The sequence below is a fragment of the Fundulus heteroclitus genome, chromosome 1 (assembly GCF_011125445.2).
Source record: "Fundulus heteroclitus isolate FHET01 chromosome 1, MU-UCD_Fhet_4.1, whole genome shotgun sequence".
Classification (NCBI taxonomy): Eukaryota; Metazoa; Chordata; class Actinopteri; order Cyprinodontiformes; family Fundulidae; genus Fundulus; species Fundulus heteroclitus.
In genome coordinates, this window is record NC_046361.1 from 13547280 (window position 1) to 13652711 (window position 105432).

Genomic DNA, 105432 nt, shown 5'->3' on the forward strand with positions numbered 1-105432 from the left:
ATAATTATCTCCCAATTAATACCATAAACATTATATTCAGCATTAATATAGTCATCTACATGTACATGATTCATTTTAATAGTTTGTTCAATAAAAATATACAAAACAATTGTCCATATAGTACTCTATAAACCAATTCATTACCATATTAAATGGTTCAGTATTGCACAAAAGTACAAAATAGAAATGCCTTTCATCAAAAACATTCTTAATCCCTATGAATGTAAAGGCTGTTCGCAGGGCTCTCAACTCACACAATAACCGTGTCACAAACGCTTTCCCCTGACTTCACAGGTACAGACGCCACACATGGCATTTCTCACACAAAAATAATCCAACAACCTCTCTGCAGCTTCTGCACTGTTACCCACCCATTATCGTATTGAGATGGTGTCTTTCCCACGGCCAAAACTTAACAGATCAAAAACGGATCTAAAAGGAGCAAATCATAAAAATGTAATATTCTAGGTTCTGTTTTGGTTTGTTTACTCTCCTGCCTTAGGTTCTCTGGCTGCTTTGAGTTTTGTCTTGTCTAGGTTCCTGTTTGCTTGTTTACAGTTAGTTTATCCTGTTTTGGTCCTCCGTGTCCGAAAGCCCTGCTCCGACGCCGGCCGCCGAAAGCCCTGCTCCGACGCCGGCCGCTGAAAGCCCTGCTCCGACGCCGGCCGCTGAAAGCCCTGCTCCGACGCCGGCCGCCGAAAGCCCTGCTCTGCTTTCTGATGCAGGGTTTTCCTGTAGAGACTCTGCCACGCCGGGGTCGGCCTCCGCGACGGCCGCACAGAGTTTGGCTGGTTCGCCCTTTTAGGGTTGTTTTCTGTTTGGAGTTGTGTTTTTTGACCTCATTAACAGCTTTCTGTTTCAGACGTTGGCCCTCCATCCTGGAACCCCCTCCACCCGCCCAGTCTGTCTTGTTTTCTTTGGACTCCTGTAGATGTTGGAGGGCGTCTGGAATCCGCCCTTGAGGGAGGGGCTCTGTAATATTCTAGGTTCTGTTTTGGTTTGTTTACTCTCCTGCCTTAGGTTCTCTGGCTGCTTTGAGTTTTGTCTTGTCTAGGTTCCTGTTTGCTTGTTTACAGTTAGTTTATCCTGTTTTGGTCATCCGTGTCAGTCTTGGCTTTATCTTCTGTTTTAGTTTTATACTTCGGGATTGTTTTGTTTCTTATAAGGTCTGGTGTAGTTTGTTTCTGTCCACTTGTCCTCTCAGCTTTTTAGGTTTGGTTTCTGATCTGTTCTTGTTTTGAGCCTCAGCACTGATGTCTGGTCTAATTACTTACTCTGCACACCTGCCTAACTCCAGCCCTGCTGCAATCACCTCTCACCAGTTTCAGCTGCCTCCACCTCCATATATACTGTTGAGACCAGACATCAGTGCCAGGTCGTCTTGTTGGTCTTGTCATGTTTTTGGGTGAGTCAATCCTGATATGATGTTTGTTTTTTGGAATTTTGACCAAGTTTTTCCATTCCAGAGAACCTGAGTTATTTTGTCATGTTACCAGTCAGTTTCTGTTCCTATGAAGTTCTGGATGTTTTTTATTAGTCTTTTTGATTATTCAGTCCTTTTTGCATTGCTCTGCTTTTTGTTAAATAAATCCCTTTTTTAAGAACCTCTGCTGGTCTGGCTGAATTCTGGGTCCGCTGCCGTGATTCATTACAAAAAATTCTAATAAAAATCAATACAACTCACCTTGAACCAAAAAATAAAACAATTAAATGTGGTCTGTTAAATATAAGGTCTCTCCCTCCGAAGACTTTGTCAGTTAATTAATTGATTTCTGATAATCAGATTGATTTTTTTTGTCTCACAGCAACCTGGCTACAAGAGTACTACGTTAGTATAAATGAGTCAACTCCCCCCAATTATTTAAATTTCCACATTCAGATCTACGGGAGGAGGAGTAGCAACAATCTTTTAGTCTGATGTATTAATTAGTTCCAGGCCAATTAATAACTACAATTCTTTTGAACATTTAACCCTAAGTTTCCCTCATCCAAACTGCAAAGCAATAAAACCTCTTCTGTTTGTTTTGTATCATCCACCAGGCCCTTACTCTCAGTTGTCAGACTTCTTATCTGATTTGGTGTTAAACACTGACAAGTTCATTGTAGTGGCAAGGCAAATTTATTTATATAGCACAATTCAGTACAGGGACAATGCAAAGTGCTTTACATGATTAAAATATAGCAAATTAAAACAGAATAAAAGCAAGTAGGAATAAAATGTAGATAGAAATTAGAACAAAAAAGTGGTGATTCAGTTAACTAGAACAGTTGAAGGCAATCCTAAACAAATGTGTTTTTAATCTGGATTTAAAGGAACTCAGGCTTTCTGCACCTTTACAATTTTCTGGAAGTTTGTTCCAGATAAGTGGAGCATAGGAACTAAATGCTGCTTCTCCTTGTTTAGTTCTGGTTCTAGGTATGCAGAGTAGGCTGGAGCCAGAAGACCTGAGTGGTCTGGATGGTTGATACACTGATAACAAGTCTGTGATGTATTTAGGAGCTAAGCCATTTAGGGATTTATAGACTAACAGAAGTATTTTAAAGTCTATTCTCTGAGAGAATAGACTGGGGGATTTTAACATTCACGTTGACACTGAATGCTACACCTGCTGCTGTTCAATTAATATCTAGTTGTTTCATCTGGGACTCCATCTATTTATACCTCCCTCTCACAGCCAGTCTCTGTCAGATCATCTCCCAGCCTTACGTGCGTTCTTCCCCAGAGCTAGTGTGCACTGCCTGCCCATCCTGTGGCCGCCCAGCATCACAGGTTCGTCATCCAAGTGTGTATGTGCACTACCTGTCTCTTGCGTCCCTGTTTGATCCTGTGCTTGTCCTGTCCTTGCTGAGTTTTAATCAACTCAGGACTCTGGTCACAACCTGGACTGCTTCTTTCAATAAACCTATTACGTGCAACACTACTGCTGGCTGAATTATCGGGTTCTCTTTTTGTTTCATAACAGTATGATCTGGCTATAATGAACCTGTCGCCGACATGAGTGTTGTGGTCCGGTATTGCTTTCAGAATCAGAATCAGACATACTTTAATAATCCCATTGGGAAATTGTTGTTTCAGTACAATCGCCATAACATGAACAAACAAACATCACCAACATTTCAGGGGGAGACGATTTAATGAGGCCATGCTGCCAAGGTCAACCGCTTTACGCGGTGCCCACAGGGCGCTGCCAGTTTGAGATATCAAAAAACATCCTGCACAGAAAGCACAAATAAGACGAGACACATATGGCAGAAGGATAACATTGTAGATTTGTCGTGTATAAGTTCATCAATATTCGTGAGCATCAGTTATGTGTGTCTGTATGGGTGAAGTGTTTATATTTCCGTGAACACTCTCCTGGGGCCATTGTCCTTGATGTTATCAGCCGGCCAACAGTTCAGAAAAGCATCCACAGGTGTCAGCGGGTGAGGGGGTAGCAGGGTACAGTTCTGAGCAGTCTTAGTCATAACAATCCAGGGGTTATTGATAAGGGAAGGCAAAATCCAAATACTTTATTTGGATTCTGTTTATGAGGCAAGCTGCTCTGACTTTCCTGTCAGCTTTAAGTTTATGCTGGCTCCAAATAGCGAATCCAATATGTAAAATTGTTGGGCTTTTCCACGTTACACTTCCATAATTTTATCCCATCTGCCCTTGAGTTCAACCACCGAAGCCAGTCACCAGTTCCAGCACAGCCAGTTTTCGGCTCTGCTCCTTCACCTTCCAGGTCTGTCTATTCACCGCCATAGTGAGCGCTTCATTTGCAGCCGGTAGACTGATCAAGGCCAAATGGGTACCGACATCTGCTGTATTTGCTGATACATCAAAAATCCACCAGATCCAATACGTAGAAATCCAAGTATCCTTAATCCAAACATGCAAACGTTTCAAACATCCAGGAATGACAAAGTCGAAAGACACACCGTTTTCTATCCGAGAATATAGGGTGTATCCTCCAAAAAAAATAGATCGGGACAGGACGGGTCCACCCTTTCGTTGCCTACCCATCGAAAAAAAAAATTATCAATAGCATTGAGAGACCAGCTTACCAGATCCATGATTTTTCAGAGTTCGGGTATTATGAAGAAAGTGCTCAAAAAGACAAGACAAAGCAAATAACAGGAGAGAGGGGGGCAGGGTAGGAGAGCAGATAAGGAGCTCAGGAGAGCTGAAAGACACGGCCGACCTCGAAGAGAGACAGAACAGTATCTAATGATAGATACTCGGCCCTTGCCTGATCCTCCCACTGCTTCTGTCTGCCCCCCTGCCTTCAGCTTAGCATCCACCTGCACTGGCTAAATCTTGTCCCTCTCTCACTCAGGTGGTGGGTGAGTCTGAGAACAACCTTCAACACAATGATCTTCCCTGGCAAGGTCATGATTTTGTATTGGATGAACCCGGACAGAGCACGCACACACAGAGCTGGTTTAAGAGAGTTTATTGCAAGCAGTGGATGATGACGATGAGATGAACAAGAGTCAGTAACCGGACGGAGACGTAGGATGCAGGAGCTGGCTGGCAGGAGCAGAGTGGAGAGACTGACCAGGAAACGGGAAAGCTGCGCTGCTACAGAACCGGGAGTAAAGCCAGAGTCCATGAAAACGGGAACAGAGGTACAGAGTCCAGCAGCGCAGCAAACAGGAACACAACGGGACCAATGGAAACCAAGGCGGGAGGACAGGAGCAGACAGGCACAGTGTTGGAGTAGCTGACCCTTGTAGCAGGTCCCAGAGCTCGGCAGTAGAATCCACAGGATGGCAAAGAGGGAACCTTGCTGGTCAGAGTCACAACAGGATCATAGCTTGGCTGGATGAGTACTTACTGGTCAGAGTCACAACAGGATTAAAGCTTGGCTGGATGAATACTTGTAGGCCAGGATGACAGCAGGATAGCAGCTAGGCAGGGTGAATACTTTTAGGCCAGAGTCCCAACAGTATAGCAGCCAGGCAAGATGAATACTAGTAGACCAGAACCACAGCAGGATTAGCAGCAAGGCAGGGTGAATACTTGCAGGTTAGAGTCACAACAGAATTAGAAGCTCCTCCTGAGGGTTTAGAGGGGAAACAGCATAGATCCAGCAGCAGGCAGAGACTAGTAAAACTGAGGCAGGAAACAAACAGCTAGCAGGAGCAAACCAGGCTGGCAGGCGAGGAGTGATAGTTGTCTGATGACGGACCGGCAAAGGAGTGTTCTTCTTCTTCTCCTTTTATTGGCGGATTGCAAACAACTTATAGGTGCATACCGCCACCTACTGTACATGAGTGTGTAGCTCTATGGTTCCACCTACTATATTCTATTTTTTTATTTTGTGTTATGTAAAAATAAAAACAATGCTTTATTAATTACCATATTTTCTTCCCTATCTCCATCTGTCCCTAAAATTCCTTTAATACTCCAATCTCTCCCTTTTTCCATAATTACTTTCCTCATCCTCTCTCTTTCCGTTGCATATTTAATACAATTCATCAAAACATGATACACATTTTCTTTTTCTGCACAACCCTCACATATATCATTATTTCTCTTCCCTATTATAAACAAAAACTCATTCAAGTATGTGTGTCCAGTTCTTAGTCTAGTAAAAATTATCTCTTCCCTTTCTGCTTCTTTTTCCATAATTTTTCCATATTACAGATTTTTTAACCCTATATAATCTTCTTCCTTTCTCATCTTCATCCCATATTTTTTGCCATATTTCTGTTTCTTTCTTTTTAATTATTGATTTACCTTCCCCTTTCCCAAATGAAATCTGATCTTTATTCTGCTTTCCTAAAGCCTTTTTAGCTAGCTTGTCTGCTGTTTCATTTCCTTTCACCCCTTCATGTGCAGGTACCCAACAGAACTGAACCTCTATTCCATACCTATATAACCTATATAAACTCAAATTGATAAATTTCTATTACCAGGTCTTTCCTATTATTTTCTCCTGAATGAATGCTTTCTATTGCAGCTTTTGAATCTGTACAAATTACCACCCTATCCGGTCTAACCTCCTCCACCCACTGTAAACTAAAAATAATTGCAACCATTTCTGCTGTGTATATAGATAAAAGGTCTGTTAATCTTTCACATATACATATATTAAACTCTGGAATAAATATCCCTATTCCCACATTTCCCTTTGAATTTTTTGACCCGTCTGTGTATATTTTTAAATAACTATAAAACGATTCGGCAAAGGAGTGAAATCAGAGAGAGGCTTAAGTAGGTAGGCTGGCAGGTGAAGTGAGTCTGACTGATTAATGACCAACAGGTGTGACTGTTGCAGAGGGAGTGAAGGAGAGCTGAGTGAGGGGGAGGAAGAAACTGAAAACTAACAATTAATGAGGCCAGGACATAACCAAACCTTGACAAGGAGGAAGAACTGAGATAGTAGTTAACAAAAACTAGATCAAAACTGAACCCTGACAGGCAGTAGGTACAAAAAAAAGCGCTCTTTGGTGTACTTTCTAGTAATTCTTGAAACTACTAACGAATTAGTTTTTTTCTTTTTCGAGCCTGGTTCTCAAATTTCTTTCCCGACATGTTGACAACCGTCACTCATTCACCACAGAAGTAAACAGTCTAAAACTATCTCTTCACATTCTGGTTGGTCAACCCATGGATCATAATTAGTGAGCCCACTTGGCCCATTTTTAATTTGGGGAAATCTGCAACCATAGGAGAGATCCTGACAAATGACATAACAGTTGAATTTTTCACCTCATCATGTGACCTAATGATAGGCCGCTGGGCTTTAGCCCAGGTAAGCCCGAGCATTAAAGCGGACCAGTATATACCCATAATGTATGTGTGTGTGTGTGTGTGTGTGTTCATGTATAACTACATATCCATGATTCTAAATAGAGTCCATAAATTAGCTCAACTCCAGGGGCCCACATCGTTCTGTTCTTTTTAGACAATGATAATCTTTCCCTCACCTGAGACATACCTGGAATTTTTTTTATCTAATAAATTTTCATAATGATATGTTCTTGAATTGGTTCTCAGGTTACGGGATAAGGTTACTTAGCTCTATAATGGTCTGAGGGTAAAGGTAAAGGTGACTGAATGCATTAACCTGGAACTTCTATCTTCAGTTTCTCTCAGCTGTACTGGTCAATTCTCACCCACTGGCCAAAAGATTAATTTCCGCCTATCAACTTTGCCCAGTATGAACTAGCTAACATGGAATATCATAGCCTTTTGCTTTGTTTTAGTTCACAGATTCACCCTTAGATATATTGCTATTTATAGAAACATGCTTGGTGTGGGAGAAATTATGTTTTTCAGAATTGGTGGCAAAATCAGGTTTTTACAATTAATCCCTATTATTAGTGATCTGTGTACACAGGTAATGAGGAATGGTATTTCCATACAGACATAAAAAGTTATTAAAAAAAGGGTTTCAGAAAGTTCTGCATATTATTTTCTATTATTGTTTTATTTAATACACAACATTTTTAATCAAACAAATAAGAATAGCTTTTAAATGGGTAACATTAAAAAGCTATTTTGTAAGAAATTACCACAAACCAAAGTTTTACTTACTAGCCAGTTGATGTGGTCATAACCTCTTTCTCAGACATGTTGCTTTTAGTTGCCGTTGGGGATTTCTTCAGTATCTCTGTAACGCTCCATATAAAGATTTTAACTTCACTGGTTTACAGACACAATATTTTCCATGGATGATCCTCCTTTAACCAGCTATTGACGTCACCCTTGAGTGTTTCGCTGTATCTACACAAGAAAAACAGCCTTAAAAAGATGTTCCCTCCTCTAAATTATTTCCCATCAAATCACATAGATCTGAATAATTTCTCTAAGTTGAAAAACTGATCTGAACTGTCTCAAGTTGTTTTGGTTCAAGAACTTAAGGAAGTTTTATGTTCTTTGAGAAATGGCACAATAGTAAATATTTAACACCAAAGTGTGGACTTCAGCCTTTGCTTGTAAGTGGTAAGATTGCCATAAAAGGTGGGATGAAGGTGGGTTCATGCAGCGGAAAAGTAGGTTTGATAGAGTAACAGCTGCAGGTCTATGTAAATACTGCATGGAAAATACAGTTTTTATTGAGGCACAAAGGCTTTTCTATCCTTTAGTTTTTCTAAAATAATTCAAATTAAAGGCAACTTTGATGTTTTTTTGATTATTTGAAAGTAAATGACTTTGTTTTAGAAAACCTAGGGAAAAGTTTTCCTTTAACCAAAGTCTGGTGAAATATTAACATTTATAAGCTGATGTAAAATTTTGAGCTAATCCTAAAGTTAAGTGTGGACTTTATGATGCTAGTTTCTGATAAACCAGAGGTAAGATTACTAAAGTGTGTTAACATTACTTACCACTTGTTTTTCTGTGTAACCTGACTTCTCCTGGTTGTGACCACTCACTAAGGCCTTGACCTGCCAATCAATCAGTCTTTCGAATCAATCAACACACCAATAGGGCCCCGTCTAACATCGTTTCTTGTTAGGCTTTGTGCAGAATGTTCATATTCACAGCACTGAAAATGATTTGAGTTCACACAAAAACGGGGAGAATCAAAACATTAGAGATTTGCCAATGAAATGATCTGACATGAGCAAACAAGTTTGTTTTGCAAATAACTTTTTCACTTTGTTAGAAAAAATAAGTTATTTAAAATAAAAAATAAACAGGTTTTGCAATTAAAATTTTACTGTCGAAAATAACTTATTTCATTGCAGTTTAAAAGTTTTGATTGCAAATATTTTTTTGTGGCTTACAAATAACGGAAACCCAAAATTCAGTGTCTCAGAAAATTTGAGTATTATATAACATTAATTTAAAAAAAGAAATGGGTAAATGTTATGCAATGGGCCCATCATGGCCAACATAATCATAGGAAAGACTGCTGACTGGAAAGATATTCAGAAGTCCACAAGGTTATGCCAAAACATCATTGCTATAAACCAAAAGCACAGAAAGCTGTATCCAAGCATATTCACAGAAAGTTCAGTGAATAAGTGTGGTGTGAAAAGGAGCACCAGCAAGGGACAAGGACAGCTTTATTTTGAAAGGACACACGTACACATATTGTAATTCACTTTTTTTTATTGTTCTCAATATCACCTCCAACGTTTCTGGTAGGCATGGCCCAGCATGTCTTAGTTTTACTTTTCCATTGGAGTCCTTGACGAGTTTGTCAGCTTCAATATATTTACACAGTACTGTCAGTGCAGTTACTATTTACCCCATATTCATTTACACAGATTAAATGCTTTACTCCAGTAAACACATTCATTTTCCTAAACACAAAAACATAACACTGCATCTTTCTTGATCTTTATTTAGTTTGTCTTTCATATATACCTGGATTCTACAGGACTTAACTGTGTTTAAACTGAACCCAGAATTAAGATTAAATGTTTTTCACAGCATTACAAATTTTCTCTCTTTCTGCTATTATAATGTTTCAACAAGATCTCTTTATTAATGTATTTAAATAGCAAAAGGATAAAAACTAAATTGAGACATAATATGGAAAATATGAGCACTTAATGTAAAATACAATAAATAATTTGTGTGCTTCAAAAAAACTAAAATTAAATCATGCCGCTGTCAATATAATACCAGTAGTTTTCACTGCAATTATTTTGTAAAAAATTATTTTACATGTGACACAAAGTTATAGAGCCTTTTGTGCCAAACCAGAAGCCTGGAAAGAGCTCCTCTTTGAATTTTGCATAGAAGGTGTGAATCAGACTTAACTCTCCAGATGACACATTATAATAACTCAAGGTACCACCCTTCCAGTCAAGCAATACTGCTATTTTTTGGCATGGCCTCATCTTGATTTCAAGTGAATCCTTCTTATGCAGGGCTGTGCATTCAGTCTTGGAACATCGCAAACTCCAGGAATTTTCATTGCAACCCAGACCACCACTGCTGTCATGTTCCTTACTCACAGTTTTATATGCTACTGCAATTCCAACCGTGCCTTTCCATTCCACTTCCCAGTAAGAGATGCCTTTTAGGCTCTCCGAACAAAATACCTGGGTCCTCTTAAATTTGGATTTAAATTGTTGTTGTGAAACCCTACTGTCCACCTTGATGACAGTTCCTGCTTGTCTGTTGTTTTCAGACAAAAGAAGCCGTCTGCCTGCAGTTTTGTCATCGAGTTTCAAATCTGTAGCATCTGAAACAAATTAATGTAATTAGGTGTCACTGAAGAGCAAAGGGGATTAACCATCAAATCAGTTCAAGTCAGAGTGATCTTTGTAAACAGCATGGTCTGTAAAAACAAACTGCAACACAGCTCTGGTAGTATCTGTGTATTAAAATATTATGACATTGTAGGTTTGTAGAATATCAATAAATATGTTTTAGAACAGTATAACTGAATTGCTATTTTCACTCATGTAAGTTAATTCTAGACGTATTAGTGTGCTCAGACTTGTCATTTTACTCTCATTATGATATACCACACTACTTGTAATCATTACAACCAAAAGAAACTCATTTTAATCACAATCTTGTGTAAACCTTAGCTAAAACAGTTTTTGGAAAATGTCATAATAATAAGAAATTCAATCTTTGAATAAGCTTCTTTAATTATGATAATTATTAGATATGTTTATTTAGATTACATAAGTAAAATAACTACTATATGTCAGGATAACCAAGGGTTTGATGGTCTCTTGTAGCTCTCTCAGGATCCAGCAGTCTGTTTGTGTTTTCACCTTTTAGCTTTGTTTAGCCTGTGATCCTTGTTTTTGTTATTGGTTTAACTCCAGTTTGGTATTTATGTTTATAGTTTTATGTGGTATCTGTTTGGTTCAGTTTCTGTCTAGTTAGCTTATGTCCGTTATTATTATTATTATTAGTTCTGTTAGATCCTTCGTTTATGCTTGCCATTAGTTCCTGTGTTTGAAATGTCCTTCTTATAGTGTTATTATATACAGGTCCTGTTTTAGTTAGCTTATGTTATTAGTCTGTAATCTTGTAGATCTGTTCCTTATTAGTATGGTCATTTTCTAGCTCCCTGTTAGATTCTGTTACTTCCCCTGCACCTGCCAGTTCATTTCCTTTCTTTCCTGGAGTCTATTGTATCACTCAGTTCACGTGTGCCTAATTATTCATCTATTGTTCCCTCTGTCTCTTCCCTTTAAGTTCAGCTCACTTTGTCACATACATTGTTTCCCTGTCAGCCTGTATGCCTTGTTTAATAATTTATTAAATGATCTTCTACTTATCATGCGACTCTGGAGCTGTTGTCTATGCTCCAGCCTTGCAACAAACCTGACACCATATACATTTTAAAAAGGTTTTATAGCCTGTCTACTGTTAGATGAGATAGAATTCAATAGAGATACTTTCTATGAGATTACCTAAGCGCAATTGTAACATGTCAAAATATTTGTAGTGGATTCTTAAAGAAATCTAGTTAATATTCAATTCAATTTATTTATAATAGACCAGTGTCAAGACAACATGACACCTGTACTACCTGCCAGTTGTTTGAAAAGGACTTTTCAGTACTATACTGTGTAAAAACTGCCTGTTCCTACACAGTATTGAAGACACTTAGCAAGTGAAATCCATGTACGCTTTGACAGAATGCATATTGCTCCCACCATCAGGTGTTTGACTGTTTCAGGCGTATGTTGACACAGCCGCCATCTTAGGTCTCTTGATCTAAATGCCTGTTCTTATACTGCCATGATAAGTGGCACTGTGATGTGTTTTTAAAGAAATAGACATTGGTAGGACTATCAATGATAGTCCTTACTGTTTCAATTAGTCTTCAGCCTTTCTCCTTTTGCTTTACACACAGTTTCAGGTAGCTAGACTTAAGGTCTAACTCTACATGAAATTAATGCTTCTATCTAATCCGTTGGGCATTCTGTCATACCAGCAATGTATCTGAGTACTGGCACCACTTATGTTTGGCTTGGACTTTTCTTTTACCGTTAATCAGGCTGTACAGGGCCTGTCTTACTAACTATAAGTGTTTGGTTGTTGCTGACTCCATCAAGGTTATTGTTTGCGTATGGATTTCAGAGGTTTTTGTATCAGGCTTGAACATCTACAATCTTATTATCTTGTAATGCAAAATGTTATGATCATCCTGCTTCTCTTTGATACCACTCAACTAGACCTGTCCAATCCAAATGAGGTGATGGTATCTACAGTTTGATCTTCTTCCTGGTTCCCCCTTACCCCCTGAGAGCTGGACATTTTGTATGTCTGTCACTCAGATTGTCCAAAACCTAATGAAGGTTGCTCTAAGAGGGGATTTGAACCCATGAGTTGTAATTAAACAATATCTTTATTAAGTTAAGTCATTTAAACAGGGTTATAAAAATTTTATAGAAGAGACTTACATTTCTTCATCCCAGGCCGTAACCGATGTGGTCCGTTAGAGTCAAAACTGTTAAAACAACAATACACGTTAAATAAATTCACACTTTTTATGTTTTATATTTATGTTTTTGAGTTGTAAGGTAAATGCTCTCTTAAAGTTACTTGTAGTTTTGCGTAATTATCTTTTCATTTGTATATACATTCACATGTCACATTAGATACACTTTGCAACTTTACCTATAATGACATTGTTTCAGCAGGAGTTCAAAACAAGAGTTTTTTTGTCCATTTTGACATGAGTGCAGATGTGTGTGTTGCACATCCACCATATGCATAATATGACTCTCCTGTTCCACCATGCCGTAATTCTGCTCTTTTATTTATATACTTATCCACACACACACACACACACTAGTTACCTTAATTGAAATGTGTAGGAGATTAAATCTGAACATCAATCTAATTATTTGGGTGGTGGGGGATTAATTCATCTTTTATTTTATTAAGGGTGAACACAATACTGCATGCAAAACAAATCCATGATTTCCAATTAATTATACTAGACTCTCACCATAGCATGTGAATGTTGCAGTGAAAATACAGACTTATCAAACCAAACAACTTTCTATCAAATCAATTTAAAATCAGTTATCAGATCTAGATTCTAATAAGTGGTTATTTGAGCTAGTGTTTCTATCCTTTAAAACCAGACTGCGAAATATCTAGTGCTAATTGCCATGATTTAGGTTTTTGTTTGTTTTGTTTTTGACTTTTCCAGACTTTTCTAGAATCAGCCACTCAGTTACCGGTCAATTAGCCCAGATCAGCTCCACCTGCTGCCAGTAATTACTCTCAACTCTGGTCACCTGTTTCCCTGTCCATATATACCTGCCTCAGTCAACTTATCCCTGCCAGAACAGCTCTTCTCTTCTTGTTCCATCTGGTCTGATCTTCTCATCTAGTGTGATGTGCCCTGCTTCTACAAGTTCCTATCAGTGTTGTTTTCGTCAATGATGACGACAAAATTATTTCGTTGACACCCTTTTTTTTTTCATCACGATAACAAAAACTGATGAGCTAAACATAGATCTTTGATGACGAAAACATGACGAGTCGTGGATGTGAGTTTTGGTGGATGTGAGTTTTCAGAGTTGTCGTTGACGGGACTGGATGAAAACATTAGTGGATGGTTTGTCGAACATTTAAAATGCATCACATTTCTGCCTATTGTGCTGTAATCTGTTCGTTACAAGCTAAGAAGTATCAGCCCTGCTGCTGCGTCCTGTTTGGTCACGCCCACCACCTGGCGTGCAGCAGTGCACATTCTGCATGACATTAATTTATACTTAATGATAATGGATTGCGGCGGTGAGGTGGGCGGATTTTCACCCGATTGGTGCGCTGCGTTGTGGGAAAAATGAATAAATAAAGACTATAAAGGGCTCCTTTAGAGTGAACAGGAGGAATTATGGGTCTGACCTGAAGCCCCCGATGTTAAAAGTTCCTTAAAATGACCCTTAAAAGTGCGCACCTAAATTACATGTAACGTAATTTTGCAAACCTGAATTCAAGCGCAAGGCAGCATGCCTGTTTATAAGCACAAAACGTATAAATAGAATAAGAGGCTTTTTGGGCTGGTTCTGGTTAGCAGAACTGTTTTCTGATCCAGCGTGCAGCCTTGACTGGTTCTAAATGAAGGATTTATCTGGCAGCCGTTCTCCCCACTTCCCTCCTGTGCAGTTCCGTCCCGAGCCTTTTGGGGGCCCTGAGCAGAATTAGATTTGGGGGCCCCCCTGTCCACCACGCAGAATAACCTATGCTAGAAAATTATTGACACAAATGCCAAGCTATCATGTTATAGCGAATATTATAAACGACTAAAATACTTCTCTTTTAATAAAATTTCAGAATACAAGCTGTCACAAAACATTACATAAATTATTTCATCATTTCCATCAAAATTTATTAATTTATATCCCTTGTTTAAGTTATTTAATAATAACTTCAATAAGCTGTCAGTCTGGTAAGGAATCTGGTTATTATTCAAAATTGTTGAGGTTAATTGTTGCTTTATGAATTGCAACACAAGACTGACTAAAACTAGCCTAAAACCTTTTTCAATTTTAGTCGACTAAACTGAACTAAAACTATTTTGTTTAGTAATGACTAAAATGTGACTAAAACTAACAATTTTCATCCTGAAGACTAAAACTAAGATGGCTGCCAAAAACAACACTAGTTCCTATGTATTCAGCCAGCTGGACTCTTCTGTTAAGTTGCCTGTGTTTGCGTGCTGCAGTTCTGCCTGTTTCCCCTTGCATTCCAGATGCTTGCTCTGCACATTCTGGTCGTTCCCCGGTCCACATCGCCTGTTCTGGTCTTTCTCTACCCGCATCCTCTGGTCTCCTGCTCATCCCTGCCTGCCTGCACCATCTGCCATAACTCATCTGTCAAATCTGGTTCTGATCGTCTGCCTCACCCGCCACTATTCATACCTCACAATAAACCTGTTAAAAATGTAACTCTGTATCTGGCTGAATATCGGGTTCACCAGCGTCACCCATTGGACTAATAACAAAGGATATAACAGCAGTTTGCTGGATACTTTCCGTGTTTCAGACTATACCGCACAAACCTGTAAGGTGGCTTTGTTTGAAGATTTCAGATATCTCAACATTAGTGTCAGCAGTTTCTGAAATACTCTGACCTGATCATCTAGCACCAACAACCAGGCAACATTCAAGATAACTTAAATCCATTTCCTTTTTAATTTTGATGATCAGCTTGAACTTAACCAACTTGATTTTACAACATTTGGATACATAATAACAGTATGAGCTTGTCATATCCAACAGAACAAAAAAAGAAATAAAATACACCATTAGCACTTTAACATACCACACCGTCTCCAGCTTCTGATTTGTGTCATCAAGGCAAGCGTTGAGCACACTCATTCCAATGTCTCCACAGTGATTGTAACTTAAATCAAGCTGTTTTAGCTTGGAGACTTTATTGGATTTAAGTGTGGATGCAAGGAAATCACAGCCTTTCTCAGTCACCTGACATCCCGATAGCCTGAGCATAACACAAAGGTAGATATTACAGCTTAATGCATGCTAAACCAGAGGACATCTTCGAAACACCAGCTTTGAAAAGCAAAAATCTGCATATGTATTTTTTTTTTTTTTACCATACTCATTAACTCTGCAACTGTGTGACAATGCTCTAAATTGTTGCTCTGACACCCATGTTTTGATGTCACACATATTTTTGATATTAGTACTGTGTATCTCAACATATTTTCCTCTCTATTTTGGATTATATTCAAAGACCTAATTGAAACATGTTGAGGATTAAATATAAATTCCAAGGAAACTGAGTGTTATTTCTAAACATACGGTCAAACATCACAACAAGCTTTATTACATGTTTTATCAAATAACATATATGCATTAATAATGTATAAGCCTTATTGTGGGTGGACCTTCCAACGCCACATACATTCAAGGCTTTCCCTTAAGTGCAGTAGAGGCTATGAAACCTCATTGAAACTTGGATGAATTTATACCTGCAATAGGACTATCAAAGGATAATTATATCACTTAAGATTACAGATAGTGGAGACAGGACTTTTAGAAGAACCACCTCCTCATCCTCGCAGAGCAACTCAGAAGGTGATGATGGATTTTTACTGGCAAAGACCCACCATACCGGTGAAATCCATTGTCTGACAGACTTTTATAAGTACCTTGATATTCATCAGAAAAATAAACTGGACTGGAGTCACAACACTGATGCTCTTTAAAGGAAGCGTCAGAGCAGACGATTCTAGGGTGCCCCATCAACCCAGTGCAGGTTGTAGGAATCAGAAGACTCTGGCACAAATAATAGCACTGTTTGAAAACGTCTTCTAACCCATGCACGAAGCTTATGCAAAGCTGGAGAGCTCCATAGAGACAGACTGCTGCACCCTAAAGGCACAAAAGGGTTTTATCACTGAACCTTCCTCCCAGGTGCTGCTAGATCACTGCTCTCAAAAATCTCAATAGATGTTTGCATCCCTGCTGTTTTTGCAGTTACTTCAGTCCTGTAAATAGTTTTGTTTTTTTTATGCATATATATATACATATATGTTTTTTTGTTTTTTTTTTTAAATCACTCTTCTTAGTTGCACACTTGTTGCATTTCTTGTGCATGGCATTTTGAATCTCTGTTTAGTAGTTTTTTGTCATGTTGTGAAGTTGCTCTTTGCTGCTGGTACACCTATATTTTCTAACAATAAAGAATCTTCTATTCTAAGGTTTGCACTATTACCATCCAAACACTTATTCCTGTCAAAACTTTCAATGAATTTTTGAGTGATCATTAACTGTCAGTAAAGGGAACAAATGCAACTATGCCATATATATATATATATATATATATATATATATATATATATATATATATATATATATATATATATATATCAAAGTATACTTACTTCAGAACTTCCACTTTACAGTGTAGACTCTTTAATCCTTCAGCAAGTTGCTGTACTCCTGAATCCAGCAGATCATTATGACTCAAGTCCAGTTCAGTGAGGTATGAGGAAGCAGAATTGAGGGCTAGGGTTCTCAAACCTCTGCAAGATTCTTCAGAGAGCTCACACCAGCTCAGCCTGTACAAATATATGTAATTAGGCACACAGACAGAATGTTGCTACAACCTTTTTGATAGATTTAAAATGTGCTTTTTCAGCAACTTGGTAAGGGAAATTTAACCAACTGTTACTCTGATGTATCTATGCAGTGCAATGAGAAATTATTTTGTGGCTTATAAATTTCTTCTTTTTATGCTTTTTTGTCACATTAAACAGTTTCAAATCCATGCATCCATCCATTTTCTGACCCGCTTAATCCCTCATGGGGTTGCGGAGGTTGCTGGTGCCTATCTCCAGCGTTAACTGGGCGAGAGGCGGGGTACACCCTGGACAGGTCGCCAGTCTCTCGCAGGGCCAGTTTCAAATCATCAAACAAATTTAAAAACATAACAACACCAGACCATCATACTACCACCACCATGCTTGACTGTCAGTAGGTTGTTCTTTATTTTAGGAATGCTGCCTTAGTTTTATACCACCTGAAATGGAACACACCCCTTCCAAAATGTTCCACATTACAGCATGTTGTAGTATATTTTTCCAAAAGTCTTGAGAATCATCAATATGTTTTTGTGAAATATTCTTTTTGGTGAGCGTCTCGTTTGCTTCCTAAAATCTCCCATGAAAATGCTCTGATGCAGAGGGTTACATCTGTAAGGACATCCATCATGAAACCTTTGGCAAGTTTACCATGCATGCTCTTCATAAAGGATCGGTCGAGGTCCAGGTTCTGGAGACTTTGACCACTGGCAGCATTCGCAGAATAACGACTGCCACTGGTGCTGGTGACCGACAAGGTACTGGTGGAAATTGGTCTACTCTTGAAGAAGTGGGACACTATGTGAACTAAAGAGAGTCACCAAGAGTACAGTGAGATACGGTATAAGGGAAAGTGGGTGCTGATCTGGAAAGATGTACATCATATGTCCTGTCCTATATTCACTTCTGCACAGATGTTGTTCTACCCACAAATACAATCAGAGTGTTTCCTAACCAGAAACCATGGGTAGATGCATAGTGTGGTCCCTGCCGAAAGCCCGGGATGCAGCACTCTGATAAGAAGACAGGTTGGCCTACTCTCTGTTCCTCTGATCTCTGGCATCATGAAGTGCTTCAGGATCCTCCTGAAGTACATGAAGGATGCCATCCTTGCTGGCCTTGACAGCCTGCAGTTTGCCTACAGGGAGAACTGTTCTGAAGAGTATGCTGTCTCACTGGCACTTCACATGGCTCTGACTCATCGGTAGCATCCTATGTTAGGATGCTATTTGTGGACTTCAGCTCAGCCCTCAACACCGTGCTCCCAGACATGCTGGTTCTGAAACTCTACAGCCTGGGTTTATCTCCACCGCTGTGCTCCTGGATCAGTGACTTCCTCACCAACAGGCCCCAGGTGGTGAGGATAGGGAAACTCACATCTGCCCCACTGATCCTCAAGGCTGGAACGCTGCAGGGTTGTGTCCTCAGCCCTGCTCTCTTCACCCAAGACTGCCCTGCTATCCACCCCACAAACATGGATATGTTTGTGGACAACAGTGGAGTGGGTATCCAACAATAATGAGATGCACTACAGAGAGGAGGTCCAAAATCTTACACAGTGGTGCTCCGGGAAAACCTCATCCTGAACACCAGCAAAACCAAGGATGTCATACTGAATTACAGGAAGTCCAGGAAGACTGAACACACTCCTCTCTGCATACAGGGAGAGGTGGTGGAGCGTCTGGACAGTACAAAGTTCCTGGTATTCACATCTCCGCAAACCTCTCCAGGACTCTGGAGACTTCACACCTGATGAAGAAATCCTAACAACAGCTCTTCTTCCTCAGGAAACTGAAATGGACTGGACTTTCTACTAAGCTGTTCATAATCTTTTTTAGAGCTACAATAGAAAGTATCTTGTGTCTCATCATAATAGTGTGGTATGGGAGCTGCACGGCACAGGTGGTGAGGATAGTACAGGGGATTGTGGGATGCTGTCTACAATATTTGAACGTAGTTTATGGCTTATTGTGTAGGCATGTTATATGTAATCTGTGTGTATCCTGAGTTGGTTTCTGTCTCATAAAACTTTCACTATGGTAACACACAGTGACAATTAAGATTCACGATTCTTAAAATCATCAAGACTGAATTTTGTATTTATTCAGATTATCTTTGTCTGATATTAAAGCTTGTTTGATGATCTGAAACATTTCAGTGACCAAGGAAAGCAGACAAGAGGGGCAACAAGGTTTTATAACAGCACCATATATAATAGCATTTATAATTTAGACCCTGTGTGGAGAAATTCCACAGTAAATTTGTTTTGTTCATCAAGTTCTTGTTTTTGAGAACTTTCAACATTGTTCCTTGTTTATTCTTAGCACACAAAAAATATTCAACTGAATCAAATAAACTAATAAAATCTTGCCATAATTGGCAATGCCAATTATGAATGAAAAAACACTTTAAAAACTTTTCCAGATAGTCTAATTTAGATCTAATTTATTGATTAAACCAAGAACGAGATGTTTTTGTAGTAATGTTAGTTAGTTGTATATTTAATGTGACAATGGCATGTACTATTCTGCAATATTTTGAAACAATAAACCAATCTTTAATTGAACTGTCCAACGACAAATTGACCAGAATCTTGGCTACAACATACAACCTATTGCAAATACCAAGACATGAGTATCTAAGATAAGCTAAAATAGCTAAAACATTGGAAAACAGCTTGTAAAATACTTACAAAGCAGTTCTGGAGACTTTCACCACTGGCAGCATTCCCAGAAGAACTTTCTCTGATTTCAGGTACTTCTTGAGATCAAACACATCAAGCTTCTCATCCGATGTTAAGAGCACATAAGTTAAAGCTGACCACTGAGAAGAAGTGAAATTTTCAAAGGATTTTGTTTCTGATTGAAGGAAATGTTTGATTTCTTGAACGAGAGAGTGGTCATTCAGCTCATTAAGACAGTGAAAAAGATTAAGGTTTTTTTCTGGGTCCTTGATGTCCTCCCTAATCTTTTTTTTGATGTACTCCGCTGTTTCCTTGTTGATATTTTCACAATCTTCAGTCTTTTCCAGCAGTTCTTGGAGTAGAAGTTGATTATTTTCCATAGAGAGTCCAAGCAGAAAGCGGAGAAACAGATCCCAATCCCCATTTTTGCTCTCTAAAGCCTTGTCCACCGCTTTCTTATAGAACGCTGAGGCAGACATGGATGGGGACCTTGAAGTGGGTTGAATGAACAAATTTTTACCTTTGGTATTGAATGTGTGAAATACATAGAGAGCTGCCAGGTACTCCTGAATGCTCAGATGGACAAAGCAAAACAGTTTTTTTCTGGTACAGGCCATGGTCTTCTCGTTTGATCTGAGTAAACAGTCCAGAGAAGACAGCAGCTTTTGTGATGTCAATACCACAGTCTGTCAGGCTTTCTTCACAAAAGAGAAGGTCTCCTGTCTCTAAAGCCTCAAAGGCTAGTTTCCCTAAAGACAGGACTGTTTGTTTATTTCTGGAATTCCAACAGGAATGCGCCTCAAAATGTTCACACCTTTCATGTTCACTGTACTTCACATTAGCTTGTCTGCATTGGAGCAACAGAAAATATGTGTAGATGTCAGTCAGTGTTTTGGGCAGCCCATCATCTTGATTTTGGTGAACAATGTCCTCCAGTACCTTTGAGGTGATAAAGCAGAAAACAGGAATGTGACACATGATGTAGAGACTTCTTGACTGCTTCACATGTCTCAGGATTTTTTCAGACAGTTCCTTGTCACTAAATCTCTTCCAGAAATATTCCTCTTTTTGTTCATCATTAAATCCTCTAACTTCTGTCATTCTGTCCACTTTTTCAATAGGAATGTTGTTGGATGCTGCAGGTCGAGAAGTAATCCAAATCTGGGCCTTTGGAAGGAGATTTCCTAGGATGAGATTTGTCAACAAAACTTTTAAAGAAGCTTTCTTTCTAACATCTGTACAATGATGGCTTTCGTTGAATTCAAGATCAAGGCGACATTCATCAAGACCATCCAAAACGATCAGAATTTCATACTTGTCATAGTTAGTTATTTCAGAGGTCTTCATAGCTGGGAAAAACTGATGAATCAGATCTTCTAAACTGTGTTCTTCCTCTTTTCTAAGGTTCAACTCTCTGAAAGGAAGTGGAAATGTATAAAAAATGTTTTCATTGGCTGTGCCCTCCACCCAGTCCAGTATGTACTTCATTGATGCGAATGTTTTGCCTATCCCAGCCATTCCAAGGGTAAGCACCGTTTTGATGTCTGAATCAACAAGTGATGGTTTAAAAATGTCACAGTATCTGATAGGCGTTTCTTCTTGCTCTTGTTTAAACTTGGCATCTTGAACCTGTCTACACTCATGCTGAGAATTGACCTCTCCTCTGTCTCCCTCTACAATGTAAAGATCTGTGTAGATATCTTTAAGGAGAGTTGATGTTCTCTGCTGATCTATCCCTTCTGAGACGTAGGTAAGATGTTCCTTCAGCTGGGCTCTGAGTTTACGTTGACTTGCAAAATCAGGCTTCTCTGAAAAAAAGAGCAGAAAAATAAGTATTTATAAGTATTTATGAATGAATAAAAATCTATGTCCAAACTAAAACTAAATATTTATTTACTTTGGACACAGACGACCGTTTTATTGTAAAAATTATAAAAACACACTAAAGTGTCAGATGTGTGCCACGGAATAATTGACTAGATAAAAAAAAATTATAAAATATTTTAAATTGGCATTTACCCAGTCCCTTTTCTATGAATTGTCTAAAATGTTTTGCTGCAACCAATTACCTTAAAATGTCAGGTAATTAGTGAATTGAAGTCAACTTCAATCTGCAGTCTAAGTGTCACATGATCTGTCTGCATAAACACACCTTTTATGAAAAGCCCCAAAGGCTACAACACCATTAAGCAGAAGGCATCACACAATAAAGATCAAGGAGCTCTCTAAATGAATCACGGTCAAAAATGGCAAGTACAGGTGAAGTTTGGGTTATCCTTTTTATTTAGTTTAGTTTCCTGGGAGCGCCATCAAATCCATCATCTTCAAATAGAAAGCAGTTGGTGCCACGACACACCTGCCAAGAGGAGGCCACCCACCAAAACTGAGACCGGACAAAGACTGCATTGATCAGAGAGACAGCACAGAGACCGAATGGCTAATATATGTGCATTATAACATAATAAGGAGGGGACCTGATTAACTGCACCACCTTACCAAGTCAATCATTGCCAAACATGTTTAATTATAGGTTAAGTTTTGCTGCTGGTTTGCTCACTCTGCCAGAGCAAGTGACTATAAACACCGGTAGAAGAGTCTCTTGTGTGACAAAAACGGTGTTTCCCTATCCTTTGTCGACTCAATGTCTGTATTCTCTGCTGAAGCGGTCACAACAACCTTATTGCCTGATCTGAGGTGGTTTGGGTGGGTAGCAGATTGTACCTTTTTATTCTGTACCACTTGTGCTTTCTCCAAAATGTAAGACCTAGCCGGAGTTGTCCACTGTTTGTCCGTTCAGTTTTATGAGCACATAGTCCCCTGCACACAACAGTGGCAAGCTTCATAAGCGATTGCACATGTTGTATTAGTATGGCTGCTTTTGTTTGACTATGTCAGCAGTTTTTCAAATTTTATCCATGCCAGGCCAGCGTGGTTTCAGGCTGTCCTGCAAAATGGGCAAGGCCGTACTGATTTTTCTGCTCATTACCAGCTGGACTGGCTCCTGTAGAAAAGTTTTTTGGGCTCTGTATGTCATCTGAGCATGAAGTCGTCATCCTGGCATAAGATGCTCTCTTTGTGACCTGTGCAGCACTCTCTGCATGACCATTGCTTTGAGGAAAATGGGTACATGAAGTAACATGAATAAAGTCGTAGTCCTTGTCTTTTGGCAGAGAATAATTGTGAAACATTATCAATCACTAACACCTCTGGGATCCCATAAATCGCAAACATTGCCTGAAAGGGACAGTGTGTAACTTATTTGCCATTTAATTAGCAAAAATCAAGTATTGCTTTTATAAATACATATCCAAAGTCTAATAACATCACATCAAAAATAAAAGTGTTCTCATAACTTAGAATTAGTTTTTTATAAATCTACATCAGGGATGGGCAACTTCCATGATAAAGAGGGCCACATTTTTTTCAGCACGACCATTGGAGGGCCACATGACCACACACTTCAAATGATTGGATATGAAAGACGCTACAAATGATTCTCAATAAGAACAAATTTTATATTAATTTATATTTGTATGTTTACTGTACCAACATACAACTATTTTCTGCATATAAATGCATTTTAATATGTCCTTAAGCAAAAAACAAACCGTTTGCTTTAAAAAAAAATGCAAAAAGGAATTTGAACTCCTCCATATCAAAGAGCAAAAAGTTTGCTTAAAAAACTGATTGCAAATAGTTTCTGTGTATAAAATAAATGCATTTTAACATGTCCTTCATAAGCAACAAAGACAAAACATTTGCTTAAAAAAGTGCAAAAGGAATTTGAACTCATTCATAACAAAGAACAGAAAGTTTTAAAAAACTTGATTGCAAATAGCTCACATTCATGATTTAAGGTCTGCTACTACAGCGGCTCTGGCAGCTCCCGTGTACTTTTCATATTTAACCTTATGCAAGGTGTTGTAATGTCGACTTAAGTTGTAATCTTTCAGGGCTGATAATGTCTCCAAGCAAACTAGGCACATTGATTTTCCTTTGAATTCGGTGAAGAGGTACTCTTCATCCCATTTTGTCTGAAAAATGCGGTCAAGTTTTCTCTTTATGCCACTGCTAGTGACCATGGCTCTTGACTTTCTTCCTCGCTGTTGCAAAGTGGCCCGTGCCACTATTGTTTGGGTATGGTTAGATTTGAATAATTACAAGTTTTTTTTTATTTTTTATTATTCAACTATTATTGATCTATTCGCGGGCCGCACTGAGTGATGACGAGGGCCGTATGCGGTCCCCGGGCCGCCAGTTGCCCATCCCTGATCTACATAGATGTCGGTGCACCCACTGGGAGGTGCCATGTTGCATTGCCATTTCTAATTTCAATAGCTGAAACGGGACAAGATTTTCAGCCATACACGTTTCCTATCTGTCTTCTATATGAGGACGTGCTGTCAGCGGAGGAGTATAAAACAAGGAAAGATGACCATAGATCTGGAGTGGGGAACCTACAGCCTCCGGGCCATATACTACCCTCGTTACTCTTTCGTCTGGTTTGCCACACAATTTCAAGTGAATAAATAAAACAATTAAAGCATGGTAAGAAACTTGAAATGAAATGTTATGATATATAAGCGTCCGAGCGAAGATTGGGGTCAGTGAACACAACATCATAGAGATGAGCAGATGAACAGTTGTCGATTATGGCACAGGCGAAAAAAAAGAAAAGTGGATGCCGGATGTTGCTTTTTTTCAAGACAAATGGACAAACAAATATTTTTTCACTGAAGTGACAAGCAAACCTTTGTGTGGGGAGTTTTTCTTTCCGCTGTCGCTTCATGCTTGCTCAGTATGAGGGATTGCTGCAAAGCCATGGACAATACAGACGACTCTCCCTGTGGTTCTACGCTTCTCCAGGAGTGAATGCTGCTTGTCAAGACTTTGATGCAATCTGCTGGGTTTCCTTATATAGGAAATGTTTGACCAATCTGTATAATATGATTAAATTTGACTTTGTAAAGTGCCTTGAGGTGACATGTTTAATTTATTGGTGCTATACAAATAACATTGAATTGAATTGAAGTTGGGGAGGAGCTGGCAGTGATGAAAAAGTCCAATCTGGAGCGACATTACAGGAATAAGCATGTTAAAACGGAGGAGTTGAGAGGGCAGCTGCAAACTGATAAAGTTACAGCGCTTTGTTGTGCACCAAAACTCTGACAATCAGCGTTTACAAGACCACAGGGCAAAAGAGACAATATTATAAAGGCAAGTCTTGTGGTGAGATAATTAATAGCTAAGAATCTGAAAACTCATGCAAAAGAATTTGTGAAGGAATGCATCGTTGCTGCTCCATAGCTGCGAGTTCCAGACAAAGTAAAAATATTTGAAAGCATCAGTTGCAGACAGAATCACTGATGCCAAAGCATTCAAATCAGTTATACCAACCCACATTCTAGAGCAGGGGTGTCCAACTCCAGTCCTCGCGAGCTGGTGTCCTGAAAATTTTAGAGGTTTCCCTGGCCCCACACACCTGAATCAAATAGCACAATTAGCTCCTCAGTATGCAGTCAGGTTCTTCAGAGTCCTGCTAATTAACTGATTATTTGACTCATGCGTGTCAGACCAGGGACACATCTAAAGGTTGCAGGACACCGGCTCTCGAGGACTGGAGCTGGACACCCCTGTTCTAGAGATTGGGCAGGAGAAGTCTGAATCTAAAAAGACAATCATGAATAGTTGGTGTGTTTATAGTAGCTAAACAGAAATTAACAAAGGGTTAGAGACATAGAGGACAGTATGTTCACCCGTTGCACACAGAAAAACGTGGCAATGAGGAAAACAGCCTGTCTGTAAAGCCCATAGGGATCTTTCTTAAAATAAAAGATTTTTTATTAAACTTTGCTTTACTAAATAAAAGCGGATTGCTTTACATTCTGTGAGTAGTTCTTTTTGACTTTATCCTGCAGGTGATGGATATAGAACTCAAAATTCTCTCTCTCTCTCTCGATGTATGTATGTATGTATGTATGTATGTATATATATATATATATATATATATATATATATATATTAGTCTCACCTCGAATTTCTGTCTTGCGGTGGACGAAGTCATCAGGGAGCTGCTCGGCTGCTGAGGGTCGGGAAGTAATCCACACTTGGACCGTGGGAAGCAGGTTTCCTTTGATGAGGTTTGTTATTAGCACATCCAATGAGGCCTGTTCTCTGACATCAATCACCGTCTCATTGTTGTCAAAGTGCAGAAGATGTTCACATGCATTCAGTCCATCCAAGACAAATAAAAGTTTGAACCGTGCGTAGTTGGAGATTACAAATGTTTTGATTTCAATGAAGAAATGGTTGAGAAGTTCAACAAAACTGATGGTCTTCTCTTTAATTAAGTTGAGCTTTAATAAGTCAAGTGGAAATATAACTTCTTCAGCTTGTCCCAGAATGGGCTTGATGTGGTCGTCATTCCAGGTGAAGAAGGAGTGCTGAGTTTCATTTTTGGCCCAAGCTTTTACAAACTTTTGCACATGGAAGGATTTCCCAATGTCAGGTTCTCCAACAGTCAACACTGTTCGGACTTTCTTTTCTCCTCTATTTTTGAGGATGTCACATAGAGTATTTACTTTTATCAGTGGTTTTAACACAGTATTTTCACCTGTCGCATCATCAGTCATCTCATCAACAGGGACGTTTCTCATGATGTGTTCTGTTATTTTCTGGTTTGGATGACTAACTTCATCTTCACCTCCATCAGGATATTCTTGGATAAATCTTCTCTTCAGGCTTGAAACAAGTTTTTTCCGACGCATCAAGGTTTCTAAATAGGAAAAACAAAAATTAGCTTGCAAATAGTAATTTAAAATTTAGTGATCATTTGTAATTTTACTAAATAGTTTTAAAATTATTTAATTGTTTGTTTTCTTTTTCTTGTCATTGATATTAATGAGCAGTTAGATGTTTCTTGTGTAGATTTATTCACAATGTAAAGCATATAACTTTCAAAAAAAAAGTATTTTGGTATTGATTTAATATATTTTAAGTTTTTGGATGTCTGTTTCCTTGTAATTTACACTTATCTTTTTTATCTGCTGACAATTCTAAACTGTGGCACCTTTTTAGGCAGGGAGTGTTTGTACTCATACAAATTGTTGAGTTTCAAGGAACATGCTGCTTTCTAGTGGCGGGGCAGAGAAACTACACAATTTTTAACGTTTCAACTAGTGTGATGTGTACTGTACAGAGATCGTAATTAAAACATTATAATATAGATGTGTTGACAGAAGCTGAACCAACCTGCATGGAGATGGAGAGCAAACTTCACACAGAAAGATGTTCTTGGTGTGAGGGTGCTCCACTATCTTGCTCTATTGTGTCTCCTACTTTGTGTAATAAATAATTGCAAGCTGGAGTCTGTTGGGATTTAGATATTTAGATGAGACTGAACTATTTCTAGAACATAGTAAAGGCCAGAAAAATTCCACCATTACAGCCTGGCATGGGTAAGGGTATGATTTATTTTGACCATAAGTAGATGTTGTGGTACATTTTATTATGTATTGCAGTATCACTGTGCTGCAACATGGTCAATGATACTGAATAATAATAACACCATAAGGGCGCATGCGCAGCCAGCAAGCGGAAACTAACAAGGCACGTTGGTGTTATGTGAGTACATCAGAATGATTGGCATGTGGGACAATAAATAGATCAGCTGCTGGTACCCCCAAAACTTGATGCCAAAAAAGATTGTCCACGATACTTTTAAGAAATACTAAGGGTTACTAGTAATCCATTTTGAAATACATTTTGATATTACCTCAGTATGATTAATGCCTAAATAGCTGCCTGAAGTGTAATTCACCCCATGTAAAAGCATAATCCCGACCCAGACAAAAATTTGGAGGAGGTCGCTGTTTTCAGGAAAGCCACAGCTTTCTATATTGCTATTTTGAATCATGGACAGTGAGCAGCGTTATGCATGTAGTTACACCATGGTTTGGTCTTTTGAGATGGAGGATTTTTCACCCCTCTTGTCACCGGAGCTTGAGGGAGTCTTTGTGGAGCCCAGTGGGCTAGAGCTTTATCAGTTTGAGCCGCTGCCTCAAGGCTCTTACTCAGCAATGCCCGAAGCCGGGGCTGCCGAGGCAGTGGAGGACAAGATCAGTCCTATCATATTTATTTCCCACTTCCAGGGTGGGATGATCAACATTTTTGCCCATGTAAGATTCGTTTGCAATCTGGAAACTGAGTGTGCTTGATCTTCGCTGTGCTCTCTTTGCTATGAATGCAGGGGGGTTTCAGGATGAGGCAGTAGCTTTCTGCTTGTGGGACAGTGTTAAGGGAAGTAGGAAGGCGCTCGACAACAGCACTCGCTGCTGCCTCAAGACAGTAACTGTAGAATAATTGGTGCTTTTATGTAAATTGTCCATTACGCATAAAAAGTTGCTAGATTTGTTGCTAGTCGCTTTTTTTGAAGAAAAGGCACAACAAGAGGCACAAGACAGACTTGCTTTTATACCCCACAGCAGCAGAGCTACTGATGTCAGTTTCTTCAAATATTCTTCTTCTTCACTAATTTGTTAAAATAATGCACAGGATATGTAGACGATACTATTAGATAACCATGTTGACAGTTTATTAGCAAAAAAAATAGTTGATTTGGTGGTGAGTTACCCTTTAGTTAAGCAATCAATCAAATAGTTGTTGGTGTTGCTATTAAGTGATTCTGATTTGATTCTCAAGATACTTAGAAAAAGGGGTAGATATACTCTGAAAGACAATGTTTCACTATTACACGGTGCTTCAGAAATAGTTTTTGACAAAAAGTAGATGCCTTTGTTTTAACACTATTCTCTTACCTCGACATTCTGTGACTTGCTCAATATATTCACCAGGAATCTTGTGAACTCCTGAGGGCTGAGAGATGATCCACAGACAAGCTTTGGGGAGTAGGTTTCCCTTAATGAGGTTTGTTAGGATTACATCCATTGATGCTGGCTTCTTCATATCTCTGAGTTCAATGTTGTTGTCAAAGTCTAACGGAGGCTCGTAGTTTTCCAAACCATCAAGTACAAGAGCCACTTTTTTCTTTTCATAGGTGCCAACTCCTGGTTCTGCCACGTCACGGAAAAAACTTTCAAGTAAACTGTCCATGCTCAGAGCTTCTTTTCGCTTACTCAGCTCACTAAACTGAAGTGGGATTATGATGTCAACATCCTTATTTGACTTTCCTTTTGCCCAATCAAACATGAACAATTTTGTTTGAAATGTTTTGCCAATGCCAGCAACACCCTTTGTCAGAACTGTTCGGACAGTCTTTTTCTTCAGGTCTGTAAATAAATCGTCGTAGGTTTCCACCAGTTTTTCTTCAAATTCGTTGTTTGTGTCTATCATGTAGAGTTCTGAATCTGTCTCCATTTCAATCAGTTCAGTCTCATATGCGGCCAAGATTCCGTTTCTTCCAATATCTGTAAGTCTGTGTTGGGCATCAATCTCTAAATGGGGAGGGAAAATTTGAAATTATTTGTAAAAATAGATCATGACATTTTACATAAATCTCCACAGTTAATTGTCTGATTGCAGTATACATTTCATTAATCTTCTTTTTACAAAATACTGCACTTTAACATTGCTAGTTATGTTTATATGCATGCATGAGTGAGTGAGTTTCATACCTTTACAAAGTAGAACTTTGTCTATATATTTTTCAGGAATCTTTTTGACTCCTGAGGGCTGGGAGATAATCCATAGCACCGCTTGAGGAAACACATTGCCCTTGATAAGATTTGTCAGTAACACGTCCATCGATGCTTGCTCTGTTATTTTAGTCAGCTTTCTATTCTTTTGAAAATCAAGAGGAAGTCGACAGTTTTCCAAACCATCAAGTATGAAAGCCACTTTACATTCCTCATAGGTGGAAACGTCCGGCCGTTCAGCATCACTGATAAAACCATTCAGCAGATCTTCAATGCTTTGAACTTCATCCATTGTGGCATTCAGCTCACCCAAATGAAGTGGAACAATTAAGTCAATATGGGTGTTGGATTTTTGCTTGGCCCATTTGACCATGAACCTCCTTGTATGAAATGTTTTTCCAATTCCAGCAACTCCCTTTGTTAGCACTGTTCTCCCATTCCTCTTTGACATAAATAAATCACTGTAGCTCTCTACCATTTTATCCAGGTGTTTCCGATGTTTGGCTATCTCAAAGAGTTCTGAATCAAATTCCACCTTTGTGAGCTCACTTTCATTGGCTGTCAAGATCCACTTCCTCCAGGTCTCAGAGAGTTGTTGTTTAGCACTATTATCTAAATTGCAAGGAGACAACACAAATAATTAAGATAACTCAAATACAGTGCAGTTAATTTTCTCGGAAATAGTAGTCTGATTTGACTACCAATACTATTATTAAGTTCTTAAGGGGTTTTTATAATGAAACAGAGTGATTTGTGATAAAGAATCAATAGTGAAACATTTTCAGTCTATGTCAGTAATTGTCCTACAAGTACCAGCCTGGATGAGGTGTGGTATGATACAGCAATAAATGAAGGCATGAATCCAAGCACTTATTTAAAGAGAAAAAGGAGAAACAAATTGACAAAATAAGGACAAAATCCAAATGCAAGGGCCCAGCAGTGTGGGTATTAAAACTACCAAAACTCACACACAATAATGTAAAACAAGAGTGTGCTAATGCAGTAGATGCTCCTATTCATAAAACCTCAAGCAGTTTGAGCAACAGTAAAAACAAAAACAATTAAAACCGCAAGCGGTGATGAGCGGCCCTCGCAGCAAAGCGCCGCTCCGGCCTTGGCCACCGCTGGGATTTGCGCACCGCCGGCCGCCCGCCACCGCAGATGCTGTCACGCATTTTGCCCGCCCGTCCACTGGGCGATTTACACGAACGTGTTCGGCAGCGCTCCCCCACGACTCACAAAAAATCTGGTGCAGATTCACCACAACGGACCGGTATAGCGCCCGCTTCACAGCAGACGCCGCACCAATCCGCCTGTCGATCTCCCGCTCCATCTTCCCCTCATTCGTGAACAAGACCCCAAGATACTTGAACTTCTCCACTAGAAGCTGGCCCTTGGGACTTTCCTTTTTTAAAAAGCTTATAGTTAGAGTGGCCCGCGGGCCGTAGCTTTGACACCCCTGGTTTAAACATTAGTATACCAATTTAATCAAAGGTATCTTACTAGCTGTTAATCCAGCTTAGTGTGAAAAGTTAACAAAACCATTTTAGTTTTTTAAAGTTACTTGGTATTTCATGTGTCTAAAGGTTTTGTTTCTTGCATTAAGACAGCTTTTATGAAAGTTTAACATCTAAATTGGTGGATACACACCCAAAAGTAATGTAAAAGTAAAACTTTAGCAATTGGACTATTGCCAAAGGAACATTTTAGCAATATCGCGGGGGTAGCAGCTTTATAAAGGAGGCCCAGACATTCCTCTCCCCAGCCACTTGGGCCAGCTTCTCTGGGGGAATCCCAAGGCGTTCGCAGGCCAGCCGAGAGACATAGTCCCTCCAGCGTGTCCTGGGTCTTCCCCAGGCAGACACCCTGTCTACTTTTAAGACTAATCTTAAAACTATCTACGAACGTAGATCGACCGGTAAACTGAGAGCTTCGCCTTTTGGCTCAGCTCTCTCTTCACCACAACGGATCGGTACAGCACCCGCTTCACAGCAGACGCTGCACCAATCCGCCTGTCCATCTCCCGCTCCATCTTCCCCTCATTCGTGAACAAGACCCCAAGATACTTGAACTTCTCCACTAAAAGCTGGCTCGTTGGACTTTCCTTTTTTAAAAAGCTTATAGTTAGAGTGGCTCATGTTACCCTGAGCTACCTCTATAGTTATGCTGCTATACGTTTAGGCTACTGCAGGACATCAGGATCTATTGTTCTTCAATTTTGAATGACTGTTGTCATTTCAGCTTTTAACTTTTTGATTTTTTTTTTTCTTCATAGTAGGTACACCTGGTCTGGCGTTCTGTTAACTGTGGCATCATCCAGGGAAGACCCGCTACTACCATCTAATGTAGAACTTCTGTGCTTTTTTGTCTCTCTTGTTGTGTCTCTGCTCTGTCTTCTGTAACCCACAGTCTGTCGAGGCAGATGACCGTTCATACTGAGCCCGGTTCTGCTGGAGGTTTTTCCTTCCCGTTAATGGGGAGTTTTTTCCCCGCTGTTGCTTCATGCTTGCTCAGTAGGTAGGATTGCTGCAAAGCCATGGACAATGCAGACGACTCTCCCTGTGGCTCTACGCTTCTTCAAGAGAGAATGCTACTTGTCAAGACTTTGATGCAATGAACTGGTTCCCTTATATAGGAATTTTTTTGACCAATGTGTATAATCTGACCCAATCTGTATAATCTGATTGATTTTGACTTTGTAAAGTGCCTTGAGATGATATATTTCATGAATTGGCGCTATATAAATAACATTGAATTGAATCATCTCTTTAGACCAAGTAAACTATCACATTTTATGAGACAGTTATCTCATTTTAAAGATATAATCATCTGTTATTACTCTTAGCAGGTTAAAGCTCCATAAAAATTTTAGACCAGCTTTTAGTTCCACTCTTTTATTATGCACATCTAGGCTACCTATAAATGTAAAGTATGGCATGCCAAAAAACATTTTCAACAAAAGGCAATTTTAGTAATTGCCTTGCAATTTTATATCTAAGCATCAAAAATTAGAATATTTCACCAATTTTCACAGCAAGATGGAAATAACGACTATCCAACATTTTAAGATTTTGTAAAAACTTTTTTCTTTTTTTACCTACCTTTTGAAATTAATACTTGTTTCTACTTCTCCAAAATTATACTTCAAGAAAACTATTGTTCTGTCCTGGGGCCATATGCAGCTAGACAGCTAGGACAAAAGTTCCCCACACAAAGCTTCCTTTTCTTGCGTTGTCTGAATAACCTTTGTTCCCAAATCTGGCTTTAAACATTCTTTTTGTAAAAAGACGAATATTTTCCAAAGCAGAAGCGTGTAGAACAAATTCAACTTCAATATTAGCAGTTTCCCTAGCTTCATCGCTGAAAAGCAGCTTTTACCAGAGCAAAATACGTCAAAGATCTTTTATTTAAGGTGAGAGCACTCACTATCTCACGTAATTCACATAGAGATCTAACAAAGTTGTGATGTCTCACTCTGATTAAATATGAACCCAAAACGTTTCTGTTTTTAGCATGGATTTCCTCTGAGTAATAATTAATTTATATCTTATTTATGTAATGTATTCACGACATGAATTCCTTGCTGTCTTAACAAAAGGCAGAACAACTATAACGTTACTTTCTATAATTATTACAGGTTCTGCTGAGATGTCAAATTCTGGAGAGTGCTTAGACACCCTGACACACAAATATGGATTAACTTCATTTCATGTGCACTCGTGAACTTGTTTTAGTTGATTTAGTTTTCTTGATGTACTGTAGAGCGTGATGAAGTCTGTTGTGGTATTGTGTGCACTGGATTGAGGGGACAGTTGGTGTTGTCTGTCAAACCCAATCTTCTTAAGCTGCAAATTCAGTAAAGTTACAAGTTTTCTTGCAACCTCTCATATGGAACTAGTCTAAAAAATAAATAAACTGATAATTAGAAGATCAGTTTGTACATCCACACCAACTCTAGAACCAAAGCCGTATTCAGCTGGAACTTATCCTGACAAAATGTCCCAATTCAGTCAAATAAACTCCAAAAGCTTAGAGGAGATCATTCAGCAGCTAAGTTCCTCCTCATGCTGTCTTGATGCTCTACCTACAGTTTTCCTTAAGAAAGTTTTGCCTGTCATAGCGTCTGATTTGACTCAGATAATAAACACGTCCCTTCTGTCAGGTGTTTTCCCCCCAGTCCCTGAAAACAGCAATTATCAAACCACTGTTAAAAAAGAACAATTTAGACAAACTACTACTCCAGAACTACAGGCCAATCTCAAAGCTCCCCTTTATCAGTAAGATTATTGAAAAAGCTGTGTTTCAACAATTAAACACCTTCTTAACAACGACCAGCCACTTTGACGTTTTCCAGTCTGGCTTCCGTGCTCACCACAGTACAGAGACCGCCCTTATCAAGGTGTTTAATGACATCCATATAAATACAGACTGCGGAAAAACCACCATGATGGTTCTGTTGGACCTCAGTGCAGCATTTGATACTGTTGATCACTGCATTCTGTTAGAGCGCCTGGAGAACTGGGTCGGCCTCTGTGGTACAGCTCTCCACTGGTTTAAATCCTACTTAAAGGACAGGGACTTTTTTGTATCAGTAGGTAACTTTACATCGAAGATTACAAAAACCACATGTGGGGTTCCCCAAGGGTCCATCCTGGGTCCCCTCCTATTCAATATCTACATGCTCCTCTAGCTCAGATCATAAGAAATAACAACATCAACTACCATAACTATGCAGACGACACACAGTTCTACATCACCATGTCACCAGGTGACTATGAACCAGTTCAAGCACTGAGTAAATGCCTAGAAGAAATCAATACGTGGATGTGCCAAAATTTTCTTCAGTTGAATAAAAACAAAACAGAAGTAATAATTTTTGGACCAATAGAGGAGAGATCAAAGGTTAGCACACAGCTTCAGTCGCTTCAGCTAGGAACCACTGATCAAGCCCGAAATCTTGGAGTAGTAATGGTCTCAGACCTGAACCTCCAAAAGCATCTAAAGACAGTTACAAGGTCAGCTTTCTATCACCTGAAAAACATTTCCAGGATTAAAGGACTAATGTCTCAGCAGGATCTGGAAAAACTAATCCATGCATTTATAATTAGTAGAATTGATTACTGCAACGGTGTTTTTACAGGTCTGCCTAAAAAGTGGATCAGACAGCTGCAGCTGATCCAGAACGCTGTTGCCCACGTCCTCACTAAGACTAAGAAAGTAGAGCACATCACCCCAGTTCTAAAGTCCTTCCATGGCTCCCTGTATATCAGAGAATAGACTTTAAAAACTTCTGTTCGTCTATAAATCCCTGAATGGCTTAGCACCTAAATACATCAAACTTGTTATCCGTGTATCAATCATCCAGACCATTAAGGTCTTCTGGCTCTAGCCTACTCTGCACACCTAGAACCAGAACTAAACAAGGAGAAGCAGCATTTAGTTCCTATGCTCCACTGATCTGGAACAAACTTCCAGAAAATTGTAAAGGTGCGGAAAGACTGAGTTCCTTTAAATCAAGATTAAAAACACATTTGTTTAGGATTGCCTTCAACTGTTCTAGTCAACTGAATCACCACTTTTTTGTTCTTTTTTCTATCTACATTTTATTCCTACTTGCTTTTATTCTGTTTTATTTTGCTATATTTTAATCATGTAAAGCACTTTGCATTGTCTTTGTACTGAATTGTGCTATATAAATAAATTTGCCTTGCCTTGCCTTACTGAACAAGACAACTTGGTTTGTGGTTTATTTGTGGTCTCTTGCTGCCACCTGGTGGACAGGTTTGAGCAAATAATGCTGTCAAAAGATTAAAAATATATGGTTTGATGTGACTTCCCCACGCCACCACGCCGCCCTGCTCCATGGAATCCACTTGGGGCTGGAATCCACAACACACCAATATGTCTTCTGTCTCTTGACACAGTTTCATGTTGATTAGCTCAGAGGGGTAACATAGCGACCGCTTACAACAAAACATGACACTTCCTGTTGTCAGGGGGCGTGGCCTAAGCAATGTCATCATTTGACCATTGGATATTGTAGGAGACCCGATGATGATCAATCACAGAAAGTTTGGTGCCTCTGTGTGTGTCTGTGTAGGAGATATAACACTTTTATTTTTTGTGGCGAATAGGTGAACTTTGACCCCTGCCAACGCCCCTTCACCATGCTCAAAAACTCACCGTTTTGATAACTTTTATTTGGCCATGCCTTATGATCAGACTGACCGAGTTTCAAGCCGCTCACTCAAAATCTCTAGGAGGAGTTCGATCAAATACCAATGCTGTAAACGTCAAAAATGGGGTCAAAATCAGACATTCAATCTAAAATGGCCGACTTCCTGTGATATTTGCACTATGACATTAATTGTAAATTCTGAGCGACTTGGTGAGCTCTATAACTGTACCAAATTTCATGTCTCTATGATGAAGTAAGTGAATAGCAAAGGGTCCTTTGAAAATTGCTAGGTGGCGCCGTTGAGGCATTTTTCTTTTGATTTTTGTGACGACCTTAAAATACAAAATTTTTAAACAGTCTTCTTGCATCCGCCAAGTTTGGTGAGTTTTTGAGTATGATAAAGCCCCCAAAAAGGCCCCTCTTTAGGGGGGCAGAATAAAAATAATAATAACAAGCGGTGATGATCGGCCCTCGCAGCTAAGCGCCGCTCTGGCCTATTGGCCACCGCGGGGGTTCGCGCACCGCAGGTTGCCAGCCACCGCAGAAGTTGTCACGCATTTTTCCCGCCCGTCCACCGGGCGATTCACACAAACGCGTTAGGCAGCACTCCCCCCCCAAGATCAGCCGATGCAGCGAGGAGATACAGCTGTTGAATAATGAAAATGCATTGGGCCTCCGGACCGGACTAAAGCGCTCAGCGGGCCGGATTCGGCCCACGGGCCGTACATTTGACACCCCTGGTTTAAACTTTAGTATACCAATTTAATCAAAGGTATCTTACTAGCTGTTAATCCAGCTTTATGTCAAAAGTTAACAAAACCTTTTAGTACTTTAAAGTTAATTGTTATTTCATGTGTTTAAGGGTTTCGTTTCTTGCATTAAGACAGCTTTTATGAACGTTTGACAGTTAAATTGGTGGATAAACACCCAAAAGAAATACTGCAACAGTAACACTTTATCAATTGGAAATATTGCTAAAGTATTTGTAACCCATTTCAGGGTATGTACACGTCTAAGGCTCTAGGTTCATAGGAGCTGAGAAGATAGCAATAAGTGATGGACACAAGTATTTGTAGTTAAATGTACCTTTAGTAGCAGATATTTAAAAGTGTACAATACAAAAACAACAATACCTGTGGGCCCAAAATAAAACTAAGAAAATAAAATGTCCTTCTGGAGAATGTTCTTCTGGAATTTGTAGCTTCAAACTTCAATAATTGTTCAAGTTCGTTAGTCAGCCACTTGGGCCACCTCCTCCGGGGGAATCCCAAGGCGTTCCCGGGCCAGCAGAGTCTCTCCAGCGTGTCCCAGGTCTTCCCCTGGGCCTCCTCCCGGTGGGACGTGCCCAGAACACCTCACCAGGGATGCGTCCAGGAGGCATCCTAACCAGACGCCCGAGCCACCTCAACTGGCTCCTCTCAATGTGAAGGAGCAGCGGCTCTACTCTGAGTCCTCCCCGGGTGACTAAGCTCCTCACCCTATCTCTAAGGGTGAGCTCTCACACACTATGGAGAAAACTCATTTCGGCCACTTGTATCCGGGATCTCGTTCTTTCGGTCACGACCCAAAGCTCGTGACCATAGATGAGGGTAGGAACGTAGATCGACTGGTAAATCGAGAGCTTGGCCTTTTGGCTCAGCTCTCTCTTCACCACAACGGACCGGTACAGCGCCCGCTTCACAGCAGACGTCGCACTAATCCGCCTGTCGATCTCCCGCTCCATCTTCCCCTCATTCGTGAACAAGACCCCAATATACTTGAACTCCTCCACCTAGAAGCTGGCTCTTTGGACTTTCCTTTTTTAAAAAGCTTATAGTTAGAGTGGCTCATGTTACCCTGAGCTACCTCTATAGTTATGCTGCTATACGTTTAGGCTACTGCAGGACATCAGGGTCTATTGTTCTTCAATTTTGAATGACTGTTGTCATTTCAGCTTTTAACTTTTTGATTTTTCTTTTTTCTTCATAGTAGGTACACCTGGTCTGGTGTTCTGTTAGCTGTGACATCATCCAGGGAAGACAGATCACCTGTTATTACCATCTAATGTCTTGTTGTGTCTCTTCTCTCTCTTTTGTAACCCCCAGTCGGTCAAGGCAGATTACCGTTCATACTGAGCCCGGTTCTGCTGGAGGTTTTTCCTTCCTGTTAATGGGGAGTTTTTTTTCTGCTGTCACTTCATGCTTGTAAGAGGGATTGCTGCAAAGCCATGTACAATGCAAACGACTCTCCCTGTGGCTCTACGCTTCTCCAGGAGTGAATGCTGCTTGTTATGACTTTGATGCAATCAACTGGTTCCCTTATATAGGAACTTCTTTTACCAATCTGGATAATATGACTTAATATGTATAATCTGATTGATTTTGACATTGTAAACTGCCTTTAGATGACATGCAGGCATGGACTGGTAATCGGGCGTACCGGGCATTTTCCCGGTGGGCCGACGTGCTGTTTGGGCCGGCAGACCCGACATGTGTATTAATAATATGTATTATTATTATTATTTTATATATCTGCCTCGTTATATTTGCATAATGCATGAAGAAAAATAAAATCAGCAGCGCAAGAGTCTGTTCCGATCATCTGACCCTTACCACAGGCTACTGCAGCCCATTGGTTATCATCCCTGACAGTCTAAAGGGCTAGGCCAATCATAAAGTAGAAAAACACCTTCACGCTCCATGTGGAACTTTGTGCAGCGGTGTTCACAGTAGTAATGGATAAGAAACGCAAGGGAGGCGCAGAGAAACTGCACGAAAAAAAGAAACGAGTTCTTCAAACGGACGCTGCGAAATGTGTCAAACTGACTGACATGTTCCCAACAGCAGGCCCTTCATCTGCTCCGTTGTCTGATGTAAAATATGGTGGTGGTGGTGGTTGTAGTCAGTGACGTGTGGTAGGGTTCATAGCTGGTGAGGCACTGACGTCATCAGAGTCAGATTTACAAACATATACACTCTACAGAGTAGACTCGTTGCAAAGTGCTGAAGGAGACTGATTGAGCCAAATAAATTCACGAGACATGGAAAAATATTGGTTCTTTGATGAAAAAAATGTGTCATTTGATTGGTAACAGTTTATGAGTTATGATAGATTCCTGCATTTGTAACACATTCTAAAACTATAACCCAGATTACGAACATTTTATCACAAAAACAAAACATGAATAAGTATTGCTGTCTTACCTCTACTTATAATTTAAGTCCGTGCGCCGCTCTTTCTGAACAAAAATATCATTTTCCGGTAAAAGTTCTCTTTATCTTCTTCAGATTTAAAAGTCTCTCAGTCTCAATGGAGCTCACTGCCAGGGAGGAAAGCCTTCCCTGATCAGTCCTGTTCCAGCTGTATGTTTAGAGAGTCTTTTTAGTGCTTTACTTGTTTAGCAAAACTCGCTAATAAAACATCAATAACTTGTTTTGACTCTACTATTTGGGGATCACGAGCGGTGCCCCTTGAGCGCCCCCTGCCTAGCGGCCAAGGAACTGCCGGCCTCACCTACAACCAGTTCTTTGCTGTTTATGATCGGCCAGCACCACGAAAACATGTTATCTGCACACAGTTTGATGACCAAAACACAATTTGTAATCCACATATATTAAATTGTGGAAAATCAGTTCATAACTGTTTGAACAATTGAATTTATGATCTAGAGACAGGAAGATGCATTCACAGAATGGAAGTCAGCGCAGTTAACATGGGATTGCGCAATCCCAGGGGAGGCCAAGCTCGATGCGGCCTCACCGGCTTCGCTATGAAGCGCCACCAAGGATTTACATGAAAAATAGCGAAAAGTCTGCGATTTTAAAGAGAATATGATAAAAAAAATTAGGAAATTAGATAAATAAAATACTTATTACAAATGACTGAGTAAATCAAAATTTATATTATGTTATTATATATTTTCTTTCTTTCCATGATAACAAGTGAGGCCTTTCTCTGGTTCATTTTGTCATTGGCATCCTCTTTACACAGTGAGTGCACATTAGTCCAATGTTACCCTACAGTATTTAGAAGACTGAATAGATCTGATGAGCAACTTACAATAACTTCTTATGATGATGTAACGTGATAATATGTGTGATTGACCGTGACACCTCTCTTTCTCTCTCTCTCTCTCTCTCTCTGGTCTAAGAATTGTTGCTGTGCTGTGGTGTAGTTTACATTTTACAGTGTTAATAAATTAAGATTTTGGAAGTATTTTAAGTGTCCACTCTCACTAATCCAAAATGCCATGGCCGATTTTTTTTGTCCCAGTCCACCCCTGATGACATGTTTCATGATTTGGCGCTATATAAATAAAAACTGAAATGTATTGAACAAGAGTAAGTTTGTCAGTTTTCAAGCAGGATTTGTATATCTGTTCAACTTAAATATATAAGGAAACCAAAGAGTTAAGATCACTTACCAAGATAAATTCCTTTGGGGTTTATTTGTGGTCTCTTGCTGCCACCTGCTGGACAAGTTTGATCAAATCCAAATGCTTTACATGTCAACATGGTGTCAAAATTCAGATTTCAATCTAAAATGGCTTACTTCCTGTGATACTTGCACTATGACATTAATTGTAAATTCTGAGCGTCTTGCTGAGATCTACAACTGTACAAAATTTCATTACTCTACGATGAACTAAGTGAATAGCAAAGGGTCCTTTGAAAATTGCTTGGTGGCGCTATAGAGAAACTAAATCCTGCTCACTAAAGTTTGTTATGGATTCCTGTTGGGGGGTGGATAAGGATGCATCCAAATGAGTTTTAAGCAGCTCGGCCCAAAACTGTGGAATTCAGAGCCAAACGTATGACAGCAGCGTTTGAGGGGAATATGCCACGCCGCCGCGCCCCCCTGCTCTATCGAATCCACTTGGGGCTGGAATGTACAACACACCTACATGTCTTCTGTCTCTGCACACAGTTTCATGTTGATTAGCTCAGAGGGGTAACATAGGGACCGCTTACAACAAAACATGACACTTCCTGTTGTCAGGGGGCATGGCCTAAGCAATGTCATCATTTGACCATTGGATATTATAGGAGACCTGATGGTGATCAATTACTGAAAGTTTGGTGCCTCTGTGTGTTTCTGTGTAGGAGATATAGCAGTTTTTCCTGTTGTCAGGGGGCGTGGCCTAAGTGATGTCATCATTTGTCCATTGGATATTGTAGAAGACCCGATGATGATCAATCACAGAAAGTTTGGTGCCTCTGTGTGTTTCTGTGTAGGAGATATAACAGTTTTTCCTGTTGTCAGGGGGCGTGGCCTAAGTGATGTCATCATTTGACTATTGGATATTGTAGAAGACCCGATGATGATCAATCACAGAAAGTTTGGTGCCTCTGTGTGTTTCTGTGTAGGAGATAAAACAGTTTTTCCTGTTGTCAGGGGGCGTGGCCTAAGTGATGTCATCATTTGACCATTGGATACTGTAGAAGACCCGATGATGATCAATCACAGAAAGTTTGGTGCCTCTGTGTGTTTCTGTGTAGGAGATATAGCAGTTTTTCCTGTTGTCAGGGGGCGTGGCCTAAGTGATGTCATCATTTGACTATTGGATATTGTAGAAGACCCGATGATGATCAATCACAGAAAGTTTGGTGCCTCTGTGTGTTTCTGTGTAGGAGATATAACAGTTTTTTCCTATTGTCAGGGGGCGTGGCCTAAGTGATGTCATCATTTGACCATTGGATATTGTAGAAGACCCGATGATGATCAATCACAGAAAGTTTGGTGCCTCTGTGTGTTTCTGTGTAGGAGATATAACAGTTTTTCCTGTTGTCAGGGGGCGTGGCCTAAGTGATGTCATCATTTGACCATTGGATATTGTAAAAGACCCGATGATGATCAATTACAGAAAGTTTGGTGCCTCTGTGTGTTTCTGTGTAGGAGATATAACAGTTTTCTGTTTTGTGGCGAGTAGGTCAACTTTGACCCCTGCTAACGCCCCTTCAACATGCTCAAAAACTCACCGTTTTGATAACTTTTAATTGGCCATGCCTTATGATCAGACTGACCGAGTTTCAAGCCGCTCGCTCGAAATCCCTAGGACGAGTTCGATCAAATACCAATGCTGTAAACGTCAAAAATGAGGTAAAATTACGACCTTCAATCTAAAATGGCCGACTTCCTGTGATATTTGCACTATGACGTTTATTGTAAATTCTGAGCGTCTTGCTTAGATCTACAACTGTACAAAATTTCATTAATCTACGATGAAGTAAGTGAATAGCAAAGGGTCCTTTGAAAATTTCTAGGTGGCGCCGTTGAGGCATTTTTCTTTAGATTTTTGTGACGACCTTAAAATACAAAATTTTTAAACAGTCACCATGAATCTGCAAAGTTTGGTGAGTTTTTGAATATGATAAAGCCCCCAAAAAGGCCCCTCTTTAGGGGGGCAGAATAAAAATAATAATAATTAAAACCGCAAGCGGTGATGATCGGCCCTCGCAGCCAAGCGCCGCTCTGGCCTATGGCCCACCGCTAGGGTACGCGCACCTCCCGCCGCCAGCCACCGCAGAAGCTGTCAAGCATTTTCCTCACCCGTCTACCATGCAATACACACGTACGCGTTGGGCAGCGCTCATCCACGACTCACAAAAAATCTGGTGCAGATCAGTTGATGCACCGAGGAGACACAGCCGTTGAATAATGAAAATGCATTTGGCCACCGGGCAGGACTAAATCGTTCGGCGGGCCGGATTTGGCCCGCAGGCCGTACGTTTGACACCCCTGGTTTAAACACTAGTATACAAATTTAATCAAAGGTATCTTACTAGCTGTTAATCCAGCTTCATGTGAAAAGTTAACAAAACCTTTTTAGTTATTTAAAGTTAATTATTTCATGTGTTTAAGGGTTTCGTTTCTTGCATTAAGACAGCTTTTATGAAAGTTTGACAGTTAAATTGGTGGATACACACCCAAAAGTAATAATGTAAAAGTAACACTTTAGCAATTGGAATATTGCTAAAGTAACACGTTGGCAATATTCCACATGTGTATGTTGTGTAAAAACTTTAGTAATTTCTAACAGACCACTTCACTCTCAGAAAGCAGGTCTGCTGGTGGTTCCTAAAGTCTATAAAACCAGAATGGTAGGCAGATCCTTTAGCTATCATGCTCCTCTCCAGTGGAACCAACTCCCAGTTTTGGTCCGTGACGCAGACACCCTGTCTACTTTTAAGACTAATCCTAAAACTTTCCTTTTTCCATCCATCCATCGTCTTCCGCTTATCCGGGGTCAGGTCGCGGGGGTAGCAGCTTCAAGAGGGAGGCCCAGACCTTCCTCTCTCCAGCCACTTGGGCCACTTCCTCCGGGGGAATCCCAAAGCGTTCCCAGGCCAGCAGAGTCTCTCCAGCGTGTCCTGGGTCTTCCCCTGGGCCTCCTCCCAGGGGGACATGCCCAGAACACCTCACCAGGGAGGCGTCCAGGAGGCATCCTGATCAGATGCCCGAGCCACCTCAACTGGCTCCTCTGAATGTGAAGGAGCAGCGGCTCTACTCTAAGTCCTCCCCGGATGACTGAGCTCCTCACCCTATCTCTAAGGGAGAGCCCAGACACACTATGGAGAAAACTCATTTTGGCCACTTGTATCCAGGATCTCGTTCTTTCGGTCACGACCCAAAGCTCGTGACCATAGATGAGCGTAGGAACGTAGATCTACTGGTAAATCGAGAGCTTGGCCTTTTGGCTCAGCTCTCTCTTCACCACAGCGGACCGGTACATTGCCCGGTTCACAGCAGACGTCGCACCAATCCGCCTGTCGATCTCCCGCTCCATCTTCCCCTCATTCGTGAACAAGACCCCAAGATACTTGAACTCCTCCACTAGAAGCTGGCTCTTGGGACTTTCCTTTTTGACAAAGCTTATAGTTAGAGTGGTTCATGTTACCCTGAGCTACCTCTATAGTTATGCTGCTATAGGCTTAGGCTGCTGGAGGACATCAGGGTCTATTGTTCTTCAATTTTGCATGACTGTTGTCATTTCAGCTTTTAACTTTTTGTTTTTTCTATTTTTTCTTCATAGTAGGTACACCTGGTCTGGCGTTCTGTTAGCTGTGACATCATCCAGGGAAGACAGATCACCTGTTATTACCATCTAATGTAAAACAGATTACTGGATCAATGTGTGCTTCTGTGCTTTTTTGTCTGTCTTGTTGTGTCTCTTCTCTCTCTTTTGTAACCCCCAGTCGGTCAAAGCAGATGACCGTTCATACTGAGCCCGGTTCTGCTGGAGGTTTTTCTTCCTGTTAATGGGGAGTTTTTCCTTCTGCTGTCACTTCATGCTTGCTCGGTATGAGGGATTGCTGCAAAGCCATGTACAATGCAAACGACTCTCCCTGTGGCTCTACGCTTCTTCAGGAGTGAATGCTGCTTGTTACGACTTTGATGCAATCAACTGGTTCCCTTATATAGGAATTTCATTTACCAATCTGGATAATCTGACTTAATACGTATAATCTGATTGATTTTGACATTGTAAACTGCCTTTAGATGACATGCAGGCATGGACTGGTAATCGGGCGTACCGGGCATTTCCCCGGTGGGCCGACGTGCTGTTTGGGCCGGCAGACCCGACATGTATATTAATAATATGTATTATTATTATTTTATATATCTGTCTTGTTATATTTGCATCATGCATGAAGAAAAATAAAATCAGCAGAGCAAGAGTCTGTTCCGATCATCCGGCCCTTACCACAGGCTACTGCAGCCCATTGGTTATCATCCCTGACAGTCTAAAGGGCTAGGCCAATCATAAAGTAGAAAAACACCTTCACGCTCCATGTGGAACTTTGTGCAGCGGTGTTCACAGTAGTAATGGATAAGAAACGCAAGGGAGGCGCAGAGAAACTGCACGAAAAAAAGAAACAAGTTCTTCAAACGGACGCTGCGAAATGTGTCAAACTGACTGACATGTTCCCAACAGCAGGCCCTTCATCTGCTCCGTTGTCTGATGTAAAATATGGTGGTGGTGGTGGTTGTAGTCAGTGACGTACGGTAGGGTTCATAGCTGGTGAGGCACTGACGTCATCAGAGTCAGATTTACAAATATATACACTCTACAGAATAGACTCGTTGCAAAGTGCTGAAGGCGACTGATTGAGCCAAATAAATTCACCAAGATACATGGAAAAATATTGGTTCTTTGATGAAAAAATAAAAATAAATTATTTGTCATTTGATTGGTAACAGTTTATGAGTTATGATGGATTTCTGCATTTGTAACACATTCTAAAACTATAACCCACATTACGCACATTTTATCACTAAAACAAAACATGAATAAGTATCGCTGTCTTACCTCTACTTATAATTTAAGTCCCTGCGGCGCTCTTTCTGAACAAAAATATCATCATTTTTCGGTAAAAGTTCTCTTTATCTTCTTCAGTTTTAAAAGTCTCTCAGTCTCAATGGAGCTCACTGCCAGGGAGGAAAGCCTTCCTTCATCAGTCCTGTTCCGGCTGTATGTTTAGAGTCTTTTTAGTGCTTTACTTGTTTAGCAAAACTCGCTAATAAAACATCAATAACTTGTTTTGACTCTACTATTTGGGGATCATGAGCGGTGCCCCTTGAGCGCCCCCTGCCTAGCGGCCAAGGAACTGCCGACCTCACCTACAACCAGTTCTTTGCTGTTTATGATCGGCCAGCAGCACGAAAACATGTTATCTGCACACAGTTTGATGACCAAAACACAATTCGTAATCCACATACATTAAATTGTGGAAAATCTGTTCATAACTGTTTGAACAATTGAATTTATGATCTAGAGACAGGAAGATGCATTCACAGAATGGAAGTCAGCGCAGTTAACATGGGATTGCACAATCCCAGGGGAGGCCAAGCTCGCTGTGGCCTCACCGGCTTCGCTATGAAGCGCCACCAAGGATTTACATGAAAAATAGCGAAAATTCTGCGATTTTAAAGAAAATAGGATCAAAAATTAGGAAATTAGATAAATAAAATACTTATTACAAATGACTGAGTAAATCAAAATTTATATTATGTTATTATATATTTTCTTTCTTTCCATGATGACAAGTGAGGCATTCTCTGGTTCATTTTGTCATTGGCATCCTTTTTTACACAGTGAGTGCACATTAGTCCAATGTTACCACAGTATCTGGAAGACTGAATAGATCTGATGAGCAACTTACAATAACTTCTTATAATGATGTAACGTGATAATATGTGTGATTGACCGTGAAACCTCTCTTTCTCTCTCCCCTTTCTGATCTAAGAATTGTTGCTGTGCTGTGGTGGAGTTTACATTTTACAGTGTTAATAAATTAAGATTTTGGAAGTATTTTAAGTGTCCACTCTCACTAATTTCCATTAACCTGGCCTCAAGGTATTGCACAGTTGGTATTGCACAGTTGATATACACATTCAGTACACAAAACAAATGTGGTGGGCCAGTCTAATCCAAAATGCCAGGGCCGATTGTTTTGTCCCAGTCCACCCCTGATGACATGTTTCATGATTTGGCGCTATATAAATAAAAACTGAAATGTATTGAACAAGAGTAAGTTTGTCAGTTTTCAAGCAGGATTTGTATATCTGTGCAACTTAACTATATAAAGAAAACCAGAGTTAAGATCACTTACTTACCAAGAGAAATTCCTTTGGGGTTTATTTGTGGTCTCTTGCTGCCCCCTGCTGGACAAGTTTGATCAAATCCAAATGCTTTACATGTCAACATGGTGTCAAAATTTAGATTTCAATCTAAAATGGCTTACTTCCTGTGATACTTGCACTATAACATTAATTGTAAATTCTGAGCGTCTTGCTGAGATCTACAACTGTACAAAATTTCATTACGCTACGATGAACTAAGTGAATAGCAAAGGGTCCTTTGAAAATTGCTTGGTGGCGCTATAGAGAAACTAAGTCCTGCTCACTAAAGTTTGTTATGGATTCCTGTTGGGGGGTGGATAAGGATGCATCCAAATGAGTTTTAAGCAGCTCGGCCCAAAACTGTGGAATTCAGAGCCAAACGTATGACAGCAGCGTTTGAGGTGAATATGCCACGCCGCCACGCCCCCCTGCTCCATCGAATCCAGTTTGGCCTGAAATCCACAACACATCAACATGTGTTCTGTCTGTGGACACAGTTTCATGTTGATTAGTTCAGAGGGGTAACATAGCGACCGCTTACAGCAAAACATGACACTTCCTGTTGTCAGGGGGCGTGGCCTAAGTGATGTCATTATTTGACCATTGGATATTAAAGAAGACCCGATGATGATCAATCACAGAAAGTTTGGTGCCTCTGTGTGTTTCTGTGTAGGAGATATAACAGTTTTATTTTTTGTGGCGAGTAGGTGAACTTTGACCCCTGCTAATGCCCCTTCAGCATGCTCAAAAACTCACCGTTTTGATAACTTTTAATTGGCCATGCCTTATGATCAGACTGACCGAATTTCAAGCCGCTCGCTCAAAATCTCTAGGAGGAGTTCGATCAAATACCAATGCTGTAAACGTCAAAAATGGGGTCAAAATCAGACCTTCAATCTAAAATGGCCCACTTCCTGTGATATTTGCACTATGACATTAATTGTAGATTCTGAGCGTCTTGCTGTGCTCTACCACTGTACCAAATCTCATGTCTCTACGATGAAGTAAGTGAATAGCAAAGGGTCCTTTGAAAATTGCTAGGTGGCGCCGTTGAGGCATTTTTCTTTTGATTTTTGTGACGACCTTAAAATACAAAATTTTTAAACAGTCTTCATGCATCCGCCAAGTTTGGTGAGTTTTTGAATATGATAAAGCCCTCAAAAAGGCCCCTCTTTGGGGTGGCAGATTAATAATAATAATAATTAAAACCGCAAGCGGTGATGAGCGGCCCTCGCAGCAAAGCGCCGCTCTGGCCTATTGGCCATCGCTGGGATTTGCGCACCGCCAGCCGCCAGCCACGGCAGAAGCTGTCACGCATTTTCCCCGCCTGTCCACCTGGCAATACACAAGAAGGCATTGAGCAGCGCTCCCCCACAACTCGCAAAAAATCTGGTGCAGATCAGTTGATGCAGCGATGCATTTGGCCACCGGAGGCAGTGGCGACCCACCACCTTAAAATCTATGTATTGACATCTTAAAAATGGTCTTATAGCTTAAAAGATCATCCTGTTTTGGTTGATTGTGTAGCCGAATAGAAGAGATGTTCTCAAAGCATTAAATAAGCCCTTTGACTTTTAAAAATATTGTCCTTTTAAGGTAATTTTAAGTTACTTTTTATTAAATTTGTCAATATCTTATGGACGTCTGGACATATGGCAGCGGCGTTTCAGGTTACTTCGTCACGCCACCACGCTGCCCCGCTCCATCAAATCCAGTTGATTTTGTAGCCGAATAGAAGAGATGTTGTCAAAGCATTAAATAAGCCTTTTGACTTTTAAAAATGTTGTCCTTTTAAGGTAATTTTAAGTTACTTTTCATTAAATTTGTCAATATCCTATGGAAGTCTGGACATATGGCAGCGGCGTTTCAGGTGACTTCGTCACGCCACCACGCTGCACCGCTCCATCAAATCCAGTTGATTTTGTAGCCGAATAGAAGAGATGTTGTCAAAGCATTAAATAAGCCTTTTGACTTTTAAAAATGTTGTCCTTTTAAGGTAATTTTAAGTTACTTTTCATTAAATTTGTCAATATCCTATGGAAGTCTGGACATATGGCAGCGGCGTTTCAGGTGACTTCGTCACGCCACCACGCTGCCCCGCTCCATCAAATCCAGTTGATTTTGTAGCCGAATAGAAGAGATGTTCTCAAAGCATTAAATAAGCCTTTTGACTTTTAAAAATGTTGTCCTTTTAAGGTAATTTTAAGTTACTTTTCATTAAATTTGTCAATATCCTATGGAAGTCTGGACATATGGCATCGGCGTTTCAGATGACTTCGCCACGCCACCACGCCGCACTGCTACATGGAATCCAGTTGGGCCTGGAATCCACAACACACTAACATGTCTTCTGTTTCTAAACACAGTCTCATGTTGATTAGCTCAGAGGGGTAACATAGCAACTGTTAACAATAAAACATGACACTTCCTGTTGTCAGGGGGCGTGGCCTAAGCAATGTCATCATTTGACCATTGGATATTGTAGGAGACCCGATGATGATCAATCACAGAAAGTTTGGTGCCTCTGTGTGTGTCTGTGTAGGAGATATAACAGTTTTATTTTTTGTGAACTTTGACCCCTGCTAACGCCCCTTCAAAATGCTCAAAAACTCACCGTTTTGATAACTTTTAATTGGGCATGCCTTATGATCAGACTGACCGAGTTTCAAGCCGCTCGCAAAAATCCCTAGGAGGAGTTCGATCAAATACCAATGCTGTAAACGTCAAAAATGGGGTCAAAATACGACCTTCAATCTAAAATGGCTTACTTCTTGTGATACTTGCACTATGACATTAATTGTAAATTCTGAGCGTCTTGCTGAGATCTACAACTGTACAAAATTTCATTACTCTACGATGAACTAAGTGAATAGCAAAGGGTCCTTTGAAAATTGCTTGGTGGGGCTATAGAGAAACTAAGTCCTGCTCACTAAAGTTTGTTATGGATTCCTGTTGGGGGGTGGATAAGGATGCATCCAAAAGAGTTTTAAGCAGCTCGGCCCAAAACTGTGGAATTCAGAGCCAAACGTATGACAGCAGCGTTTGAGGCGAATATGCCACGCCGCCACGCCCCCCTGCTCCATCGAATCCAGTTTGGCCTGAAATCCACAACACATCAACATGTGTTCTGTCTGTGGACACAGTTTCATGTTGATTAGCTCAGAGGGGTAACATAGCGACCGCTTACAACAAAACATGACACTTCCTGTTGTCAGGAGGCGTGGCCTATGTGATGTCATCATTTGACCATTGGATATTGTAGGAGAGCTGATGATGATTAACTACTGAAAGTTTGGTTTCTCTGTGAGTTTTTGTGTATGAACTATAACAGTTTTGTTTTTCATGGCGAGTAGGTGAAATTTGACCCCTGCTAACGCCCCTTCAACATGCTCAAAAACTCACCGTTTTGATAACTTTTAATTGGCCATGCCTTATGATCAGACTGCCCGAGTTTCAAGCCGATCGCTCGAAATCTCTGGGAGAAGTTCGATCAAATACCAATGCTGTAAATGTCTAAATTGAGGTCAAAATCAGACTTTCAGTCTAAAATGGCCAACTTCCTGTGATACTTGCACTATGGCGTTAATTGTAAATTCTGAGCGTCTTGTTGAGCTCTACAACTGTATCAAATTTCATGTCTCTACGACGAAGTAAGTTAATAGCAAGGGTCCTTTGAAAATTTCTAGGTGGCGCCGTTGAGGCATTAGGTCACGCCCACCAAAGTTTGTTATGGATTCCTGTTGGGGGCTAGATAAGGATGCATCCAAGTGAGTTTTAAGCAGCTCGGCCCAAAAATGTGGAATTCAGAGCCAAACGTATGGCAGCGGCATTTGAGGTGACTTCGCCACGCCGCCACGCTCCCCTGCTCCATCGAATCCACTTGGGGCTGGAATCCACAACACACCAACATGTCTTCTGTCTCTGGACACAGTTTCATGTTGATTAGCTCAAAGGGGTATCATAGCGACCGTTTACAGCAAAACATGACACTTCCTGTTGTCAGGAGGCGTGGCCTAAGTGTTGTTATCATTTGACCATTGGATATTGTAGAAGAGCTGATGATGATTAACTACTGAAAGTTTGGTTTCTCTGTGAGTTTTTGTGTATGAACTATAACAGTTTTGTTTTTCATGGCGAGTAGGTGAACTTTGACCCCTGCTAACGCCCCTTCGACATGCTCAAAAACTCACCGTTTTGATAACTTTTAATTGGCCATGCCTTATGATCAGACTGACCGAGTTTCAAGCCGCTCGCTCGAAATCCCTAGGAGGAGTTCGATCAAATACCAATGCTGTAAACGTCAAAAATGGGGTCAAAATCAGACCTTCAATCTAAAATGGCCGACTTCCTGTGATATTTGCACTATGACATTAATTATAAATTCTGAGCGACTTGGTGAGCTCTACAACTGTACCAAATTTCATGTCTCTACGATGAAGTAAGTGAATAGCAAAGGGTCCTTTGAAAATTGCTAGGTGGCGCCGTTGAGGCATTTTCCATTAGATTTTTGTGACGACCTTAAAATATAAAATTTTTAAACAGTCTTCATGCATCTGCCAAGTTTGGTGAGTTTTTGAATATGATAAAGCCCCCAAAAAGGCCCCTCTTTAGGGGGGCAGAATAAAAATAATAAGAAACAACACAGAAACAATAGGCCTTCGCAGCGCTTCGCTGCTCGGGCCTAATTAAACACTACAGATACAATAGGCCTTCGCAGCGCTTAGCTGCTCGGGCCTAATAAGAAACAACACAGAAACAATAGGCCTTCGCAGCGCTTCGCTGCTCGGGCCTAATGATAGAAATCAAATTTTATATTGCTATATTCTACAGTAATGTCTGTGCCCAGCCACATATTATCCAACTTGGAATTCTTCTGGCCAGCAATCAAGCCACATGGTTTCTCAGGAACAGAGTCCAGGTAGACTGGAGCTGAATGGACAGGGGCAGCAGAGAAACAGTAAATCCATCCCTTGAAATTTGGGTTTTTTACTCTTTATGGTTCATAGGTGAACACTAATTAGATTGAAAAGGATGACTATGTTCAACAGAGCTCATTTGTAGAATCTATAAGGCATTAAAAGGGTTTATTTATACAAATCTCATTGACTGTGAAACGCTGTTAGGAGTTCCATGTATATTTACTGTTTATACAACAATTATTATATAGATAAGGTAAAATACATGAGGTATTGCAAAGTCTTTTATGTTCTGTACGCTGGCGGTTTAGGTGTATAGTTCTGAGTAGGCTTTCTGTTAAAAGCTTAGCTCGGTCAGAAGTGGGAAAAAGAAAGGAAACGGGGGACAAGGAGAGATGACCACAGCAAGTGAAGAGTGAGTCACCTGCATGTCTGTGAAACCTGAGAGGATTATCTATGTCTCTTTTACATGGGGTGAAAGTGTGCGGATGGAACCACAGACATATATACGTAGACGCGTCATAGAGCGCAGGTTCGCACGTCAACGTCACCGCCATATTGTATGTGGCAGAAAAAAGTTTAGTTCTGTTATTGTGAACGTGGATCAGAGAAGATGCCTCATTCCTGTGCTGCAATAAATACAGACACACACATATATATATATATATATATATATATATATATATATATATATATATATATATATATATATATAGAGAGAGAGAGAGAGAGAGAGAGAGAGAGAGAGAGAGAGAGAGAGAGATTTGTGTGTGTATGTGTTATGAATATAAGGATCAATTTGTTAAATCTAAACATTGTGGTCTTCATTATTTCATAAAACCGTGTCACATGTGAACCTTTAGGAGCAGACTTTTTGGGTGAGTATTAAAGAGGTAAAATTAATAATATGAGGGAAAAAAAGTCCTAGGTCAATAAAGTAAAAATAAACAAACAAACACAACAGTGACAATGTTATGATAAAAACATCATATTATGAGAATTAAGGGGGAACATTTCCAGAATAATCACAGTTTGCAGAATTATTTCACTCCTGGAGTAATAGGGCCAGGTTAGATTATTTTAAATATTTTTATTCTTTAGGAGAATAAATTCAGGAGAATGAAGCTAAAGGGATACGAAAATAAACTTGTAATATTACAAAAAAAATATTACGAATACAAAGTATATTCAGAGATTAAAGTCCCTCTGATACTGTTTAAGTGACTGAGTAACTGCAGATTTGCCACATTTAAGATGGCGGATGCTCTGATGCATCGCAGCAAAGGCAGAACCCGCCCAATGACGCGTCTACTCTTATATTATGTCTATGGATGGAACTCCATCAAAAATTCCACCAGAGGATAGTCGAGTTGTGTGAGTGATCAACTCAGCAGTGATGCTCTATTAGCCGCTAGACCGCCGGCTAACACTAACAGAACTTGGATAGAAGAGCTAGCAGCGCTTCTATCCAAGCATTTACTGCTGCCAGCAGTAAATGCTTGGATAGAAGCGCAGTTGGCATTTACTGCTGCCAGCAGTAAATGCCAACGAGACTTTGCATGGGTGCTGGCACCAAGCTGACGCTATAAAGCAGAGATTGTGGGATGGACCACTGGTTGCAGAGGGGCAGGATCCGACAGAGCCGAACTGGTTACTGTGAAGAATATCTAAGGCTGGTTAACTTTGGGTTCACTCTGACTATGGTGCGAGTTACAGCTCTGATCCAGTGTGGCTTCTCCACAAACCTCCACTCACACTGGTCCGTGGGAAACTGCGGCCAGCTGCAGCTCTGGCTGCTCGCGAGAAGAGAAGTTCCTGTAGTCCTTTGTGTTGCTGTCCCTCATAAATCAAAAAACAGCTATGATTTTGTTTTCTAGGGCAGAACCCATTATCCGTGTGCATAAATATCCTATATCACCCTCTAAAAGCCCCTCTGTTCTATGTTGCCATTTTGTTTACTCTAGTCAAGCTAGCTTTAGTTGACAGGGCAGTTTTATTCTGAAATTCACCAGACCTTTCTCCTCTCTATGACCCGACTTTTCCTGTTTGGTGAAATAAGGGGGCTTGATCTGGGGACCACTGCAGCGTCCGGCCAAACTTCCTTCTTGTGGAATTTTTTTGAAGCACCACATGGCCTCGGCTCCAGGACCTGCACGCACTGATTTTAAAGATTTGGAATTCCTTGTGGCGCCTGCAACATATCTGCACCTTCATTGTGTTCATTGTGAGCCCGGCGTTATGCTTGACGCAAGTCTGTTCCACATGGAACTGAGGCATGCGGACACAAAGTTTGCCGCATTTTTATGGTGCGTGCAGCTTTTTTCCCAAAAAGCACAATATTCCTAGACTCTAGAGGGCAGGGTTGTTCTCCTACTCCTAGCACCTACACCACACTACAAAAAGAAATATAAAACACGGTTGTTTCCAACATTTTAAAGCCTCTTACTTTTTTCCAAGAGTGGATGTGATTTCTGTCCAGGAATTCTGTCCGGTCTGTGATCCTCAGAATCTCTGGAAATAATATAGTGACACTAGTTATTGTTAAATGTGTTTCCAAGCACTAATGAAAAGACTAATACCACCTAAAATCGCCATAAGTTATAACTCTTGTGTAGGTCTTAGTACACCAACGCTGTCCTTTTCCTCAGTGCCAAAAAGCAAATAAGGCTTTCATATAGTTTGAAAATGTTTTTCCAAATAATTTTTTAGAGCATATCTTATACAATTCAAGTGAAAAACAAATCATAATAGTGACAAAATAATAATATCCACAATAATATAATAACCTGGTAGCAATAATGAAAAGATCAATAAACTAATATTTTGGTGAAGCACCTTCTGATATCTATAGTTTTATTTTAGTCCTGATTGTGTTCTCCGTGTTACAAAAACACCCGTATTTGTATTTATCCATAATAAGGAGTATTTTTGTGACACTAATTTTTATTTTTGTTGCATAGAAAAGATACAGGCCTTATCAGAATATCCCAAAACCTTGCAGAAAAATGTGTTTTGACCCCATGAAACTAAACCTTTGGGTTCATTTACAAAAAAATGTCTTCGTGATAGCAATACTATTTTAGAGCTCTTTGGTGGCTTTAGGTTTGTTCCGTTTTACTTTTATTGGAACTTTTTTTTGCTTGCGAACAGTTCTTTGATTAATTTTCTCTTAGCTGTAAATATTTTGCCAGACGTTTTCTCATTTCCCATAGGACAACCTCATAGAGTCTTTTGCTGACATGACAATCCCTAACATTGTTTTCCAGAATAAAAAAGTTTTTCAGAAATATTTTACCTTGTTTCTCCTTCCTTGAATTGAGCTTTAATATCCCTGGAGCAGTCACTTCTCATGGAGACACTGGTTAGAGTAGGTGAGGCTGGTCTGTGATCCTCAGACATTCTGAAAATAATATAGTGACACTAGTTATCTTTAGGTGTGTTTTCAAGCACCAAGCAAAAATCACCACAAATCAAAGTTAGGACTCTTGTGTTTATCAAGGTCCAAGTACATAAACACTAGGACTGTTCATGATGGTACCTGTGCCCAGTGCCCAAAGTCAAACAAGGCTTTCATATAGTTTGAAAATGTTTATCCAAATCTTTTTTTGACTATGTTTTATACAATTTAAGTAAACAACTAAATCTTAGAAGTGAAAATAAATAAAAGCCGCAATAATATAATAACCTGGTTGCATAAAAGAGAAGATCAATAAACTAATACATTGGTGAAACACCTTCTGATTTCTATAGTTTTATTTCAGTCCTGATTGTGTTCTCCTTGTTACAAAAACACCCGTATTTGTAATTTATCAAGAATAAGGAGCATATTTGTGAAACAAATTTTTATTTTTCTTGCATAGAAAAGATACAGGCCTAATCAGAATATCCCAAAACCTTGCAGAAAAATGTGCTATGACCCCATGAAACTAAACTTTTGGGTTCATCTACAACAAAATGTCTTCATGATAGCAATACAATTTTAGAGATCTTTGGTGGCTTTAGCTTTGTTCTGTTTTACTTTAATTGGAACTTTTTTTTTGCTTGCGAACAGTTCGTTGATTATTTTTCTCTTAGCTGTAAACATTTTGCCAGATGTTTTATCATTTCCCATAGGACAACCTCATACAGTCTTTTGCTGACATGCTCATACACCCTTCTTCTCATCACATCTCTTACTGTCTGAAACTTTTGATTGAGTATAGATATTAATGTCCCATGTTTACCTTGCAGCTTCTCTCTGGAAATCGATTCCCCGACCATTGGACCAGTCACTACTCTCAGAACTAAGGCTGGCAGCAGGAGATGCTGGTCTGTGATAGTAAGGCAGGCTTCAAATGCAACACAATGACATGACAATCCCTAACATTGTTTTCCAGAAAAATAAAGTTTTTCAGAAATATTTTACCTTGTTTCTCCTTCTTTGAATTGAGCTTTAATATCCCTGGAGCAGTCACTTCTCATGGAGACACTGGTTAGAGCAGGTGAGGCTGGTCTGTGATCCTCAGGCATTCTGAAAATAATATAGTGACACTAGTTATCTTTAAGTGTGTTTTCAAGCAGCAAGCAAAAGACTAATGCCACTTTAAGATCACCACAAATCAGAGTAATGTTTCTTGTGTTTAACAAGGTCCAAGTACATAAACACTGGGACTGTTCATGATGGTACCTGTACCCAGTGCCCAAAGGCAAACAAGGCTTTCATATAGTTTGAAAATGTTTATCCAAATCTTTTTTTAAGTATATCTTATACAATTTAAGTAAACAACTAAATATTAGAAGTGAAAATAAATTAAAATGCCGCACTAATATAATAGCCTGGTTGCATAAATGAGAAGATCAATAAACTAATACTTTGGTGAAGCACCTTCTGATTTCTATAGTTTTATTTTAGAACTGATTGTGTTCTCCATATTATAAAAACACCTATATTTGTCATTTATCCAAACAAACGAGTACAGCTATGACACTGATTTTTTTTTCTTGCAAAGAAAACATTCAGGCCAAACTAGAATATCCCAAAACCTTTTGGAAAAAATGTGCAATGATCAAATGAAACTAAATATTTGGCGGCATAATTCTAAAGGAATATTTAGTCGAAACACATTCCCAATATAAAATATAGCAGTGGAGGCATCACGATCTGAGACGTTTTTTGTTTGCTTATTTTTTCTTGTTTTTTCCTGGATGGTATTGACAGATTTGTCAAGATGGTGAAGTAATAGATTTGTCCAAATACCAGTCAGTTTAGACCCAAAACATTTGGGCATCTGTTAGAAAGCTTAAGACGAAGATGGATTTTATTTTTGGGATCACCTTAAGCCCAAACATACATCATAATCAACAACTGAATATCTTCATGATGGCAATACTATTTTAGAGCTCTTTGGTGGCTTTAGCTTTTTTCTTTTTTTCTGTCATTGGAACTTTTTTCCCTTGCAGCCAGTTCTTTGATTGTTTTTTTTCTTAGCTGTATACATTCTGCCAGATGTTTTATCTTTTACCATAGGACACCCTCATACAGTCTTTTGCTGACATGCTCATTCACCCTTCTTCTGATCACACCTCTTACTGTCTAAAACTTTTGATTGAATATAAATAATAATGTCCCATGTTTACCTTGCAGCTTCTCTCTGGAAATCGATTCCCCGACCATTGGACCAGTCACTACTCTCAGAACTAAGGCTAGCAGCAGGAGATGCTGGTCTGTGATAGTAAGGCAGGCTTCAAATGCAACACAATGACATGACAATCCCTAACATTGTTTTCCAGAAAAATAAAGTTTTTCAGAAATATTTTACCTTGTTTCTCCTTCTTTGAATTGAGCTTTAATATCCCTGGAACAGTCACTTTTCATGGAGACACTGGTTAGAGTAGGTGAGGCTGGTCTGTGATCCTCAGGCATTCTGACAATAATATAGTGACTCTTTTTATCTTTAAGTGTGTTTTCAAGCACCAAGCAAAAACTAAATACCACTTAAAATCACCACAAATCAAAGTTAGGACTCTTGTGTTTAACAAGGTCCAAGTACATAAACACTGGGACTGTTCATGATGGTACCTGTACCCAGTGCCCAAAGGCAAACAAGGCTTTCATATAGTTTGAAAATGTTTATCCAAATCTTCTTTTTAAGTATATCTTATACAATTTAAGTAAACAACTAAATCTTAATAGTGAAAATAAATAAAAGCCACAATAATATAATAACCTGGTTGCATAAATGAGAAGATCAATAAACTAATACTTTGGTGAAACACCTTCTGATTTCTATAGTTTTATTTCAGTCCTGATTGTGTTCTCCTTGTTACAAAAAACACCCGTATTTGTAATTTATCAAGAATAAGAAGTATCTTTGTGACACTAATTTTTTATTTTTCTTGCATAGAAAAGATACAGGTCTAATCAGAATATCCCAAAACCTTGCAGAAACATTTGCTGTGACCCCATGAAACTAAACCTTTGGGTTCATCTACAAAAAAATTTCTTCATCATAGCAATACTATTTCAGAGATCTTTGGTAGCTTTAGGTTTGGTTTGTTTTACTTTTATTGGAACTTTTTTCTTGCTTGCAACCAGTTCTTTGATTTTTGTTGTCTTAGCTGTAAATATTTTTCCAGATGTTTTATCATTTCCCATAGGACAACCTCATACAGTCTTTTGCTGACATGCTCATTAACCCTTCTTCTGATCACACCTCTTACTGTCTGAAACTTTTGATTGAATATAAATAATAATGTCCCATGTTTACCTTGCAGCTTCTCTCTGGAAATCGATTCCCCGACCATTGGACCAGTCACTACTCTCAGAACTAAGGCTGGCAGCAGGAGATGCTGGTCTGTGATAGTAAGGCAGGCTTCAAATGCAACACAATGACATGACAATCCCTAACATTGTTTTCCAGAAAAACAAAGTTTTTCAGAAATATTTTACCTTGTTTCTCCTTCCTTGAATTGAGCTTCAATATCCCTGGAGCAGTCACTTCTCATGGAGACACTGGTTAGAGTAGGTATGGCTGGTCTGTGATCCTCAGGCATTCTGACAATAATATAGTGACACTGGTTATCTTTAGGTGTGTTTTCAAGCACCAAGCAAAAGACTAAATACCACTTAAAATGGCCACAAATGAAAGTTAGGACTCTTGTGTCGAACAAGGTCCAAGTACATAAACACTGGGACTGTTCATGATGGTACCTATGCCCAGTGCCCAAAGGCAAACAAGGCTTTCATATAGTTTGAAAATGTTTATCCAAATCTTTTTTAAGTATATCTTACACAGTTTAAGTAAACAACTAAATATTAGAAGTGAAAATAAATTAAAAAGCCGCCCTAATATAATAGCCTGGTTGCATAAATGAGAAGATCAATAAACTAATACTTTGGTGAAGCACCTTCTGATTTCTATAGTTTTATTTTAGACCTGACTGTGTTCTCCATATTATAAAAACACCTATATTTGTCATTTATCCAGACAAACGAGTACAATTATGACACTGATTTATTTTCTTGCAAAGAAAACATTCAGGCCAAACTAGAATATCCCAAAACCTTTTGGAAAAAATGTGCAATGATCGAATGAAACTAAACATTTGGCGTCATAATTCTAAAGGAATATTTAGTCGAAACACATTCCCAATATAAAATATAGCAGTGGAGGCATCACGATCTGAGACGTTTTTTGTTTGTTTATTTTTTCTTGTTTTTTCCTCGATGGTATTGACAGATTTGTCAAGATGGTGAAGTAATAGATTTGTCCAAATACCAGTCAGTTTAGGCCCAAAACATTTGGGCATCTGTTAGAAAGCTTAAGACGAAGATGGATTTTATTTTTGGGATCACCATAAGCCCAAACATACATCATAATCAACAACTGAATGTCTTCATGATGGCAATACTATTTTAGAGCTCTTTGGTGGCTTTAGCTTTATTCTTTTTTTCTGTCATTGGAACTTTTTTCCCTTGCAGCCAGTTCTTTGATTATTTTTTCTCTTAGATGTAAACATTTTTCCAGATGTTTTATCATTTACCATAGGAAAACCTCATACAGTCTTTTGCTGACATGCTCATTCACCCTTCTTCTCATCACATTTCTTACTGTCTGAAACTTTTGATTCAGTAGAGATAATTACCTTGCAGCTTCTCTCTGGAAATCGATTCCCCGACCATTGGACCAGTCACTACTCTCAGAACTAAGGCTGGCAGCAGGAGATGCTGGTCTGTGATAGTAAGGCAGGCTTCAAATGCAACACAAAGACATGACAATCCCTAACATTGTTTTCCAGAAAAATAAAGTTTTTCAGAAATATTCTACCTTGTTTCTCCTTCCTTGAATTGAGCTTTAATATCCCTGATACAGTCACTTCTCATGGAGACACTGGTTAGAGTAGGTGAGGCTGGTCTGTGATCCTCAGGCATTCTGACAATAATATAGTGACACTAGTTATCTTTAAGTGTGTTTTCAAGCACCAAGCAAAAAACTAAATACCACTTAAAATTACCACAAATCAAAGTTAGGACTCTTGTGTTTAACAAGGTCCCAGTACATAAACACTGGGACTGTTCATGATGGTACCTGTACCCAGTGTACCATGAACATTTGGATGAACATTTGAAAATGTTCATCCAAATCTTTTTTTAAGTATATCTTATACAATTTAAGTAAACAACTAAATCGTAGAAGTGAAAATAAATAAAAGCCGCAATAATATAATAACCTGGTTGCATAAAAGAGAAGATCAATAAACTAATTCTTTGGTGAAGCACCTTCTGATTTCTATAGTTTTATTTGAGTCCTGATTGTGTTCTCCTTGTTACAAAAACACCCGTATTTGTAATTTATCAAGAATAAGGAGCATATTTGTGACACTAATTTTATTTGTCTTGCACAGAAAAGCTAAAGGCCTAATCAGAATATCCCAAAACCTTGCAGAAACATTTGCTGTAATCCCATGAAACTAAACCTTTGGGTTCATCTACAAAAAAATGTCTTCATGATAGCAATACTATTTTAGACATCTTTGGTAGCTTTAGGTTTGTTCTGTTTTACTTTTATTGGAACTTTTTTCTTGCTTGCAACCAATTCTTTGATTATTTTTCTTTTAGCTGTAAATATTTCGCCAGATGTTTTCTCATTTCCCATAGGACAACCTCATACAGTCTTTTGCTGACATGCTCATTCACCCTTCTTCTGATCACACCTCTTACTGTCTGAAACTTTTGACTGAATATAAATAATAATGTCCCATGTTTACCTTGCAGCTTCTCTCTGGAAATCGATTCCCCGACCATTGGACCAGTCACTACTCTCAGAACTAAGGCTGGCAGCAGGAGATGCTGGTCTGTGATAGTAAGGCAGGCTTCAAATGCAACACAATGACATGACAATCCCTAACATTGTTTTCCAGAAAAATAAAGTTTTTCAGAAATATTTTACCTTGTTTCTCCTTCCTTGAATTGAGCTTTAATATCCCTGGAGCAGTCACTTCTCATGGAGACACTGGTTAGAGCAGGAGAGGCTGGTCTGTGATCCTCAGACATTCTGAAAATAATATAGTGACACTAGTTATCTTTAGGTGTGTTTTCAAGCACCAAGCAAAAAACTAAATACCACTTAAAATCGCCACAAATCAGAGTTATGTCTCTTGTGTTTAACAAGGTCCAAGTTCATAAATACTGATAACGAGACAAAAGATGAGGGTCCAAGGAAGGTACAAGATGATGTTCTGTTATATATTCCACTCTGGTAGAGAGGTTTTCTGTGGTTTGTTCGAACTTAGTTTCAGCTTGTTTCATAACTGCTGAATCATTAAAAGCAGTTAGCAGTAAGTAGTATGCATTTTACATTTTTTACCCATTATAGCCTGGGATCAGTAAATCTTTCATATCTATATTTTATTTGTTGCGTCAAATTTCATTAGACCCTTATATAAAACTCCGGACCCCACTCCCCCCACTCATAATTCTCTGATATTGCCACTGCTTACATAAGGTTGGTTTCATGAATCTGGATTATCATAGATTTCATTTATGACTCCAAATGCAACCCATGCCATGAAAACAATTCAAAGTTGTTCTTTTACCGTATTTCTTCTTCACTGAAGTCAGATTCATCGTCATCTGTAATGGACCCACTGCTTGGTGTAGGTGAATCAGATCTAGAATTGATAGACAGACAGACCTGTTCAAGAATTTTTGTTGACACCTCATTTGCAATGAGACAAGTATACCCGGGGTAAACCAAAGCTTGGGACTTTCAAGTGTGACATATTTCCATTTGCTAGGGGCTGTTTCTGTAAAACAGCTCAATGTTGTAATATCTGTCTGATCCTGCCTGAAAAGCTCCTGTTCTGCAGTCCCATGTCAACATTCCCTGTTCACTGTGCTGCACAGGCAATAAGGGCTGAGCGGTTACACCTGCGGCAACTCCAATTACTGGGAGTTGCAGCACCTTGAAGGAGCATTATATGTTTCTGGCTTTCCCAGTCGGTAACCGCCAGATTCTTGAAAGCCATTGTGAGAGTAGACCATACAGCAATCCTTGTACTGACCTCCTGATCTCAACCTGTCTCATTCCTGTTTTCCTTCTTGTATGTGCTGCCCCTGATTAGGATATTCCTATTTAGCTTCTGATCTCTGGACATCAACTTCCTGCTTTGCCTACTGACCAAGCCTTTTTGCCTCTGCCCCTTGTCTGGATTCTCCTGCCTTTGGTCCAAGCTTGGACCTCGAACCTGTCATCAGTCTCTGCCCCACTTGGAAACTTCTGCCTTTTGCTACATATTCTCTCGCCTGGATCCCGGATTGCTTTGTTCCCTAGCCGTTCTGGGGGTCATATACGGGACTGTCATCTCGTGCATGACCTCTGAACTGATAACAACTGCCCAGCTAGTTTCGTCCCTGCCTAGTTACACAGAGATTTGGATCAGTCAATCAGTGATCCGAATCACTCAGATGGAGCCATTGGGATCAGTCGTCAGAGCCAGTGCAACATCCCGGCATCTGAGAAGGTTAGTGGCTTTTATTCAGTGTTTCACAATCTCCACTGAATTGTTTTTGGCCACTAACCCTGTTGTTTTGCCTACAGTGATTGCAGTTCAAGCTCCAGTAAGTTCCTGTTCCAGCATTATCAGTTTATAATAAACATTCCTAAACGCTTATTTTCTGTGTCGGCTGAATTATCGGGTCTCCAGATTCTGTCAAGGGCATTACAGAAAATTCTGTCAAAAATAGACCCATTACCAGCTCAGGAATAGTGTTCTGGTGTTGAACGAGCTATTTATGGTTGAGAGACATGCATGGCCGGGCTTGTAAAAAAATATGCTCTATGGTGTATCACGCCCAACAGTCAGGTTAACATTCCTCCTGCAAATCCACCTGTTATTTCTCCTGCCCCTAGCAGAGAAACTCATTCATTCCCCTTCATTTTTGAAGGGCAACCTGACCAGTGTCGTTCATTCCTGACTCAGTGTGAGATTCACTTCCTGCTGCAGCCTTCTTCATTCCCATCTGAACAGTCTAAGTCAGCTTTTGTCATATCACTGTCATCTGGCAAAGCTAAGAATTGGGTCACAGCTGAATTGGAAAGGAACTCTAACATCTTTCATTCATATCCTGCATTTTCTAAAGAGCTTGTCCATGTGTTTGACCCCATATTACACAGCAGCGAAACTTCTAGGGGGTTATTAGCTATTTGGCAGAACGTTTATGCCATTACAAGCTACATCATTGATGTCCACACATTAGCAGCTGGTAGCAACTTTAATGAGGAGCCCCTTATGGATGCTTTTATGCAAGGTCTGGATGATAGGATTAAAGATCAGCAAGCTAATTGGGACCTGCCCCAGTCATTAAAGGAGGTGGAGGATTTGCCCGGGGATAAGGTTGGCTTCTACCTGCACACCTCGCTGCATCCTTGTCTTGGAAGGTCATATTCTGAATCATGCTGGTATCAGTACTGAACCCATCTGCTTATATTTGGGAGGGGAGATCCCTCATCTTCATCATCATTCAGTCACCCCAGTTACCCACTGACCTTGGAGCCACCTGGCTCAAGAAACATAAATCCACATTTCGACTGGCACACTAAGTAGATTCTTGGGTGGTCTAAAAAATGTCTCTCTGAGTGTTTGCAGGAGGCTGTCATCCATTCATCTTCTGAAGTAGTCAAGGGATATCCTGACATGTCTAAAGTCCTGGATGAGTATCATGACTTCAAGGAGGAGTTTAATAAGCATAAGGTGACATCTCATCACAGACAATATGACTGTCCTATTGGCCTGCTTCCTGCTTCCTGGTACTACTTCCTGGTACTACGCCCCCTAGGGATTGCCTGTATTCTCTCTCAGCTCCGGAGCAGCAAGCAATGAGGAAATATGTAGATGACTCTAAAAGCAGGGATCATCTGTCCGTTATCCTCTCCAGCCGGAGTGGGATTTTTCTTTGCAGGGGAAAAAGCATTGATTCCCCAGGTCCCTGTATCGACAACAGAGGTTTGAAAAACATCACCATCAAAAATCACTATCCTCAGTCTCTAATGGACTATGCCTTTGACCTCATCCAGGGAGCCAACATGAACACAAAACAAACACAAAACTCAATCTCTGCAACGCATATCACCTGGAGATGAATGTCAAATTGCTTTCAATACCTCCACAGATCACTACAAATATTTGGTGATGCCTTTTGGACTAATGAATCCATATATCAGCAGTACATGATCGGCCAACTCTCCAAGCCCATAAACAGCTCCAGAGATTCCTAGGTTTTGCCACTTTTATAGAAGATTAATCCGTACCTTCAGTCAAATTGCCTCTCCTCTCCACAGTCTGACCTCCACCAAAACTAAATTCACCTGGACAAACCGATTTAGGAAACTCAAGACCCTGTTCACTTCTGCTCTTGTCCTGCACAACCCTGATCCTACCCATCAGTTGATCGTGGAAGTGGATGCTTCTAATACTGGGGTAGGTGCAATTCTCAGTCAAAGATCCAGTGACTCTGAACTTCACCGATGTGCCTTCTTCTTGAGGTCCTTTTCCAACAGTCTCTACGTTTTTAGAGGGTCATGCTTGGTTCAGCATTATTATTAATAGTGATTTATTAATTTTTATTTTATTTATTTTTATGCTTTCTGATAGTTCTACAGTACTGCTGGTAGATGGCGCCATGTCTGTTTATATCTACCCATCGCGCCCAAGGCTGGGCTTATGCTTAGGCTCAAAAGGGCCTATCAATACAATATTAGGATGGACGCTTGGTGTATATAACCTTATTTTATTATGATATAATGGTTTTTGGTCTTTTTTATAGGCATATAATGTGGCTATATACCTTTAAGGGCTGTCATATCCTTGTATAACCTGAGCATGAGCAGTATCCTCATTCAAAGAAGAAAGCCATATTATCTCATGAGGTCAGATCACATGAAAGATGAGTATGAGTACTTGCATGCTGCCTAAAATTAATTCTAAACCTCAGTAGGTTTTTGCAGCTTCCTTCTCTGTGAGTTAAAGGGCAGAGACATTTCATGTTCGCATACATTTCAACTGGAAATGGTGTTTAGATGAACACTAAATGTTTTGCACCATATAAATTGTTGTCTTGTCCAGTGTTTAAAGATTACATTGTTTTTAAGACGTTCACAACTATCTGGATGTCTAAAGGACCCCTTAAAGACATAATGGCACCAACTGTAAATTAGATTTAAAAGGATAAATAGTCTATCTAGTCCACAGCTAACCAAAAATATTTCCATAATAATGCTTAAAAAATAAAAATGCGTTAAAAATTTAAAAAATCCTTGGTTTTAGTTGCTGCAATTCTTTCTGCCACTCATTGAGCACATTTTCAGAAGCAATGTACACAATGATCTTATATGAATGAGCTCTACAAATTTGTGTATTTTTCAAGCTTAAACACCCATCAAAGCCAAATGTATAACCTCATCCTGATAAATAAGCCCAACAATAAATTATTTTTTGTAAATTAATAATTTCCTTAAAGTTGTATGCATTTGCTTTACTGCATTTTTATTTCATTTATGCATATCTATTGATACTTTTGATATCCTTAATTTGTATACATTTCTAGAGTTGTGTGAGGTTTGTTACATGGCAATGTAAATGTCAGAGAATCAGTGTAATCTTTTAAAACTGTAGACATCATTCTGAATCTGAACTTATTTTCAACCCATTATTGTTCCCATTAACAGTTCTGGTTTGACTCCTCATTTTTCTCTTTCTAACTTTAGCCTCAAATATTACTACATTTACTTTCTTAGAATTTGAATGGTTTTGAAATTATATTTTTGCATTCCTGTTTCAAGAAAATTGTTATTTTAAACACTTTTAAAATTATCTGATTCCGATGACGAGTTTTTTTTTTTTTTAATAATAATGAATTTTTTTCATGTTATGTAATCATTATGCTATCTTTTGCCATTTATACAGTACCAGGCCACCAGCCAATTAAAACAGATATTTCATAACTGTTTCTTACTTTGAATCAATTCCTGAAGCTTCCTGGTCTGTCGTTAGAACCGCAGTAATGTCCGTTTTGCCCTGTGGAAGATGCTTTCTGTGGTTAAAGAAACAAATATTCTATTATACATTTTCCATATTCAGAGACATGTCTAACATCATTCAGAGTCCTGTAACATTAAAGATCAAATGTCAAGCTGTGTATGTGATTAATGAAAGTTGGGACTTCAAGAATATTTTTTATTACTATTCCCATGTCCCCTGTAGTGATCACTTATGTTGATTTAAAGGTGCATAGCCACGTTATTGTATTATTGTATTTATTTATATGTCAGTAGCTCACTCTGTTGGCATACAAATTTTTTATGTCATATCACGCCCTGCTGATGTATTGGTTATTTTGGTGTTTTATGCTTTGCTTTTGCTCAATTTGTTAGTAAATAAAGCCATTTTTCTTTATTTACAATATTAACAGAAGTACGTACTGCACATGCGCAGCAGGGGTTAAAACAAGGAAGCGGCTAATGTCTATTAGCATCTTGGCAAAACAATGAAGAAACGTCCAAGATCCAGTACAAAAAAGCGCAAAGAAATATGATTCCAAGAGGGAAAAGACTGGAATATCACTGGGAATACACTATGAAAGTTGGAGTTCACTGAAGCGGATGCTATATCTGCCGAATACTCAGATGTGACTGCAGAGTTGACTGATGTGAGTAAATGTTCTGATATGGTGCTGTTAATGTTTTTGTAGACTGGTTTATATAATTAATAACGGTTGGTTTTCGATCATGCAAAGCTGCTGCTTTACTGCGAGGCATTGCAGAGGGTCAGGCTCGGTCCGGTATTATTTAAAATTGACTTTATAAATTCAGCAAACTGGCATTATGTTAGTTCTGCGATACTTTTGTTAGATGTTGCCACATCTGTTTATATTTCTTAATCACTGAGCAAATTATTATTCAGCTCAAAAGGGACCATCACAACTATAACAAGATAGAGGCTTGGTGTATATAACCTTATTTTATCATGATCAAATGGTTTTTGGTCTTTTTTTTTTTATAAGCATATTACGTGGCTATATACCTTTAAAATAATTAATTTCCCCAGCTTCCTCAGCTCATGTTCATTCTCAGGTATAGTGTGTTTGTTTGTCAGACTCACCTGATCCTCGCCCCAGTAATCAGCCTCTGCAACATTTTGACCTTTCCTTTTCTGTAACTCCTTTCCAGGTTCCTCTATTGTCCTTCCACCTAGTCTTCTTTCAAAGGCAGGAATTTCCAATTGTCTCCTTGGGTCCTCTCTAGTTCTCACTTCATGTCTCCAGCAGTATGAGTTATATTTGTGTCAGTAATTCACTTCTGCCATGATTGCTGTCGCTTTGGCTGAGTTTGAGTCTGATTCCTGTACAAACTATGACACAGAGGGCAGGATATGAATCCAAATCCAGCTTGCAAAAACTAATCAAAACAGATTTGTAGTTTTCATAATACCATTTAACTTTGAAAAGGTACAACAAATATGTATTTTGCAAAACAAACCCATGAGTCCAATTCCCTACAGTAGTTGGTATATTTAGCACCATTGGGGAAAGATGTGTAAAAGGAAAATCTCTTTTTGTGTATATAATTCCATAATTGTGCAATAAAAATACATATAATTCAAAATCAAACCTTTAATTTCAAGTCATTTTTTCAAGGGAGAAACCTACCTCTTGAGATCCATGATTACAGTCCAAACCCAGGATTTTTGAAATCTTATAGCTAATAGGCTGAAAAGGCTAATTCATTTCAGGTCTAGTTTGTGTTTCAAGATATAGCTGTAGTTTTTGTTCCTTAATTTTTGCTTTGATCTTTATGATAAACTGCTTTTTAGTAAACTTAGTTTACTAAAAAAGTTTACATTAGTAAAAAAAATAAACTGAAAATAATTTTTATTTCTATCATTAAATATATACACACATAGTTTTAATTGTTGAAAAAAAGTGTTCTTATACTGCAAATAAAGTATTTGTGTCAAAATTATAGTTCCACTTGCATCTGTCATGCGATTGGATAAAAAGGCCTGTCCAAACCAGGGTCCCAGGCTGAATTTTAACTGAATTTCAACCCTCCCCCACCCCGAGGGGGTCTCATCCTGGAAGTGTAGAACTGTCCCTGCTCAACAGGAATCAATCCACCACACTATGACAGTAGCATTGATCTGAAAAAAATCATCTAACAGCATCTCTCTGTCATTCATGATTTTGAGGTGTCTGGTTAAGGTTTTGATTTAGACTTGTTTTTCTTGTTATTTATCTTGTATATGTCTTACCATGTTCGGTTATTCGTTTTGCCATAAGGTTCACTTCATGTTTTAGATTTATTAGATGTTTTTCCTTATTACTGCAGTTCTTTACTTTTTGTCTTCTAGTTATTCTTACATTAATTTTTACTTGGAGGTGTGTGTTTATCTCCTCAGTCAGATTATGTCTTTGTATTTCTATTCAGCCCCATTCATGTTTACTTCAGTCTGTCACCCTAAGCCCCAGCCAATTTACCTCATTCAATTCACCTGCTGCAATTAATTAGGTTCAATTCCTCTCACCTGGGACTTATTTATTCCTGCCTCTCACAGTCACTCGCTGCTAGATTATCAGAAGGCCAACATGTGTGTAAACCTTCCAGCATTTCTTATCTGCCTGCCTGCCTGTTTTGACCCTAGCCGGAAGATTTGGATTTTCCTTGTTTGCCTTGCCTTTGCTGGACACCTCATTGGCTCTCTGACTGTGGACATGACTTGTTTTGACCACAATTCTAGCCTAGCCCATTGTTCTCGTATGCCTTCCCCTGCCTGTCATGTCCTGCTGCTCCACTGAAATCATATACAAATTGAAGAAAGTGTTTGGAAATAAAGGCAAGAGGAGAGAATAAAAAAACTGGGGTGGGTTACATAATTGATGACATAATTGACATGCTAATGCTGGTGTGTGTGTGTGTGTGTGTGTGTGTGTGTGTGTGTGTGTGTGTATGTATGTATGTATGTATGTATGTATGTATCTATATATATATATATATATATATATATATATATATATATATATATATATATATATATTTTAAGCCAAATGGATGACAAATTCGGAAGATTTTTAACGAGAAACGAAACCTGTGGTTTATGTATAAAGCAACCATTTTACAGATAACTATTCTAAAGAGTATTCATTGGTTTTGCTGTTGATATTTTGTTAATATTGGCTATTTCTAACTACCATATTCATTGGTGGCAAGTCATATGTTGCCCGTTAAGGTCTTTGAAAAAATTTTGTGTTACCTTTTGCTATATTATGTTGCTTTACATTAATACGCAACGTCGGTGCGTCTGACCTCCAGATAGGAAAAGGTTACCAGAGAAAGGATTTCCAACTTGGACAGTAAGAGATTCATCTTCAAAATTCGGTATTATAGCTAGTTACATATGTCCAGTGCTAGGGCTTATTTATTTGCACTACTTACAATTAGCATCTCATCAAATCAGTAGCACACCTTGTTCTGTCAAATGTTTCTTTGTGTTCATGATATAGGGGGCAACAGTGGCGCAGGAGTTAATATGTCCTGCAATTGGCGGTTCGATCCCCCTGACCATCTTAGTCATTGTGTCCTTGGGCAAGACACTTCACCCGAATTGCCTGCTGGCTGTGGTCAGAGGGCCCGGTGGCGCAGATGTATGGCAGCCTCGCTTCTGTCAGTCTGCCCCAGGTCAGCTGTGGCTACTGACATAGCTCACCATTGTCAGGGTTGGGGGAGGGGGTTGTGAATGGGTGAATGACTGACTGTAGTGCAAAGCGCTTTTGGGTCGTGAAACTAGTTAAAGCGCGATAGAAGTACAAGACATTTACCATTATGCTACTATGTTTAAATACATAAAATGCTGACATAGGCTCTGTGATGTGTGTAATCAAGTGCGTGCAAGATTGTGAGTTTTGCTGTGTTTCAATAAGAAATCATGAGACTTACAGTTTGAAAGATTGCAACCATGCTTTGAAGCCTATGATAAGATGACATTCCTTTTCCAGTAATGACTTGTTGGGACAGGTAAAAAAACAACGAATATAACCTGAAAAAAGGGAGCATGAAACCTGGACAACGAAGGACAATGATGTAAAACAAAAATGTAACATAATCCAAGGATCATAATCAAAAACCTGCTGAGAGAGAACAGAAAGCAAATTGTACTAACGTAAACACGGAAAGAAGTATTTTTAAACCAAGAAATGAGAAAATCAAAAGGTCACAAACTTTAGCATGAAGGCATAAGTAAAACAAAACCACTTAGACTGTGACTGTGATGACAGACCTATTGCGTGAGCATTGGGAAATGGAAATAAAGGTTAGCACCTTCCTATTTTATATAAAGCAAAAACTTTATATCCTTAAAACTTCAGCACAAAGTTACAAAAACCGAGCAATTTAAAAATAAAACAGTTCTATCAAAACTATGGCAAAAGACAAATTGTAAACACAAAAGAGACAGACACAGACAAGTGTAATGTTAAAAGATGAAAAATAGACAAATAGGTCATAAAAGTAAAATATTGAAATTATGAATTATCTATTGGGATTATTTTGTTTGAAGACCAATAGTCTCTTATTGTTTTTGTAACACTTTACAAACAACCTCCAAACTTGGAGCGTAACCTTTTTGCAACAAGCAGGAAGCCGTAACAACAAACCTAACAGGAACTTATAACATCTAAAAGACATTATAATAAAAATTTATCAGCCTTACCAGCATGTCTGAAATAAAATAGATGCTCGGCTCAGAAATTATGTCGTCTAAAGCTGTTTTCCTCCTTGTCGCCGCACACCTGGCGATACTTCCTCCATCTCCTCTAAAGGCAGCAGAACAAACCCTTAAAAGTTTCCGGATGTGCAGCATTCCTCAGTGTGTCTTATAAGGGCATTGTGTGACCAACTGATTATCCTGTACTTTATTTTGATAATGATGTCCTCAGATTGGTTGCTGCAGTTTATTTTTTATTGTATACACACCCACAAAAGCTTTCTGACCTTTATTAAGTCAGAAAATCATTAAAAAAAAAACATCAGTTGAGACTAAATATAAATGATGAACTGCAGTTTACTGAGTTGCTCATCTACAAACTTAAACATTTGCCATTGATTTTGTTACAGATTATGGACTTTGACTGCTTTGCCACATTTTCCAAAAAAGAAAAAAAATTTTATTTTCTTTCCACTGGAGCTGTATGCATAATTTTGTGTTGGTTTGTCACATGAAACCGCCAAAATTAATTGAAGTTTGTGGTTTTAATGTACGAAAATGTCAAAAACTTCAATTTGTATGACTACCTAGCAAGTTTCTGTAAAAAAAAAAATAAGGTAACGCAAAGAACGGTGCCAATAAACATCATAACGAGGACAATTTAAAACACTTAATTAGATAACCAATAGATGTAGCTTTCCACATTGGGCAGCGGAACTTAACTAAAAAAAGGACATTTGGTATTGTTTATTTTTTTTATTTGTTTAATTTTTAGAAGTGATTTGGTTCATTGTATGCCATGTTGTACTTGTTCTGATTTCAGAAAAATAATTCTGACCCACTGACTCCACAAGGGTTTAGGACGTGTCCCACATCAGGAACCAAGACACCATCTTTTCTTTTGACGATACTCCCGAAGATGCTTGATTAGATTAACATCAAAATCTTTCAAAGCGACGTCTGCACCGCAAAATCTACATTCATTCCATGACAAGTTCTGGCAGGGAACTGCCAGCAGATTTTGTCCGTGATTTCTAACCAGTTGTCATGAACTGTGAGGTTTTATCAGGACATAAATGTAGAAAAGACCTCGGAAGCCACCTGATAAAAACAAGGTTTTGACATAGATTAAAAAAATTAACTTACAAAGACCTCAGGGCAATAAACATCAGGCATGGAAAAAGTTACAGAGTAACATAGAGCATGAAATCAACTGCAGACAACCAGCGAGAAAAACGGAGAGAATCAGGGAGAGTATTCCGTATACTGAGGCTGAATGGAGAAATGAGTGACGAGCAGAAGAGCTAATCAGGTGAAATGTGGAACACCTGGGACTGAGAGAAACAATCAGAGGAGATGTGGAGCACAGCTGGCAGAACGAAAACATAAACAGAGTAGGACACAAAGAAACTCAGGGAAATATCCAACAGAAACAACACATAATGTACAAAGAATGAACAAAGAACACAATCCACACAACTATGAACTAAAAGGGCAACACCTAGAAAAACAGGAAAACACAGAAACCCAGAAACTTAAACACCTAAGAATAATAAGCATCAGGAAACAATTAAAGGGTGTACAACCCAAGGAACACAACAGCAAATTCAAACGCAAAATAAAATCAAACCCAAACACTTGGAGATCATGACACCAATGGGAAGAATCTGTTCTTTTTAGAAAACTGTTTGAAAACCGTAATTTAATCCTTGATAACATTAGGAGAGGGACGTAAGAGGAAGAGAGGAAGTGTGGTGGGTGGAAGGGTATAACCTAGGGTCATTAGCAAATCAGTGGAAATTGATTTTATACTTGTGAAAAATTTGACCACATAGATGAAGTAAATGGAAGAGGCCCCACGACCTTTGGGAACACCAGAAGAAATGGAAGCGGACATCGGCTTGAGGGATTTAAGCTTCTGTAATGTCCTGCTGTTGTTTGACACACCTCACTTGAACTTTCTTGTTTTGCATACCTGTTGTTAACACTGCCTTTCCTGTGTCATTACTTCTTGGCCAGCTTTCTACCACCCGGTACCTCCTCCTTATCTAGTTTTCAGGGTTGAGTGACGACCAGCATCAACAACTGTGGTGAAACAGGAGTGGTGACGTTGCCAGAGAAATCTGCTCTGTATTCTACTGAAAAGTTATCAATATCTCACTACAAGTGCACTGACGTTCTTAAAATCATTACCAAGTGGTTGTTATTGTTGTTTTTTTACACCCTTGAATAAAAAATTAATTATTCCAATTCCAATTGTTTTTTTTCATGTGTTCATCTGACATTGTACAGTTTTAAGAATGAAAATATTACATGACATAACCCCGTAACATACATGTTTTTTTTTTCTTAGCATCTTCAAATAAATACACTTTAAAATGAAGAAACAAAAAAAATATTAATATTCAAATCTCAATAAGTAGGACTTGTTTCCAATCTTCGGTTCCAAAACTGAAGTTATTGTAGTCTGTTACAGTGGAAACAGTTTGGTTTTGTAGTTAGAAATGATATAACATGATCAATAACCCAACTACACCACAATGTCTCTGAAACCAAACAGCAGCCGTTTGAAATCAAAGCAGAGAAATATCTGAGGATGTTTAGTGTGATATTACAGGGACGTGTTTATGTTTTGGACTGTTTTATCAGATGTTGGTTACAGGCACTGATGGGCTTTAGGTCAGATAGTTTAAAAAGGTGGTCGTGCATTTACATGTTTCAGATGGACGTTTTGGAGGACTACAGAGGGGGCATCTCAAACTAAATCCAATTGTATTTTAAGCATGACACATACTGTAACTCCTACTATACATCCTGTATAGTATAGCATGTATCTCTATCCAGTCCAACCTTGAAAGTAGGAGAGCATTTTCTCTAATGCATTGCAATAAAAAAAAAAATGTCCTTGTCCTTCCAGGAGAGGTTCGTCATCTCTACGGTAAAATTAGAGAACATTGAGGTGTTGGAGTGAAGGTTTAAGGTCTCTTGACATGAGCAGTCTAATGTTGTGTTTGAAAAATTCAGTAATTCTCTACTTTAGTCTGTGTTTTGAAATTTACTACATAAAATGGAAAATGTTTTAAGCTTGACAGAAAACATTGCAGGTGACTAAACTGTTTCCCGGATCATCTTTTAGATGCTGCAGCTCACTCAGGAAGGGATGCTAAAGACTATTTGCTGAACAAATGTATTGTTTTAATAATTCAACTGAAGTCTATGTGGAAAAAAAAAAAACTTAGGACACCCTCAGAAAACCTGTGCATTTTTTAACATGGACATGTTTTGGACATGTGGATATTTGAGATCAATGTTAAAAACACTAACAAATTAATTTAATATAAATAAATAAATAAATAAATAAAATTATCTGGTAAATATTCAATTAGGACACCTCCAGAAATTAAACTGATGTATCACAGTGGGTGCACATGATGAGAACATTGTTACTCTGCATTTCTAAAAGTTTGGTCTGTTTAAATCCTGCAATGTTTAGCTTGGTGTTCTCCTCAATGTTAAAGTGAGAGTGAAAGATTTACTGTTGGAGGCTAATAGAAAGGAGGTATTAGCCTCTTATGAGTCTGGTAAGGGATTTAAGTAGTTTTAAAAAACAGTAACCTAAAAGTGTCAGGTATTGCTTACTCCTCACAGTTAATACATTGGTGAATCTGTGTGTCCATGCATGCAGCTGATGTCTCCAGGTGTCTAAAAGGGTCTCAGATATTTAAATATTTATTGTGGAAGAATTTCACCTCTGAACTGGAAAGGAAGATACTCCTCATTCATCATGAAAAACACTGGAACAGACAGTTATTCAGACATACAGCCAGAAAGAAGATGACCAATGAGAGCATATGGGAATAAATGCACTTCATATAAGATTGCCATAAGGATTCATGGGATCATTTGTACCAATCCCCAAAAGGCTAGATCAGTGGGTCCTGCAGCTAGAAGCAGCACTTTGGTTCTTGCTCCGAGTAATTAGATCCAGATAGCCATGTATACTATTTCTTCTTTCATCACACTCATTTTTCTCAATCCTTCCCCACCCCCCACTCTCTTTTCCTCAGGCATTCCAAGATTGTGCTTTACCTGAAGTTCTATGTCTACCACTGAGTAAATTGTCCCCTTTTTATAACAACCAAGTGGAGACAGACAAAATTACCATATGGTTTACACCTAAAAGCTGTTTCAGCAGGATGTGCTATCGATGTTTCTTTAAAGGTTTGATGACCTTTGATGAGCTTGTAATGATTCAAGTTGCCAATTCAATACATTGTTAATATTAAATATGTATAAATTTGACCAAGATACTTACACAGAATCCTTCCAGTCATCTGTACACAGGCTTGTTCAGGTGCACCTTATTCAGTGCCTTGTATATTTTATCAAAACTTCATTTCAAATTGTCACATTCGTTGAGCTTTTCCATGTTATGTCACGTTGCAAGTACTAATTTCAACATATTGTAATTGGATTTTGTGTGATAGAAGAACACAGTTGTGCCTAGTTGTCAACTATTCTTTTACAAATAAACTCATGTTTTTGTGTTCAGTCCCCTTTAAGCTGGCACCTCTAATTATGAGACAAAACTAACCTATGTTAGCCAGGTTCTGGCTGAGCACTTAAACTGACAGGACAGGAAAGGAGAGTATTTACTAGAGTAGCAACCAAAAGGTTTATTGTAACTCTGGATGAGCACAAACAATGGATAGGACAGGTAGGAACTATTAGTCACGCTTTCCACAAAGTTGGCACAGATACTTTACGGAAGAGTAACAAGAATAAAGCTATTGGTATTACAAAGCCAATTGTTAGTGAAAGTTGCAATGTAGAAGAATTGGGGTGGGGTGTGTTGAGAACATTCAACATGAGGAAGATCTGGAGCTTAGATGTTTTCATGCTAAGGTGTGTCCTGAGTGGTTTGAGTGTAGTCTTTTCAAATTCCACAATCTAATCCAGTTTAAAGTTTGTCACTAGGTTTTTGAAACTGCAAACATGCAGGATTACCTTCATTTACATGTAATATGTACTCTTTCATGCCTTCTTTTAAATGTTTGTCACAAGGCATGTTTGCCTAGTATTGGACACAGCAAACGTGGGAGAAGGTGCTTTGGTCAGAGTAGACTGGAATTGCACTTTCTGGCCTATATAGAAAGTACAGTAATCCAATGGTTTTATATCATCCAGATGTTGGGAGGAAACGTTATTTCCCTGTGCTGTTGGGGAAAAAAACTAAGCAGTAAAATAAAAAAAAATTATAATATAAATGTATTTGCAAAATGGTCTTGTTTTTCGCTGTATAAGGCCAAGCATATATATGGCTCTCTGCTCAGGATGGCACAGAAAAGGGCACAAAAAACTGTACTACTAACAAACTTTCTAGTGCTTATTTGCACACCCAATTAACAAAGTTGCTCTAAAAGAGCTTACATTCAGAAGCTAAATTAAAATGTTCTGTGTTTTTAAAGGAGCAATAAGCATATAAACAAATAAGCAATAAGCAAAATTGTATTATTTTATGTTAGGAGGCTGATCCTTGGGACAAGGAGAAAAAGGTGATGTACTTGACTCCTGCCTAATCCAGTTTTTAATCAAAAAAAAAAAAAAAAAAAAAAAAAAAAAAAAAAAAAATAAACAGTAATTTTTGCAGAAGCTGCATAGAGGTTTAATGGGGAATGTGATGCTACAAAGTTAAGAGAAATGTTTTTTATTAATGAACTTATACAAAGAGGTTGAACTGTCTGTAAAATATTTTGCTTGGATAAATTTTTAAGGGATCAAGATCTGGGGTAAAGGTGAAAAACTTCAAGAATAATTTTGTTTCAGAGGGAACGATGTGGTTGATTTTGTTTTGAGACAGTTTTCTTGTAATTTTTGTTTTGATTTTTTCTTTTCAACTTATTTACACTACACTACGGATGAAGATAGACAATTCTTGTATTGGAAAATTTGATTTTGGACAAAATCCATATTGGCAAAATGCTGGCAGAATTCCTTGTGGTTTCAGACACAACGATTGAAGAAAGAATATTCATGGACAGCGCTTGTCCTGGAACGATGTTGTGCTGTTGAACTGAGACATGAGGACTGAAAATGGACAACTAATTGCGGGGGAAAAGACAGACGCATCGGATAACCTTCAGTGGACCGCAACACGAAACAAAGATGAGTTGGCAGACACCCCTTCTGCATTTCACATCAGATTTTCCTGCACATAATTAAAACACAAAACACACATTAGAAACATACACATTGGCGGATGCGATTAGGAAAAAACTTTCAGATTAAAAGCAATCAAGATTATTATTAAACCCCTAGGATGTTAATTGTTTTAAGTCAGAGCTGTTATTAGCGAGCGATAAGAGGGTCAAACGCATTCGGACAAGTGGTACTGGTCTGGAAACAAAGCTGGTAGAGATTTTGGGCCGCTAATAAGAGGGATTTTCTTTTACTTTTCTAACAAAGTTTTTATTTAAATCATTTAAAGTACATATAGATATGTTTTGGAATTTTATTAGCCCCACAAGGGGTTTTGAATAAGATTCAAAGAGGCACCTTTAAGATGCAATAAGCTTCATAAAATACATCATGCATGAGAAGAAATAGGGGGAAACTGCTAAAAGACATCCATTTTGCACCAAAATATTAAGTTACGGGATGAGAGCATAGAGCAGCTTAAGTAATTATGCTAAACCTAAAAGGTTTGACAACTTATATTGGGGATTACAGTAAGGGAATTACATAGAGGGGCCGTCTAAACGTAAAAGGAAAGTGGATAAGAACAATGTATGCTATAACATCAATGGGCGATAATTAGGATCACGAAAAAACTAGTGGGCGAAAAAGTTAAAGTAGGCATTACAGCAACAGTTAATAGCATAAACGAATGACCTAACGAGTGAGCAAGCTAATTTTTCAATATAAGCAGAGTAAACTCTAAACCTTTTAACCTTGTTCAACCGAAGGATAAATTGTGAGCACAACATTTACTGGGTATCTTAAAGTAAGCAGAGGCGCAACTAAGAAATTAATTATTAGGATGTAAAGCAACACAAAGGTTAAGGACTTGAATGGGTAAAACTGCAAGTTTAGAATAATGCCTTATTCTAGTAAATACCTTGGGTAAATTAGGATTAAAGCACCAGTGTAAATAGTTTGGAATTGTACGCAGTTACCTAAAAGGTGTGAGGAGACTTAAAAACTATCTGTTTAAACACAAAATAGCACAATAGTTGTTCTTTAACTAAATGTTAAAACATCCAGAAGAAAAGAACACATAAATATAGTTTAGCCATCTATTAACCTAGTGGTCTTTTAGACCAGGATAATCTAACGATCGTCCTCTTGTACATGCAGAAAAGTAATGAGGTCAATTAGATTAGTTGGACGTTTGGTATCTGGTCAGGACAGCAGAAGCACTCCTGGACACAAGATGAGGATAACAGCTCCAACATGATATCAATGCATGAAGGTTGGCTCTGAGGAACATCAGAGCTGCAATGGCATCAGACAGTGACACTACTGCTGTGATAAAGAAAATCTTGAAAAGAACTATGCATGACTGCTTTGCTTCACAGGTGATGGAATTCAACTACAAGGTTTCACGAACATGACATGGAGAGGTTGGCGTTCAGGAAACGTATCTAGAACACACTTTTGGACTCTTTGGGGTAAATGGGCTCTAAAGGGGGACACTTAACAGGAGATGAACTGAAAGCCTGGGCTTACGACGAGAGACATTTCAGACAGGGGGTGTGGACACCCAGGAATTGCTGCTGTGGTTTGAAAATGTCAGAAATTTGTCGCAGGTGGTGGAGTGTTTCGATGACCCAGGCGCTTGAAACCAGGTTGAACAGAGGAGACGACGTCGTGTTCCCACAGGGATTACCTATAACCTAACACTGACAGTGAACAATTTTATGTTTGGGTTTGCTGGGGTTGCCAAAAGGAGCATCGGAGATGACTTTCTCTATCCTGACCAGGTTCACACTTAAAATGCAAAGAACAAAATTATAGAGGCCAAAACAAATACGGACATAGAGAAGTGTTTATACAAAGAATTCCACTATTCGTCAATTTAAGGTGCAGATACTAAGGCTAAACAAAGAATTAGAAGAAGGGCAAAACTTAAAGCTGATCATTTACCAACGGGTGGTCAATATTTAAGAGGGTTTAAAGGAACTGCACAATTTCTTCAATAATCACAACAGACAGTGATTGATGAAACAAAAAAGCAAATTCTAGAATGGGAATTTTTAATCTGCTGGGACAAGACGGTGTAAACATAAAATAAGGATTTATAGATCACTGGGTGATATAAGATCACAAAGGTAATAATAATAAATGTATGAGAATGTAAGAAAATCACTCGGAGTAATGTCTGCTTAAAGTTTTTCAAGGATAAACTAAACACATGAGAACAAGAACTAGATACTTGTTAAAGGGTTGATTTACTTGGGGATATAATTATGCTTGGATGTATTATCAATTAAACTAATGTTGAATGACTGAAAAAGGTTTAAAGACCTAGAGCAGTATGGAGCTACTTACATGGTCAGGGGGCGATGTGTTTAATAAGCAACAATGAGTTACTGCTGACAGCATACTACAGTTTAAAGGTTTGTTTCAAACAAGATTCATACAGGGGGACATAAGATAAAACCAGGGTCGCTTACAAAAGCTGTCTGTTAAAACAAGCAGAAGTGATTAAAAAATCAAGAATTAATGGGGTTAGAATTGCTCTTCGCTTCAGGTGGAGGGCGCATTCAATTACAAGTCTTTTGGGTTGATGCATGTCAAGCTGAAAGTGATTCACAGAACTACTTCCTGTCTCCGCCCTGGGCTACACCCACTTCCTGAATAGCAACCAATCACAACTCCGTGTGGGCGAGGGGCATGCACACACTTCCTTTCTCTTAGCTGAGCTTTTCAAAATAAGACAAGAAGTACATAGGGCTGCTTCTTATTAATATCAAAACATTATTCTGCAAATATATATAGTAGAGCTTTCTTTTACAAACTTAAGGGTTTTTCTGTTGGACTTTTTAGAAAAATGTGAAGTATTTTGCAGCTGGTTCAGTAAGAAGTTTCTGAAAGGTTTTAATACAATTCCTTGTGTGCTAGATAAATTGAGATGAACCGTGTCACAGTAGCCATGAAACATATGATGATAAATTTCTATTGCAGAGATCTTTTCAACTGTTGGACAATTGTAAGGTGAGACACACATGGGAAAGAATTATAGAGAAATGCTGCTGCAGATAACGTTGAACTTTCAGATTTTTCTTTTATAAGAGTAATGCAAGATCTAATGATTACAGTAAAGGAGGTTAAGCTAAAAGCTTAATGATTGTGAACGGGAATATCTGGATGTGAAAGTGTTTGAAGAAGGTAAATGTAAAAAGGATTGGGAGTCTTGATAAGAACACTAATTACACCTTGTTTCTGTTATCCAACAGTAAACAAGGCCTGGTGTCTGCCAACCATCTCGACAGAGCATTTTCCTGGGGATAAAATGCTTATTGCCTGAAAAAGGACAGGACACTCATTACCATCCAACTAAATCGTTTTTGTCCATGCTGAGGAATAAGAAGAGGACTTAAGAAGTTTGGGAGTACATGCCAGAGACCTATGGATTTGCCATGAAGGAGCAGTTGCCTGAGAACACTGAGCTGACCACTTATGCGCGAATAGATTCATGTCCGCCACGTGCTCAGACTGGCCTGACGTTTTTTACTTGCGTTATTGACGTACAGAATCTTTTTATATCGCAAAAACTGACTTTTTCTTCTATCTTTTCTCTTCTCCACTGACTTCCATCACCATGTTTGATCTTATGTGTTATGATGTTTATACTGTGATGTTGCAATATGTTGATCGCTATGGCTTTATGACTAAGAATGGAAACTCTCTGTTACAGACACACACACCAAGACCTGCAGTTCTTGCTAACTTTTTGCTTTGTTATATAGAGAACCAGGATCTGATGGCTATCACAGATCCATAAATTACTCGGTAAGGCTAATTTTTAGATTCAATACAGGGTGTCTTCTCGCTCAGATTGGCCCAGAGTGGGATTCCCCTAGACTGGGCTCCATCACTTTTTTGCCATTTCTTAGAGATGGTTTTTTGTGATGAAGACTCAGCCTGCCCTCTGATGCCCCCTACTGGTACTCTTGGATTTGTAAGGACTGAAGGTGTTGGATGATTGTCCATAGGAATGGAGAGGGGAGAACCAAGTAGGAGGTTTCTTGGGGTGGGGGTAGAGTAGACGAATTTGGCCTTGATTAAGGTACACCTTTAGCTTATATAGTCTAAAGTAAACTTAAAATAATGTGCGCATAGGAACCTAAAACAGGCCTAGCTTGAATAGTTGAACCCTAAATTGTAGATAAAATGCTTGGACTGTGGGCTTGAGTAAAAAAGGCTGAATTATGAAGTATTCATGCTGATTGATGCTAAGATGTTTCCATTGTGGTTTGTCCGGCCCTTTTCGTGGAACTGTTTTCGTTGTGATGTGCCTTTGGGGCACACCAACAGGGGGGGCTAACGGACAACTGGACTGTTTTTACAAAGTGCTTTTCAGTCACACCAGCAGAGATTGTGTGACCCCAGAGACTGAACCGCACTATCGACTGCCATGGAGATCACAGATGGATGGACTCTGGAAGCCGGAAGCTGACGTGCGTGGATTGCTTGGACTGGACGGAATGACCGACTGTTCTGGGAGAGGGACAGACTGAGAGTTGTCGTTCCACTGGTTGATCATCTTTGGTGATGTGCCATAATGACACATCATCAGGGGGACTGTTAGGATATCAACAAGGTCAAGTGGAACGAGCTGTTTATCCCAGAACTGCATGGCACACTTAGATGGCACTGACCCAAAAGATTGGCACATATCTATCAGATACCACCCTGGAGGTGACGCAGCTTCCCTGCTGATGTCACAGTTTGGATGTGTACCGCCCTTGTATGGGTGTGTCCCGAGATCCCTTTATAATGTTTGTGTGATGAGCACTCGAGGCCTCCTGCCGATCAGGGGCCCATCAGCGCTGGTGTGACTGTAACTATTTCTCTGTCTTTACTTAGATAAAATATAACTAAAAGCATACTTGTCTGTTTTATGCGTCCTACATTCAAGGTACAAAAGTAAGTGGGAGTCGCCTGACTGGGTAAAACGAACTGGGTCCACCGAGGGTGCTTCACCGTAGTCACGGCACGGTGAAACAGTAACATTTAGATAGAACTAAAAAATAGTTTTGTGAAGACCTAAAGGTATCTTTTTTAGATGGTATGTGGTATGACGTCACACACCATCTCTCTTTGTTGTTCTCCAGTCTCTTATTTACAAGCCGGGCCTGCCACATGTGCATCCAACAACTAATACTCAGGGCTTATCCCCTCCCTATCCATAAAATGCCACCATCAGAGCAACGTCGTGTAGGAACAAAATGGTGGAGAGTACACACATGGGATTGAAAAATTCTCTTTCAAAAAGCATTATAAAAATATGAGTTACTTACTTCTTCATTAGACATGTTCCTCCAAAAGGTGGTCCTGTTTTGTTGTGTATTTATCCTTGCAAATATGGGCAAGGGGTGACAAAAGGAGGAAGGGGGGGGGGGGTGGAGGTAGGGAGGCGTGGGTTGTCACACATCTTGTTTTGATCAGGCAGTGCTCAACAGCGCACCTAGTGGTGAAATGTTGCTTATTGCAAGACCCTGAAATCTGGGCTGTATTTGGATCATGTCCTGCTATATACGTCTTTTCCTTTTTTGAGGAATAAACTTTTTGTTTTAGAGTGGATGAGTTTTGCGTAGTGTGTGTGTGTGTGTGTGTGGGGGGGGGGGGAGTTACTAGAATCCCTACTGTGTAGATATGTGTTTTGTTGTTGAAAGACTGAAGGATTAAAGAGAGGTGAGGGAGGCACAGAGAGTGTGTGAACTTCCTGTTAATCATGTGAAGTGATGAAGGTGTTGAACGTTTTTTTGTGAAAGAGCTGACCCACTTTTTGAAAAGTCAGTGTGTAAAATACCTGACCCCGCTACTTAAAACGAATGGAGTCATCCATTAAAGCCCTGTGAAAACACAGCCTAAGTGGAGGAGCGTTAACACCAGGGTGTGTTGGAATGTGTGTGTGTGTGTGTGTGTGTGTGTGTGTGTGTGTGTGTGTGTGTGTGTGTGTGTGTGTGTATGTGTGTGTGTGTGAGTGAGTGAGAGTCTGACTGTCAGTGTGACAGATGAGTGTTTGTGTATTGAATGTGTAAAGTCATGTGTGAAAGCTTGCGCAGCCTGTGATTGGTAAGGGTGTCTCTTTTGGGTTCAGCATGTAGCAAACAGATGAATGAGCTCGCAGTTATTCGTTATTTCCTCTTAATAAATCAGACAGCAGTGTGGGGTCTCCCGCAAGAACTGTGCTGCTACACTCACAAACACGCATAGCAAATTACATTTAATCAGTAACAGTTTGTGAAGTGTTGTCGACAGCTGGATTCACATCTAACAATTTAATAAATTGCATTATAGGAATGGGGGGGGGGGGGGGTAAGCTAGGCCAATACGTTTGAAACATAATTCATCCTTTGGAAATGAAGAAAGGAATTTTATTTGAAGATACAACAGGATTAACAATGACGGATTGAAACAGCAGTGTTTTTACACAGATTCAAAAGGAGTGACATGAAGTAAAACTTATTCTGCTTTTTAATATATTAATAATCACCCTATAATATATCCCAGTATAGACATATGGATCTGTGTAATGCATTCATATTAAATTCTATTTTTAATAATAATACATCCCTTATTCACGAAAGTACCAAGCAGAGAACCTGATAATTCAAACAGACGCAATTTTGCGTTTAAAAGGTTTATTGTAAAATTAAAGATGAAGACAACAAAAGAGTCCTGGATGAAACAGATAAAATGATGGCAGACGTGGCTGGTGACAGGCTTAACAGGCTGATGATGACCAACAAGAAAAGATGGCTGAACAGGCTCGTGGCAGGTAGAACGGTCCTAAGGGTTTAGGCAAATATCAAAAAAGCAAAGGCAGTCCAGGTGGTGACCAGAGTCAGAAGCAGATGTGAGCCCAGTGAGGGCAGGGTGAGCCCCGGATCCACACAGGAACACGGTATAGCCAGGCGGTGCACACAAGCGCTGTGAAACAACTCAAGATGAATTGATAGTGATGTGGGAAGCAGGTATTAATAAGCAGAGCCCAGGTGTAATGATCTCCGGTGATTGGAGCCGTGGCAGGTGTTGCAGTTTGAGTTAATGAGTGGAACAGAGCAGGAGGAAAACAGCGAGCCCAGAGAACGGCATGAGGCAGACTGCATGACACAAAATCTGTAATAATACCATGAACAATTGAATCTATACATCATAAGTGTTATCTGTTCTGGAATAATTTTAAGATTGTGAATTGCATAACTAATAATAACACCATTTACCCAGTTGTTACTGTTAGAATTTTCATTATAATCAATTATACTGTATTAATCAAAGGTAATTTTACCTTAAATGTGCTTTATGGCATCTCTTTGACTAATGTATGAAGCTGCTGGTGAAGATTCTCAGCCAATTTATGAAACTGTTTGATGGCTTAAGATTTCCTTTCTTCTACAGTCAGATTGCTCCAAAGTTTTACCTCACGAAGCGTAGCATGAAAACCTTTCTTTTTGTTTTTGTTTTTTTTTTTTGCTTTAAATAGTGTTAGAACTGTTTGCTGTATTATAATGTCAGTAGGTTTTAATGGTTTCATTGAATTAATGGTTGGTTGGTGTTTTATAGATAACTTTAAATATAACGGCTTTATCGATGACTCTTTAGGTCTTTTTGAAGTAAAGACATAATATTATAGTGTGTGCTTTTTTTTTGTTTTTGTAAGTGTACAAATTCTGCAAAGTAACTCAACTAGGGAAAAACAGAGGAACAGTACAGAACATTGAGTGCCTTTTAATCCAAAAAAGTTTGGGCTTTTTTTAATACAGAGATGTTCTTTTGACACTTTAATGTTCACATATCTGATGGTTTCCAGCTGGGCTTTTCATCAATAACACCAAGAAATCTATAATTCAGGTGCTCTATTTTTCTTTTATTCATTCAAGTGTATTACAAGTTCCACATTAGACCTACAGTTAAAAAAACATATAATTTTAGCTTTGTTAGAGTTTTTAAAAAGTTTGTGAAAAGTTTTAAAACCTGTAAAATAATGAAAGCTGTATAAGAGCAAAAAATAACTTTAACGTTAGTATGTGAACGATGGTAAAAGCAATGGAAACCATATGTCCCTTTTTATTTTGTCCATTAACTTCTTAAATTTGAAAAATTTTATTTAAGAATAAAGTTATTGTTTCATATTTTAGGTGCTGTCCTTCATCTTTATTTTTCTTATTGTCTGACCCTGGAAGTTCTTCAGTATCAGTGTGTGTGTGCATAGTGCAATCGTCGCACCAGATGTGTCATTGGTTAAAAGCAAACCTGTTTAAAGTCATATGGAGAGGAGTACCTGTAGACCTAAGATGAATGAACCTTACAGCTAGATTAAATGTTATCATGAATGACTGTGATGATAAGGAGAAAAACCACAAAATAAAACCCAGATCACAGACTGTGGACACAAGAGTTTGCTATTAAACAGATTTGAGTTTCATAAAAAGCACACTCGGGTTCATTTTTTTGGTCATCAGATTAGATATAATCATAGCTGTTTTTTTTCTGTAGGGAGATATGTCTTGTGCATATTTTTGCTATATTTGAGTCGGACAGTGATGCCCAAAGAACTTGCTTGCTTAAAACATTGAAACATTCGTGAACTTCGGTGGCCTTTGGCTGATGTGATTCGGGCATGTTGGCTCTTGTTTTTGGCTCTGCATGAGTATGATTTTGAGCTTTTGGAAAATATTTCAAGTCCAAGTATTTTTAAAAATGACATGACCTAAACATCAACTTGGATGGTGCTGTGTTTGTTTTTCTTTTTCCGAGGGAGATAAATTCCAATAGTTACGGACAGATTAGCATGAAACCTTTACCAGAGGTGGGACATGGCCCAACATATGTCTGGAGACTAGCCCAGATACTGAGTTTTGATAACTACATTTTTCTGCTGCCTTGGTTATCTGCTGTCTTTAACTTAAGACCAAAACCAAATTCAATAAATTCTAGACATTTTTCTAAGATAAAATTTGAGTAATGGAAAGTTCTGACTGATAAGAGGTCCCCAATACCGCTTTATTGAGCTTTATGAAGGGCTTCCACCTAAGAACTTGGCTTTGAGATGGGTTTACTGCATTGCTCCATTGTGTATCACTTAATCGGTGGGTTGAGTATTTGTATTTGAATCAAAAATAATTTTGGGACCAACAAAGGCAGCATTATGCAATCATTAATGTTGAATAAAGAAACAGCTGCAGAATTTCACGGTTCACCATTAAGTTGGTTTCAAAAAGAACAAGACAAAAAAATACTAAATGAGAACAGTGCTCAGTCAGTTCTTTCCTTAGTAACTCCTCCTGCTATTTAAAGGTAATGCATCTGACTAAGTGAGATGATGATCAGAGGTTTTGTGTAAGACGATAACCTTAAACCTTCAGTCTAGTATTAAGCCGATCTAGCCGATGTTTTGTGGAGGAGACTGATGGACTGAAATGTAATTTCCTTGTTTCGTTGCATGCATGAGAAATTCATGTTTGGAACTGTCAGCTTGTACTTTAAAACTACCCTCTAGGAATCTTTGACATTTACTATAAAGAAGAAAAAGAAATACAGGCAGTAACAGTGTTAATACTATTTTGATTTTACTATTTTATCTAATAGGGTCCTTATTCAGTCATTAATACACGCATGTCCATATGTGAACCTTTCTAGTAATTTCTAACAGAAAAATAACAACAAACAGCATACAAGATTTATTTTTCGGGTGTTTAATAACATTACAACCACCAAATATTAAACATGGGGTTTCTGTTGGCCAGCTCCCGTACGAGTGTCATCTAGTGGAGAAAACAAGTATTACAGATAACTTGGATTTCAAAATTGTATCTCGGTCTTCACTTGTTGTTTCAGACAATTATTGTATATTTTTCTCTTCTTTTGACTTTAAAGACATTAAAATTAATATTGAGATGATTACAGAAGAAGACACTGACACCAAGTGCTGAAGAATATATGAAATCCATCAGATCTCTTTTCAGCACCGTTTATCTGTTATGTATTAGTTGGGTCTGCAGTTCTTCTTCTCAAAAGTGATTTTGTAAAATCACTTTTGATTTTACAAAAGTGTGATTGTCAAGTGGCTGAAGCTTAAACTATTTGGACAAGAAGAACGTGGGCAGGAACGTGCTTAATTTAGGAAACACCGTTTTAGAAGGTATAATGAATGTCACAAAGCAGCTAAAAAAAACATTTTTATAAGCAGGAGCAGCCAGAGAAATGCAAGAAAAATAAATGCAGTTTATAATATTTATTGCCACCTAAATAGGGGGTTTCCCTTTACACTTTTTACCATTCGCTGTTAACCAAACATTACAGTTCGGGATCAACCAAACAACAGCAACTTGCAGAAATATTGACACTTTTTTTTATTCAGTCACTTTTTTGCATGTGTCACTTTTTAACCAGACACGTGCTAAAGGTTGATTTGTGGCTCGGCGGTGAATTTTCTCTCCGTAAGCTCCTCCCTCGCCGCTGCTTTCTGTCCTTGGCCGCACTAGTACCGGAGAAGGAGCGGACCCTCGCTACACGCAGACCCGGAAGCAACACGCTGAGCGTAAACACAGCTGTGAAGGCTGCGTATTGCCTTCAGAAAGATGGTGTACGTGTCCAACGGTGAGTGGAGTATGCTTTCTTTACAACGTTTATGATAAAATCGAAGGAGATACGCTGCTTCATATACAATTAAATTGTATAAAGACATTTTTAACCTAGAAAACATGGTAATGTAGCGGTGGCTGGGGAGCCTTAAGCTAAAGTTAGCTATTTTGTTTGCTAACCTGGCCTGGCTGAGTTAGCGTAGCAAACTGGCGACATATTTATTTCGGTGTTTTATGACATATTGAGATAATCTACTTCAAAATAACACAAACATTCAAAGGTGTGTTGCCCTTCTGTGCCCATCACATGGATTTTATTCCCTGGATATCTCTTTAAGAGAAGTCAAGCTGGCGAACTGCTCGTTCGCAGATAAAAGGAGGCCTGAATAATTGCCGGTTTCTATTGCTAGCTGCTTTAAGTCGCTGCTGTTTCATACCTCAACCTTTGTGTCTCCTTCAGGCCAGGTCCTGGACAACAGGTCCCAGTCCCCCTGGAGCCTGTCCTTGCTGACTGATCTCTTCTGGGGGGCAGTGGAGTTCATCAGCCTCTTGTCAGTGAACCAGTACAGTGCTTTGAAAAGTTTATTTTAGTGACGCAATAAAAAAAATAAGTTGGATATTACCTAGTTATTACCCACAGAATTATATATTTTAGATGCTTTTTGCTGTTAATTTGAATGATTACGTCTTACAGGTTAAACAACTCTAAATTTTGTTTCTCAGAAAATGTGGATATTAAAAAAATAGCAATAAATACAAAGATTTCTAAGTGCATTCACTGTACACTACCAGGACATACTTTCCAGTCGATCAATCTGTATTATTATCCCCTTTTAAATACTCAAATTTTCAGGGAATCTCAATTTTGGATGTTTATTAGACACAATCCACAATCAAAATAACAAAAGCTTGAAATATATAATTCTGTGTATAATGCATGTACTTTTATTTATTTAAACTTTTCAGTTGCATTATGCCAATAAATTAACTTGTAGATATTCTGTGGATGCTCCTGTAAACAAATTAAACTTGTCCAAGGTTGTTCCCAGACAGTCCCTGTTATAGTTAACATGAGTGCATTATCATAATCTAGACAGATATCAAACTGTATACAGGCATTATTATAAGCTAATACATTTATGTAAAGCATGTCTTTCTTTGTTTTCTACCAGTTTTAGGACAATAATTCACCCCGATTTGTCGAGGAATGGAAACGTGGCTTCTTCATCATCATCACGGTTCAGTGACGGCAGAGGGTAGGTCCCTTAAGTCGTCATTTCCCCACTGATGCATGCAAACTGAGAATGTGGCATCTGAGAATAGAATAAATAGAAGCGAGGGGATTAACATAACGCATCAACCAACTCCTGGACGGTCTGTGGTGCAACAAGGCGTTGGTGGATGGAGCGAGACATGATGTCCAAAATGTGCTCAACCAGCATATGGTCTCACAATGGGTCTGTGAATTTCATCTTTGTACCTAGTGGCAGTCAGACTACCTCTGGCGAGCACATGGAGGGCTGTGCGGCCCCCCAAAGAAATGCCACCCCACACCATTACTGACCCACTGTTAAACTGGTCATGCTGGAGGATGTTGCAAGCAGCAGAAAGTTCTCCACGGCGTCTCCAGACTGTCACATGTGCTCAGTGTGAACCAGCTTTCATCTGTGAAGAGCACATGGCAGCAGTGGCCAAATTGCCAATCTTGGTGTTCTCTGGCAAAAGCCAAACATCCTGCACGGTGTTGGGCTGTAAGCATAACCCCCACTTGTGGAAGGCGGGCCCTCATGGAGTCTGTTTCTGATTCTTTGAGCAGACACATGCACATCTGTGGCCTGCTGGTGGTCATTTTGCAGGGCTCTGGCAGTGCTCCTCCTGTTCCTCCTTGCACAAAGGCAGAGGTAGCAGTTCTGCTGCAGGGTTGCCCTCCAACGCTCTCCTCCCTGTCTCCTGGTGTTGCCTCCATGCTCTGGACACTACACTGACAGACACAGAAAACATTCTTGCCACAGCTCGCATTGAGGTGCCATCCTGGATGAGCTGCACTACCTGAGCCACTTGTGTGGGTTGTAGACTCTGTCTCATGTTAGCACTAGAGTGAAAGCACCGACAGCATTCAAAAGTGACCAAAACATCAGCCAGAAAGCAAAGGAACTGAGATGTGGTCACCACCTGCAGAAACCACTCCTTTATTGGGGGGTCTTGCTAATCGCCTCTAGTTTCCACCTGTTGTCTATTCCATTTGCACAGCAGCAGGTGAAACTGATTGTCAATCAGTGAACAATTTGATTTTACAAAAGTGTGATTGAGTTGGAGTTACATTGTCTTAAGTGTTTCCTTTATTTTCTTGAGCAGTGTGTATTAAGCCAGTTATTGTCTGTTCATTTGAAATGTTTGTTAGCTGCATTCATTTTCCTAACTAAAGAACTGCAGCGTTCGTGTCGCTGATCACTTGTACGTCTGTGATTTAATCAGCTCTGTGGTGACATTTGTTTTTACAGACCTCCAGGTCCCCCTGGTGGCAGGAGGCGGATGGGACGAATAACTCACGGAGCAGGTCCCAACCCTCCGCCAATGGGTGGAGGAGGATGAGGAAGGTGAGAAATAGTTTTTTCCCTTAATAAACTTCCTCGGGAAATGGTTAGTTTGTATCTCTTTTTTTGTTCACAAGGTTCTAGTTACCTTGTAGCTGTAGAAATCTAGAGTTTAATGATGTTCCCCATCTTTTAAAGATGCATTGTATATTTTTAAAGCATGCGAGTGATCATGTCCCTGTACGACTCCTCAGGTAAACGCCCACACGTGCAGTGTGGGCGTGGGGCCGTGTACGGCGCGTGTCCTCTGAGAACACAGATGGTAACGTCGTCGTGCTGAAGCCCTTCTTCATCTGCTGCCACTGCTGCTAGCAGTTTTTTGACGCCTTTCTGGGAATACCAATGCCTTGGGGCCAGAAAGGTTGATACAGCAGCTGTCCTCATCCCTTCCCATTGTTGTCCCCCCCTCCCCTCCCCTCTCCTCTGCTTCTGCCATGTAGTAGACATATTGGGCAAAAGCATCGCGTTTCTTCTCATCCATTGAAATCATCACATAGTTTCTTTTTTAACTTTCTGTTTAAATAAATAATCTATACTGAGCTTGGCTTATCTTCTTACTTCCACATAATTATAACTTGCATTAAGTTTGGACACTTGTTTTATTTTTTTAGTGCTATTTTATATCATTAAATCTGAAGTACAAGTGATTTGGGAGTTAGGGTTGGTGTCTGGGAAAAAAACTATTCGGGTATTTAGTTATGTAGACAACAATAATTAAAACATTTAATTTACAGACAAAACCCAACTGCATTCAATAAGAGTAATGCTTAATTTTGTTTTTTCAAATGAGACTGCATTTATTTACACTTCCAGACCTGCAAGAAAATGAGAAAAGGACAGGACTCTTTTCAGAACAAAAAATGAAAACATGTATAAAACACTGAAAGTTACATAACCAAGACCTCATCTAGGTTACACAAAGCAGTTTAACTTTTCTTCTTCAAAAACAGCTTAAACAGAAAAAAATCATGTTCAAATTGTCCCTTTTCCACTCAGCCTTGTGTATAAACGATGAGTTTCAGCTCCAGAGCCTCCGTTCGCTTTCACCAGACGAATGCAGCTCTTTCGCGAAGCATTCTGACGCCGAAGCGCTGCCACTCCCTCTGATGGATCCACATCTCCTGCGTGGTGTCCAGGCAGGCCAGCACTGCTCCCCCCTTCCATGAAATCAGCCTGGGGTCCATGTCCTTCAGCACAAGCACACCAATATGCATTCTAATGTTATATTTCATTAAATATTTCACATGGCAAGATATGCACCACTGCATAAAGTCAAAAGGTTTATGATGTACATTTCTGCACAATTACCCTAATAACGTCTTTTAAAGTTTTAAACAAGAACTTTAAGTAGACTAAAAAAATAATGTGTTTTGAACGAATTGCATTTACCAATGAATGATTAGCAGTTAAATTAAGGAGGAAAGGAAAAGTTTTATTTAAGCATTAGCCTTCCCTCAAGGATTTCCACAAGGAAATTTAAATGCATTTAAAGTGGGGCTGTTTGCCAAGATCTGAATAACTTTTTTTGCCTCTTGCATTTTTTTTTTTTAAATATTGCATAGATACATTTTAAGGGCGCTTATCAGGTGCTAACAGACGAGACGCAATAAAAAATCTATTGACCAAAACTGTTCTAGTCTTGAATTAAACATCCTGGTGGTAGTTTGGGTCTATTTTGCTACATTGGGGACAGAAGAAAAAAAAAAAACATGACAATTTATCTCGCTTTCTGACGCAAACTTAAGTAATCGGATAAACAATGAGAGGAGACAGCAGAGATGCCTGCTGGAGAATTTGCAGGACAAATGGAGCAACTCATGGCTATATTTTCCGGGGATGTAGAGTTTACTAGGAGGAAATTCCCACCCACATAGAACATCTTTTGGATCTTAAAAGATTCTTGTTAAAGGTGTTACTACATATCTGGGAGAGGTATTATAAAAGTTGAATAAAAAAAGGATAAACAATAGTTTGGTCTACTTTCATCTGCAAGAAACATTTGTGCAATACAAGCAGGACCGGAAATGACCCCAATATTTCAGGATTAAATCTGTTATGTTGTCCAAATGGATGTATTTTTATATTGTCACATTCACAGAAAAAAGGGTTAATGCTATATTAAGAATTCTTGTTTAGCACAATGTCATAAAGAGCAATGTTGACAACTCTTAGAGTGCTTCATACTTCCAAGAGCCACATTTTTTCCAGTGGCTCTCGGACATTTTATGTAGGCGTTACCTTTGGCCGCGTGATGACTTCCACGTTGTCCACCAGCCTTCTGAAGGACGGCGGCATCTTGTTGATGATGCGATGGAGCAGAAATTCCTGAGCTCCGTGAAACATGAGCCCTCCTCCCACAACCAGGATGGAGCTGTACATCTTCCGTTTGGTTTCGTCTGATGCTTTGGACAAAAGAGGACAATGTCACCCCAACACTGTCAAAAAGCTTTCATCGTCTATAGAATATCCTTTTTTTTTTCGTCCCTAGTTCAAAATTTTCTAGATGTTTCTAGTTAAAATATTCCTCCACTAAAACCTCTATGTTCCATGAACTCATACTATTCTAGTTCTCTTCTGTAGGATGTCATTCACTTCATTTCACCTACTTCCTTCTTCACGCCTCGCTCCCCTTTCTTACCACAGCAGTCGATGCTATGCAGGATAGCCTTGTCCAGCCCCAAAGCCTTGCTCTCAAACTGGCTAATGATGGCCGTCTTCCTGGAGAGGTGAGTAGACAGAGGCTCTTCCGCCTCTCCTGACCCCATCAGACACTCGCCCTGGGCTGGCCCCAGCTCCATTTCTCCAAGTAGCCCTCCTCCAGCGGCGTTCCCACTACCGCTTCCGCAGCCTCTAGGCATGTCAGACATCTCCCCCATTCTTCCTTGACAGCCCATCTCACCATCCATACCCCCACCTGGCCTGGAAACAGCCTTTCGTTCTGCTGCAGATTTGGAGGACTGTTGGAAAACAAACAAAAAAGACGAGAACCATTATTTATTTTGCATAAATTTGATTTCAACCGGTGTTCGGTAATGTGTATTACCTGGTCCCCTTTGCTCTGCGTGGCCAGCAGGTAGTGCTCATCGTGAGGATCTTCTGAGTCGCCTTGGGAACGGTACTGTAGTGATGTCATCTTCTGACCAACAATGCCAAAGGTGCTTGGGTAGAAAAGACCCATGGGTGCCTACCGAAGATAGTCATGCTTAAAAACACGTGGAACGAATGATGTGATAAATTACAGAAAATCATAGAGGACATAAACTGGTGACAAATAGTAGCACAATTCCTTCAGGACAGCCTTGAAAGGATACCTGTAATTTTTCATCCCCAAGCCGAATCTGGTACAAGAGAGCTGGGGCTTCTGGGAAACGTGTCTGAAACTCGTGATCCTGTAATCCTGAGATGTCCTGTTGAGAGTGAACCACAAAAAGGTTTTGAAAATGACCGCAAAAACCCCTTTTAGATATAATGAAAAGCTCCAGATAACAGAGTGCTGATGTTAAAAAGCGAACCACGGAAGACAAAACCGGCCCTCAACTAGCACAGACCTGATCCAGATGACAGAAGGTCTCCTTTAGATGCTGCAGGAGCTGACAGTCCAGCCTGTTGGTCAGCTGACAGTCTCTGTAGGGAAAGCCTGCCCTCTGCAGGAGCCACAGGAAAGTGCGGGTCACATCTGAGCCACCGTATGCCAAACAAAGCCTGCGGAGAGTTGGGGCAAACACACACACAATGCAATGCAATAAAATGCAAACAATCAACTTTTTTTGCAGCTAATTTTGTTATTTGCAGCACTTTCCCACCTTGAGTTTCGATGGGATACTCCATCCTCAACACAGCAGATGCTGGTCTTCTGGTCGCCCACGTCCACTACACAAGCGCTGCTTAACCCACTGCCGAATGTGGCGCACACCGACTCCTGGTGCACAATGATGGCTGCAGATACGTAGATATACAGCGACGCACACGTGATTTCACGCATGAAAGCAAAATCCACGAGGCAATCAGCAATGCATTAAGTTGTGTACAGTTACACAGCAACTTGCAAAAATACTGTCACATTTACAACCACAAACTTTATTGGGATCTTATGTTACAGACAAACACAAATTGTGAAGTGGAGGGCAATTTATACCTGGTTTTGCATTTTACTTTACAAACAAAATCCTGTAAAGTGTGACGTGTATTGGTATTCTGCCCCTTTTTACCCTTTATATAAAGTACTGTGCAGCCAGTTGTCTACAAAGGTCACTTAATAAGTAATCAGAGTTCACCTGCATGTAATTTAATCTCAGTCTTAAAGCTGCTGTTCTGTGAAGGTCTCAGAGGTTTGTTAGGGAACAGAAAGCACCATAAAGACCAAGGAACACTCCAGAAGGGTCAGGGAGAAAGCTGTGGGGAGGTTTAAAATAATATCCCATGCTTTGAGCATCGTGCAGAGCACTGTTCCATTCGTTATTTACAATGTAAAGAGTGTAGCCCAACTTCAAACTTATCAAGGCAAGACAATTCACCCAACTCAACAGGCTCAGGAAGGAGAGCGGTAATCCACAAAGCAGCCTAAAGGTAACTCAGGAGGAGCTGTTGAAGGACCAGTAAAAATAAAACAAGATTGTCAATTTGTAAAAATTATCATGACACATCCCAAAAGAGTCCAACAATCTACAAAAAAATAGCATATTTTGTCTCCCACTTCCAATTCTCTGCTACTTTGTTTTTGCTCTAAGCTAAATTCCATCCATCCGTCCGTCTTCTTCCGCTTATCCGGGGTCGGGTCGCGGGGGTAGCAGCTTCAGTAGGGAGGCCCAGACGTCCCTCTCCCCGGCCACTTGGGCCAGCTCCTCAGGAGGAATCCCAAGGCGTTCCCAGGCCATCCGGGAGACATAGTCCCTCCAGCGTGTCCTGGGTCTTCCCCTGGGCCTCCTCCCGGTGGGACGTGCCCAGAACACCTCACCAGGGAGGCGTCCAGGAGGCATCCTAACCAGATGCCCGAGCCACCTCAACTGGCTCCTCTCGACGTGGAGGAGCAGCGGCTCTACTCTGAGTCCTCCCCGGATGACTGAGCTCCTCACCCTATCTCTAAGGGAGAGCCCAGACACACTACGGAGAAAACTCATTTAAGCCGCTTGTATCCGGGATCTCGTTCTTTTTGGTCACAACACAAATCTCACGACCATAGATGAGGGTAGGAACATAGATTAACCGGTAAATCGAGAGCTTTGCTAAATTCCAACTAAACAATATACAGAGTTTGTGGGGTTTAATGTGTCAACATGGCAAACGTTTTGGTGACGTTTGGTGTTCAATACCTGAAAAGCCCATATTATGCAGCAACATGTTGACAAGTTCCTTTACATGCTGTCTGTTGTAGATGTCAGGCACCAACAGGATGCATCTGTAATACTAGCGGGCAGGACAAAAAAAGAAAAAAATATAATGTTAATGCAGGAAAAGGCATTACCACCATCAGTGTTTTTAATCTGATTTTGGAAAGTTTGCTGAGCAAACATCCTAATTTTTGCTTTAAGTTACTCTTTCAGAGAAGAACTACTGCAGTGCTGCATTAATAAAAAAAAAAAACTTTCCTGATCAATATTTCAGAATTTTCTTTCTTTCTATAACCAAGAAACTCATAATGCATAACAAAAAGCGGAACTGAGACTTTTACCTTCAACTCTTTCAGGGGGATCTCCAGGTGCTTCTGAATGACGTAACTCCAGATTGTCTCAAGAGTGGCCAGCACTGCAGTCAGAGAGCCTCCAGAGCCAGAATGCACATTGAGCTGACCCCTGACCATGGGCCAGTGGATGTTGTAACAGTCTGTTGGATTCACATAAAGAGCCTGCGGCGAGACACGACAACGATGGCCAAGTAATAAATAAGCCACATAGACTTGGTCAAATGTAAACAATTACTGCATGCTTTATGATATTTTTATTTTACCTCCTCTCCCACCAGATAATTGGGTTGGTGGCTTGTGTTTGTCCACTTTACTCTTGAACTGCTGTCTAGAACTGCTGGACGAATCTGACAGTTATATGCTCGGGCCTAAAGATACACACAGGCAGTTGAATGAGGCGACAACGTCCACAAACACAACATTAAACACCCAACCCTGTTAGTAACAGCCTCAAACAGAAATTTAAAAGCTTCAGCCGTTTTAGCGTTAGTTTCCCGTTTATCAAAACGAACCTGTTCAGCGGACACAGGAGTCCTTCTCACGCCGTTGGACATCTTCTTGGACCAGATGGCCTGCTCGACCATTTTCAGCCCATTCTGCCTTTGCTCGCTGCTCTCTGCCTTCTGTTGGACATGAAGACAAAACCGGGGGAGAGGAGACGTGAGCTTGAATTGAGAAGAAAAGAATAAAGCCAAGTGCGAGAGGTGTGCATTAGGATCTCATCTGCTGAGCAGTGACTTACATTCAGACCGTCTCTAAGCAGCCAAGCATCTTCATACCGGGCCTGTCCAGCCTGCTTGTGCCTCCGTGCGATGACGTGAGGGACAGTGACAGGCAGGTTGTCTGTGGCTCGGCCGATGCGAAGGGTTCTCGATCCGGGGTGGATTACAATGATAAAATTGCTCTGGATTTGCTATGGAACATGGAGAAAATGCACTTTCATATACAAAATGAAAATGGAGAGACGGTTTATCAAGAATAGTCCTCCTTCTGTGGGAGGAGTGCACCAAATGATCGACACTGAAATCACTTGTCAAAACTAAGCATTATTTTAATTTTAGTATATTATTCCATTTTGTGCTTGCATCGAGAGTGTGTTTGAGTATCACATAAAGTCCCGTATAAATAAAATTATGGTTGTACACAACAACACTGTTAAGACTTTTCTCTCTCCGGCAGAGGCTGAACATTACACTGCTTCCATCGCTGCCGCAGCAGATGTCTCAAAATAGGCTCATTGGTTTGATAATTTTTGTACTTTGAAGCACAATATCGTTGGTTGTGTTTTTTTGTTTTTCTTTTCCTAATCGTATATCAGTTACATGTTATATTCTCAGCGGTCATTCTGGATAGACATTTCTTTCTTTATTCCTTTCCTTAACTTCTTTCTAGTTTGAATATTCTCTGGTTTGTACATCCCCTTGTAGCCGTTATATACCTGATTCTGAAACTTATAATTGTCCAGGTGTGTTATTTGTACTGTTCTTTGTCTTTTGGAGATTTCCAGGGTTTTTGCTCCCTATCTAGGAGTGGTTATGGAAGTTCTCGTGGTGTGCTGCTCTGGTCAGTTCCCAGCAGCCTCCCTTAGCTCAAAGGGAAGCACTGTTTGTTTTTTCACTGCAGTGTGGGAGTGGGAGGAGGGTGGTTTGAGGGCGGTATTTGATCATTTGGTTTTAGAATATGGGGCAGGGAGGGGTGGGTGGGTGCCTTTTTCTTTCTTTTTTTTTTCTTTTTTTCTTTCTTCTCCTTTTTCCTTTTCTTTCTTCCTTTCCTTCCCCCCCCCCCCTTTTATTCAGCTCAGACATCACCTTTTTGTCCATCGTTCTGAATGTTCTTTGATTATGCCCCTTCCATGCCAGCTATGAATCCGATTACCTTCATTACCTGGAACTGCAGAGGTATGGGAAGGGCACTCAAGAGGGGCAAGGTTTTTTCTCACTTAAAGGATCTGTCGGCTGATGTTGTGTTCTTGCAGGAGACACATATCTCACCTGCAGAGCAGAGACGTTTGAGGACTTCATGGGTGTCGCGGGTGTATCAATCCAACTTCACCTCCAGGGCGAGAGGAGTGGCCATTCTCATTCGTAAATCTGTACCTTTCATATTTAAGTCACAGGTGACTGATTCAGGCGGGAGATATGTTCTTATTACTGGCTTTATTAATTCTGTCCCTCTGGCCCTCCTTAACATCTATGCACCTAACTTTGACTGTCCAGACTTCTACAAAAGAGTATTTAATCTCGTAGCGGAATACAGCGAACATAGGATCGTTGTTGGCGGTGATTTTAATTGCTACCTCGACCCTATCCTAGACAGGTCTTCTCCTAAACCTGCTCCACCATTGCAGTCCACATCGGTTATAACCAAATTAGCAACATCTTTGGATCTGGTCGATGTCTGGCGGCATCTACATCCCACAGAGAGCCAATACTCCTTTTTTTCTTCGGTACACAAATCCTCAACAAGAATTGATTATTTTCTGGTTGATTCAAACTTATTACCCCGTGTTTTCAAATCCACCTACCACCCTATTCTCATTTCTGATCATGCACCGTTGTCAGTTGAATTTAACTTTGATACTCAAAGAGCACAATACAATTGGAAACTTAATCCCTCCTTAAACTTGGACAGCTCCTTTTGCAAATTTGTCTCTAATAAGATCGTAGATTTTTTGGCCTACAATGACAATGGCGCTGTCTCTGATTCTACTCTATGGGAATCTTTCAAGGTTGTCATAAGAGGTGATATTATATCATACCAATCTAATGTTAAAAAGCTCAGACGTAACCATCTGGCTGAAATTGAGAGGCAGCTGGCCACACTGGAAGATGCATTCCATAGCTCCAATTCTGACCACATATTTACCTCTATTGTGAACCTAAAGTATGAATATAACTGTATTTTGGGTGAGCGGGTTATGGATGATATCCAGAGGCTCCGTCAGAAGTATTTTGAACTGGGGGACAAGGCAGATAAAATACTATCTAGGCAGTTGAAGGGGATGCAGGCTGAGCGAGCCATTAATAAGATACTTTCTCCATCAGGCGAGCTTCTGACAGATCATAAGCTAATAAACAAAACTTTCTTTCAATACTACAATAAACTTTATGCCTCCAATACAACTGCATCTACAGAGGATATTACACGCTTTCTTGAGCCATTGGACATTCCAACTCTTGCAGATGCTGCCAGGCTGGAACTAGATGGTGAGGTGACTCTTGAGGAGATAAGGACAGCAATTCGCTCTTTTCCTAGTGGAAAGGCAAGCGGCCCTGACGGCTTTGGTATTGAGTTTTACAAGTCTCATATTGATATAGTGTCACCACTTTTACTGCGTATGGTCAGGTCTTCCGTGGAGGTTGGCCATTTTCCTGAGTCTTTATATGATGCTAATATTTGTCTTTTACTCAAAAAAGATAAAGACCCTACCAACGTGACATCATATCGCCCCTTGAGCCTGCTTAACTCTGATCAGAAAATTATTGCTAAGGTCTTAGCCAACCGATTGTCCTCACACATTGGTGGTCTGGTACATCCAGATCAATCTGGATTCATTCCAGAAAGATTCTCTTTCTCCAACACAAGGAAACTACTTAACATTATGTACTCTCATGCTTTCCCCAACTCTGCAATCATATCTTTGGATGCTCAGCAGGCTTTTGATCAGGTGGAGTGGGGATACATGTTCGCTGTTCTCAGAAGATTTGGCTTTGGCACAGGTTTTCTGTCTCTGATAGAAATGCTTTACACTCAACCCAGGTCTCAGGTGTTGACCAATAGAGATAGATCACCCGCCTTTCTACTGAAACGTGGTACTAGGCAGGGCTGCTGCCTGTCTCCCATGCTTTTTGCTTTGGCTTTGGAACCCTTGGCTGTTGCCATTAGGTCTAATCAACTTATCACAGGTATCACATGCGGTACATCAGAGCACGTCATAGGTTTATATGCAGACGATGTAGTCTTGACGTTGCTTGATGCTAGTGCCTCTTTTCCACCGCTTCTTGAGGTGCTGCAGAGCTTTGGACAGCTCTCTGGTTTCACAATCAACTGGACTAAGTCTGCCTTTGTCCCTCTGTCTGATGGTCTTCACTCTGGTTTCCTGAATAGTTTACCATTAAAAATCTCCCATGACCACTTTATGTATCTTGGTATCAAAATTCCTGTAAACTCCAAGCTACTTTTCCAATTAAATTATTTAGAGTTACTCTCTAAGCTAAGAAATTGGATCGACAGCTGGCGGCTACTCCCACTCTCATTAATTGGTCGAATTAATATTATCAAAATGGTTGTCCTTCCTAAGTTTATTTATCTCTTCCAAAATATCCCAATTTTCATTCCTTCTTCCTTTTTTAATACATTGGATTCAATTATTATGCCATTCATTTGGGCATACAAGCCTTCCCGAATCTCTAAAGCGCATTTACAGAAAGCTAGATGTGAGGGTGGCTTTGGCCTTCCGATATTTCGGCACTATTATTGGGCCTGCAATGCGAGGGCTTGGACATTCTGGACGTCAGGCTCTGCCGGGGCGGGGACTCCTTCCGTTTCTCTCCCTGGCTGGCCTCAGATTGAATCTTATAACTTGTTGCTACAAACTTCTGCCTCATTACCTGCAATACTATTCTCTAAACCAGAAATCCCCCTAAAGAGGATCATGTCTGACTTCATACTCAGGAACTCAGTTAAGATTTTGACACAAATAAAGAGGGTCCTGAAACTCCCAGATCTGTCCATTTATGCCCCTTTGTGTAATAACCCCTGCTTTAAGCCAGGCCTCTCTGACCCCGCCTTCAAACTCTGGTCAGCCAGGGGTCTCTCCTCTCTCAAGGATCTTTTTACCAATAAACAGATTTCATCATACCCTCAGTTACAGTCTAAATTCAATTTGTCCCCAAATGATTTTTTTCGTTATTTGCAGGCTAGGAGTTTCGCAAACCAACTTGCTTTGAGCACAAATCAGCTTTCAGCGCAGCATATTTTTTATGATCTTCTTATAAAACCTCCCACTTCCAGATGTCTAATCTCACTGTTTGTAAATGTTTTCTCTATGCCAACATCATCTACTCATATCAGAGATGCCTGGTCAATTGATTTGGGAGTTACTATTTCCACTGCGCTTTGGGATCGTGTGCTGTTAGGAATAAAAAACTGCTCTATTAATGCCAGATTGCAACTAATCCAGTTTAAAGTGGTGCATCGCCTGCACTACTCTAAAGCAAGGTTGAATAAAATATTCCCTAGTCATCCAAGTTCATGTGACCGATGTGGACACCCCAAGGCTACCCTTGGACATCAATTCTGGCACTCCCATCGTTTAACAACCTTTTGGTCTGACATATTTAATCTTTACCAAACGGCGTACAAACATCAGATACCTTCGGACTGTCTCACTGCTCTGTTTGGTGTCTCTGACTCCTGCTCTGCTCTGCCCCTGCCTGTTCGTGAGGCTCTGGCCTTTGGGATGGTCGTGGCTAAACGTGTCATTCTTACAGAGTGGAAGTCTGCCTCACCTCCCTCCTTTAAATGCTGGCTGAACAACATGGCTTCTTGTTTACATCTTGAAAAAATACGCTACACTCTCAATAATGATGTACGCAGATATGTTGGGACGTGGGGGCCATTCCTTGAACTTTTGAGTGGTGCCACTGGACACGTGTAGTGATGGATCGGCGTCTGCAGTGTGGCTCTGCTGCCTCCCTGCCTGTCAGAAAGCCTCTCGGTTGGTACACAAGGGACTTAATACACCCTTACGCACTCATTTCCAGCAGTATGCGGAGGAGCTGAATATTTTATTTAATTATCATACTTGTTTTGGTTATACAAATTAACCTTCCCTTTTTATTATTATTATTATTATTATTTTTTTTTTTTTTTTTTTTTTTTTTCCTCTTTCTTCCCCATCTATCTTTTTTGCTGTTCTATCTTCTATTCTTGATAACTTGGGGTGGGTTGGGTCAGGGTATCACTGTTTTTGTTGTTTTTATGGTTACATAAGTTATAGTTGGGCAGCCGTACTCTGGAATTTATTTGTAACTGCAATCTTGTTTGGATTCATTCACTAATGATGTCATTGTAGAAGATCTCAAAGCTAGCGTCTACCGACGCCAATTAGTCATTGCAGTCTGATCGATGTTCTGCATATCTTTGTATTTTGATAACTGTCCTGCAGTTTTGTTAATTTGTTGAAAACAATAAACATATATATATAAAAAAAAAAAAAAAAAAAAAAAAAGATAAATAAAATTATTCAATGCATTTATTCTAGTTAATAATAAATACATTATTATTATAGAGCCGCCCCAAGCAAACTAAGCCGCTGCTAAGGACCCCCTAAAACCACCAGGGGCCCTCCATAAATGCTCTAACTTTAACACACACCATTCTTCTAAAAAAAATCACACATTTTTGTGATTGAGGATGACAATGCTGTTAAATTTTACTTGACATTTTCAGCATCGATGAAAGGTTTTTAATCGTGTAAGAGAATGGGCAAGTTTACTTTGTTTGTACTTTGTCTGAAGAGTTATCTTTCTTTGTTTGATCGGTGACCATTTGCCTTTTTAACATTCATTCTGTTATGCTGATGGTTACTATTACAATAAATATTTACTTTTTAAAACGCGGACGGATCAAACCTAAGGCATTCGGATTGTGTTCCCTTGTTGCATATATATATATATCAAAAAAGGAAATCAAACAGATTAAAAGAAGGGATAAGTAAAGTAAATGCAGGGTACCTCCTGAGCAGGGTCAGGGATGGCTGCAGGAGCGATGGGTCTTTTCACTCCGCGTTGTTGCTCCTTCTCTTTCTCCTTGTCCCGGTCTTTCTCCTTTTCCTTCCCGTTGTCCTGCTCTTTCTCGGCCTGAGTCATGGTCGCTCTTTACATTTTAGGGGGGGGGAAACGTGCAGGGAGGGTTAAGTTACTTAAAATGTAACAAGCAGCGAACAGCTCTGCTTTCAGCTGACTTAAAAGTCTGTGTAGTTTTCTACTTCCGTGTTTTGACCCTTCATTCTTCTTCAGGGGGAGTTTCAGTTTGCCCAACAAACCACATGGTGCATTACCGCCGCCAACTGGTATGAAGGGTTAATTACGACCATGGTCCAGAAAAGCGATGCATGGACCACTGGTTTTACTCAGAATGCCGGTTTCAGGGGATCTTTCTGGACCCCCCCCCCCCACCACCACCCCTTTAAACGTGAAAACGTATAATCTTGAGTAAAAGCGAAATGTATTATTTAACAAAAAACAATAAACAATAAAGAAAAAATAAATAACATTTGTTTTTTCTTTTTGTTATTACAAAAAAGAAAAAAATAAATCAGAAAAATTCTTGTACACAGCTGTTTTATTAAACAGGCGGCACTTTGACAGTCATTTCTGTGGTGATATTTGTTATAGAAAGTTTAAAAAACCCTGGACTAACATTAGGAAACTAATAACACAAAATACACCAGACAGACAAGTTATTCCCTTTATAAGAGCACTTCCTGAGAAATAAGAAGAACTGATCCAATAGCACAAGCCCATTGAATTTATCCTTAAAATATCAAAAAAAGGTTAGAATATTGTTTCACACTTTTGTAATTGATTCATTACCTCAGCTCCTGATGTATTTTTCTACACTGAACAAATACATTTTGCAAATGCAGAGACAGCTGTCATAGCAATTATTTTTTGAGAAATCAACTGGTTCTCTGTATTTGGAGCAGGAAGGAGACAGACAAACGCACAGGAATCAGCAAAACTTCTTTTCATAAAGAAATTTGTTGCGCTACTTAGAGCCGCCCAATACCCTAGTTTGGAAGAGCTGGTCACTTGATAGACATCTACTTCTTATTTTTAATTATCCAGGGACGACTTGACAGAAAAAAGATTGTTTGGCGAGGACTGGACAGCAAGCTGCAGAATGCTCCAGACTTGCTGTGGCTTGAGGTCGACTCCGTGAAAGACACGCATGCCATACACAGAAGACAGAACACTGGAGAACTTATTAATTTATCCACCTGATTCAGTTTTGTCTATTATTAGACGCACTGCTCTTTAATTATTCATATATTATTATTTTGTAATATAAAGACAATGTTTTATGTTTACCAAAAGTGACAAAAAAAATATCCCACTGACATAATCAGAACATTTTAGAAGGAAGAGAAAAAGGGTGGAGTGAGTGAAGTTACACAGCCATGGGCAACGTGGGAGATCCAGAAGTGAGTGGGAGTCCGGAATAGGGGGAAACAGGTGTGGTGTGTGAGTGGGGTTAATAAACCTGTCAGTTTGAATGTGACGAGAAACGATTATTCTTACTGTCTTTTTTTATTACTTTTTTAAGTTTAAGTTCACTGCTTCTTCCAGCACATAAATTCATTAGATTTTGTAAAGCAATGTTATGTTTTGTCTTTTCCTTCACAGTTGTTAAGCAAACACTATTTGACACACTCTGCAAGTAGGATATGTTGTAAAAAGTTGTTTTTAAAAAGCTAGCAATTCCCATTTGTATGTCGCATGTTTATAGAATGCTTAGTTATAAGGAAAAAAGGTGGCAGAAAAAGATGCAGTTTCTAGCTGTCTAATTGTTTTATGTTTTCCATTGTTTGAATACTAAGTTCATTATTTATTATATAAATGGCTTGTCCCAATATAATTATTTGATTTCAGTTAAGCCATCAGTTTTGAGATTGTAAAAATAAATACATTTTATAACATATTCATCTCCTCAATCCCTCTTTTACGTATATGAGCTCCCTGATTAAAAGGAAGAATCTATCAGGTAAACTTTATCTAGATGACACCTTTCACAGCATAGAAACCACAAAGTGCTTCACAACAGAACCACCACAAAAACAACACAAAGTAAAAAAATAAATACAGATTTTAAAAGGAGAGATAAAATAAAAATAAATATAAGAGAGAGAGAGAGAGAGAGAGAGAGAGAGAGAGAGATACAACAGCATACACGCATCATAGCAGAAAACTACGTAGATAAAAACTAGTTCAAAGCCAATCGGAACAAATGGGACTTCAGCCACTTGTTAAAAGAATGAACAGGGCCAGAGCGCAAAGATGGGGGCAACTCATTCCACAGTGTGGGGGCCACAGCGCTGCAGGACTGATCCCCTCTGGCCCCGAGAGTTTGTGGAACCGTTGACAGCCTTAGGCTGGATGATCTCAAACTGCGAGAAGTTCTGACATGTTCAGACAAATTTGACTATTTTCAGACCAGCAAACTTCAATGCCCTTTTTATTGAGATGCACACACACAAATAGCATCTGCAGTAAATTTGTACCAGTTTTTATTTTAATACAGTTTGTATTATTAAAAAGCATTTTAAACCCTAACTAATTTTAATTAAGGGTTGTGTACATGGATAAAGTATTCATAGTCCTTGAACGATTTGACTTATTGTCATGGTACGCTAACAGACCGTGTTAGCCAGAGAAGTTCACTTTAAGGTTCAGGCTTGCAATTACATGTTTTTATTTCTTGCCGTCTTGATTACAACCCCTGACTTCAAACGAAAGGTAATATAAACTGGAGATCCTTTTTGAGGGCCTCTTTGACCAAAACCAAAACAGAAGATTTCCTTGCTCCACACAATGTGCGAGCATGGACTGGTTTAGTGGAGGTTGTGGAGCAGGCTCAATGTAAAGTGTCTTTCCTATGGAATGCAGTCATGCCCCTCTTTTAAGCTCAGGCAGGTCACAACAAAAACAGTGCATTAATCAGTTTTATTACCCCGGATTAATACTTTGTTGAACTACCTTTGATTGCTGTGTGAATTTCCACCAACATGCTTCATGGTAGATATGCTGTGTCCAGGATCATGTGAAGCTAGTCACCTGTTGCACAACACAAACCAGCCAACTCCAAATTCTTTGTTTCGACGACGTGTTTTTCTTCCTACCACTCATACAATAAGTTTAAGTTGATGGCTAACTGCATGTTACGTTTGCAGCTGTGCCATAATCTTTCCATGTTAGGATGATGGATTGAACAGAGTTCTTGGAGTTGTTCAAAGTTTGGAATATTGTTTTGTAACCTAACTCTCTTTTAAACTTTTCCACAACTTTATATCTGACCAGCCTGATTTGTTC

The 105432-nt window shown here is 39.5% G+C and overlaps 5 protein-coding genes across 6 annotated transcripts in view; 1 reads left to right on the forward strand and 4 right to left on the reverse strand.

Annotated features, from left to right (window-relative positions):
- LOC118562690 overlaps positions 1 to 7853 on the reverse strand; it is a 77183-nt gene extending 69330 nt beyond the window's left edge. Inside the window, exon 1 of the mRNA XM_036135429.1 lies at positions 7532 to 7853. Coding sequence (XP_035991322.1) covers positions 7532 to 7569 — 38 coding nt within the window. The 5' untranslated portion in view covers positions 7570 to 7853. The remainder of the gene's footprint in view (positions 1 to 7531) is intronic.
- Positions 7854 to 9064: 1211 nt separating this feature from the next.
- LOC105922654 lies at positions 9065 to 53516 on the reverse strand. Its single transcript, XM_036135453.1, is given in 10 exon segments — positions 9065 to 10136; positions 12325 to 12371; positions 15203 to 15379; positions 16788 to 16964; positions 19678 to 20270; positions 20272 to 21476; positions 25700 to 26443; positions 28485 to 29120; positions 29301 to 29933; positions 53464 to 53516. Coding segments are annotated over 9 exon segments (4605 nt in total). The 5' UTR covers positions 29800 to 29933; positions 53464 to 53516; the 3' UTR covers positions 9065 to 9609.
- Positions 52769 to 70343, reverse strand: LOC118564825 (muscle M-line assembly protein unc-89-like). Its single transcript, XM_036144042.1, has 13 exons — positions 70257 to 70343; positions 66654 to 66902; positions 65509 to 65586; positions 61092 to 61166; positions 60446 to 60550; positions 60264 to 60368; positions 59324 to 59428; positions 59142 to 59246; positions 57946 to 58050; positions 55423 to 55527; positions 55241 to 55345; positions 54313 to 54417; positions 52769 to 52856 (listed from the first exon to the last, which is right to left on the reverse strand). Exons 2-13 carry the CDS (start codon positions 66686 to 66688, stop codon positions 52769 to 52771), a joined length of 1116 nt encoding a protein of 371 aa, XP_035999935.1. The 5' UTR covers positions 66689 to 66902; positions 70257 to 70343.
- A 16601-nt stretch (positions 70344 to 86944) lies between these two features.
- On the forward strand, positions 86945 to 90198 carry selenok (selenoprotein K). 2 transcript variants are annotated; one of them, XM_012877261.3, is made up of 5 exons: positions 86945 to 87080; positions 87525 to 87615; positions 88237 to 88320; positions 89566 to 89661; positions 89853 to 90198. In XM_012877261.3, exons 1-5 carry the CDS (start codon positions 87062 to 87064, stop codon positions 89854 to 89856), a joined length of 294 nt encoding a protein of 97 aa, XP_012732715.3. In that variant the 5' UTR covers positions 86945 to 87061; the 3' UTR covers positions 89857 to 90198. The 2 variants fall into 2 exon arrangements, with proteins under 2 accessions (XP_012732715.3, XP_021179557.2); XM_021323882.2 differs by lacking the exon at positions 89853 to 90198 and having other exon boundaries at positions 89566 to 89665.
- A 236-nt stretch (positions 90199 to 90434) lies between these two features.
- actr8 (actin related protein 8) lies at positions 90435 to 102210 on the reverse strand. Its single transcript, XM_012877260.3, has 13 exons — positions 102076 to 102210; positions 96081 to 96251; positions 95851 to 95961; positions 95602 to 95706; positions 95327 to 95500; positions 94968 to 95061; positions 93462 to 93594; positions 93207 to 93360; positions 92970 to 93065; positions 92702 to 92842; positions 92297 to 92615; positions 91897 to 92060; positions 90435 to 90845 (listed from the first exon to the last, which is right to left on the reverse strand). The coding sequence occupies exons 1-13, from the start codon at positions 102208 to 102210 to the stop codon at positions 90702 to 90704; spliced, it is 1941 nt and encodes a 646-aa protein (XP_012732714.2). The 3' UTR covers positions 90435 to 90701.
- Between the last annotated feature and the right edge of the window lie 3222 nt (positions 102211 to 105432).

What these genes read in the sequence shown, in the direction of transcription:
- LOC118564825 (XM_036144042.1), bottom strand. Translation starts at nt 66,688, where the DNA reads ATGTTGCAGAGGCTGATTACTGGGGCGAGGATCAG. An exon ending in TTCAAGGAAGGAGAAACAAG is followed by an intron (nt 55,528 to 57,945) that starts GTAAAATATTTC and finishes TATTATTTTCAG; the next exon opens with AATGCCTGAGGATCACAGAC. An exon ending in TTCCAGAGAGAAGCTGCAAG is followed by an intron (nt 54,418 to 55,240) that starts GTAAACATGGGA and finishes TATTATTTTCAG; the next exon opens with AATGTCTGAGGATCACAGAC.
- actr8 (XM_012877260.3), bottom strand. Translation starts at nt 102,210, where the DNA reads ATGACTCAGGCCGAGAAAGAGCAGGACAACGGGAAGGAAAAGGAGAAA. An exon ending in GTATCCCATCGAAACTCAAG is followed by an intron (nt 93,361 to 93,461) that starts GTGGGAAAGTGC and finishes AACTCTCCGCAG; the next exon opens with GCTTTGTTTGGCATACGGTG. An exon ending in TTGGGGATGAAAAATTACAG is followed by an intron (nt 92,843 to 92,969) that starts GTATCCTTTCAA and finishes TATCTTCGGTAG; the next exon opens with GCACCCATGGGTCTTTTCTA.